General features: G+C 43.1%; 2 protein-coding genes across 2 annotated transcripts; both read right to left on the bottom strand.

The window, feature by feature from the left end:
* Positions 1-3,814: 3,814 nt before the first annotated feature.
* Positions 3,815-52,382, bottom strand: LOC106572359 (V-set and transmembrane domain-containing protein 2-like protein). Its single transcript, XM_014146421.3, has 4 exons — positions 52,037-52,382; positions 15,591-15,757; positions 13,979-14,023; positions 3,815-5,522 (listed from the first exon to the last, which is right to left on the bottom strand). Exons 1-4 carry the CDS (start codon positions 52,152-52,154, stop codon positions 5,136-5,138), a joined length of 717 nt encoding a protein of 238 aa, XP_014001896.1. The 5' UTR covers positions 52,155-52,382; the 3' UTR covers positions 3,815-5,135.
* A 2,838-nt stretch (positions 52,383-55,220) lies between these two features.
* On the bottom strand, positions 55,221-100,468 carry ctbl1 (Beta-catenin-like protein 1). The gene is given in 16 exon segments (NM_001140567.1): positions 55,221-55,556; positions 59,247-59,319; positions 59,491-59,628; positions 68,236-68,316; positions 68,711-68,808; positions 90,468-90,649; positions 92,599-92,747; positions 96,752-96,810; positions 97,307-97,379; positions 97,591-97,682; positions 98,192-98,285; positions 98,695-98,792; positions 98,925-99,064; positions 99,245-99,351; positions 99,485-99,667; positions 100,222-100,468. Coding segments are annotated over 16 exon segments (1,686 nt in total). The 5' UTR covers positions 100,252-100,468; the 3' UTR covers positions 55,221-55,467.
* Positions 100,469-124,955: the final 24,487 nt, after the last annotated feature.

Raw genomic sequence — 124,955 nt, 5'->3', positions numbered from 1 at the left:
ACCTCGGCTGCAGACAGCCACCCAACCTGCAAGAGGCATGTCTCAGGTATACAGTGGGGGAAAAAGTATTTGATCCCCTGCTGATTTTGTACGTTTGCCCACTGACAAAGAAAGGATCAGTCTATAATTTTAATGGTAGGTTTATTTGAACAGTGAGAGACAGAATAACAACAAAAATATCCAGAAAAACGCATGTCAAAAATGTTATAAATTGATTTGCTTTTTAATGAGGGAAATAAGTATTTGACCCCCTCTCAATCAGAAAGATTTCTGGCTCCCAGGTGTCTTTTATACAGGTAACGAGCTGAGATTAGGAGCACACTCTTAAAGGGAGTGCTCCTAATCAAAGGGAGTGCTCCTAACCACAGCTTGTTACCTGTAAAAAAGACACCTGTCCACAGAAGCAATCAATCAATCAGATTCCAAACTCTCCACCATGGCCAAGATCAAAGAGCTCTCCAAGGATGTCAGGGACAAGATTGTAGACCTACACAAGGCTGGAATGGGCTACAAGACCATCGCCAAGCAGCTTGGTGAGAAGGTGACAACATTTGGTGTGATTATTCGCAAATGGAAGAAACGCAAAATAACTGCCAATATCACTCGGCCTGGGGCTCCATGCAAGATCTCACCTCGTGGAGTTGCAATGATCATGAGAACGGTGAGGAATCAGCCCAGAACTACACGGGAGGATCTTGTCAATGATCTCAAGGCAGCTGGGACCATAGTCACCAAGAAAACAATTGGTAACACACAATGCCGTGAAGGACTGAAATCCTGCAGCGCCCGCAAGGTCCCCCTGCTCAAGAATACATATACAGGCCCGTCTGAAGTCTGCCAATGAACATCTGAATGACTCAGAGGACAACTGGGTGAAAGTTTTGTGGTCAGATGAGACCAAAATGGAGCTCTTTGACATCAACTCAACTCGCCGTGTTTGGAGGAGGAGGAATGCTGCCTATGACCCCAAGAACACCATCTCCACCGTCAAACATGGAGGTGGAAACATTATGCTTTGGGGGTGTTTTTCTGCTAAGGGGACAGGACAACTTAACCGCATCAAAGGGATGATGGACGGGGCCATGTACCGTCAAATCTTGGGTGAAAACCTCCTTCCCTCAGCCAGGGCATTGAAAATGGGTCGTGGATGGGTATTCCAGCATGACAATGACCCAAAACACACATGGCCAAGGCAATAAAGGAGTGGCTCAAGAAGAAGCACATTAAGGTCCTGGAGTGGCTTAGCCAGTCTCCAGACCTTAATCCCATAGAAAATCTGTGGAGGGAGCTGAAGGTTCGAGTTGCCAAACGTCAGCCTCAAAACCTTAATGACTTGGAGAAGATCTGCAAAGAGGAGTGGGACAAAATCCCTCCTGAGATGTGTGCAAACCTGGTGGCCAGCTACAAGAAACGTCTGACCTCTGTGATTGCCAACAAGGGTTTTGCCACCAAGTACTAAGTCATGTTTTGCAGAGGGGTCAAATACTTATTTCCCTCATTAAAATGCAAATAATTTTATAACATTTTTGACATGCGTTTTTCTGGATTTTTTTGTTGTTATTCTGTCTCTCACTGTTCAAATAAACCTACTATTAAAATGATAGACTGATCATTTCTTTGTAAGTGGGCAAACGTACAAAATCAGCAGGGGATCAAATACTTTTTCCCCCACTGTACATCTAAAGCAATAATACATCTAGATTGGACACTGGAGCAGTGGAATGGCGTTCTCTGGAGTGATGAATCCTGCTTCACCATCTGGCAGGCCGAAGTACAAATCTTGTTATGGCGGTTGCCAGGAAAACACTACCTGCCCCAATGCGTAGTGCCAACTGTAAAGTTTGGTGGAGGAGGAATAATGGTCTGGGGCAATTTTTCATGGTTCGAGCTAGGCCCCTTAGTTCCAGTGAAGGGAAATCTTAACGCTACAGCATACAATGACATTCTAAACGATTCTGTGTGTCTTCTTGTGGCTGAATGGAAGCAAGTCCCCGCAACAATGTTCCAACATCTAGTGGAAAGCCTTCCCAGAAGAAATGAGGCTGTTATAGCAGCAAAGTGGGGAGCAACTCCATATTAATTCCCATGATTTTGGAATGAGATGTTTGACGAGCAGGTGTCAACATACTTTTGGTCATGTAGTGAATTTTAACACATCATACATTGTGGTTCAATTTATGACCTTATTTATCAGCTTTCTATTATTCAGTTAAATGTATCAATGTGCTATTCTGTACCGTGTCTTCCGGCACCTGATTGAGGTGGACCCTGATGCCTTCTAGTTGACTCTGAACGTGTTCTACTGTCCCTGCTCCTACACCCCACCCTGACCTGCAGCCTGTGGAGCTGAGTGGGATGGGCCTTAAGAAGAACGAGTACACAGGCAACGTCTTGAAACTCTTGGAGGATTGTGGGTTACCTCTGGACACACAGCCAGCAGCAACAGAGATCCAGTGATCTGCACCAATAAACAGTTCCCCAGTCATCCACCCGACTGTCCCCAGGCGGAGGAAGGAACACTACACTGACGACAGCCACAGGAGAGCACAGCATGTTTTAGTCTTCCCCAACCTCTTTTCAGGGACTGTGCCTTGCAGACATCATCCTATAGTTTAACATTTTGGTGTTTCAAAGTCACTGTTAAGTGCTGATTCTGTGCAAGTGTTGGGTAAGGGTGTACATATTCCAATGTGCTCACAAGGGATGGCCAAAAGGCCACTATTCTGAATGTTAAAGTAGTAATTAATAGTCTTTTTAATAAACAATTATTGTTTTTTATAAGAGATTTAAAAAATGTTTGACCTTCATTGTAACTGCTTAGCCTTTCATACAAGTAGATACAGCAATCGATGTCATAGTTGACCTCCTCCACCATAAGTAGAATGGCAGAGCTTTCATCTTGCCTTCCATTCCAGCTTCAAATTCACATCTTGGTTCCATTCCTCCTTTAATAACCAGACGTCATGGTCATTCCACACAAACTTCCATTTGATTCACACAGAATAGATCTGCTACTTGCTGCACAAATGCCTGATTGAAAGCATGATTTTGAATACAACTTGAACTCCCCTGAGGGTTCAAGTGTAGGTTAGAGCCTGGGCTTGTTTGTCAAGTCTTGTTTAGACTGTGGGGTCTGGAAGAATCTCTGCGACATCATAATGAATGTGCGTGCCGGGGAAACGGGAACAGGGTTGCCACGTGTTTTGCGTTGGTGAGGGAGCGCTTTATCACCTCCATACTTTGCTATTTATCCAGCTGACAATGCTGACAATAGCGTCATTACTCATCAACCATGGAAGGCCTGTCTGGCAGCCCATAAAAACACAGCCAGGGATAGGATAATGTGATATCCCCCAAAACCAGGCTTGATAATGACACGTAGCAAGGCTTTTTATTCTGTTAATCATCAAATCATCTGACACAAGCATGGCTTGACAGATTTAGGCAGGCACTGCTTGGCACACCAATGGATAGATAATACAGTTCTGAGAAAATGACATACTGTAAGACCGAATGTGTTGATTGCTGCTCAGGATACATGGGCGTGAGGAAGGAGACTGGTGAGAGAAAATGTGTGACTGCCTTATGAGTTAACTGTGATGCCGTATTCTGGATTTTAATAATAATGTCTTTACAATGGCAGCATACAAATCAGTGTGTTTGCATATAAATGATAGCAAGGTCAGATGTCGACTTTTCAGGAATGTAATACAACAAATGTTGATCTATCATCAACGTCTCAAGGGCTTACATATTACAGGTACTGAATTATTACATATATTCTGAAGGCAGATCACATTCAAGTCACAATAGATAGGTTCATGTACACTTTATTTAATTTGATAAAGGCATAAATTTAGTGCGAGACCAACATCCTAGAAGACATTCTAAAATGTACAACATTTTTACAATGATTTCTTACAAAACATCAAAGCAAAGTTTAGAGCAAGAAACAATTCTATTATCCATCAGGTCTTTCTAACAGCCACATTATCTGTTGGGAAAGCACAAAACACAATGAACAGGTTTTACTTTATAAACATTGGTGTAGCTCTGGTTGGATGGAAATCATGACCCACTGATATTAACCCATAGAACCCCCCCTTGTCTTACCATGGAGAAACAGCGAATGAACTGCTCAGAAAACAAACCCAAATGAATAAAGCAACAAGTAACCCAGCTTATACGTCCTCTTAGATGATTGAAAAAGATTGTAAGAAAACATGTTAAACATGCACTTTTTATCATTATATACAGTAACATGTACAGTGTAGACAATCTAGAGCAGGGATGGGCAACTGGCAGATCAAACCCAAAACAATTTATTGAAATAAATAAATAGGAACTCATTCGGGGGAATTGACTGTTGAGAGTTAGGTTGTGCATCAGCAGTTATCTTATGTCAGTCACTGAAACTCACTCAATTAGCTACACATTTTTAGATTAGTAAATTAGTCTAGCCAGCAATCTAAACATGTAGTAATCATGGCCCCCCCCCCACCGATTTTTTTTTTTTAGGTCACTCTCACTCAGATATATTAACATGGCATAAGTCAGGACACAATGTGTAGAATTGCAGGAAATTAGCTTAAACACTGCTAATATTTGTCTCCACCCCATGGCTAAATGAGTCAAATTGCATAAAATGGCAATCTTTTCTACGCCCAATGGCTAAATGTGTAGAATTGCAGGAAAGTAAGTCTAAAACAAACCAAAAAAATCTCTCCATTGTTAAGAGTGGGGGACGCTAAAATGTTTTGCCCCCCAACAAAATGTAGCTTAGGGTGAAAAATGGGTATGGATGTGAGTGCGCACACTGTGGCCACTCATGATGAGTTCAGATTTTTTGTGGCCCCCATCTCCATCAAAGTTGCCCACCCCTGATCTAGAGGGTTGTGGTAAAGAGAAGGGTTTGGCCTGGGAGAGGACTTGGGATGTTTTTGATGGGACAGTGTGAGGGCTGAGGTTAGAGATTTAGGACTGAGGTGGCACTGAGATATAGTCCCTTTGGTGTCTGGAGCAGTGGTAGGGGTGGATGAATCAGAGGTCTGGGTAAATTGCGCTGCGGCCCTCCGGGACTGGAACTACCCACCCGGGGTGTGGGGCTGAGGCCAGACCAAAACAGGCAGAGGAGGTTATGGGTGAGCTGTGAGGTGTAGAGGACAGCTGTCAGTACAGTCAGTAGCGCTGCCAGTCTCAGCAGACCTCTTCCTCAGCTCCCTGCCAGTGCCTGTTGGTTTGTGGTGGGATGCTGGCGAGTGTTTGCCATGCTCCGGCTGGTGCCTGCTGCTCGCCAGGCCCTTGGTGTCCTGGGGTTGGACGTTTTCTCCATGATGGCGCAGCTTCGGGTTCTGGTTTCTCTCTGACTCCACCTGCAGGTAGGCCCTCACCTTGTGGTGGCGGGCGTTGCTGTCGGTGTCGCTGAAGTCGATCACACGGCACTCGTATGTGCCCTCGTCAGACGGCTTCACGCTGGACAGACAAAGCTTGTGGGAGATGTTGCTCCCGGCAACCTTCACCACCTGTAAAACAGACCAACAGAATTATATTTCATTGGTCGACATCCAAGAGTTAAATTATACATTTTGGTCCATGACTGTATACCCTATCTATTACAAACAAAAACTAGAAATCCTCACATCATGATATCTCAACCCTAATTTGTCGTCCAGCTGAATTTCTCATTCAGATCTGAAAATACTCTGTGTCTGTATCTGTTATTCAATTTGTTCCGAAAAACAATAAACTTCCTTGTGCATCCCCCACCATCACCCCCTTCTCTGTCCCTGCATCCTCTGTGTGTGTGTGGATGAGCCAGGCTGACTGGTCCGGATGAGGCTGGCAGACAGCTCTGTAATGAAATGCTGGCTGCGTCACCACAGTGCAACACTTACAGAGCAGCTGTCCCCGCCTCCCTAGGCCCTTTACTGCTGGCAGCCCCACCAAGCCCAGTCGAGTCCAGCCACCCGGCCCCTGCGCTCAATGAAGCTGTCTGGCAACCAAACAGATTGAGTGGGCATGTGAGGAGGCATGTACACACACACTCAGAACAATGTCCTTTATAGGCGCCAGTCCCTTTGTTTCCATGTTGCAGACAGCTGTTCCATTTGCTCCCTTGAACAAATGAGGAGATGCTGTGCCCTGCATGCTGTACATACAGAACATGCCTTTACTGGGTAATGATGTAATAGTTCAGTGGCTTATAAAACGCTGTGAAAATAGATTTTATGGTGTCAGATCTTAGATAACACAAAGTGATCACATGATGTGGGAATGTCATTGGTTGTGACGCACCAGGATACAAATCCAGTTGTCTTTATTAGCTTCCTCCCACTCAGGTAGTGTACCCAAGGCTGATGATTTGTCTGTGGCTGTCTATCTCTATTATCAGTCCAGAGTCCTCTGGGCTTACAGAGAAAATCACACAATCATATTTAACCTTAAGCCCAATAAAACAGACCAAAAATACTATTTTAGGACTATAGTTAGTACAGTGCCTTGCAACAGTATTCATCCCCCTTGGCGTTTTTCCTATTTTGCTGCATTACAACCTGCAATTGAAATTATTTTTTTATTTGGATTTCATGTAATTGACATACACAAAATAGTCCAAATTGGTGAAGTGAAATCTAAAACCCCCTTTGCTATGAAGCCCATAAGTTCTGGTGCAACCAATTACATTCAGAAGTCACATAATTAGTTAAATAAATTCCACCTGTATGCAATCCAAGTGTCACATGATCTCAGTATATATACACCTGTTCCAAAAAGCCCCAGAGTCTGCAACACCACTAAGCAAAGGACACCACCAAGCAAGCGGCACCATGAAGACCAAGGAGCTCTCCAAGACCAAGCTCAGGGACAAAGTTGTGGAGTACAGATCAGGGTTGGGTTATAAAAAAATATCCAAAACTTAAAACATCCCACGGAGCACCATAAAATTCATTATTAAACATTTTAAAGAATATGGCACCACAACAATTCCTGCCAAGAGAGGGCCGCCCACCAAAACTAATGGACCAGGCAAGGAGGGCATTAATCAGAGAGGCAACAGAGACCAAAGATAACCCTGAAGGAGCTGCAAAGCTCCACAGCGGAGATTGGAGTATCTGTCTATAGGACCACTTTAAGCTGCACACTCCACAGAGCTGGGCTTTACAGAAGAGTGGCCAGAAAAAAGTCATTGCTTAAAGAAAAAAATAAGCAAACACGTTTGGTGTTCGCCAAAAGGCATGTGGGAGACTCCCCAAACATATGGAAGAAGGTACTCTGGTCAGATTAGACAAAAATGTTGCTTTTTGGCTATCAAGAAAAACGTCTGGGGCAAACCTAACATCTCTCATCACCCCGAGAACACCATCCCCACAGTGAAACATGGTGGTGGCAGCATCATGCTGTGGGGATGTTTTTCATCAGCAGGGACTGTGAAACTGGTCAGAATTGAAGGAATGATGGATGGTGCTAAATACAGGGAAATTCATGAGGGAAACCTGTTTCAGTCTTCCAGAGATTTGAGACTGGGAAAGAGGTTCACCTTCCAGCAGGACAATGACCCTAATTATACTGCTAAAGCAACACTTGAGTGGTTTAAGGGGAAACATTTAAATGTCTTGGAATGGCCTAGTCAAAGCCCAGACCTCAATTCAATTGAGAATCTGTGGTATGACTTAAAGATTTTTGTACACCAGCGGAACCCATCCAACTTGAAGGAGCTGGAGCAGTTTTGCCTTGAAGAATGGGCAAAAATCCCAGTGGCTAGATGTGCCAAGCTTATAGAGACATACCCCAAGAGACTTGCAGCTGTAATTGCTGCAAAAGGTGGCTCTACAAAGTATTGACTTTGGGGGGGGTGAATAGTTATGCACGCTCAAGTGTTCCGATTTTTTGTCTTATTTCTTGTTTGTTTCAAATAAAAAAATATTTAGTATCTTCAAAGTGGTAGGCATGTTGTGTAAATGAAATGATACAACCCCCCCCCCCCCCCCAACATTTTTATTTTTTATTTTAATTCCAGGTTGTAAGGCAACAAAATAAGAAAAATGCCAAGGGGGTGAATTCTTTCGCAAACCACTGTAGGCCTGCATGGTTTAGTATAATCTCATAGCATCAATAGAATATGAAATTACTTAAACTCTAAGGCCATATACAAGGTGCCGGAAAGCTGATTGGTGTTTTCAGTATGGTTGATGCCATTAGCTATACTTGTGGGGAAACATGAAAGGCTGGTATGCATCCATGTCTGCTGGAACCGATGACTCTGGGCTGGAACTCACAACACCATTTTACCAGCTGAGCGATGGCCCAGTGGCATCCTCCTCCACACCACAGCTGGTGGTTTCATTATAGTTAGTCAGCAGCAGCTAGCCAGCCAATAGGGAAATGAACCAGGGAGGAAACATCAGATCAGAGATAGGCTTAATCTTTTCCTGGAGACGATGGAGTAGAGGGAGAACCTGGTTTATACTCCTCCACACACAGCAAGATGAATAGCTGCTGTTCGAGCACAGAACTAGCTGTTAACAAATCATTACCCTCAGTCAGCCTGGTGGCAACAAGGAACTACGCCACGCCAGATGAACTATCAAAAGTTCCGTTGACTCCCTAATTATTCTTCAGCAGGGAGCACGCAGTCTCTCTTTTTTCAAATTAAGACAGCAGATCGCACTTGTAAAGACAGCAGTTGTAAAGTTTGGCGCATTCATGCTTTACTGAGAGAAGAAAAGAAGACCTTGCACCATCTTACTGCACTGTAGCCTCAGTTTTCCTATAGATCTGAAACACACAACTGTAGCAGAAGCAAGTGTACTGACAATCAGCTTCCACAGCATCCAAGAAATTGCAATATTTATTGATTACGTTTTTACATTTTTGGGGATATTTTTTTTAGGGGATAGATCAGCTTTAATATTGCAGATTGATTTTGGCTTCCATCAATGTTATTGTCTGCATAATTTCCAAACCCCCATATATATTTTTTGTAAATACATATATACAGTTGAAGTCGGAAGTTTACATACACTTAGGTTGGAGTCATTGAAACTCGTTTTTCAACCACTCCACAAATTTCTTGTTAACAAACTATAGTTTTGGCAAGTCGGTAAGGACATCTACTTTGTGCATGACACAAGTAATTTTTCCAACAATTGTTTACAGACAGATTATTTCACTTATAATTCACTGTATCACAATTCCAGTGGGTCAGAAGTTTACATACACTAAGTTGACTGTGCCTTTAACTTCATCGGAGTAGGGGGCAGTATTTTGACGTCCGGATGAAAAGCGTGCCCGTAGTAAACTGCCTGCTACTCAGGCCCAGAAGGTAAGATATGCGTATTATTAGTAGATTTGGATAGAAAACACTCTGAAGTTTCTAAAACTGTTTGAATGATGTCTGTGAGTATAACAGAACTCATATGGCAGGCAAAAACCTGAGAAAATATCCAACCGTAGTGATTGCCTATCCAGTATACAGTGTCTGTGGGGTCATTTTGCACTTCCTAAGGCTTCCACTGTCAACAGTCTTTAGAACGTTGTTTCATGCTTCTACTGTGAATGGGGAGAGAATAAGAGCCATTGTAATCAGATGACTGAGAAAATGACATGAGCTCAGACAGGCGTGCGCCCGTGAGAGTTAGGTGTGTTCCTTTTCATTTCTGAAGACAATGGAATTGTCCGGTTGGAATATTATCGAAGATTTATGATAAAAACATCCTAAAGATTGATGCTATACATTGTTTAACATGTTTCTACGAACTGTAATATAACTTTTTTCACTTTGCGTCTGAACTTACTGTGCGAACACAGTGCATTTGGAATGCTGGACTGAACGCGCGAACAAAAAGGAGGTATTTCGACATAAATATGGACTTTATCGAAACAAAACAAACATTTATTGTGGAACTGGGATTCCTGGGAGTGCATTCCGATGAAGATCATCAAAGGTAAGTGAATATTTATAATGTTATTTGTGACTTCTGTTGACTCCAAAACGGCGGGTATCTGTGTGGCTTGTTTTGATGTCTGAGCGCTGTACTCAGATTATTGCAAAGTGTGCTTTCGCCGTAAAACCTTTTTGAAATCTGACACAGCAGTTGCATTAAGGAGAAGTGTATCTATAATTCATTGAATAACAGTTGTATATTTTATCAATGTTTATGATGAGTATTTCTGTAAATTGATGTGCTCATTCACCGGAAGTTTTGGGAGGCAAAACATTTCTGAACATTACGCACCAATGTAAAATGTTTTTTTTTTTATATAAATATGAACTTTATCGAGCAAAACATACATGTATTGTGTAACATGAAGTCCTATGAGTGCCATCTGATGAAGATCATCAAAGGTTAATGATTCATTTTAGCTGTATTTCTGGTTTTTGTGACGCCTCTCCTTGCTTGGAAAATGGCTGTGTGGTTTTTCTTGTCTAGGCGCTGTCCTAACATAAACTAATGTTATGCTTTCACGTAAAGCCTTTTTGAAATCGGACACTGTGGTTGGATTAACGAGAAGTGTGTCTTTAAAATGGGATATAATAGTTGTGTGTTTGAGAAATTTGAATTATTTGAAATTTGTTGTTTTGAATTTGGCGCCCTGCTATTTCACTGGCTGTTGGCGAGTGTGTCCCGCAGGTGAGACGCTAGCGTCCGACATACCCCAGAGAGGTTAAACAGCTTGAAAAATTCCAGAAAATGATGTCATGGCTTTAGAGGCTTCTGATAGGCTAATTGACATAATTTGAGTCAATTGGAGGTGTACCTGTGGATGTATTTCAAGGCCTACCTTCAAACTCAGTGCCTCTGCTTGACATCATGGGAAAATCAAAAGAAATCAGCCAAGAACTCAGAAAAAGAATTGTAGACCTCCACAAGTCTGGTTCATCCTTGGGAGCAATTTCCAAACGCCTGAAGGTACCACGTTCATCTGTACAAACAATAGTACACAAGTATAAACACCATGGGACCATGCAGCCGACATACCGCTCAGGAAGGAGACGCCTTCTGTCTCCTAGAGATGAATGTACTTTGGTGCGGAAAGAGCAAATCAATCCCAGAACAACAGCAAAGGACCTTGTGAAGATGCTGGAGGAAACAGGTACAAAAGTATCTATATCCACAGTAAAAACGAGTCCTATAACCTGAAAGGTGCTCAGCAAGGAAGAAGCCACTGCTCCAAAACCTCCATAAAAAAGCCAGACTACAGTTTGCAACTGCGCATGGGGACAAAGATCGTACTTTTTGGAGAAATGTCCTCTGGTCTGATGAAACAAAAATAGAACTGTTTGGCCATAATGACCATCGTTAGGTTTGGAGGAAAAAGGGGGAAACTTGGAAGCCGACGAACACCATCCCAACCGTGAAGCACGGTGGTGGCAGCAACATGTTGTGGGGGTGCTTTTCTGCAGGAGGGACTGGTGCACTTCACAAAATAGATGGCATCACGAGGGAGGAAAATGATGTGGATATATTGAAGCAACATCTCAAGACGTCAGTCATGAAGTTAAAGCTTGGTCGCAAATGGGTCTTCCAAATGGACAATGACCCCAAGCATACTTCCAAAGTTGTGGAAAAAATGGCATAAGGACAACAATGTCAAGGTATTGAAGTGGCCATCACAAAGCCCTGACCTCAACCCTATAGAAAATGTGTGGGCAGAACTGAAAAAGTGTGTGCGAGAAAGGAGGCTTACAAACCTGACTCAGTTACACCAGCTCTGTCAGGAGGAATGGGCCAAAATACACCCAACTTATTGTGGGAAGCTTGTGGAAGGCTACCCAAAATGTTTGACCCAAGTTAAACAATTTAAAAGCAATGCTACCAAATACTAATTGAGTGTATGTAATCTTCTGACCCACTGGGAATGTGATGAAAGAAATAAAAGCTGAAATAAATAATTCTCTCTACTATTATTCTGACATTTCACATTCTTAAAATAAAGTGGTGATCCTAACTGACCTAAAACAGGGAATTTTTACTAGGATTAAATGTCAGGAATGATGAAAACTGAGTTTAAATGTATTTGGTTAAGGTGTATGTAAACTTCCGACTTCAACTGTTTATATATTTAAAAAAGAAATACATATATATATATATATATATATATATATATATATATATATATATATATATATATATATATATATACACTGCTCAAAAAAATAAAGGGAACACTTAAACAACACAATGTAACTCCAAGTCAATCACACTTCTGTGAAATCAAACTGTCCACTTAGGAAGCAACACTGATTGACAATAAATGTCACATTCTGTTGTGCAAATGGAATAGACAACAGGTGGAAATTATAGGCAATTAGCAAGACACCCCCAATAAAGGAGTGGTTCTGCAGGTGGGGACCACAGACTACTTCTCAGTTCCTATGCTTCTTGGCTGATGTTTTGGTCACTTTTGAATGCTGGCGGTGCTTTCACTCTAGTGGTAGCATGAGACGGAGTCTACAACCCACACAAGTGGCTCAGGTAGTGCAGCTCATCCAGGATGGCACATCAATGCGAGCTGTGGCAAGAAGGTTTGCTGTGTCTGTCAGCGTAGTGTCCAGAGCATGGAGGCGCTACCAGGAGACAGGCCAGTACATCAGGAGACGTGGAGGAGGCCGTAGGAGGGCAACAACCCAGCAGCAGGACCGCTACCTCCGCCTTTGTGCAAGGAGGAGCAGGAGAAGCACTGCCAGAGCCCTGCAAAATGACCTCCAGCAGGCCACAAATGTGCATGTGTCTGCTCAAACGGTCAGAAAAAGACTCTGTGAGGGGGGTATGAGGGCCCGACATCCACAGGTGGGGGTTGTGCTTACAGCCCAACACCATGCAGGATGTTTGGCATTTGCCAGAGAACACCAAGATTGCCAAATTCGCCACTGGCGCCCTGTGCTCTTCACAGATGAAAGCAGGTTCACACTGAGCACGTGACAGAGTCTGGAGACGCCGTGGAGAACGTTCTGCTGCCTGCAACATCCTCCAGCATGACTGGTTTGGCGGTGGGTCAGTCATGGTGTGGGGTGGCATTTCTTTGGGGGGCCGCACAGCCCTCCATGTGCTCGCCAGAGGTAGCCTGACTGCCATTAGGTACCGAGATGAGATCCTCAGACCCCTTGTGAGACCATATGCTGGTGCGGTTGGCCCTGGGTTCCTCTTAATGCAAGACAATGCTAGACCTCATGTGGCTGGAGTGTGTCAGCAGTTCCTGCAAGAGGAAGGCATTGATGCTATGGACTGGCCCGCCCGTTCCCCAGACCTGAATCCAATTGAGCACATCTGGGACATCATGTCTCGCTCCATCCACCAATGCCACGTTGCACCACAGACTGTCCAGGAGTTGGTGGATGCTTTAGTCCAGGTCTGGGAGGAGATCCCTCAGGAGACCATCCGCCACCTCATCAGGAGCATGCCCAGGTGTTGTAGGGAGGTCATACAGGCACGTGGAGGCCACACACACTACTGAGCCTCATTTTGACTTGTTTTAAGGACATTACATCAAAGTTGGATCAGCCTGTAGTGTGGTTTTCCACTTTAATTTTGAGTGTGACTCCAAATCCAGACCTCCATGGGTTGATAAATTGGATTTCCATTGATTATTTTTGTGTGATTTTGTTGTCAGCACATTCAACTATGTAAAGAAAAAAGTATTTAATAAGATTATTTCTTTCATTCAGATCTAGGATGTGTTGTTTAAGTATTCCCTTTATTTTTTTGAGCAGTATATATATATATATATATATGTGTATATGTAAATATGTATATGTAAATATATATATATATATATATATATATATATATATATATATATATATATATATTTTTTTTTTTTTTTTTTTTTTTCTTCTTTTCTCCCCCTAACCCTACCACTTATTGTATAACTTTGGTATTGAGGCCTCTATTGGACACTAAATGACCAACAAGACAAACAAAGGTGTAAAATAGACGCCAGACAGGTAGGAGATATAACATATAATGCAGTAAAGACTCACACTTATTTTGGTAGCATCCTTTGACATCTCATCCTGGGGTACAACCTGTAGGAAAATAATTCAAAGACTGAGAAACAGACAGACTTTTGCAACATTTTCTCCATTGCGTAAAAATGCCTTACATCAATGATTCCACTTCCAGGTAATTTGATCAGATTAGAACATAGATAATGGGCCTAATAATGCCTACTTTACAGGTAATTGCATCAAAAAGGTACAGCTGGACTCAAAATTACATAAACCCAGTGTTCCTCTGTGCATAGTCTGTATACGGTATGCGGAGAATCACCACTCTATTCAGAGCAATTGATCTAGAGGTGAAACCTGTGTTTCCCCCCAAGGTACTCATCTCCACATTCTTAGTATAACTCACATTTATAATATGAATTTGAAACCAAAAAAGTATGCAATACATTTCAACCTGAGAGGAACCAATATATTATCCTGTAGACATGGTTCATCCAGGAAAAGAGTGTAGGCCTGACTACATTACAACACAGACTGTACAGTATTCTAGGCCAGTAGCACCACCTGGCCCACGCTCCAGCAAGGGAGGCATGGTGTAACACAGCCAGTCCTCCAGGGACACGTCATGAATAATGAATCTGAGTGAGGTGAGAGGAAGTTTCTTTACATTTCTCCCTTTTCCAATTAAAAAGTGTCGAAAGACAGCAGGAGGCCTGGAAAACTTTACGTCCTTATGGAAAACCTGCTCTGCTTTTCCCAACTCAGGTAGTCCTCCTGATGAAATATTTCCTCAGCCTTCTCTTCTGTTCTTGTGCCTCCGGGGCACCTGGGGAACCTGCTGCTATTTCTGCCTACTGCAGTGATTCATGTGTGGTTTGTTACCTGCTGCTCACCTCACTCAGTTTAGCTCTGTGTGCTTTATTAGTTGGTCCTGATTCTGACCAGTATAGCTGTGGACGATGGCAAACTCTAAAGATTGGGACTGAGTAAAGGGGTTTGTGTGCATGTCCTACACTCCTTACTGCTATTTGCTATTTACATTGTCATTTGCAATGAGGGAGAATAGGAAGACTGTTCCACAACTATCCATGCTCTGCCGCATCCCTGCGATCACTGATCACAGAACACCTCCTCGGCAACATTCTCTAAGCAGTGACAGAGAGCGAGCAGTCTCTTAATGTGTTGAAAATCCCAAAGTGTTTGCATTGTCAACTTACACACAGCTCCGACACACACTTACCCCACCAGACATGCCACCAGGGGTCATTTCACAGTCCCCAAATCCAGAACAAAATCAAGAAAGCGTACAGTATTATATAGAGACATTATTGCATGGAACTCCATTCCATCTCATTTTGCTCAGAAAAACAGCAAATCTGGTTTCAAAAAACAGAAAAAGCAACACCTCACGTTACAACGCCTCTCCTCTATTTGACCTAGATAGTTTGTGTGTATGTATTGATATGTAGGCTACGTGTGCCTTTAAAAAAAAGTTGATGTATTTCTGTCCTTGAACTGTTCTTGTCTATTAATGTTCTATATTATGTCTTGTTTCATGTTTTGTGTGGACCCCATGAAGAGTAGCTGCTGCTTTTGCAACAGCTAATGGGGATCCTAATAAAACACCAAATACCAGTCTAGCTACCTGATTGGTGGTCCAGGGCTGTTTCTCTGTCCAGTCTCTGTGGTTTCTGATGTACCACCACTGGATCTCCAGGGAGTAGGAGGGGCCTGCCCCCCGGAAAGAGCACGCCATCTCCACGTCCTGACCACTCTGTGCTGTGATGTCATGGGGGACCTCTGTGAACACAGCTGTATAGAGAAAAAGCAGTTGGCTATGAAAAAGATAACCCAGTCCTCTCTGAAGACAATATCATTGCTGTTTTGCTCTTTGATTTACAGTGATAATACACTGTGATTGTAATAGTCTCAAATAGAATGTTGAGTTAACCCTCGTAATAGTGTGCATAAAGAAATCTCCGTGCTATAGGCCTTCTGCAAATTCAACACTCTTTTAGGAACACAATCCAAAAAGAATTGTGTTTCTAAGCAGCTATGAGGAATTTAATCATAAATCCTCATTTACTATATAAAACATTTCCATTTTGATGAATCTCATTGTGCTCACCTGGCTTGCTATTTAGTTAGCGTAATTATTCAATGTTTGTAATAAAAAGTGTTGTTATTAATATTACCACTCTGCATGTAAACTAAAGAAGGCATTACTGCCAAAACAGCTCCCTTGTTGCTGTTAAAGAAGCAACACTATTGTTTTTGTTTTTCAGTTAAGATATAGCTTTGAACTACAACAGACAGCTTTGGTATATTTTCAAAAGTAGTTCTGATAAGCAATGTCATAACTGATTAGTTCAGCCTTGCTGAAGGGCTGGCAAACTAAAGAGGACTTGGGTGTATCTCTCTCCAGCATAAAACCACACTCAATCTGTGATGGAGTGCTTACTAAACCAACGCTCAGATAGTTGTGAATGTGTTCACAAACACACAGTGTAAATATGCAGTGCAATAATAATACAGTTTACATAGCCTGTCATAATAATATAATGTAATAATTCCTCCTGCAAGCAGCAATGAACGGGGTTCACAGGATAACAGAAAGAACACAAGATCAGTTGGATAACAAAGCAAGCACTCTATCATGTATGAACTATCTTAATTTATATGCAATCAGTGAAAGCTTTATAATGTTTATCTCTCAATACCACAAGCATGAAGTGAAGTTTAGTCTAGTGCTCTAGGTAGGTCTGAATGCAGCAGGTAATCATTCTAAAAGTCATCACTTAATGTATTGAGTTTATAAACTGAACAAAAATATAAATGCAACATGTAAAGTGTTGGTCCCATGTTCCATGAGCTGAAATAAAAGATCCCAGAAATGTTCCAAATGCACAAAAATATAAAATGTTGTGCACAAATTTGGTTACATCCTTGTTAGTAAGCATTTGTCCATTGCCAAGATAATCCATCCACCTAACAGGTGTGGCATATCAAGAAGCTGATTAAACAGCGTGATCATTACATCTCGACACCTTGTGCCGAGGACAATAAAACGGCACTCTAAAATGTGCATTTTTGTCAAACAACACAATGCCACAGATGTCTCAAGTTTTGAGGGAGTGTGCAATTGACATGCTTACTGTAGGAATGTCCACCAGAGCTGTTGCCAGAGAATTTAATGTTCATTTCTCTACCAATGTCGTTTTAGAGAATTTGGCACTATATCCAACCGGCCTCACAACCGCAGACCATGTGTATGGTGTCGTGTCGGCGAGTGGTTTGCTGATGTCAACATTGTGAACAGAGTGTACCATGGTGGGATTATGGTGTGGGCAGCCATTAGCTACGGACAACGAACACAATTGCTTTTTATCAATGGCAATTTGAATGCACAAAAATACTATGATGAGATCCTAAGGCCCATTCTTTTAAGGTATCTGTGACCAACAGATGCATATCTGTATTTCCAGTCATGTGGAATCCATAGATTAGGGTCTAATGATTTTATTTCATTTGACTGATTTCCTCATATGAACTGTAACTCAGTGAAATCTTTGAAATTGTTGCATGTTGCGTTTATATTTTTGTTCAGTATATATCAATTCTGGGTTCAATTTGACTAATGGATTAGCGCTATTTTCATGATATTTCACATTGTTCGTCTGCAAAATGTATATCTAACATTTATTTGCATGAGACAAAGTCCACTTGATCAACAGTTATTGCTCTAGTATTCTATGGTGCCACTGGTGCCAATATATTGCCACCAACTGGTCTGGTGCAGCCATCGAAGTTTGCAGTGACTTTATATCCACACAGCTTCTGAGCACATATACATAAGGTTAATTTACCTAATTTCATGGCCCCATGTCCATCGGTTCAGTTCTTATAGCCCTGGCATGATCTGGTGCCATCTAGTGGTGTAGGGTGGCCAACTTTTAATGCAGCAACTAATCATTCTAATTAATTGAGTCTATATACCAAATCTGGATTTAATCTGATTTATGGTTCAGGAGAAAAATTACTTTTAAGCATTTTTAGCATTATCGTATGTGCTAATCTATAGGTGCAGTGCGGCCATATTTGAATGCAGCAACAATATTTTCTCAAAAACATAAGACCGATGTAAACCAAAATCTGGAATGAATCTGACGAATGGTTCATGAGGAGAAGATGATTGCAAATGAATTTGAACATTAGCATTACATATGCAAAGAAAGAGTTGTTAACAGTTTCCTTGTTTCTTGAGATAGATAAATGTAGTGTTATAGCAATAACAAGTTTCAAGTTGTTAGGCCACTGTGGAGTGGATTTACAGTGGTTTAACTTCTTATGGCTTGGGGGCAGTATTTCGACGTCTGGATGAGAAGCATGCCCAAAGTAAACTGCCTGTTACTCAGGCCCAGAAGCTAGGATATGCATATAGATTAGGATATGTGTCAGTCGTTGCTAGGAGTGGTGGTAGGAGTCAGGCGCAGAGAGCAGAGGTAAGGAACTGTGTGTTTATTCAATAAAAACACAACACGATAGACGCCAACACAACGGGCGTGAAAAATGCAAAGTGCCCAAACAACAGGTGCACAGCATGCATGAAAATAGAACAGTAGTAGATCGCCAGCACATCCAAATACAAAACACAACCTGACGCTAAATAATCCCGCACAACACTGGGCGGGCTAACCAGGCTTAAATAACCAAAATCAAAAGACAAATGAGGAACAGGTGCAACCAATAAGACAAACCAAACGAAAAGGAAAAAAGGATCAGCGGCGGCTAGTAGGTCGGTGACGACGACCGCCGAGCGCCGCCCGAGCAGGCAGGGGAGCCACCTTCGGTGGGATTCGTGACAGTACCCCCCTCCTGACGCGCGGCTCCCGCAGCGCGCCGCCACCGACCTCGAGGGCGACCCGGAGGACGAGGCGCAGGGCGATCCCCATGAAGGCGGTGGAACTCCCTCAGTAGTGGAGGGTCCAAAATGTCCCTCCTGGGTACCCAGCACCTCTCCTCCGCGCCGTACCCCTCCCAGTCGACGAGGTACTGTAGGCCCCGCCCCCGAAGTCTGGAGTCCAGAATGGCGCGTATTTTATACGCCGGGGACCCCCCAATGTCCAGCGGGGGGGGAGGAACCTCCGGCACCTCACCTTCCTGCATGGGACCAGCCACCACCGGCCTGAGGAGAGACACATGAAACGAGGGGTTAATACGGTAGTAAGATGGAAGTTGTAACCGGTAACACACCTCGTTTATCCTCCTCAGGACTTTAAACGGCCCTACACACTGCGGGCCCAGCTTCCGGCAGGGCAAGCGGAGGGGCAGGTTTCTAGCCGAGAGCCAGACTCGATCCCCTGGTGCAAACACAGGGGTCTCACTGCGGTGCTGGTCAGCGCTCTTCTTCTGCCGTCCACTCGCCTTTGTAAGTGCGTCTTTGACGGCTCTCCAGGTGTCCTTCGAGCGCTGCACCCAATCCTCCACCGCAGGAGCCTCGGACTGGCTCTGGTGCCATGGAGCCAGGACCGGCTGGTAGCCCAACACGCACAGGAACGGTGACATGTTGGTTGATGAGTGCCGTAGAGAATTCTGGGCTATTTCTGCCCATGGCACGTATCTCGCCCATTCTCTGGGCCGGTCCTGGCAATACGTCCTTAGAAACCTACCCACCTCTTGGTTCACCCTCTCCACCTGCCCATTACTCTCGGGGTGGAAACCCGAGGTCAGGCTGACCGAGACCCCCAAACGTTCCATGAACGCCCTCCAAACTCTGGACGTGAACTGGGGACCCCGATCAGAAACGATGTCCTCGGGCACCCCATAGTGCCGGAAGACATGGGTAAACAGGGCCTCCGCAGTCTGCAGAGCCATAGGGAGACCGGGCAACGGGATGAAACGACAGGACTTCGAGAACCGATCCACAACGACCAGGATAGTGGTGTTCCCCTGTGATACGGGAAGGTCAGTGAGGAAGTCCACTGATAAGTGTGACCACGGCCGCTGTGGAACGGGAAGGGGGTGTAATTTCCCTCTAGGCAGGTGTCGAGGAGCCTTGCTCTGAGCGCACACCGAGCAGGAGGAAACATAAAACCGCACGTCCTTACCCAAGGTGGGCCACCAGTACTTCCCCCTCAGGTTCCGCACTGTCCTCTCGATCCCAGGGTGACCCGAAGAGGGGAGATTATGGGCCCATCGAATCAATCGATCACGGAGACCAAGCGGTACGTACTGAACACCTGAACACACTGCGATGGTGCAGGTTCCGACCTTAACGCCCGCTCGATCTCCGCGTCCAACTCCCATACCACCGGAGCTACCAAACACGACGCCCAAAGAATGGGAGCCGGATCGATGGCCCTCTCCTCGGTGTCATATAGGCGGGACAGTGCGTCGGCCTTCGTGTTCAGTGAACCTGGCCGATAAGAGATGGTGAACCGGAAACGGGTAAAGAACATGGCCCACCTGGCCTGACGCGGATTCAGTCTCCTAGCTGCCCGGATGTACTCGAGGTTACGGTGGTCAGTCCAGATGAGGAAAGGGTGCTTTGCCCCCTCAAGCCAATGTCTCCACACCTTCAGAGCCTTGACCACAGCTAACAACTCCCTGTCCCCCACATCATAGTTCTGCTCCGCCGGCCCTAGCTTCCTAGAGAAGAAAGCGCACGGGCGGAGTTTGGGTGGCGTGCCCGAGCGCTGTGATAGCACGGCCCCCACCCCAGTCTCGGACGCGTCCACCTCCACTATGAATGCCAAAGAGGGATCCGGATGAGCCAGCACTGGAGCGACGGTAAACAGCTCCTTCAGGCGACTGAACGCTCTGTTCGCCTCTGCTGACCAGCGCAAGCGCGCCGGACCCCCCTTCAGCAGTGAGGTAATGGGAGCAGCAACTTGACCAAAGCCCCGGATAAACCTCCGGTAGTAATTGGCAAACCCTAAAAACCGCTGCACCTCCTTTACCGTGGTCGGAGTCGGCCAATTACGCACGGCTTTAACGCGGTCATCCTCCATCACCACCCCCGAGGTGGAAATGCGATACCCCAGGAAGGAAACGGCTCGTTTGAAAAACTCACATTTCTCAGCCTTGACGTACAGGTCATTCTCCAGCAGTCGCTCAAGCACCTTGCGCACCAGGGAGACATGCGCGGCGCGGGTGGCGGAATAAATCAAGATGTCGTCAATATACACCACCACCCCCTGTCCGTGCAGGTCCCTGAGAATCTCGTCAACAAAGGATTGAAAGACGGCTGGAGCATTCTTTAACCCGTACGGCATGACGAGGTACTCATAGTGGCCCGATGTGGTACTAAATGCGGTTTTCCACTCGTCTCCTCCCCGGATACGCACCAGATTGTACGCGTTCCAGAGGTCCAGTTTCGTGAAAAAACGTGCGCCGTGAAATGATTCCACCGCCGTAGCGATGAGAGGTAGTGGGTAACTGAACCCTACTGTGATGGAATTTAGACCTCGATAATCAATGCACGGACGCAACCCTCCATCCTTTTTCTTCACAAAAAAGAAACTTGAGGAGACGGGTGACATGGAGGGCCGAATATACCCCTGTCTCAGAGATTCCGTGACATATGTCTCCATAGCCAACGTCTCCTCCTGTGACAATGGGTACACGTGACTCCTGGGAAGTGCAGCGTTTACCTGGAGATTTATCACGCAATCCCCTCGTCGATGAGGTGGTAATCGGGTCGCCCTCTTTTTACAGAAGGCGATAGCCAAATCGGCATATTCTGAGGGAATGCGCACAGTGGAAACCTGGTCTGGACTCTCCACCGTCGTCGCACCGATGGAAACTCCCTTACACCTGCCTGAGCACTCCTCTGACCACCCTCTGAGAGCCCCCTGTCTCCACGAAATATTGGGATTGTGATTGGCCAGCCAGGGAATCCCCAGCACCACCGGAAACGCAGGAGAATCAATGAGGAAGAGAGTAATCCGTTCCCCATGATCCCCCTGCGTTACCATGTCCAGTGGCACCGTGGCCTCCCTGACCAGTCCTGACCCTAATGGTCTGCTATCTAAGGAGTGCACGGGGAAAGGTTGGTCCAATGACACCAGGGGAATCCCTAGCCTTAATGCGAGCCCACGATCCATAAAGTTTCCAGCTGCGCCTGAATCGACTAGCGCCTTATGCTGGAAAGAGGGAGAAAACAAGGGGAAAGTTACTAAAACGAACATGTGACCAACAGGGAGCTCTGGGTGAGGTTGGTGCTTACTCACCTGAGATGGACGAGGAGTGCTCCGCCTGCCATCCCGATTCCCAGAGGAGCTCCCCCAGCACCTGTCGGTAGTGTGTCCTCTCCGACCACACTGGATACAAGGGGAGCCTCCTCCTCCCGTTCCCCTGGACGCGGCCCCCCCTAGCTCCATAGGAATGGGAGCTGGAGGACCTGGAGGTGGAACCAACAGGGCCCCGTCTGGACGCCCACGCGCAGCCAGCAGATTGTCAAGACGAATGGACATGTCGATTAGTTCGTCTAGCGACAGGGTAGTGTCCCGACAGGCTAGCTCACGGCGGACGTCCTCCCGGAGGCTACACCGATAGTGGTCCATCAGGGCCCTGTCGTTCCACCCCGCTCCAGCAGCCAAGGTCCGGAACTCCAGAGCAAAGTCCTGTGCGCTCCTCGTCTCCTGATGCAGGTGGAACAGCCGTTCACCCGCCGCACGGCCTTCTGCTGGGTGGTCGAACACGGCCCGGAACCGGCGGGTGAACTCAGGGTAGTGATCCCTTGCCGAGTCTGGGCCGTACCACACTGCGTTGGCCCACTCCAGGGCACGTCCCGTTAAGCAGGAGACGAGGACGCTTACGCTCTCCTCTCCGGAGGGAGCTGGATGAACGGTAGCCAGGTACAAATCCAACTGTAGCAGGAACCCCTGGCACCCCGCCGCTGCTCCATCGTACTCCCTGGGGAGAGCCAGGCGTAGGGCTCAGGGTCCGGACGTCGGTGGAGGGGTAGATGGTGGAGGAGGAGTTGGTGCTGGGGATGCGGTAGGGAGGCCACTCCTCTCCCATCGGTCCATCCTCTCCATCATCTGCTCCATCGCTGAGCCGATTCGGTGGAGGATGGTGGTATGGTGAAGGACCCGTTCCTCCATCGATGGGAGAGGAGGGGAGGCTGCTCCTGCTGACTCCATAGCTGGTGCGGGATTCTGTCAGTCGTTGCTAGGAGTGGTGGTAGGAGTCAGGCGCAGAGAGCAGAGGTAAGGAACTGTGTGTTTATTCAATAAAAACACAACACGATAGACGCCAACACAACGGGCGTGAAAAATGCAAAGTGCCCAAACAACAGGTGCACAGCATGCATGAAAATAGAACAGTAGTAGATCGCCAGCACATCCAAATACAAAACACAACCTGACGCTAAATAATCCCGCACAACACTGGGCGGGCTAACCAGGCTTAAATAACCAAAATCAAAAGACAAATGAGGAACAGGTGCAACCAATAAGACAAACCAAACGAAAAGGAAAAAAGGATCAGCGGCGGCTAGTAGGTCGGTGACGACGACCGCCGAGCGCCGCCCGAGCAGGCAGGGGAGCCACCTTCGGTGGGATTCGTGACAATATGCATGTAGATTTGGATAGAAAACACTCTAAAGTTTCCAAAACTGTTAAAATAATGTCTGAGTATAACAGAACTGATATGGCAGGCGAAAACCTGAGGAAAATCCATCCAGGAAGTGGGATTTTTTTTATGTGGGTATTTTCAATTGAATGCCTATAGAGTATCTAATGGGTTAGGACCCAGATTGCAGTTCCTATGGCTTCCACTAGATGTCAACAGTCTTTAGACATTGTTTCAGGCTTGTTTACTGAAAAATTAAGAAGAATGAGGCCTTTATCTCAGTGGACTGTAGAATCATACAGTGCTGGTTTTGCGCGTGACCGAGTGCGCGCCCTTCGTTGTTTTTCCTTTCTATTGTATACACTATTGTCCAGTTTAAATATTAGCGATAATTTTGACAATTGACAACCTGAGGATTAATTCTGAACATTGTTTAACATGTTTCGACAAACTTTACCGGTACTATTAGGATGTATTCGTCTGCATGTTTTGACCGCCTTTGAGCCAGTGGATTACTGAACAAAACGCGCTAACAAAATGGAGTTTTTGGGATATAAAGAGGGACTTTATCGAACAAAACAAACATTTATTGTGTAGCTGGGACTCTTGTGACTGCAACCATATGAAGATCTTCAAAGGTAAGTGATTAATTTTATCGCTATTTCTGACTTTTATAATTCCTTTACTTGATTGTAAAATGTTTGTATGCTTTTGTAAGCGGGGCGCTGTCCTCAGATAATCGCATGCTATGCTTTCGCCGTAAAGCCTTTTTGAAATCTGACAAAGCGTCTGGATTAACAAGAAGTTAATCTTTAAACCGATGTATAACACTTGTATTTTTTATGAATGTTTATTATGACTATTTCTGTATTTTGAATTTGGCGCTCTGCAATTTCACCGGATGTTGTCGAGGTGGGTCGCTAGCGGAACGCCTTCGCCAGAAAAGTTAAATGGTCACATAAAATCTGATTTACCAATCCCTTAGCTTTTCTCAAACTAAGTTAAGACATGTACCATGGGTCATTTGGTTTTATGGGTCATGAGAAGAAGATTCTTTACCATATTTTAGCATATTAGCATATGTGCTAATATGCATCTACTGGTGTACAGTGTGGCAATCTTTGAATGCATCAACGTTATTTTCTCAAACTTTTTAGGGACTATTGTGACGAGTGCAAAGACCACATTTGTAGTGAATCTGACTTTTAGTCTATGAGAAGAATATTTTGTATGATATTTTAAGTGTAGTCAAAAAACATACACTACCGTTCAAAAGTTTGGGGTCACTTAGAAATGTCCTTGTTTTTGAAAGTTTGAGAAACAGACCAAGTCCTCAACTGGCAGCTTCATTAAATAGTACCCGCAAAACACCAGTCTCAACGTCAACAGTGAAGAGGCGACGCCGGGATGCTGGCCTTCTAGGCAGAGTTCCTCTGTCCAGTGTCTGTGTTCTTTTGCCCATCTTAATCTTTTCTTTTTATTTTCCAGTCTGAGATATGGCTTTTTCTTTGCAACTCTCCCTAGAAGGCCAGCATACCGGAGTCACCACTTCATTGTTGACGTTGAGACTGGTGTTTTGCGGGTACTATTTAATGAAGCTGCCAGTTGAGGACTTGTGAGGCGTTTGTTTCTCAAACTAGACACTCTAATGTACTTGTCCTCTTGCTCAGTTGTGCACCGGGGCCTCCCACTCCTCTTTCTATTCTGGTTAGTGCCAGTTTGCGCTGTTCTGTGAAGGGAGTAGTACACAGCGTTGTACGGGATCTTCAGTTTCTTGGCAATTTCTCACACGGAATAACCTTCATTTCTCAGAACAAGAATAGACTGATGAGTTTCAGAAGAAAGTTCTTTGTTTCTGGCCATTTTGAGCCTGTAATCGAACCCACAAATGCTGATGCTCCAGATACTCAACTAGTCTAAAGAAGGCCAGTTGTATTGCTTCTTTAATCAAGACAACAGTTTTCAGCTCTGCTAACATTGCAAACGGGCTTTCTGATGATCAATTTGCCTTTTAAAATGATAAACTTGGATTAGCTGACACAACGTGCCATTGGAACACAGGAGTACTGGTTGCTGATAATGGGCCTCTGTATGCCTATGTAGATATTCCATAAAAAAATCTGCCGTTTCCAGCTACAATAGTCATTTACAACATTAACAATGTCTTTACTGTATTTCTGATCAATTTGATGTTATTTTAATGGACCAAAAATGTGCTTTTCTTTAAAAAACAAGGACATTTCTAAGTGACCCTAAACTTTTGAACGGTAATGTACATAGTCAAAAAAGTGAATTGTTAATAGTTTCCTTATTTTTAAGATATGCCAAACTTTACATGGTTCATCATGGTAATGTATTTGATGACCCCCAAACGTTTTAAGTTCATAGGCCATTGTGGAGTGGATGTACAAAAGATGTAAATAAGACACGTTAAAATCAGATTTCCTGATTCGTCAATAACTCAGCCATCTCTTAAAACTAGAATGCTTAGATACATTTTTGGACTTAATGAATTATATATACCCATTGATTCTTATAACTTGTGAATGCCACATGAGCTTAGTTCAACTGTCGTACCCCATCAGAACCCAAAATATGTTTGTTTTACTACAATGTTTGTAAAATAATTAAATATAAACAAACACTGTATAGCCTCAACAGATGGTTAAAACTATAATCATGGAGGGTCATCATCCCTAGCTCTGTCTATGAATTTGAGAGTAGTTACATTTCCCCAGGCCCATCCCACAGCTTTTGTTTTACCAAAATAATGGTGGGGTGACCCTTTGTTATTGTTTCAATTAAGAATTCTAGCTTAAACCAATCCCTTAGCGTTTCTCAAACTAAGTTAACAGATTTATTTGGACATAGGTTTCATTAGAATACGTTTATCAAAGGTTTTCAAAAATGTCCTAGAAGGAGGGAAATCCTGACAGACCTTATGGGCAAATTTGTTCATCATGCACACAAAGTTTCAAGTCTTTAGGTCAAACAGGGCGACGTATATGTGAGACTGCTTATAACAGTGCCCTTTATAGGTGTCACGTCCTGACCAGCAGATGGAGCTGGTGTAGTAGTTTGGGGGTCAGGACGTGGCAGTCTTGTGTGTGTCTTGTGACTCCTGATCAGGAACAGCTGGGAATCGTTGTTCCTGATTGGGAGTCATATATGTAGGAGTTGTTTGTCACTGGGGTTTGTGGGTGATTGTTCTGTGTTTCGCCTTGTGCCTTACCAGACTGTTTTTTGTTGATCGTTCGTGGTTTGTTATTTTTGTACGTTCATTTTGAAAGTAAATAAACAGCAAGATGAGCATACACATACCTGCTGCGTTTTGGTCCTCCTTCACCGACGACAACTGTGACAATAGGTCAATTGGTGCCATTCTTTTTGACCAAGTTACTCACGGCCTCTCGGTCTTACTCACGGCCTCTAGGCCTCATGGCTTTTCTGTGTGCCAAATTAGAAAACAAGTTACGAGTCTATGCTTGAGTCATTTCACCATGTTAAGAAAAAAAGTGAATAAGAATTCAGACAATAACAGTGTGTTCACAGTTTCGCTGTGAACCCCTAAATATATGCCATTCAGCACACACTTTTATCCAAAGCGACTTACAGTCGTGTGTGCATACATTTTACACATTCGTGGCCCCGGGGATGTAAGCCTGCATTAAATGTTTACTCTCGCCCACGTGGATATCAGCTAACTTACTGTATGTCAAAAGAGCGTAGCACATTCTGAAGAAAGAACATCCTCTGTTTCCCACTGTAATTCACATGGAAGTGGAGCTAGATATGGGCCTCCTTCCAGACAGCTGCCTGGGTGGGAGGAGAGCGGGGAAGCTGCCTGGGCAGAGCTGGCTCCTCTCCATGTATAACACAGGCTAAAATCCCCCACATGGGTAAACTAGCTTCAGCAAAATGAAGACATCCGTTTTTCTGATCGCAGCACATCTGCCTATTAACTGGGCCCAAATCCTCTTAAACACTCTCTTAAACACATTTTTAATTTGCAGCTAATCCCCTTCATGGTGACGGAGGCTCAGAGGAAGCAACCACACAACCCCACTGGTGTACTGCTGCTCACACCGTTTGAAATCTGTCTAACACTGGTACAAGTGTCTTTCTTCGGCAGACAACGGAGTCAGCATGGCAAACCATTGTGTTCTAGGAGTAGCCTCCAAAAAGTCACAAAAAACTCAGGTGGGTAGCACAATATCAAACTCTAGCAACGCCTCAAAAAGTACACTTTCCACAGGGAAGTGCTGGAACATAATTGGTGCTTCCTAGAAAACACTACCCTCAAAAATCATATCAACCTTGAGTATTCGTGAGAGATAGAACTGAGATAATGAGAGACAGAACTGCAGTCAATGTGAGACAGAGAGCTGGAGCTGGCCATGGTGCTGAAAGTCCAGTGCTCCTGCTAGCTTATTGTTAGCTCCCAGGTGGTAGGCCTATTCAATCTCCACTAGGATACCGGAGGACATTGCATAGAGGCAATAAACAAATTCCCTTTCTTCTTCAAATTTCTATCTAACTTTCTTTGTAATCCACCACTCCCAAGTCTTAGTTTAATAGCCTCTCTAAATATCTGGACTAAATGTGCACACCGAGAACACAATGTCTCCCACTCCGGAAAGCTACAAGCCCTCAGTCATATCTCACTTGTAAATTGATCAAACCCCTTTGTATTTTTCATTTGCCAGACACGAAACACACTTTGCATTGATTCAGCATTACATGGTGGGAAGTGGAGAAGCAGCAGCCTAAGGGCTCTATTCAATCAGATTCGCTTTAGCCAACATCTGCATAGCGGTTGTGTTGGCGGTGGAACTGTGTTAGAGTCCACAAGCGGCTACTGGTATTATACCTAAAGCGGACATTGCCATTAAGAGAAATCCCATGCATTAAGAGTCGCATTAAGAGAAATCTCATGTAGCCTTGCTTACAAGTTCGAACACTGGAATGTGAGATGTAATCTACACTTCAATTAGGCTGATAGAAATCCTCATTATTTAGTTTGATGATTTTCAATTTGAGCATCATTATTTCTATATAGCCTACACTTTGTCATTGTGAACTTGTAACAGGAGTGGGACGGGTGTGGCTTTGTGACAATGATCAAGAGCAGCTGTTCACCAATTTGACAGCTCCAACACAGTTACACCTCAAACACCGCAAAAACATGAAGCTATGTGGGTGTCGGCTATGGGCGGTTAACGCTGGATCTGGTTCAATCTAGGCCAAAAGCTTTCTTGTATTCAAAGCAGTGATGTAAACTGTCATTAAATGGATAGGCTCTCTGTAGTGGTTGTTGATCACGTTTCTGTATGAATCGGGATGACACATTTGTATGACATGATGCCAAATATGGGTTTTGAGGGAAAATATGTGAATAATTGAACGGCAGTAGTCTGGCACGTATCACTATGAGGACTGAAACAGTTAAGATGCTGTTGTCAGGGAATCATTCAGAGGTTATCTCCTTCTTCATTCTCCCTTCTCCCCATGTTCCTCTGGTTCTTGGATACCCCTGGCTGAGAGAACACAATCCCACGTTCGATTGGTTGACTGGCAAGGTAACTAGTTGGAGCACTGAATGTCATGCTAACTGCCTTAAGACGGCCTGTTCCCATTCTGTTCCCAGTCAGGTCATTTGTCCCTGGTTCCTGAAGATTTGTCCCTGGTTCCTGAAACATATCACGAATTGGGTGAAGTGTTCAGTAAGCTCTGTCACTTCCTCCCCACCGACCTTATGATTGTTCCATTAACCTGTTCCCTGGAGTTGCCTATCCCAAGAGACGGTTACACAGTATCTCTCGACCTGAACGGGTAGCTTTGGAGACCTACATAAAGGAGTCTCTAGCTGCTGGTCTCATTCGTCCCTCATCATCACCCCTGGGGGCAGGATTCTTTTTTGTGAGTAAGAAGGATGGCTCTCTTCAACCTTGTATTGATTATCGGGGGTTGAATGATATTACGGTCAAGAACAAGTATCCCCTGCCATTGATGAGCTCAGCTTTCGACTCCTTACAGGGTGCTACGGTGTTCACTAAGCTAGATCTACGCAATGCGTATCATCTGGTCCGGATCAGAGAGGGGGACGAGTGGTTGACTGGTTTCAATACACCGATGGGTCATTTCGAGTATCTGGTGATGCCGTTTGGACTGACCAATGCTCCAGCGGTGTTCCAGAGTATGGTTAATGACGTCTTGAGAGATATGATCGGTCTGTTTGTGTTCGTTTACCTGGATGACATTTTGATCTTCTCTAAGGAGCCTTCCAGCCACATCCAGCATGTCAAGCAGGTTCTGCAGCGATTGATGGAGAACCGCCTGTTTGTGAAGGCCGAGAAGTGTAACTTTCACGCCCACACTACATCCTTCCTCGGGTACATCATCTCCCGGGGAGAGATTAAGATGGACCAAGAGAAGGTTAGGGCAGTTCTGGATTGGGCCCAGCCCGGTACGAGATTGCAGCTCCAGAGGTTTCTGGGGTTTGCGAATTTCTATCGTAGATTTATCCGTGACTACAGCCGTGTGGCCGCTCCATTAACTGCCCTGACTTCTAGCACCAGGATCTTCAGTTGGAATCCTGAGGCAGACCGAGCATTTCTGGATTTGAAGAGTCGATTCACCAACGCCCCGATTCTCTCTCAACCTGACGCTGCCCGGCAGTTTGTCGTGGAAGTGGACGCGTTTGATGTGGGGGTTGGCACCATCCTGTCCCAGCGAAGCTCCACTGACGGTAAACTCCATCCCTGCGCCTTCTACTCTCGTCGTCTTTCGTCTGCGGAGAGGAATTACGATGTGGGTAACCGGGAGCTTCTCGCAGTGAAACTGGCCTTGGAGGAGTGGCGCCACTGGTTGGAGGGAGCAGAGCAACCGTTTATTGTCTGGACTGACCACAAGAATCTTGCTTACGTGCAATCGGCTAGACGTCTCAACTCGCGTCAGGCCAGGTGGGCTTTGTTTTATGGACGCTTTAATTTTTCCCTGACGTTCCGACCTGGGTCTAAGAACGGCAAGGAGGACGCCGTGTCCCGGATGTTCTCCAAGACTTAGGAGAGTGGGGCCAAGACCGAGACGATTCTTCCCCAGAACTTTGTTGTGGGAGCAGTTACGTGGAGGATTGAGGAGGAGGTTCTAGCGGCCCTTCGGACGCAGCCCGGTCCCGGTAACGGTCCACCCGGTCGGTTGTTTGTGCCTGAGTCTGTCCGTTCTGCTGTCCTCCAATGGTCCCACGCCAGCAAGATGGCTTGTCACCCGGGGGTGGCTCGGACGATGGCGTTACTACGCAGACAATTTTGGTGGCCTGCCATGGGAGAAGATACCCGGAGGTTTGTTGCTGCATGCCCAGTATGTGCACAGAATAAAAGTGCCAATCGGGCCAGCTCTGGACTTCTTCACCCCCTACCTATTCCCCGGCGACCATGGTCGCATCTGGCCCTGGACTTTGTCACTGGATTGCCCTCTTCTGATGGGAACACGGTCATTCTGACTATTGTGGACAGATTCAGCAAGTTCGCCCACTTTGTGCCCATCTCCAAGCTTCCCTCTGCCTCTGAGACATCCAAGATCCTGGTTAGGGAGGTTTTCAGGATCCACGGGTTGCCCAGTGACATAGTTTCCGACCGTGGTCCTCAGTATAACCTCTGCTGTCTGGAAATCCTTCTGTTTGGCCATTGGAGCTACTGTCAGTCTCACATCTGGATTTCACCCCCAATCTAATGGTCAGGCGGAGAGAGCCAACCAGAAGATGGAATCCACGCTGCGCTGCCTTGTCTCCTCCAACCCCACCTCTTGGGCCTCTCAGTTGCCATGGGTCGAGTATGCCCACAATACTCTCCCTACATCTGCTACAGGGATGTCTCCCTTCCAGTGCCTGTACGGTTACCAACCTCCCTTGTTTCCTTCTCAGGAGAAGGATCTCTCGGTACCCTCTGTCCAGGACCACATTCGTCGTTGCCACTGGACCTGGCATCGGGCCAGAAAGGCTCTCCTTAGAGTTTCTGACCGGTATCAGCTCCAGGCGAATCGTCGCCGGATTCCAGCCCCCGCTTATGCCATCGGAGATAAGGTATGGTTGGCTACACGGGATCTTCCTCTGCGGACTGAGTCGAGGAAACTGTCACCGAAGTTCATTGGTCCGTTTGTGGTGGAGAGTGATCAATCCTGTTGTGGTTCGACTCAAGTTGCCTAGAACGCTCAGATCCACCCCACCTTTCAAGTCTCCTGCCTCAAGCCTGTGCACCTCAGTCCTCTGCTGCCCCCTCCGCCTCCTCCGCCTCCTCCTCGGATGATTGGAGGTTCTCCAGTCTACACGGTGTGCCGCATCATGGATTCCAGACGGTGGGGTCGGGGTTTCCAGTATCTTGTGGACTGGGAGGGGTATGGTCCTGAGGAGAGGAGTTGGATTCCTCGACGTCAGATCCTTGATGAGGAGCTCCTTCGTGACTTCTACCGCCTCCATCCTGGCGCTCCGGGTTGTCCGCCCGGTGGCGTTCGTCGGAGGGGGGGTACTGTCATGAATCCTGCTTCCTGAGTCTGTTTTCTGCCTGAGCTGCCTGTTTTCTGTTTGGAGTTGTTTCCTGAGGTTTCTGAACACACCCTGTCTGGTTGCCGGGAGACGAAGTTAGGCGGGAGATCTCTCGATTACCCGCACCTGCATCTCATCAGCCATCTGCACACCTGGTCCTGATCATCACCTCTTCTCTTCATAAGCTCTGACCTGACATCCATTCCCTGCCGGATCGTTAGCAATGAACATCATCCTCCCAGAACATTCACCCCTCTTGCCTGGTCGTCGGTGGTTTCAGTGACATCATTGGATCTGCCTATTCACTCTCATCAACTCACCTCCTCTGCCGCTCCGTCTCCTGGGTTATTCTATTTTTACCTCGAGTCTGTAAATAAATACTCACCTTCATTTGACTCACCTTGTCCTGGTCTGCTTCTGGGTTCAGCTTTAGAGAACCGTGACAATTGACAATACAACAGTCTGTGTATATTTATTTGATCAAAGCCTACATGACTACATTGATTTGGAAACAATGCTAATTCAAAGATGGCGTGTCTAATAATGAACACCCTATCTGCACATTTTAATTAGAGGTTTCAATGGACTTTAGAAGTTAGATCTGAAATGCCTGGAGTAATAGAATTAAAAAAATCACTTAAAAAAATTGCTGTAAAAACTGCAACAGAAAGACAGACATGACAGATGAAGGAGAGAATGATAAGATAGAGAGGAATCTTTTAGGCTTGAGAAATCCTGGGAGGACTCCTGTCTTCATCTTCCTTTGAAATGTGGAGTTAGTTTATTGTACGTTGATCAAAGCTAGCTGGAGGTGGCTCATCATGGTATTGTCTTAATGCAGAATACCTCAACACTTGAACTTTTTTTGTAAGATATCAGTAATGACAGACACAAATAGAGATTCACCACTTTCTCACTGCACGTAACCTTTTCTTAAATCTTAGTATTTTCTTTGTGGTATCTTGAGAAAATGGCCTAAAGGAAGGGGGATTGCAGCCCACACTGTACTGTAAGTGGAGAGATGGATATCTATTTGATTGGACAGTATGAAAAATGACTGAGCATGGCTGGGATGGGAAATAAACCATTTATATCATCTATTCCCTGGAGATCTAATGAGCGAGGCGAGCTGTGTGGTAACTTGCTTATTGGAATCTACAGCAGCAGCTTATTTGAACTCAGGTGGAGGAATTCCGCTCAAGGCTCCAAATAACAAATCATTCCAAGTTGCAGTCTGATAGTCACACTGCACAGCACAGTCCAAAATCAAGCGATTACACAACACAAACATAATTTGCATTTTCCTATTCTGATCCATATTCTGGGCTGGAAGTTTCTGTACCACAACAACTCATCCAAATTCCACTCTCACCCCCATGAAATTCCATCACAACTGTCTTCCCCTTTCACTCTCTTGCTTTTTAAATAACTCATAACACTGTAACCACAGTCACCAGGTCCACCTCTGAATATAAATGCTTCTATTCTGTGACATGGTTATGAGTTTGAAAGTTTTGAAATTATCCTTCCCTGACAACAATTGGTAGACAACATTTGCTGGGATGGTGGCCAGATGAGGACTGTGTGTTCGTTGCTGGTTCTCCCCAGTAGCAGAGAGAGAGACAGAGAGAGCGAAAGAAGTCCCACTGGCTTTGAACAACCGATTATGGAGCAATAATTCTGATGCCAAAACTTCAGCGCTGTCTCCCATTTCACCCAGCAGTACCATCCACATCCTTGACTTGGGCTTCTCCTAGACACAGTGCATTCGAAAAGTATTCAGAGCCCTTTACTTTTTTCACATTTTGTTACGTTACAGCCTTATTCTAAAATTGATTAAATTGTTTTTTCCCCCTCATCAATCTACACACAGTACCCCATAATGACAAAGAAAAACATTTTTGCAAATTTATTACAAATAAAAAATGGAAATATCACATTAATACAAGTATTCAGACCCTTTACTCAGTACTTTGTTGAAGCACATTTGGCAGCGATTACAGCCTTGAGTCTTCTTGGGTATGTTGTTACAAGCATGGCACACCTGCATTTGGGGAGTTTCTCCCATTCTTCACGCATCGCACATACACAGACAGGAGGAGTTATCCATTTTTGAATAAGGCTGTAACGTAACAAAATGTGGAAAAATTCAAGGGGTCTGAATACTTTCTGAATGCAGTGTATGTACATATAACTAGGAATAAAACTAACAGATACTAAACAGTAGCAGCAGCGTATGTGAGGCTGCCAAAAAAAATTGTGCAAAAAAGGGTCAATGCAGGTAGTCCGGGTAGCTATTTGGTTAACTATTTAGTAGTCTTATAGCTTGGGGGTAGAAACTGTTCAGGGTCTTGTTGGTTCCAGACTTGGTGCATCAGCACCTCTTGCCCTGAGGTAGCAGAGAGAACAGTCTATGACTTGGGTGGCTGGATTCTTTGACAATTTTTAGGGCCTTCCTCTGACACCGCCTAGTATAGAGATCCTGGATGTCAGGGAGCATCAATGGTACAGCTGTAGAACTTTTTGATAATCTGAGGGCCTATGCCAAATCTTTTCAGCCTTCTCAGGGGGAAGAGGACTTATCGTGCCCTATTCAGGACTGGGTTGGTGTCTTTGGACCACGATAGAGCCTCAGTGATGTGGACATTGCGAAACTTGAAGGTCTCGACCCGCTCCACTACAGCCATGTCATTGTGAATGGGGGTGTACTCGGCCCTCCGTTTCCTGTAGACCACAATCAGCTCCTTTGTCTTGCTGACGTTGAGGGAGAGGTTGTTGTCCTGGCACCACACTGCCAGGACTCTGACCTCCTCCCTATAGGCTGTCTCATTGTCATCTGTGATCAAGCCTACCACCATCGTGTTGTTGGCAAACTTAATGATGGTGTTGGAGTTGTGAGCGGCCACACAGTCGTGGGTGAACAGGGAGTACAGGAAGGGACTAAGCACGCACCCCTGAGGGGTCCCCGTGTTGAGGGTCAGCGTGGTGGATGTGTTGTTGCCTACCCTCACCACCTGGGGGCGTCCTTTCAGGAAGAGCTTTGTGTGTGGAGTAAAGGTGATTTAGAGTTTTTTCAGCTCTATTTGGCTCTATTTGCACAGAGGACCTACTGTGAGGTGAGGTGAAACGGATTTCAGTTCTCCTGCATTAAAATCACTGGCCACTAAGAGTGCCACCTCTGGATGAGCTTTTCTTGTTTGCTTTTGGCCCTATACAGCTCATTGAGTGCAATCTAAAAGTGCCAGCATCGGTTTGTGGTGGTAAATAGACAGCTATGAAAAATCTAGATGAAAACTCTCTTGGTAAGTAGTATGTTCTACAGCTTATCATGAAGTATTCTAACTCATCAGAGCAGAACCTCGAGACTTCCTTAAAAGCTGTTGTTAATTAACAAAGACACACCCATCCACCTTGAGCATAACCGACGCTGCCGTTCTGTCCTGCCGATGCATATAGAAACCAGTTGCAGTATATGTGTATTATCCATGTCCTTATTCAGCCGAGTTTCCGAGAAACATAGGCTATTACAGTTCTTCATTTCGTCACCGGCGTAGCTTTGTTAAGGTGCCTGCACGCCCGCCTCTATATCGCAGTCTCTTTCTCTTCCGAGTCTCAGGGATTAAGGCCTTGTCCGGGGTGAGCAGTGCTGTATGTCCTGTGCATTCGACTAGTTGAAGTAGAAATTGTCAAGTCGCGTCAATTCGAATCTGGTATTAGGATATAAACAAACCATGCAACTTAGTTTTGCAATGATTATTTAATTCATCTTTAAGTAAATAGAATGATAGTACAAATGGAAAATATGATGTTCGTATATACGGTCTCTCTGTAACACCACGCAGGGCAAAACAGCGAAGAGAGCGACACATCCTTTGTTCATCCTTAAATACTCTGACAGAGATAGTTCCCGCTCATTGCTGGCCTGTCAGAGCGAGGATGAGCGTGGTTTAAACTTACTCATCCTATCGTTGGCATGCAGGCTGGTCCTAGCCTCGTGACGCACTTCCTGTTGCCAGGTGTAGTTCTTGTCTTCAGCAGTTGACTTATCCATAGTTTATATACTTAATATTGTAGCATAGCTTCTCCGTTATATTATATAGGCTATGCAAACAAATAGCCAGTTCAACCCTAACAAAATCTTCATCCAAATCGAGGTTAGTGATCGCTGTTCTGATGTCCAGAAGCTCTTTTCGGTCATAGGAAACGATGGAGGAAACATTATGTCCAAAAAAAGTTAGGATTAGCGAAAGAAAACACAAAATAGCTAGCTAACATGTAATGATAAATGCCCACTGGATTGATGTAAACAATCATGATATCATTCTGCCAGGTAAGCATAGGCTACTTTGTAATGAACATTTAATTGAGAAGGTTTTTGGGAAAGCGTTTCCATCTACCAGAAGACTTTTCATTAGTATCATCGCTAACGGCTACACAAAGTGGTAGATGCACATACATAGACAAGGGGAGTTCTCGTTGCCTCTTCAGAAAGTTGCAGGAAATACGAATCACTGATACGTTCTGTTCAATATATTTAGTTGATTCCCTACTCTTCAATGTATTTGTTTATTTTGTTAAATTCCGATTTAATATCTGGATTTCGTCCGCGTTCTTTGTATCATAGATTTGATAGGGCCTTAAAATATCTGTTGTTTCAGCTATCATCCACAGGGCTGAGGATTGTTGAATGTTGTATCACTAACAGTGACAGGTACATGTAAAACCCCAGCTCTCAGAGCCGTGATGATCCATGCTGGGGGTCTGCCTCTACCACTTAGAGCTTCTGCTACTGTAAGATGAAGTATGATGATATTGTTCCTTACAGCACAGCCTGCCTGGTATCTATAAAGCAATCGAGGGATGTGAGTCATGCCATCATCAGGCCTCCACATAAGATGTCCGTGTTCTACATTACACGGGGGGAGCTCTAATGAACTACACATTTCTACTGATCTGGAGCCAGAAACTCAGGGATTGTACATGACACTGGAAAATAGAATGTAGGTGTGGGGAACGGAAGCGAGGGTGAATAGAGAGAAGGTGTGTGGAATGACAGAGATCACAAAGGGAGCGAGAGACGGAGAGAAACACACCAGGGGTGAAGATGGTGTCAGGAGAGTGAAAGAGAAAGAGAGAAGTGAAAAGAAAAGGGACAGTTAAATGAAAAAAAGGATCTGGAGATGGTGGAGAACAGTGACATTTAAAAAGACGGCATTGCACTCAGGTACCACATTCAGGGCCCTGGGAATATAAATGAATTTACAAAGAATGCAGAATGCTCTGTACACACAAACTAGTACATTGCGTTTATAATCTTGATATTTTTAACTAAACAATACTCATCCAAATGACAGTATCTACACACAAAAATAACTAGGCAGTAAATTCAGCTTTAAACCCTGGATAAAAAAGAGCAGGAAAAACACGTTGTCACGACACCTACGGAAGGTGGCGCCCACCGCTCGGCGCTCGTCGTCGCCGGCCTACCAGCTGCCACCGATCCTCTGTTTCACGTTCTGTTAGTTAGGTCTAGGATAGTCACGTACCTGTTTTGTATTAGTTGTTAGGGGGGGGGGGAATCACGGAATCATCTGTCTCCTGCGCTTGACTCTACCTCTCCTGCTTCCTTGAGCCACACCTTGTGACACATGTTATGAGAGTGATGTGCTTTGATACTCTCTCCCTCCCTAGATGATAGCTGGCCTAGCAGATTCATTAACCTCTGTAGTTGCCCCCACAGACCCAGGCAGAGAGAGGCTTGTCTCCGAGCTCAGACTCTGCCTTTGATTTCTCACTTATCACTGGCAGGCCAGCTAGCCAGCTCCATCCACTCCACTAAAATAATTGCCTCTTCTAACGATGCTCTCTTAAAATAATGTAAATAGCAGTGCCCATGTTTCAAAGCTTCTTGAAGACAGTAAACAGATAGCGACTGACTATCCAAAGGTAATTTAATGTATATTCCCCATTGTGAAATGAATCTTTCCTGAATGTCTTTTGCTTTCGTTCTTTTCAACTGAAACGCTATGTAGATATTTCTGTTTGTAATAAATAGCCTACTATCACGGCTGTCGTAGGACGGAGCGGACCAAAGTGCAGCGTGTGTGTCATTCCACATTTTATTTTCACTGTGAAACTATGCAATACATACACAATAAACTGAACGAACAAAAACAACAAACTAATTGGAGATCATCCAAAACAAAACCCAACATAGAAATACAAAACTAGAACATGACAACATAGAAAAACGAAACTAGAAAACTCCCCTGTCACGCCCTGACCTACTCAACCATAGAAAATAACAGCTTTCTATGGTCAGGACGTGACAGTACCCCCCCCAAAGGTGCGGACTCCGAACGCACCTAACCAACAAAAGAACCAAAAAAAGGGAGGGTGACAAATGTCTATGGCAACTCTGGTGCAGTAAGCAGAACCTTCTCATCCCGCGGATCCTCCAACAGAGGAGGCAGCTCCGGTTCGGGGCGTAACCCCCGCTCTGCCCGCTGATCCCTCTGCTTTTGTGCCACCAGACCATGGATCGTTGTCGGAGGAACCGGACCGTAGATCATCGCCGGAGGCTCTGGACTGCAGACCGCCGCTGGAGGTTCTGGGCTGCGGACCGCCGCTGGAGACTCTGGGCTGGGGAACGTCGCTGGAGACTCTGGGCTGGGGAACGTCGCTGGAGGGTCCGGGCTGGGGAACGTCGCTGGAGGGTCCGGGCTGGGGAACGTCGCTGGAGGGTTCGGGCTGGGGAACGTCGCTGGAGGTTCCGGACTGTGGGCCGTCTCAGGAGGTTCCGGACTGTGGGCCATCTCAGGAGGTTCCGGACTGTGGAACGTCTCAGGAGGTTCCGGGCTGTGGGACGTCTCAGGAGGTTCCGGGCTGTGGGACGTCTCAGGAGGTTCCGGGCTGTGGGCCGTCTCAGGAGGTTCCGGACTGTGGGCCGTCTCAGGAGGTTCCGGACTGTGGGCCGTCTCAGGAGGTTCCGGACTGTGGGCCGTCTCAGGAGGTTTCGGACTGCGGGCCGTCTCAGGAGGTTCCGGACTGCGGGCCGTCTCAGGAGGTTCCGAACTGCGGGCCGTCTCAGGAGGTTCCGAACTGCGGGCCGTCTCAGGAGGTTCCGGACTGCGGGCCGTCTCAGGAGGTTCCGGACTGCGGGCCGTCTCAGGAGGTTCCGGACTGCGGGCCGTCTCAGGAGGTTCCGGACTGCGGGCCGTCTCAGGAGGTTCCGGACTGCGGGCCGTCTCAGGAGATTCCGGACTGCGGGCCGTCTCAGGAGGTTCCGGACTGCAAAACATCGGCGGAAGCTCTGGACTGGGAACTGTCGCCGGAAGCTCTGGACTGGGAACTGTCGCCGGAAGCTCCGGACTGGGAACTGTCGCCGGAAGCTCTGGAATGGGAATGCGCACTGGAGGCATGATGCGTGGGGCTGGCACAGGTGGCGCCAGACTGGTAACACGCACCTCAGGGCGAGTGCGGGGAGCAGGAACAGGACACCCCGGACTGGGCAGGTGCACTGGAGGCCTGATGCGTGGAGCTGGCACAGGTGGCGCCAGACTGGTGACACGCACCTCAGGGCAAGTGCGAGGAGCAGGCACAGGGCGTACCAGGCTGGATAGACTCACTGGAGGCCTGGTACATGGGGCAGGTACAGGATATACTGGGCCATGGAGGCGCACTGGAGGTCTCGAGCGTAGAGCTGGCACAGGACGCACTGGGCTGTGAATACGCACTGGCGACACAGTGCGCAGAGCCGGCGCAGGATATCCTGGACCGAGAAGGCGAACTGAAGACCAGGAGCGCTGAGCTAGCACCACCCTTCCTGGCTGAGTGCTCAACCTAGCTCGACAAATGCGGGGCGCGGGCACAGATCGCACCGGGCTGTGAATGCGCACTGGCGACACAGTGCACATCACCGCATAACACGGTGCTTGCTTCGTCACTCGCTCCCCACGGTAAGCACGGGGATTTGGCTCAGGTCTCCAACCTGACTCTGCCAATCTCCCCGTGTGCCCCCCCCAAAAACAATTTTGGGGCTGTCTCTCGCACTTGCCTCGTGGTTGGTGTAGTGCCTCGTAATATCGCCGCTCCGCTTTCGCTGCCCCAATCTCCTCTTTAGGACGGCGATACTCCCCAGCCTGCCTCCAGGGTCCTTTCCCATCCAATATCTCTTCTCAAGTCCACTGGTCCATTCCACGCTGCTTGGTCCTCTGGTGGTGGGAGATTCTGTCACGGCTGTCGTAGGAAGGAGCGGACCAAAGTGCAGCGTGTGTGTCGTTCCACATTTTATTTTCACTGTGAAACTATGCAATACATACACAATAAACTGAACGAACAAAAACAGCAAACCGTGACGCAGAGTTGAAACATACACTAACTCAAAAACAATCTCCCACAAACCCAGGTGGGAAACACACCTACTTAAGTATGATCTCCAATTAGAGACAACGATGACCAGCTGCCTCTAATTGGAGATCATCCCAAACAAAACCCAACATAGAAATACAAAACTAGAACATGACAACATAGAAAAACTAAACTAGAAAAAAACCCTGTCACGCCCTGACCTACTCTACCATAGAAAATAACAGCTTTCTATGGTCAGGACGTGACACCTAATGTTTAGGCCTAGTCACTTTCCAGGGAAAAGGTATTGTACATCTTTTGGAGAACAGTGGAAAGCGGGGTAAGTGAAATCAAAATATGATTACATTTCCAATGAACAATTTTGACACAAGACAGAGTTTGGATTTATGCAGCTGATTACAAAAAGTCAACAGTTATCGTACATAAACCAGCTTCATGAGGTAGTCACCTGGAATGCATTTCAAAAACAGGCGTGCCTTGTTAAAAGTTCATTTGTGGATTTTTTTTCCTCCTTAATGTGTTTGAGCCAATCAGTTGTGTTGTGACAAGGAAGTATACAGAAGATTGCCCTATTTGGTAAAAGTCCATATTATGGAAAGAACAGCTCAAATAAGCAAAGAGAAACGACAGTCCATCATTACTTTAAGACATGAAGGTCAGTCAATACGGAAGATATTAGAGTTACCAGCCTCAGAAACTGCAGCCCAAAATAAATGCCTCACAGAGTTCAAGTAACAGGCACATCTCAACATCAACTGTTCAGAGGAGAATCAGGCCTTCGTGGTCAATTTGCTGCAAAGAAACCACTACTCAAGGACACCAATAAGAAGAAGAGACTTGCTTGGGCCAAGAAACACGAGCAATGGACATGAGACCGGTGGAAATCTGTCCTTTGGTCTGAAGTCCAAATTGGATATTTTTGGTTCCAACCGCCATGTCTTTGTGAGACGTGGTGTGGATAAACGGATGATCTCCACATGTGTATTTCCCACCGTAAAGCATGAAGAAGGAGGTGTTATGGTGTGGGGGTGCTTTGCTGGTGACACTGTCTGTGACGTATTTTGAATTCAATGCACACTTAACCAGCATGGCTACCACCACACTCTGCAGCGATACGCCATCGCATCTGCTTTGGGCTTAATGGGACTATCATTTGTTTTTCAACAGGACAATGAATGACCCACCACACCTCCAGGCTGTGTATAGGCTATTTTACCAAGAAGGAGAGTGATGGAGTGCTGCATCAGATGACCTGGCCTCCACAATCCCCCAACCTCAACCCACTTGAGATGGTTTGGGATGAGTCGGACCGCAGAGTGAAGGAAAAGCAGCCAGCAAGTGTTCAGCCTATGTGGGAACTCCATCAAGACAGTTGGAAAAGCATTCCAGGTGAAGCTGGTTGAGAGAATGCCAAGAGTGTGCAAAGCTGCCTTCAAGGCAAAGGGAGGCTATTTGAAGAATCTCAAATATAAAATATATTTTGATTTGTTTAACACTTTTTTGGTTAGTACATGATTCCATATGTGTTATTTCATCGTTTTGATGTCTTCACTAAAAATAGTGAAGAAAAAAATGAGTAGGTGTTCTAAAACTTTTGACCGGTAGTGTAGGCCTATATAACACCACAATGGGAGACGTGTAATATACTTTATAGACCTTTTTAAAGCATGGCTTTGGGTCACAGCCAGTTACTATAACAAGCACAAGCAACATCTAAATGGTTATAAAACAGTGATTAATAGCCTGGGATGGTTAAAATGATCTAGTAAAAATGCCAATGCTTTATAATCCAGTCATTGATAGTAAAAATAGCTACTTACAACATATCTAACAGTCAAAATAGTGATATTCAGAATGATCACATGATAATTCCACGAGACTATTCACTTCAGTAATTTACTGTGAGGTGTTCATTGGTTATTGTTGTACATACAAAGTACTTTTCTTGTTACAGCACTTGGGAGAAATTGGTTAAAATACCATCATACCTAAATGGATTAAAAACCAACACTGCTAAAATGATCCAATGTGAGAATATGTTAAATACTTTGTCACTGTTTCATGGAATGTCTGAGCTAAAAGGACAGAAAAATACAAAGCATTTTCAACTTGGCTAAACACAAATGAATGGGATGAATATAGGTAGTATAAAAAAATTATCACATGACAGACACACACTGAGCCCCATGCTGTGCTGCCTGCATAACAATAAGCGGTATGCTTTGAGACATGTAGGGCTCTGGGGGCTTTTGAGTCCATTGACATATGCAAGTCGTGTCTCCCCCATGGTACAGTTCCAACTGTGTTTCAGCCGTCACGGAGGAGAGCAATTAAATAGCCTCCCCACAACAGTCAATGAATTCAGAGGCAAATACCTCACCTCAGAGATAGGACAATCAATAATCACAACAGTAGTGCCTAGGGAAGGCATCCAGAAGCTCTATCAGGACTCAGTACACATGGATTCAAAAAGCACTTATAACAATACATCCACACACAACAGCCTACACAGCTAGTTAAAGTTGTGAAATCCACTGACGTCTTATGAAAACTAAAAATGAAAATGAAAACCAAAATGAACATCCTCTTGCGCATCCTCTTTAAATCTCCCCAGCCAGCTAGCGAGCCAGCAGCCAGCCAAGCCAGGTCTCTGGGGCCAGATACAAATGGTGTGATGCAGCGCTACGAGAGATATCAGCATTTGGTATCTAATCTCCTCGCCCTCCTAATGCACCCAGGAGTGTCTCTCTCCAGCAGCTGAGACAGAGAGGGGAGCTGACAGTTCAGAGAGCCAGCCAGGGTCAGGAGAGGAGGAGAGGAGCTGAATGTGTACCCGACAGTGTTGCTGAAATTCACCTCCACCTAAATCTGCTTCTCCTCCGTTCCCAAAGGGATTCTCATTGGGTGGCCTGACACCAAAAATAAGAAATAAACGGCCTTCTTGGATAACATGTAGTCAAGGGGATTCAACAAAACAGCTCTCTATTTTTCTTCTCCATCCATTTGTGGTGACTTTGATGAATGATGTAGCGCACTGCTTATGTTTAGAGCTCATCTAAAATGAATGGAATCAGACAGGAGCAAGCTGGCGCACTGCAGATACGGAGTCATAAGTCCTATATAGACAGGAAAGTCTTGTTGGAACATTCCAGGTTATCTAGTACAATAGCAAACAGTGATTTGCTGTTTCCGAAAGGTAAAAACAAGATAGGGAGAGATTTTGTTAAATGTGTATTTTTGTTGCACATTTTCAACATGATTATAAACATGACTTAAAAGTACAGTTAATACCTGGATTTTCTTTTTACATTTAACTGTTATTCTTATACTCAGTCCAAGCATACCATGAGCTCCATCCTTGATGAGCTAGCCTATTTAATGACTGCAGAATACCAGTCAATATCCTTCACAAGAACAGAAAGCCAGATAAATAATAGACACCTGTCCTACTTTTTCATTCCATCCATTTAAAATAAAACACTTCTGCTAACTCTGAGACAGAGACTTTCTCTCTGTCCTTGAAAAGCACAGAACACCATCCAGCTTTTCAAGTGTCTCTCTCGGTGCCACATCAGTGGAGCCTTTGACAGTGTGGCTGTAGAGAGAGCGCAGCGATGTGTTTGACGTGCCATATTAAAAAGAATAACAGCCATGAAAACTGTCACATTTGATAGGCCGAAACACATCAAACGTCTGCAGAAAAGTCCCCAGACATCTTGAGAGGGTGAGTATGACGTCCTGATAATAATTTATCTGCAGCAGGATGTATAATATCTTGTAGCTAGATGTATTTTCCTTCTAAACATTGTCCTCCAGTGATGAAAAAGCCTGACCAGCTAAAGTGATGACAAGTTCAATCACATCTAACATCTGGGGGGGGGGGGGGATCAGCTAGCTATAAACTGCTCATCACAGCAGTGCACTGCACTTCAAATAAGCCTACATGAATCTAAACTTGTGTGTCACTGCACCAAGTAACCCTATGGTCATTATCTTTTAATATCACACCAACATCTCTCTCCCCTCCCTCCCCCTCTCCCTCTGCTCCAGCTTATTCCCTTGAGGAGCTGTCAGGTTGTTTTCCAGTCTGACAGTCCAAGACAAACGTGAACTTTACCACTGGCACAGGACAGCTTTGCACCTGTCACAGCTTGTCTTGCTGAGGGGGAGCAGGTGCCTCTGCTGGTTATGGCAGACACAGAGATGTCTATGGAGTCTACTTTAAAAACCCTATAAAACCTCTTAGCACCTCCCCAAGACCCCACAGCTAGTCAGACGGGGGTTTATGGATCTCACAGACTAGAGATGCATAGGGAAATGTTGATTTGTTTCAGATGATAGATGCTCATCTGTTTCCCTGGTTTAGAATGACAAATATCCCACAAGCATAAAATATGCCTTAATGTCATGGTATTGTATAATTGTGTATGATATGATAGCCAGATGGCGATCTAATTACATGTAGCAAAAGCCCTATTTGGTGTAATGAACATATCATTATGATACGGTCTGTCCTTGGCTAAAGCACCCATCTAATAACAAAGTAACTGGATAGAGACAGCACCCCTGCCGAAAGGAGATGTGAGGCTGGCATTAGCTCTGAGCTGCAGGAGGTGTGTGCAGTCAAGCAATACAAAACCACCAAAAAATGTAATTTACCATTCTACATTACTGATAGGTGCATGCCATCCAGCCCAGCAGCCTTTTGAAATACCAAGTAGCCCCTCAAAGGTTTCTGACAGCAATTAGAGGGACTGGTGAAAGACAAACACACAGAATATGAAAGACAGGAGCTCTGCATCGCTGGCAGGCAGCAGAAATAACACTACTGGTTGGGATTCAAATGATGCTGTGAATAACATGCAACATGCGTGCAGATATCAATTCCCTGTATTAATGCTTGGTCATCAAATAGCCTGTCCTACTAAACTGCTCCCAGTTATTCCAACGTTTCTACACGTTTATCTGCTCTTGTTGTGTAAAATACAGCCTTGTAGATCATTAAAACTATGAAAATATCATAACACCATGAGACACATTGTAAATCCACAGAGAAACAGAAACATTTCCATCTCCCTCTCTGGGTGAGTCAGTCCACTCCCAGAATGAGATGATTGAACAGTGCTGCTGGGTCTCCATTCACCCACTGTGCATGAACCAGCCGCTCCACAGCAGCATAATTAGGGCTGGTCACTTCACAGAAATAGAGACATTATAATGGATGTCCCGGTCTCAACATGGCCCCAGGCCGGCCTTCTAATTGAGCCAGGCCTCTGATATGATGTATGGGAACATGGTGAATGGTTAACGTTGTATTTCCACCATAATAACATTGTTTTTTAACACCAATGTGTAGGCTACCAGACTGAATAATACTGGAAACTAGCCTACATATTTTCAATAGCTACATACTGTAAGCCTATTGCAAAGCAGTTACATGAATATGGATCTATATTGTTTGTACTGATATGACCCAAATCCATCTCAATGTGTTTTTCTTCAAACCCTTGAATGTTGTCTAATGCTGATAATGGGAGTAATAATTTGTTGGTGCCCATCAGCCATGTGATACTGATGTCAAAACCTATGAATCATCAAGTGGGCAAAGTAGTTTCCATGATGGTGAAGTGTCCAACTCAGTGCATATTACTGTTATTTAATGATGACTTCAGACCTAATACTGACAAAAAAGGAAGAGCTTCAGACCTTATAAAAGCTATTTATCACACAAAAAAATACATTTTATGTGTGGCTTGTCCTTACAAACAAAGAGATATTATACTTAAAAAGGAAGAGCTTCAGACCTTATAAAAGCTATTTATCACACTCAAAAAACACACACTATATATATATATACATACAGTTGAAGTCGGAAGTTTACATACACCTTAACCAAATACATTTAAACTCAGTTTTTCACAATTCCCGACATTTAATCCTAGTAAAAATTCCCTTTCTTAGGTCAGTTAGGATCACCACTTTATTTTAAGAATGTGAAATGTCAGAATAATAGTAGAGAGAATGATTTATTTCAGCTTTTATTTCTTTCATCACATTCCCAGTGGGTCAGAAGTTTACATACCCTCAAATAGTATTTGGTAGCATTGCCTTTAAATTACTTAACTTGGGTCAAACGTTTCGGGCAGCCTTCCCACAATAAGTTGGGTGAATTTTGGCCCATTCCTCCTGACAGACCTGGTGTAACTGAGTCAGGTTTGTAGGCCTCCTTGCTCACACACACTTTTTCAGTTCTGCCCACACATTTTCTATAGGATTGAGGTCAGGGCTTTGTGATGGCCACTCCAATACCTTGACTTTGTTGTCCTTAAGCCATTTTGCCACAACTTTGGAAGTATGCTTGGGGTCATTGTCCATTTGGAAACCCATTTGCGACCAAGCTTTAACTTCCTGACTGATGTCTTGAGATGTTGCTTCAATATATCCACATAATTTTCCTCCCTCATGATGCCATCTATTTTGTGAAGTGCACCAGTCCCTCCTGCAGCAATTCACCCCCACAACATGATGCTGGCACCCCCGTGCTTCACGGTTGGGATGGTGTTCTTCGGCTTGCAAGCGTCCCCCTTTTTCCTCCAAACATAACGATGGTCATTATGGCCAAACAGTTCTATTTTTGTTTCATCAGACCAGAGGACATTTCTCCCAAATGTACGATATTTGTCCCCATGTGCAATTGCAAACCGTAGTCTGGCTTTTTTATGGCGGTTTTAGAGCAGTGGCTTCTTCCTTGCTGAGCAGCATTTCAGGTGATGTCGATATAGGACTCATTTTACTGTGGATATGGATACTTTTGTACCTGTTTCCTCCAGCATCTTCACAAGGTCCTTTGCTGTTGTTCTGGGATTGATTTGCTCTTTCCGCACCAAAGTACGTTCATCTCTAGGAGACAGAAGGCGTCTCCTTCCTGAGCGGTATGACGGCTGCGTGGTCCCATGGTGTTTATACTTGCGTACTATTGTTTGTACAGATGAATGTGGTACCTTCAGGCGTTTGGAAATTGCTCCCAAGGATGAACCAGACTTGTGGAGGTATACACATTTTTTTCTGAGGTCTTGGCTGATTTCTTTTGATTTTCCCATGATGTCAAGCAAAGAGGCACTGAGTTTGAAGGTAGGCCTTGAAATACATCCACAGGTATATCTCCAATTGACTCAAATGATGTCAATTCGCCAATCAGAAGCTTCTATAGCCATGACATAATTTTCTGGAATTTTCCAAGCTGTTTAAAGGCACAGTCAACTGAGTGTGTGTAAACTTCTGACCCACTGGAATTGTGATACAGTGAATTTTCAGTGAAATAACCTGTCTGTAAACAATTGTTGGAAAAATTACTTGTGTCATGCACAAAGCAGATATCCTAACCAAATTGCCAAAAGTATAGTTTGTTAACAAGAAATTTGTGGAGTGGTTGAAAAACGAGTTTTAATGACTCCAACCTAAGTGTATGTAAACTTCCGACTTCAACTGTATATATATATATTATTATTTTTACGTGTGGCTTGTCCATATAAACAAAGAGGTATTATACTTCAGAAATTAAGTCAAGCTGCTGTCTTCGTCGGTTTGTTTTGGGACACCCATAGGGGTAAGCAAGCTATTTGGAGAAGTAAATATCAGCTGGACTCCACTAAAGCAAATCAACATGACTCCACTCCTCATGCTGACAGCCAACAGATGAGCCCAGCCAAGCCCTCCCCAGGAGGTCTGCAATGGCCACCACAGCAGTCATGTGTTTAATGTGAGACAAGATTGCTCACTCTTCCAACCAGAGCCCAGAAAGTTCCCTCCATCCACTCCTCTTATTATCAAGGCTGGAGGAAATATGGAGGAAATATGGAGGAAATATGGTTCTGCTCCCTGTGGGGAGAGCCAGGGAATTGGTGACTCCCAGAGACACTGGCATGAAAGGGACATGAGAGAGATTCTCTGACTCTGTATCGCCAGTTGAAAGGCAAATAGTTTCTTCTCCAAAGTGCTCTGGGGATATGTTTGGCCAGAGACATAAGGACATGAAAGGGAAATGACGAGGAAAATATCTGTTCACTTTGAGGCGCTTACACTCCACAATAACCATCCGAACTGAATACTCAGAGAGAAAACACATTGAATGACTGTTGGCTGACCCTACAGTTTGTACTGGGCTGTGTTTGAAGTGGGCAATCTGGAGAGAGAGGAAAGGGAAAAGGAGAAAGAGAGAAATGGTTGTATCAGGAAGACTGTAATAGGGGCCCTGCTCATTCAAGTACTTTGTTCTCCTTATGCTGCTGGACATTATGGTCAACCCACTGCTACTGTAGGATAAATAGTGGTAGGCTATATAGAACCAAAAAGAGTTCAATGGTTCGCTTCATATAAGGCCCTCAAAATACACACGCAACGCAGTTGTTTTTTGTTGTTGTTGTTTAATTACTTTACATCTAAATGTCTAATATATATCCTCCCACTGAAAGAACAGAGCGGATAGGAGGTGTGCCATTCAGAGCAGCTTATACAGCCTGGTCTCAGGGTAACCTGGTCAGGCTGTGGCCTCAGTCCCCTTCCCAGCAGAGGGACATCTGTCCCAGGAGGATTCATCCTGGCTGGGCCTGGCAGGGAGAGGAGAAGTGTTGATGCCAGCCCAGCTCAGTCCAGCCAGGGCCCCACCGCTGAGAGCAGGTCAGAGACCAGCCTGTCAGCCTCTCCTTCTCAGCGTGAGCCTGGCTAATGAATAGTCAACACAAACTGCTGAGGCTAAAGCAGAAGTTAGTTGAGGGCTAGAGCAAAGAGCAGAGAGAGGACATAGACATTTGGTGGCTGTTTGTTTGTTTTATAGCAGCCCTAACTATTGTTGAAGAGGAAATTCCATTTATTCAATGGCCTATTGGGTTGAAATAATATTACTGTTATATTCATGATCTGTATACACTGTTGGCTCTCAGTATCTCAGTCTCTATGTGGTTGTTTTCTTTCCTCTTTAGCACTTAATTGATTAATGTCATTGATTGGTTAGATAAAACCCCCTCTGGATATTCCTGGCCTAAATTAGGATTTAATTGAAAAGTAACAACCAAAACAGTTGGTGATGCAGACTGCATAATTCAGAACATCTGTAGTGAATGACAAATATTTTTACTTTCACTATCTGATTTTCGGCTTTGGGAAATTCTAACTGACTCTCTGTCAACAGCAGGGACACTATAATACTTAACCCACCTTGGAGCCCTCCAGGTCTAGTGTGCCCCGCCCCTGCTTTATGCTAAGTCCCTGTCACCTTTAGGTAAGAGGCAGTGGGAGAATCATGCACCTGTAGAGGTGTTGGCAAGCTGTGGATGGACACAGCTGGCTGTCTAACAGTGTGACCTGTTTGTCAGCCTGGTTTGTCTGGGTCCAGCCCACTGGCCAGAGGTTGACCCACACACCCTGGAGGAGCAGGTAATGAGCTGCTCACACCCTGATGAGGGGCTCAACATTTTTTCTACACATTCATTTTGGACACCAAGATGCTTCCCGTTTTTAAACTGGTTTACCCGATGATGAGTTTTACCAGGGCAACATATTCCATGGTGGAATAACATCAGGCAGTTCTCCTCCCTCTGCTTTTCCTTAGATTAAAAGTTAATGAGTCATCAGAGGGATCTCACTTCTGTCACTGATCAAACAACCCGAATCAGAGAAATGATACCATGCATGTTATCATACTAGTATCTGCTAGTAATACCAGTGGGCACAATGGTGATGGTAGAAGAAGATTTGGCAGAAGTAAGACTCTGATGTTCACTTTGTTATAGGGGATCATCAGTATCTTGCTCAAGGGCATGTAGGCACTTAGCACCACACGCAATCTTCTCTTCTCGACAGTGCATTTTTCTACCCATGCCAAACGTCTGCCCACACATCTGCTGAGCTGACAGCCAAGCAGTTGGGATCCCAAACACAAGATGATGAAGCCAGACAATACACATTTAGCTGAATGATGCAATTGTAAAATAGACAAGAGGAAGCCAGACACAGTGTTGGTGCATCATCAGAGTATGAGTCTTCAGCACAGATGTTTTTGCCCTCCAGCTAAGTCTTTTGACCATTGTAGCTTATTATTAGATTACCCAATGTTCAAATGTCCCTTGTTATCCACTCAATTCTGAAAAGTTGAGTATTGTGCCAGAATATAGGCTTGATGTATTATTATAACTACCACCTGCAGCAGTTCTTTCAACAGTTAGGCAAATTTTCATAAGCTGATAATTATATTGTTGTAACTATTTAATTATGAGGCCAAGATCAAAGTAACAAAGCTGACATCGTTTAGTTGAAACAAATAGAAAACTTTCACACACATTTTTTTAATAGACTTAATACAGTTGTTTCATATGAATATTATAATATTCCTTAAAAAAAAAACGATTTATTGAATGTAGCCATGCATTTCTTTATAAAATGAATTGTTTATGTATTGGATACATTTTATTTAATGCTCAATATAGAGTTACTGCACCAGCAGTATATTCATCATAATACACTACATGACCAAAAGTATGTGGACACCTGGTCGTCAAACATTCCAAAATCATGGTTATTAATATGGAGTTGGTCCCCCCTTTGCTGCTATAACAGACTCCACTCTTCTGGGAAGTCTTTCCACTAGATGTTGGAACATTGTTGCGGGGACTTGCTTCCATTCAGCCACAAGAGCATTAGTGAGGTCGGGCACTGATGTTGGACGTTTAGGCCTGGCTCACAGTTGGCCTTCTAATTCATCCCAAAGGTGTTCGATGGGGTTGAGGTCAGGGCTCTGTGCAGGCCAGTTAAGTTCTTCTACACCGACCTCGCTTTGTGCACGGGGGCATCGTCATGATGAAACAGGAAAGGGCCTTCCCCAAACTGTTGCCACAAAGTTAGAAGCACAGAATCGTCTAGAATGACATTGTACGCTGTAGCGTTAAGATTTCCCTCACTGGAATGAACAAAGGGGCCTCCTCCACCAAACTTAAGTTTGAAGCGTGATTCATCACTCCAGAGAAAGTGTTTCCACTGCTCCAGAGTCCAAAGGCAGCAAGCTTTACACCACTCCAGCCGATACTTGGCATTTCGCATGGTGACCTTAGGCTTGGGTGCGGCTGTTTGTCTATGGAGATTGCATGGCCGTGTGCTCGATTTTATGCATGTCAGCAACGGGTGTGGCTGAAATAGCCGAATCCACTAATTTGGGGTGTCCACATACTTTTGTAGATACAGTGTATTTCTGCTTCCACTTTTGTACTGCCATGAGCATTGTCAGTGTACTAAGTATGAACTATTATTTGATAGAAAACGGTAGGCTATGTAGATTTGACCATAAAAAAAATGTAGTTCAATAACTGTGCATATATAGAACATGAATTAACCCGGCGCTTAACTGATATTAATGTAGAAAATACATAGCTCATCCTTCTACCTCAGGTGTTTCCTGATGAAGAAAAACAGCTTGGCATCACTTGCCTCCACTCTGAACACACTCCCTCTCTCTATACCAGCAGCATCTTCTTAGTGTTTACGGTTTCCTTTCTGAATTTTGCTCACTCATATCATTACAGTTGAACCAAATAAAACATTAGAGGGCAGAAACATACCGTTCCCGGAGATGTGGTTCACTAACTCTGCGTGTCCACCTTGCCTTGTGGAGGCAGTAAGTTGGATGTAGAGTCCCATGTAATGTAAAGTCCCTACTATCACCCCAAAGGCTCCCATCTCTTTTGTCTGAGATTCCAGTATTCTTTGCCACTCTCTCACATTAGGTGTAGTAAGTTTCAAAATAAAATCCAGTTAACGTGTTGTAACGGTTTGAGACTAAAGCACAGGTCGCTGATATGAAGCGGTGTGTTGGTGCAGCCGCCCGCTAGTTCAAGTCGCTGATCTGTCTCTTCAGCTTGGTCGGCTTTGGATGCGACTGAGGGAGATTTTCCTTCACACAAAAAGGGGAGTGCCTCGGCTTGCAATGGGGAATATCAATTAGACGGAATGATCTGAGCGAGTGATTTATTGAATAAACTTTTACAAGACTGTAATTCTTAGAGCTGTAGAACCATCCATCATTGACAAACTATCCGTCTGAACTGCATAAGCATAAAGACACAGGATGCAAAGCGAAATACAAATTATGACAATTAATGCAACAAAAGTACTTGGTCAATTAACCCTGTTGGATATCAACAGGTGGACGATTAATTCATGTTTTTGCCTTCATCAGCGACATGTTGCTCATCTCAATTCGACTGCAAGTTTTAATGCGATTCAAAAATAAATAATGTTATGACTGGTGTATATAGGTTTTGCAGGTCTGACTGCATGCTGTGTGGTATTGCGCCCATATGATCCCCCTAAAGCGAGTGACAGAAACATCCTATCACTGCTTTGCTATCAGCAAACATTCCATGCGCCGCAAAACTCAATCATAGTTAATGTAGGCAGCTCCGCATGACAGTTAATATGGAATTTGAGAAAGAGGTATACCGCGGACAATTTATAGCTTTGAGAGGAAATATTTTCCTGCTCGTCAAGCCTAACATATGCTATTGTCTCCGGTTTGGTCGTAAAAGCACACAAAGGCATCAATGCCATTTCAGCACGACGGACAGCACCAAATGAACAGCGCCAAATGAACAGGATGAGCCCTGCACCCCGAATGCAGCTGCACACAGCACATACAGTGAACAGACTACGGGATAGCACAGCACCATTGGGAATGGAATTGCTTCAATTGTCTTCTCCATAGAAATATAATAAGTAACACACTATGTAAATATTCTATGTTGCAGCCAGGAACATTGAACATGTATTCCTTCTCATTAACTAACTTTAATGTCTTATCATGTTCAGAGATAGTGTTATTTTTGTTTTAATAGCCATTCAAGGCAAACGGTCTAGAACAAGAATCTGTAAACCAGGGTTGAAGAACACTGCTACAGAATTTAACTAAAGATCATGTGGTTAATAATGGTAATTCACGGTGTCCATTCCATGAGATAGCTCCTTTACCATGAAAAGTGTAATGATTTAAGGGTCTTACATTGAATCTTCCACCAGAACCCAATTATTAAATAGCATTCAAGATACAGTTTGTCTTCCCACCATGTACACTGTAAGGAAGCAGGGACAAAATCACAGCACAGTTCTATTCAATCACTTGTAAAACACAATTATTCTACCTCCTCTCAGCTGTGAAAATGCTGTACAGCAACTGTTAACACGGTGGCGTCATAATCACTGATAAGAGATACATAGGGTGTGTTCCTGACAATACAATATGCAAATGACCATTCTCTCGTTATAAGCAATATTAGAGCAGCTGTTACGCTGTTGGAGAATGGCCTCCTATGCCTCCTCCCCATCGTGACGACGCCACAGCAACCGGAGACATGAGTGATTGGCACGGCAAGATTGCTCCCACATGCTCTTGACAAGCATCACTATGGTGATGTCCTTGAGTCTCTGTGTGAGCCTGGGCCGGTGGCTCGCTCTCGTTTGCATGTTAAGTTTGATGCTGTGGCAAAGAGAGCATCAATAAAAATGCACTACCTCATATGACACCCCTGATCACATATGGCCTCTTCTAATGCATCACACACACAAACAGGATTTATTAGAACTACTTTAAGATTCTAGTTACCAGGGAGATGGCAGTAATTGAGTGTGAAAAGTGTTGGGAGATCTTGGAAATCCATGACCTATTGCACCAGCAGAGCATTAGACTGAACAGCTGTGAGCAATATGAAGCATTCCATTTCTAAAACAGATTTTTTTTAATGTGAAACATCTATGCTGAGTAAAGTGGCATTAGGGGAGCATGGGGCATAAGCACTGAAGAATAAACAAAGACATGGGACAGAAAGCTGTACTATTGAAGAATAAGCATAATAATTTTCTGAAACACATTAGCCAGGAGGGAGATGTTTTGTATGAAAAGGCTCTGCAAGCCTTGAATTTGAGAGAGAGAATGGTCTGTTGTTAATGTAGCTGTGTGTGCTTAGCTATTCTGCTTCCATCAATAACGTCAAAATTGCATGAAATCCCGCATTACTCTCCCAAGGACAGTGCAGACAAGATAGTGTGGGTTGACCAGGATTTTCACACATTTGCACATGATCAAACCACAGAGCCCACATATAGGAATGTTTTCCAAGCACATTTCATTTCTATTTTAAACCAAAAATGTTACTTTTGTTTTTTTAATAAGATGTGCGAACAAAGCCAACCCGGCCTATTCCACTGGGATTCCCTGGGAAATAATATAAAAAGACATGGTGCAGTATGATACCGGGGCATTTATGCCATCATGGGAATCCCAGGCATCAGACCACATTACCACTCTATGTGCTGGATATGTCCCCTTGTGACTTCCCAACCCAACTGCGGCAGTCCTTCTGTGTAGAAGAGGCATATATTCAGACATCATTCTCCCTTGAAGTGGAGATATAGCAAATGCCATGTTTAGAAACATTACATGTGTATTCTTGAAATATAAATACCATTCTAGTCTTACCAGTTGATGGCAAAAGGCCTGAGAGTGGAGTGGATGGTATCTTTTCAGGTTGTATGGTCATCATGCCCCTGGCTTACACTGGTCTTTCCTCAACCTCGCTTTTTGCAAATACAACCCCATCAACAGTAACAAAAGTTGGAATGCCATGTAATTCATCTGCCCAAAAAACTATGTAACAGAAATCTTTCTACCTTATAACTTATGTCTTTATCTCAAAATAATAACTGAAATGAGGGTTTTGTTTTCACAAAAAAAACCATCTTATCCAGATAGGATTTTATTACCAAATGTTTATTATAAAATACACAAATCAAAACAAACACCACAAACATGTGAGTCTGAAATAGTTGCAGCTTAAGACTGCGTATCTTTGTTAATATATTTTGAGTCACTATGGTTTATCACGTTCCAGCACAGAGAGAGCAATCAATACACCTTCTCTGTCTGAGTGTGTGGGGACCCCCCGTCCATGTCGAAGCTCTGACCGCTGGTCAGGTCACACCCCCCAGGGGTTGGTTAGGGTTAGAAGTTCTCCAGCAGGTCCATGATCCTCTTCTGCTCGCTCTCTTTGAACTCCTCACTCTTCCCGTCACCAATGTTTTCAGCATACTCTGAAAAAGACACACCCCCAAGTTGAGTTTGGCTGACTATGAGCTCTTCATGCAGTCTTCTTTTTAATCAAACCTCTCCATGGGCATGGATCCTGTAATCCACACACATCAAGGGAATTCAACCCTATGAGGATGTTCCTGAATTACAATGACAACTCCCACTCTTTTCCTATCTCTCACATCCAACCCCAGCATTCGTGCGTGAACACAGACCACACACTCAGTTCTCCATACGTGAGTAAAATAACCCAGGGTTTAGTACCAAGACCAGACTACAAAAGGAGAGATTTGGAAAAGGCTGCAGTCTGGAAACCTAGAAAAATAATTGGTGGTATGCCTTAGTTTCAGTAAAAAAAATCTCCAACCCGATGTTCTAGCCTGTCGATCCAGTGTTATCAGTGCAGTACACTGAATGTTTATTGCTATAACCCCTGACTTACACCTTGTCTCTCAGGGGTACATAACTTCAGCCTATGTTCCCTGCCAACTCACACTACACTAGACACTTCTCTGACTAAGGCAAACTCGCTGTGGAAATCCCGTCACACAGGCGTAGCCTCAAAGCAGCAGTCTATTTGTGAGTAATGTGAAGGAGAGTTTGCAGAGGCCGAGAGCAGGTAGCTCCCACTTGCAGGATTGCCAGTTAAGCCCTGGGACCTTGAGGATTGCCCAAAAAAACGTTATTTTAAAATGCCAGAAAATAAAGAATAAATTCGTTTTTCTGACAATGGCCTGGGGCAAGAGGAAAAACATGCCTCCAATAAAATTCTGGGGTGAATAACAAAAAGTCTGCACACAGAGAAGACTAATCTCCTCATGAGTGTCACTGTCCACAGCCACGACCATGAGCAGAAATTCAACACTATACACAGTGGTGTCAAGCAGTAACAAAAAAAGGATTACAAATTGTTTATTGAAGTCCAACAGTCTACATAGTACCTTGCTTATTCAGCCCAAATGTGTGTGTGAGCCAGCAGGGTTCCTTAAGTCACCCACACAATCCCAACATCCCCTGGAATTAGCCTCAAGAAGACAGACTCACTCTCCAGAACCACTGGCTGGCATTCTGAGGCACTCCACCTGTCACCGCGGCAACCAGGCTGAGGGGAATATGGCGTGAAAAACGCTGCTACCATTTGCCGGGTCACCAACTAGGGCTTCCTGCTCGGTCGCAAATGTCGCACTTCATTTTCGTGCAAGTCTCACTGTCGACAAGTAGGTTAATCATCCAAGGATCTCTTGCAGAATGGAGAAACCTTAGAAAATGAATGACTGCTGAATCTTTCAACTGTCACCTCTGATGTGTCACCTCTGATGTGTCACTGATGAGGTTACAAGCTGAAGATAACAGGGAGTGCAGACTGCTGCAGTGCTTGTCAAGACACTGAATAACTGCAATGCTACATTTCCACCAAGAACAACAAGTGTAAATCTGTAGTTAGTAGTCTGGAAGACAGAGGACATGGCAGTCACACACAACATGACCATGGGATCATTATGATTCTGGGTGGCACCGTCCACCACACAGACTTCACAGGTTGGGCCCTTTTACTGAGCAGCTGTCGATCTGAGCTAGTCTATGAGGCCACAGCTGGTGCTGGGTAACTTGAGAAAGCTACATTCTTAATTCCCCAACACAGTTTCATTGATACCTTGCTTTCACAGAACCTCCCACACTGAGCTGAGGGCCAAAAAGCCCCATCCGGTGGGAGCGAGTCAGACCCTGGGGCTGCTGGACAATAGAGGCCTGGACATAGTGCCTTCGGAAAGTATTCAGACCCATTGACTTTTCCCCCAAAAAAATACATTACAGCCTTAATCTAAAATTGGTTACATTTTTGTTTATCCTCAGAAATCTACACACAATACTCCACAATTAGAAAGCAAACAGGTTTTTAGAAATGTTTTGAAAATGTATAAAAAATTAAAAACTGAAATACCATAAGTATTCAGACCCTTTGCTTTGAGACTCAACATTGAGCTCAGGTGCATCCTGTTTCCATTGATCATCCTTGAGATGTTTCTACAAATTGGAGTCCACCTATGGTAAATTCAACTGGTTGGACATGATTTGAAAAGGCACACACCTGCCTATATAAAGGTCGCTTAGTTGACAGTGCATGTCACAGCAAAAACCAAGCCATGGGGTTGAAGGAATTATCTTTAGAGCTCTGAGACAGAATTGTGTTGAGACACAGATTTGGGGAAGGGTACCAAAAAATGTCTGCAGCATTGAAGGTCCCCAAAAACACAGTGGCTGCCATCATTCTTAAATGGAAGAAGTTTGGAACCACCAAGACCCTTCCTAGAGCTGGCCGCCCGGCCAAATTGAGCAATCGGGGTAGAAGAGCCTTGGTCAGGGACGTGACCAAGAACCCGGTGGTCACTCTGACAGAGCTCTAGAGTTCCTCTGTGGACAACATTCCAGAAGGACAACCATCTCTGCAGCACCCCACTAATCAGGCCGCAGGAGTCTCAACGTCCTTGAGTGGCCAAGCCAGAGCCCGGACTAAATGTAATATTGTAAATGTGATATTTCACTTATTTTTTTTATACATTAGCACCAAAAAATATTTATAATGTTTTTGCTTTGTCATTATGGGGTATTGTGTGTAGATTTATGAGGGGAAAAAACTATTTATTCAATTTTAGAATAAAGCTGTAACCTAACAAAATGTGGAAAAGTCAAGGGGTCTGAATACTTTCCGAAGGCACTGTATATCCTGCATCATCTGGAGCAGACAGAATGTAATATGCCTAGGGACCCCGGGACCCCAATGGGTGCATGTTTCGTTTCTTCCCCAAGCACTACACAGCAGATTCATGACAGTCAACTAATCCTAAAGCTTTGAACATTTGATTCAGCTGTGCAGTGTTAGGACCAAAACCAAAACGTGCACCTCTTGGGATCCTGAGGACCGAGTTTGGCAAATGCTGGCCTAGTGTATAATTCAATAAAAGTGATTACATAAGTATTAATTCATAGAATCGGTGTGAGATATTAGGCAGCAATAAAAACATATATATTTGGTCATCATGAGCGGTCATCATCACGGGCCACTCTAGACAGCCTCCACCAAAAAGCCCTTTTCTTTCCATTACAAAAGATCAGGGTTAAGTTCAGAGCCATTGACGTCCTCGCTGCATCTATTTAACCTTTTCATGCTGCCATTTCCAATGCAGGAGTCAGCCTTTTAATTGGGGAGGTCAGGAGTGAGCATCCCACTCTGTGGGTGCACACACACACACACACACACACACACACACACACACACACACACACACACACACACACACACACACACCTGAGCATGAATATAAAGTGTCTCTCGAGGGACAGGAGACTGGGGATGAGGGGCTAGTGCTGCAGATCAACATGACATTCGCTACCCTGTCCAAGCTGTGACACATGACGGATGGCTCCATTTACACCACTACATGTCACCAGGGCTGAAAGAGCCATGCAGTCCACAGCTTCCTGGTATTAGTTGACAATGACATACAGGTCAATAAAGAACTGAAAATACAATAACATGAATATATCCACTAAAACCAGAGAGGACAGATGTATTTATGACCTTTAGGTGAAGAAGGAAAGAGTGAGGCTGTTAAATATACTAGTGTTGTATGGCTCTGGAGTAGATCCATGGCAGTGCTCGTCTCTCTGCCTCTAGCAGGGTGGACTCTCACCTCTCATGATGTGCCGCACCACTTTGACAGAGCCTCCCCTCAGGTTGAGGATCTGATGCACCCTCTGCTGCAGCTGAAAGGAAAAAAGGAAAGACAGGGTCATGACTTTCACTGAATCCCTGATAACACTAGCGGACTGCACACTGTGACGTACAGTTACACTATTTCACTCAGAGGTTTAGCTAAGAAGATACCAGAAGCAGGAGCTGAATCTCCATATACATTGTGCATACAGACATCCTACCTGGGATATCCCAGAGTTGCTGATCTCCACCATGATATAACAGAGCAGCTGGAGGACAAACAGCCCAGCATCCAGCCTCCGTAGGTAGAACTCATCCTCCATCACATCATCCAGAATCTCACCACGTTTAACCATGTCCTGTCACACACACACAAAAGGGAGGGACAAAAATTGAAGGAATCATTAATTCAAGTGTTGTTTCTCAACCTTTGCACATCCAATTTCTTTATTGATCATGTCAACCCGCAAATCAATTGATTAAAGAGTTAAGTGGCTAGAGGGTCTGCTCTGTTGGCATGCACACCTACATAGTTATCAATCTTAACAAATCGGTCCGTATGCCAATAATGTATGGCTGCCAATGCACAACGGCCACATTAATCATCATTCTGAGCCATTGAAACAGACTGAGAAGGGGCTTCTAGCATGTGGTGCCTAACTCCTAACAATGATGACTTGACAGTGAAGAACTTCAACAGAACTCTGATGGGCATGTTGGCCCTTACCCTGCTTCCAGCCCAGGTGGGGAACATGACAGTTGGCATTCTTTAATGGATATAATCACACTGCTGGACATTGGCCTCCTCCCTCTGGACTAAATCTCCTTTCAATGGATATTCTGGCATCAGAACCCCTTAGAGAGGGAGTCATATTTATGGCATGCACACAGCAGCAAAAGTGTGCTTTAGTAGACGAACAAAGGGCATCTAACAGGATAATGAAATCGACGCTCTATATATGCGCAAACAAATAGAGGATCCTTTAAAGAGGTTTGTGTTTGTGATGAAAACAAATTGCTCTTCAAATGAGGAGCCAAAGGGTAATACTGTGTGCTTGACATTTAGATTCAAATACTGAAGCCGGTCTGTCTGTTGGTTTGAATTTGAAAGCATTACAACTTTTAAGGGCTTCATCTCTTCAAATAAATCATATCAAGACACATTCAAACTAGGAAAATGTATGACGTTAATCTTAAAATATCTTTAGTCTCTCACAGTATAAATCCAGATAACTATTTTGGGAACTTGCAAGAATGTGCAACTCTAGCTTGTTTAGAAGCAAAACAATAGGCCTGCCCATGATTAAAAAAAACGATCTTTAAAAAAACTTTGAAATGGAGGAAAACTTTTCCTCTGGGGAGAAGGCTGGTGCAGCTTTCAGAACAAAACACCCTGCTTGTTCCAAGGCGGTCCTCTCATGCAGGCTTGCTACTGCATCAGACCCAGTGGATAAAAATGGCTGTATATGCTAATGTATAGCAAACCCTAGGGACAAGGGGACTAGCAAACATACCAGTTAGTCCGTCCTCATTACACAGTAAATTATTGGAGTGGAGAAAACATTTTCAAAGGAAGCCTGGATGACTCAATTAAAGGCATAAAGGTCTGACAACCAACTGCCAAGGAGAAAGTTAATAAGGACAGATTCTTATTGTTTTCCCTTTCCACATCCTATTCCGGCGCAGGTGTTAATATGACAACAGCAAAATGGAACGGACGCTGGCTCCATGCTTTTCCTCTGGTGGGATGCAAAGACTGAATTAATGTGACTTCCTTGTCAGCACCTTCTTTGAGCTTACTGTAGCCGTCTGTACTCTGTAGGGCTTACTGAATCCTTTCACTTGTGTTGTGTAAGAGTAGCTGAGGTAAAGGGAGAAAAACTTGCTAAGAAGGAGTGAGATGCTGATTTTCCCTTTTGATAATCGCACAGATGACCATTTAGGTCAGGGATCATCAACTAGGTTTCTTTCTGGAGTGGATGGTCAGGGGCCGGAACGTAACTACAAATCATTTGTAGGCTGCAAATTGACCGCAAGAAGCCCAAACAGATATCATATTTCACTAAAACATTTACATTTTAGTCATTTAGCAGACGCTCTTATCCAGAGCGACTTACAGTAGTGAATGCATACATTTCATACATTTTTAGGCTTTAACGAAACACGGCTTGTAACAAAAAAAAAAAATTAGCAGTAAGCTTTAGTTGTCTTTTTGCACTGAGTCAATTCCTCACGCTGCTGTTTCCAACATCTTATCAGACTCATTAAGACCAAGCTCCCGTGCAGCAGCTCTATTTCCTTTTCCAACAGCCAGATCAATCTCCTTCAACTTGAAAGCTGCATCATATGCATTTCTCCGTGTCTTTGCCATGATGAGGGTGACAAAATGATTACCGTAATCAGAATGATGGGAAGTTTGAGAGAGCTCGATTTAATCTAAACAGTAAACAAAAAAGTTGTTTGACCTTAACCCGTTCGGCAATTTCATTGGTCTAATGAAAGCTTCATGCCGCCAAAAAACTGAGCACGTCACAGAATGTGTTTTTTTGGAGAAAAAAACTATTGAAAGCGGAAAAAAATCCATATATTAGCCGCGTCATTGTTTAAGCCGCGGGGTTCAAAGCGTGGGAAAAAGTTGCGGCTTATAGTCCGGAATTTACGGTAACTAATTTACTGCCTGGTGATGTCACCAGGAAGGCCAAAACTCCATCCCACCAAAACAGGCTGACATTTGAGGCAGTCTTTTCAAACAGAATTATCATCCTTTTCACAATTTCATAGTATTATTCCAACCTCATACTGTGGAAATCTATATAAAACACAGGCAAATCACATTTTCAACTGCACTGGGCCTTTAACTTAGGAACAACACCGGTGTGGAAGCACCTACTTTCAATATACTTTGTATTCCTCATTTACTCAAGTGTTTCCTTTATTTTTGGCAGTTACCTGTACATCTGACAAAGTGATGGTTAATAAGCCACTAGCGTTAAGATCTACTAAAATCCTGGAGTTTGTTTGTGACTAAACAAGTAGACAGATCCATGTTCGTAACCACAACCCTTTTCAGCTAAATTTTTTGCAGTGCTGCAAATCTGAGAGCCAGAGCTGGTCCCAGTGATCTTATCCTACTCCGGGTACCTAGTTCAACAGTCCTGCTGGTTTTGGTTTCTCTTGGGTACTTGACGTGATTGATTGGCCAGAGTGGTATCCCTGATAGAAAACCGTCCCCATTTAAAACAATAATTCTAAATCTTGCTTAGATTTGTATAGAATAACATATTATGCAGGGGAATACTTTGGAACACATTTCCAAAATTAAAATCTCTCGGAGCTGGTTTGCTGGTGTTTTTACAGTCTTTTATGTCCAACAAATCAAATAAACACTTGGGGGGCCAAATAAAGTCACGGGCCTGCGTCGCCAGTTGGGGAACCCTGATTTAGGCTTTTCAGAAATCAAATGGCATTTTTCTCTAATTTGATCTAACCTAGGTAATAGAGTCCCAGAAATACAGGCAACCACCCACACACAAACATAGCTGTCTACACACACACACACACACACACACACACACACACACACACACACACACACTTTAAGCAATCACAAGGCTCAATAAGACCACAGCAGTTGGTTGGGAGATGAGTCAGAGCTATAGGACCTTTTCAGGCCTGATCCCTACCCAGCTCCCATCAATCCCTCAGCACACAGCCAGAGCCCTCCTGCACACAGAGTATGAGGTAATGGATGTCTGAGCTACAGCTCCATTCCCTTAATGAGGCAGGAGCAGGTCAGGGGAGGAAGACAGGAAGCAGGGAGAGAAGAGCAAAAATAGCCAATACATTGAAAACCAACCACGTACACTTAAATTGGAAGAAAGGTATGGTAGGCTATAGGCAAGGTGGGGGAAGGCGAAAGCAAGTTGCATTTCTGGATCCTTTGAAATCCTTTCTCCTTTGAAATCCTTTCAGCATTGAAACACCCAGTTATGAATGCAGTTTGCAAGCCGAATGTGCAGGGTGTGCATGTCTACATCTATATCTGATCATTAGGATAGTGTGGCTGACTACTAGAGGAGCTAGAGGTAGTTACGACTACTCCTAGGTCCCTGCCTGCAGTCAGCAGAGACCTGACTAACCCGACAGTGGCTGCAGCAGGGTTTCTGTTAGGAAAATGTGTCCCCTGACATTTGACCGGCAGCATTTATTTTACTGGACATTTGAAAAATGTACCGGACCTATATGCATTGTGTGTGTAACCTAATTAGGCCGTTCACCCACGGTGCTCAGAATGACAGAAACCACATTTAGGTTATTTTAATTCATATTAATATGCAAGTCGAGGATGCAACAATGTGCGGTCCTTCTTGTGCACTTTAAAGATGTTAGAACAACTGACCACATTTACTTTTCCTCAGCCAACAAGACGAGTAACGAACAGCACCATCACTATCCTATTTCAATATACTATCCCCCATAGTTGAACATTTTACCTATTCTATTGGTCAGTTTGTCAAGAAAGAAATAGCCTATTCCAAACAGACACTTGGACAGATTATACATTAAATATACAAAACATTAGAAACACCTTCATAATATTGAGTTGCACCCCCACCCTTTTGCTTCAGAACAGGCTCATTTCGTCGGGGCATGGACTCTACAAGGTGTCGAAAGCATTCCACAGGGATGCTGGCCCATGTTGACTCCAATGCTTCCCACAGTTTTGTCAAGTTGGATGGATGTCCTTTGGATGGGAGACCATTCTTGATACACACAGGAAACTGTTGAGCGTGAAAAACCCTGAAGCGTTGCATTTCTTGACACACTCAAACCGATACGCCTGGCACCTACTACCCCATTCATTCTTCCATACCTCGTTCATATGCACTTCAATCTTTTGTCTTGCACATTCACCCTCTGAATGACACACATACACAATCCATGTCTCAATTGTCTCAAGGCTTAAAAATCCTTCTTTAACCTGCCTCCTCCCCTTCATCTACACTGACTGAAGTGGTTTTAACAATTGACACCAATAAGGGATCATAGCTTTCACCTGGTCAGTCTATGTCATGGAAACAGCAGGTCTCCTAATGCAGTAGGCTACGCATGAAAGTTTGTTCCATAATGCAATTAGCTGGAAAACCACATTGTCAAAAGCACACCGCACACAGGAGCTGTTTCATGTGACAGAGATGAAAATATCCATTAGATATTTAGAAAGAGGGGAGCTCTAATATGCAACAACTAACATGAGCTGCTAATATGACTAGGATTGTGCCTTTGGCTACTGGACAATTAAAGTTGATATAAAATAATTCCACGGATATGGTATGATTTTGGCTAGGCTACTTTGAAGCAAGGTAACATATGCCTTATAATATGTAGTAAAGCGTTCAGGTTGCAAACAAATATGTGTTTTGAAAATGCATACTGCCTCCAGCTCATTGCAAAGTGGTGTGTGACGTGCTGATGAAGCCTGCCTTCTGTTGCCTACGCATTTGCTGTTTGAGATGCAGCAGCTCTCGCGCTGTCTGACAGATTTTCCACTCAAAAGGTTCCGTATCTGTATGTTGTACGCGTGTGATTAAGATACTGAACAAAATATACTGTACACACACGCCAATTAAATTCCACTAAATTAACCTATAGACCGATAAGCATGACCAGTTAAATGTATTTCCATCAATGAAGAGGCTAAAAAGCATTATTTCGAAACAGGATTTTTTCTTCTTCTCCCGGACAATTGGCAAGCGCCTATTTTATTTATTGGCTTCTCTAATAAATAAAAAACTGCCAAAAGCTAGCTATTACTGGCTAACAGAAACCCTGGGATGCAGCAGTAATTACTTGTCAGCGCCAATCAATTTCACAGCAACTTTGCACTTTCTGTCTGCCTCCCTCTGCCTACCTGCCTTGCAATAAGACATGAGAGAGAGGGGGGCGGACGACAACGTGGGGACTAATTCCAATTCACAGTGCCTTTCTTAACACAACCATTAAATAGAAGATGAGATGAGTTTAATTTAATGCAAACAACAGACCTTTCTGGGTTCTCAATACCGCACTAAGGAATTCTACTGTTTCCATGACAGATTGACCAGGTAAATCCAGGTGAAAGCTATGATCCCTTATTCACGTCACTTGTTAAATCCACTTCAAATCCGTGTAGATAAAGGGGAGGAGACAGGTTAAAGAAGCCTTGAGACAATTGAGACATGGATTGTGTATGTGTGCCATTCAGAGGATGAATGGACAAAAGACTTAAGTGCCTATGAACCGGGTATGGTAGTAGGAGCTAGGCACACCAGTTTGAGTGTGTCAAGAACTGCAACACTGCTGGGTTTTTCACGCTCAACAGTTTCCCGTGTGTATCAAGGGTGCAACTCAACAGCAGGAAGGTGTTCCCAATGTTTTATACACTCAGAGTTTACCAATTGATTCTTGAAGAATAGAACTTTAAGTGCCTCATGAGCTTAGTTCAACTATACCCCATCAGAACCCAAAATATAAGCTTGTTCCTACAACAATGTTAAAAACCATGTTAATGTAAACAAACGCTGTATAGCTTCAAAACAGGCTTAAAACTATAATTTTGATAGAATGGACGGTCAGCCATTGCATCCATAGCTCGGCCTATAAATTTGAGAGTGGTCACATTTCTCCAGATCCCATCCTTCAGGTTTTTGCCAAAACAGAGGTGGGGTGTCAACTTTGTTATTGTTTGAATTAGGGACTCGCTCTCAAAGAGCATCCTTACTATTTCCACCACCAAGAAAAAGCAAGCCTGGCGGAATAAGGAGCTTATTAAATCCAGTCCTCAGATGCTGAGAAGTATACTCCTGTGGAATATCTGCAAATAATATGTTGCAGAGGAGAAAAGATTTAGCTTACCACCCCAAAATAACATCCTAACGAAAGTGGAGTGATAAAAACAGAACTGCTGATGGCAGCCAGTTGTACAAAACAAAGAAGTGGAGGAGCGAGATCAGGACACAACAGGAAATGGCATCTTTATAGATACACCATATATACAAATGTATGTGGACACCCCTTCAAATTAGTGGATTGGGCTATTGCAGCCACACTCGTAGCTGACAGGTGTATAAATATAGCACACAGTCATGCAATCTCCATAGGAAAACATTGGCAGTAGAATGGCCTTACTGAAGAGCTGAGACTTTCAACGTGGCACTGTCATAGGATGCCACATTTCCAACAAGTCAGTTCATCAAATTTCGGCCCTGCTAAAGCTTCCCCGGTCAACTGTAAGTGCTGTTACTGTGGAGTGGAAACGTCTAGGAGCAACAACGGCTCAGCCGCAAAGTGGTAGGCCACAAAAGCTCACAGAACGGGACAGCAGAGTGCTGAAGCAACAGCTCACTACGAGTTCCAAACTGCATCTGAAAGCAGCATCAGCACAATAACTGTTCGTCGGGAGCTTCATGGAATGGGTTTCCATGGACGAGCAGCCGCACACAAGCCTAAGATCACCATGCGCAATGCCAAGCATCAGCTGGAGTGGTGTAAAGCTCGTTGCCATTGGACTCTGGAAGAGTGGAAAGGCATTCTCTGGAGTGATGAATCACGCTTCACCATCTGGCAGTCCGATGGACGAATCTGGGTTTGGCGGATGCCAGGAGAACGCTACCTGCCCCAATGAATAGCGCAAACTGTAAAGTTTGGTGGAGGAGGAATAACGGTCTGGGGCTGTTTTTCATGGTTCGGGCTAGGCCCCTTCGTTCCAGTGAAGGGAAATATTAACGGTACAGCATACAATGACATTTTAGACGATTCTGTACTTCCAAGTTTGTGGCAACAGTTTGGGGAAGACCCTTTCCTGTTTCAGCATGAAAATGCCCCCATGCACAAAGCGAGGTCCATACAGAATTGGTTTGTCGAGATCGGTGTGGGAGAACATGACTGGCCTGCACCTAAACCCCATCGAACACCTTTGGAATAAATTGTAATGCCGACTGCGAGCCAGGCCTAATCAGCCAACATCAGGGCCCGACCTCACTAATGCTCGTGGCTGAATGGAAGCAAGTCCCCGCAGAAATGTTCCAACCTCTATTGGAAAGCCTTCCCAGAAGAGTGGAGGCTGTTATAGCAACAAAGGCGAGACCAACTCTATATTAATGCCAATGATTTTGGAATGAGATTTTTGACAAGCAGGTGTCCACATACTTTTAGCCATGTAGCGTACAAGACAACATCCTAGCCAGGACTGAAACAAGATACTCAAAGAAATTGTTACTATAACTAAACATTTGTACAATGAAATAGGGGTAGCCATGTGCATCAAGATAGTGAAGACAGAAAATCAGCTCTTTGGTTATTACTTGGTTATACTTGCACTCAAACGAATGTCAAGCCGTGTCAAGCTGTCCCGCTTTTTTTGCTAAGAATTAATCTCTCATCAGATATGAATCTGAAAGCTATCTCCCTCTTAAAACTCTACTACCTTCTCCTGCCCTCTCTCTCCTGCTGGAGGAGAGACTCCTCATCTCTTATCTCGCTCCTTCCACCTGTCTGAGTGAGCACAGCCTACAGACTAATCTGGACCTCACACATTCTCTGGGAGCACAGGGCATCAGACTGAAACACTGCCTTGTTTAGCTGAGGCTGATCGGATCTTATTGGCAATCTCTGTCCGTAACAATGGAGAAGGATTCTAGCGACAACAAAGAGACATCACCCACTCACACCGCAGCATATTCTGAGTGGGTCCATGCAGTAGGAGGTGAAGAGCTTCTTAATGTAGACAATGACTTAAGGCACTGGATTTGAACCAAGGATTCCAGCCCCTCTCCAAGCTAGCCTCTAGTCCTGAAGTTGTGACAATTACAAGCCTCTAAAAGCACTCTTCTTATCTAGACACTTGGAGCTGCTCTTGTTTCAGAGATATTGCCAGTCAAGGTTAGAATGCAAGCTGTTGATAGCAGGGGGAGGGGTTGGACTCCTACGTGTTTCTCTCCTTCAATCCTCTTGTCAGCCAACTGAACAGCTTCCAGGTACTTAAAATGCAGCTCCATCAGTCTATCAACCTGTAGGACAGAGGGAGAAGACATCAGACACCAATGCAAGGTGCTATGCATACAAAACCCCCATGGAGGGAGAAAATAGGATTCAGATAGCCAGAGACTAGCATGTAGTATGTCTATGACCATGTATGTGTGTGTCTGTAGCACCACTCAAGTAGCAGAGGGACTGTTGCCTCTATCACTGGTGGTGAAGTTAATAACTCTTTCCACCACAGGATCAATATTTTAGTCATTAACAGTGACCAGTCACAGGCTGATCAAGACATATTCACACCTGTACAAGGGGATCTCTATCAGGGAAGTGAATATGTAAAACCAGATTTTTCCTGATTTGCTTTTTAAGAAATATTGCTGTGAAAATGATCTGCAAACAGTAGTGGATCAGTGAAGATCTCACCTTCTCACAGTCGTTCTCAGTGAACTTGCTAAGGAGCCTCGTCCTCTGCTGGGCTTTCAGGTTCCGCAGGCAGGAAGCTATGATGGAACACACATGTTCTGCAAAGGGAGGAGAACAATATCAGTGCCACTGAGGCTTCATCAAGGTAGCTCAGCTTCATCTTCATGAGGGGTTAGAAGTAGCCTAGTGTTACTGAACCCACAGTGCTGGGAGCTAATATTATACTGTATGTGAAAATATGATGCATTTTCAGAATTCATAGGAGTAATAGACGATCGTAAAAGGTGTATTCCAAGATCAGGTTATCGTCTGACAGAGGCAGGAATGGAAAAATATAATGATTACAACTGAAGATAATTTGCTAATACTATGCAGAGCAAAGCATAGAGAATATTAACAGGGAAAAAATTAAAGTTACGACATGTAAAAATCAATTTTCATTAAAGGCTTTAATGCTCCACAACTGTTATTCTTGTCATCGAATTGAATTTCTGGTAGTGATAAAAAGGCCTTCTGTAGAGGCTGTGTGGCCATTTAATGAGCTTGGGCTCCAAAACTTCTGGTTAACTGACAAAATGACTAACAAAGAGGCAGTTGGTCCTAGAAGTACTCGTGTTAACCTAATACACGCATCACAGAACATTTACTCTACCCCAGAGACACATCCATGTTGTTATAGCTTCATCTTGCATCTGACATATAGTGCTAAATCGGACTAAATAATAAATAAAGAAAATATGGAGTAATAACAGTCACATGTTGGTATTAATTAGAGGTCAATTTTTAAGTTCAACTCATCTTGGAAGTTGCTAAGCAACAAGCAAAAAGACTTGATTCTTGATTTTAAAACTTGTTTTCAGCAAGGTGCTCAATACTGCTCTTCCATGTGCCATTCATGAAACACATTTTGAAGGGAGATAAGTGCCACACAAAGCAAGCTCACACCTCTATTCATTAGTGTTATCATTTACTGTTTGTGTTCATTATGAGAGTTAACTACCATCGTAATGTCACCAAATGGACAGCCCCTCTACTGTGTGCACATAATGAGAGGAATGCAACTTCCAGGGACACTAATTTGTCAACATAACCCGAGTGGTAATTGTAGTCAGCACCTTGACACCACTGTGGGAAGTTACTGACCGGTACAGGGCACCCTCCACATACACAACACGGTTTCCAGAACATTTGGGGGCGTCTGACGTTTGTTGCTCAAGATCGATGCTAATTAAGACACTCTTGTCATCTGGTGAGGGTGGAGTTAGACTACTGATGGCATGAGAGGAGCTGCCATCACCTCTCAAGCTTTAGGAGCTCAACTATGCTGACAAGAAATAAGAAACATATAGCTTTTCAATGAAAACGAACAGCCAAATAATTGAGCAAGACAAGTACACAGGACCAAACAAATATATTTCAAAGGAAACATATCAGCCATCCTCTTACTAATTATAAACCCATCTTTTGGCAGTCACAGTGATAAGCCTGTACAATCAGAGGGATTTCTAATTCAGGAAGTACACAAACAGAGCAACAGCATGTTCATCAAACAGCACTACAGAGTGGAAGTGCCGTCTCAGCTCTTGCTCTCCTGCCCTCCAGGGGACCAGTGTCACATGGGCACAGTGGGGGTGTGGTGGCGGGCCGTCTGGATAAAGTAGGACATTATTAGAGGCTGAATAAATAGTGTTTCTGCTGAAGGATTGGGATCACTGCTAAAACTCTCCCTGGGCTGGAGCATGCTGTGGGAGACAAGCTGGACTGGAGTCAGTGGCAGCTCCTCTCTGAGATAGTCTACTACTGTATGTAAGACTCAGGGCAGAGTCTATCACCTGGGCTTTACTATAGGCCAGGCCTGCTCCTATCTGTTACGAGAGTAGGAGGATAGGGCGTGTGAATGAGTTAGCTCACTAAAGTGCCACCAGACCACGGCACGCTCCAGAGCCCCTCAATGAGAAAAGCCATTAGCAACAGGGTCATGGTCGCAGTGTGACTTTCCACAGCCTGATGATCACATCCCAAGTGTGATAGAAGGCTTCAGCTTCAACAACTAGTGCAGTAATCATGGCTCCATTACATGTATGCATGTTTGTAACTCAGTCACAATATTATGAATTGCTGCCTGTTGCACGTTGTTGGCCTACATAGCACATTTAATACCATGTGTGACCTGTTTGGTTTGAAGGGTTGAGGTTGAGACATGTTCCTGTTAAAGTCATTTCTATACCCAAACTTGATTGGTTCAACATGGTTGGTCCAACTTTGAGGGGTTATGTTAGGCTAAATGTGGTCACAAAGATGATAAAGCTCCAATTTAATTATTGTAGGAATAGGTTCAATGTGCTAAATTAGTGAAATATGGTTGATTAAATGTATCGTCAATGATTTATCCAATTCTCTCCTTATCACAACTCTATAAAATATCAGGCAGATCAATGCCATTTCAATCAGTGAGTCAAATACAGCTCCCTGTGCTCACTAACAAACCATTAGGCAAACAAAATAGCTGTCAGTTCACTTAAATACAGATTAATTTGTGTTAATGGAATCATGCAACTGGTAAAGAAAATTACTGACAAAGATTGATGGCACCAGCGCAGGAGATGTAAGTAAATTACTAGAGGTCGACCGATTATGATTTTTCAGCTCCGATACCGATTATTGGGGGGCCAAAAACCCCGATACCGATTACTCGGCCGGTTTTTGTATTATTTATTTGTAATAATGACAATTACAACAATACTGAATGAACACTTATTTTAACTTAATATAATACATCAATAAAATCAATTTAGCCTCAAATAAATAATGAAACATGTTCAATTTGGTTTAAATAATGCAAAAACAAAGTGTTGGAGAAGAAAGTAAAAGTGCATTATGTGCCATGTAAGAAAGCTAACGTTTAAGTTCCTTGCTCAGAACATGAGAACATATGAAAGCTGGTGGTACCTTTTAACATGAGTCTTCAATATTTCCAGGTAAGAAGTTTTAGGTTGTAGTTATTATAGGACTATTTCTCTCTATACGATTTGTATTTCATATACCTTTGACTATTGGATGTTCTTATAGGCACTTTAGTATTGCCAGTGTAACAGTATAGCTTCCGTCCCTCTCCTCACTCCTACCTGGCCTCAAACCAGGAACACATCGACAACAGCCACCCTCGAAGCAGCGTTACCCATGTAGAGCAAGGGAAACAACTACTCCAAGTCTCAGAGCAAGTGACGTTTGAAACGCTATTAGCGCGCACCCGCTAACTAGCTAGCCATTTCACATCGGTTACACCAGCCTCATCTTGGGAGTTGACAGGCTTGAAGTCATAAGCAGTGAAATGCATTGCAAAGAGCTGCTGGCAAAACGCAGAAAAGTGCTGTTTTGAATGAATGCTTATGAGCCTGCTGCTGCCTACCATCGCTCAGTCAGACTGCTCTATCAAATCATAGACTTAATTATAACATAATAACACACAGAAACACGAGCCGTAGGTCATTAATATGGTCGAATCCGGAAACTATCACATTTATTCTTTTAGTGAAATACGGAACCGTTCTGTATTTTATCTAACGGGTGGCATCCATAAGTCTAAATATTCCTGTTACATTGCACAACCTTCAATGTTATGTCATAATTACGTAAAAGTCTGGCAAATTAGTTCGCAACGAGCCAGGCGGCCCAAACTGTTGCATATACCCTGACTCTGTGTGCAATGAACGGAAGAGAAGTGACACAATTTCACCTGGTTAATATTGCCTGCTAACCTGGATTTCTTTTAGCTAAATATGCAGGTTTAAAAATATATACTTCTGTGTATTGATTTTAAGAAAGGCATTGATGTTTATGGTTAGGTAACAGTCGTGCAACGATTGTGCTTTTTCACAAATGCGCTTTTGTTAAATCATCCCCCGTTTGGCGAAGTTGGCTATCTTTGTTAGGAAGAAATAGTATTCACACAGTTCGCAACGAGCCAGGCGGCCCAAACTGCTGCATATACCCTGACTCTGTTGCAAGAGAAGTGACACATTTTCCATAGTTAAAAGAAATTCATGTTAGCAGGCAATATTAACTAAATATGCAGGTTTAAAAATACACTGCTCAAAAAAATAAAGGGAACACTAAAATAACACATCCTAGATCTGAATGAAAGAAATAATCTTATTCAATACTTTTTTCTTTACATAGTTGAATGTGCTGACAAAATCACACAAAAATTAAATCAATGGAAATCCAATTTATCAACCCATGGAGGTCTGGATTTGGAGTCACACTCAAAATTAAAGTGGAAAACCACACTACAGGCTGATCCAACTTTGATGTAATGTCCTTAAAACAAGTCAAAATGAGGCTCAGTAGTGTGTGTGTGGCCTCCACGTGCCTGTATGGCCTCCCTACAACGCCTGGCCATGCTCCTGATGAAGTGGTGGATGGTCTCCTGAGGGATCTCCCAGACCTGGACTAAAGCATCCGCCAACTCCTGGACAGTCTGTGGTGCAACGTGGCGTTGGTGGATGGAGCGAGACATGATGTCCCAGATGTGCTCAATTGGATTCAGGTCTGGGGAACGGGCGGGCCAATCCATAGCATCAATGCCTTCCTCTTGCAGGAACTGCTGACACACTCCAGCCACATGAGGTCTAGCATTGTCTTGCATTAGGAGGAACCCAGGGCCAACCGCACCAGCATATGGTCTCACAAGGGGTCTGAGGATCTCATCTCGGTACCTAATGGCAGTCAGGCTACCTCTGGCGAGCACATGGAGGGCTGTGGGGCCCCCCAAAGAAATGCCACCCCACACCATGACTGACCCACCGCCAAACCTGTCATGCTGGAGGATGTTGCAGGCAGCAGAACGTTCTCCACGGCGTCTCCAGACTCTGTCACGTCTGTCACGTGCTCAATGTGAACCTGCTTTCATCTGTGAAGAGCACAGGGCGCCATTGGCGAATTTGCCAATCTTGGTGTTCTCTGGCAAATGCCAAACGTCCTGCACGGTGTTGGGCTATAAGCACAACCCCCACCTGTGGATGTCGGGCCCTCATACCACCCTCATGGAGTCTGTTTCTGACCGTTTGAGCAGACACATGCACATTTGTGGCCTGCTGGAAGTCATTTTGCAGGGCTCTGGCAGTGCTCCTCCTGCTCCTCCTTGCATAAAGGCGGAGGTAGCGGTCCTGCTGCTGGGTTGTTGCCCTCCTATGGCCTCCTCCACGTCTCCTGATGTACTGGCCTGTCTCCTGGTAGCGCCTCCATGCTCTGGACACTACGCTGACAGACACAGCAAACCTTCTTGCCACAGCTCGCATTGATGTGCCATCCTGGATGAGCTGCACTACCTGAGCCACTTGTGTGGGTTGTAGACTCCGTCTCATGCTACCACTAGAGTGAAAGCACCGCCAGCATTCAAAAGAGACCAAAACATCAGCCAGGAAGCATAGGAACTGAGAAGTGGTCTGTGGTCACCACCTGCAGAACCACTCCTTTATTGGGGGTGTCTTGCTTATTGCCTATAATTTCCACCTGTTGTCTATTCCATTTGCACAACAGCATGTGAAATTTATTGTCAATCAGTGTTGCTTCCTAAGTGGACAGTTTGATTTCACAGAAGTGTGATTGACTTGGAGTTACATTGTGTTGTTTAAGTGTTCCCTTTATTTTTTTGAGCAGTGTATATACTTGTGTATTGATTTTAAGAAAGACATTGATGTTTATGGCTAGGTACAAGTTGGAGCAACCTTTTTCGCGAATGCGCACCGCATATATGCAACGCAGGACAGGCTAGATAAACTAGTAATATCATCAACCATGTGTAGTTAACTAGTGATTATGATTGATTGATTGTTTTTTTTATAAGATAAGTTTAATGCTAGCTAGCAACTTACCTTGGCTTCTTACTGCATTCGCGTAACAGGCAGGCTCCTCGTGGAGTGCAATGTAAAGCAGGTAGGTTAGAGCGTTGGACTAGTTAACTGTAAGGTTGCAAGATTGAATTCCATAGCTGACAAGGTAAAAATCTGTCGTTCTGCCCCTGACCAAGGCAGTTAACCCACCGTTCCTAGGCCGTCATTGAAAATAAGAATGTGTTCTTAACTGACTTTCCAAGTTAAAAAATATTTATAAAATAAATACAAAATAAAACGGCAAATCGGTGGCCAAAAATACAGATTACCGATTGTTATTCAAACTTGAAATCGGCCCTAATTAATCAGCCATTCCGATTAATCGGTCGACCTCTACTATAGAGCAGTGGACTACAGCTCGTAACATACCTTTGGACTATAATATTCTTAGGCATGGCCCTAATGCATAGCATAATTTCTTGACTGAGATAGGCCTGTTTACTAAATGATGATGATGCTAAGCATTAGTTATGTTTGCCCTTAGATCGTTTGCATTTTATTTATTATTGTGAGTGACGACCAATTATTTAGTGTAAGCTTTATTTGACACTTTCAACTTTTTGAAAGTCGCAGCTTTTTTCATAGCAGCAACGTTTTAAAATTAATTTGATATTGTTTTGAGGGTGCATGATTTCCACATTACTGTAAGGTTTGTCCTAGTTTTTGACAGTAATTAGACTTACAGAATGTCTCCTCTGCTGTTGTGATTTTTTTAAACAGAGAAGAAAGTGGTTCTCAAAAATAACACAATGCAGTCATAGATTAATTAATCTATCAGGTGCTACACAAATGAGAGTTTAAGTAATTAAGAAGTAAAGCACTCCAAACCCCTCTTCTCCATCATAAAAAGAGATTGATCTCCATTAAATCGCCTCTGAAAATATACTGAGGCCCAGTGGCTGTGAATTGTCGGACAACATTTGCATACAGTGGTTTTGAGAAAAAATATTGCAGAGGATCTTTGCATAATTTGATGACTCACAATAGCTTACCTTTTTAAGGTCTGTATTCATTTCCATGTCCTAATGTTTTTCATAGATAGAATGAGATTCTGGCAGACTATATTTAGCAGGCTAATGATGCACACACAGTGTGATGGAACAGAAGTAAACACCTCATTTACATTAGTTCTGACTGCACCGCAGCCCTTTGTAGTTTGTTTTGTTTTCCTTGAATGTCGAGCTAATGCTGCTGAGTGCTTTCATATCTCTCTTTTCCTGTTTTCACATGATACGAAAACTACATTAGAAGAATAGGAGTTGCAGTGGAATTTGGTTTATTTTTAATAACTTTGTTTCAGATAATAGGCCTAATTACCAGATGTTGTGATCATTGCAAAATACTGCACTAATTTGAGTCTTTTTTTACCAGGAAAGTTGACTGAGAACACATTCACAGCACTGACCTGAGGAATAGTTACAAGGGAGATGAATGAGCCAATTGGAAGCTGGAGATGATTAGGTGGCCATGATGGTATGAGGGCCAGATTGGGAATTTAGCCAGGACACTGGGGTTAACACCCCTACTCTTACAATAAGTGCCTTGTGATCTTTAGTGCCCACAGAGAGTCAGGGCACCTGTTTAATGTCCCATCCGAAAGAAGGCACCTTACACTGGGCAGTGTCAATCAATGCCCTGGGATATTTTTTTTTGACCAGAGAAAAGAGTGCCTCCTACTGGCCCTCCAACACCACTTCCAGCAGTATCTGGTCTCCCATCTAGGGACAGACCAGGACCAACCCTGCTTAGCTTCAGAGGCAAGCCAGCTGCTGGCCAATCTACCAGTAGTCTCATTCCTTTTAACTCTAACTGGATGATTAGTTGCTGTATTAGAGCCCTGTTCATAGTCTCCTGTGTTGTCAATGAGGGAATTTGATCATGGGAACTCATCCATACCTGCATACATATATCTTTGAATTGGTTTGGAACTTGGTCAATCCATTTTGATGTTGCTGTTACCCAGCAATGACAGGAGCCATAATGAAGCCATCACATGATTGTCAACAATCAAAATAGCTTATGAAACGCAGCCCAGCCATGTCAGTGATTTCTTCCCCTGGACTATTCTAGTCAGGTATGGTGGGAGTTTGCCTCAGACAGTGTAGACGAGAGCTCTACCCTGCAGGGGTGCCTTTGGTCTGGCCGGGCTCGGTTGATTGCTTTCCTCCGGACACGGCTGGTTCAGGTTCAATCTGTCCCCAGCAGAGAACTGTCAGGACCTGCCACTGTCAACCTCCTCTACTGCTCCTCCTCCTCCAAGCTCAATTGCCTGCCTCGTGGCCCTCTTTGCATGTTAACTTGATGGCTGCTCCAGGTTATTACAAACAGAACCTCAGCACCCCCTCAGATGATCCCGCAGACGAAGAAGCCGGATGTGGAGGTCCTGGGTTGGTGTGGTTATACATGGTCTGCGGTTGTGACGACATTTGGATGTACTGGCAAATTCTCTAAAATGACGGAAGCCATTTATGGTAGGGAAATGAACATTCAATTCTCTGTCAACAGCTTTGGTGGACATTCCTGCAGTCAGCATGTCAATTGCATGCTCCCTCAAAACTTGAGACATCTGTGTGTGACAAAACTGCACATTCTTTGTGGCCTTTTTATTTGTCCCCAGCACAAGGTGCACTTGTGTAGTGAGCATGCCGTTTAATCAGCTTAATGATATGCCACACCTGTCAGTGGAAGGATTATCTTGGCAACGGAGAAATATGGGTGTAAAAACTAATAGGGGTGTAAAAAAATTAGGGCTGACCCTAATTAGTCAACTGGTCGGTTGTTAGGCTGTTGGTCAACTGAGAGAGTTTCAGTCGAGCAATAATAAATACATATAATATATAAGTATGTATGTATATTTATTTGTGTGTGTGCACGTGCACGCACGTGTATATACAGTTGAAGTCGGAAGTTTACATACACCTTAGCCAAATACAATAAAACTCAGTTTTTCACAATTCCTGACATTTAATCCTAGTAAAAATCCCCGGTCAGTTAGGATCACCACTTTATTTTAAGAATATGAAATGTCAGAATAAAAGTTTAGTGATTTATTTCAGCTTTTATTTCTTTCATCACATTCCCAGTGGGTCAGAAGTTTACATACACTCAATTAGTATTTGGTAGCATTGCCATTAAATTGTTTAACTTGGGTCAAACGTTTCGGGTAGCCTTCCACAAGCTTCCCACAATAAGTTGGGTGATTTCTGACCCATTCCTCCTGACAGAGCTGGTGTAACTGAGTCAGGTTGGTAGGCCTCGTTGCACACACTTTTTCAGTTCTGCCCACAAATTGTCTATAGGATTGAGGTCAGGGCTTTGTGATGGCCACTCCAATACCTTGACTTTGTTGTCCTTAAGCCATTTTGCCACAACTTTCGAAGTATGCTTGGGGTCATTGTCCATTTGGAAGACCCATTTGCGACCAAACTTTAACTTCCTGACTGCTGTCTTGAGATGTTGCTTCAATATATCCACATAATTTTCCACCCTCATGATGCCATCTATTTTGTGAAGTGCACCAAGCCCTCCTGCAGCAATGCACCCCCACAACATGATGCTGCCACCCCTATGCTTCACGGTTGGGATGGTGTTCTTTGGCTTGCAAGCATCCTCCTTTTTCCTCCAAACATAACGATGGTCATTATGGCCAAACAGTTCTGTTTTTGTTTCATCAGACCAGAGGACATTTCTCCAAAAAGTACGATCTTTGTCCCCATGTGCAGTTACAAACCGTAGTCTGGGTTTTTTATAGCGGTTTTGGAGCAGTGGCTTCTTCCTTGCTGAGCGGCCTTTCAGGTTATTTCGATATAGGACGCGTTTTACTGTGGATATAGATACTTTTGTACCCGTTTCATCCAGCATTTGCACAAGGTCCTTTGCTGTTGTTCTGGGATTGATTTGCACTTTTCGCACCAAAATACGTTCATCTCTAGGAGACAGACAGCGTCTCCTTCCTGAGCGGTATGGCGGCTGTGTGGTCCCATGGTGTTTATACTTGCGTACTATTGTTTGTACAGATGAATGTGGTACCTTCAGGCGTTTTGGAATTGCTCCCAAGGATGAACCAGACTTGGCTGATTCCTTTTGATTTTCCTATGATGTCAAGCACTGAGTTTGAAGGTAAGCCTTGAAATACATCCACAGGTACACCTCCAATTGACTCAAATTATGTCAATTAGCCTATCGGAAGCTTCTAAACCCATGACATCATTTTCTGGCATCTTCCAAGCTGTTTAAAGGCAGTCAACTTAGTGTATGTAAACTCCTGACCCACTGGAATTGTGATAGATTATTTCACTTATAATTCACTGTCTGTAAACAATTGTTGAAAAAATTACTTGTGTCCTACACAAAGTAGATGTCATAACCGACTTCCCAAAACTATATTTTGTTAACAAGAAATTTGTGGAGTGGTGGAAAAATTAGTTTTAATGACTCCAACCTAAGTGTATGTAAACTTCCGACTTCAACTGTACATACATACATACATACATACATACATACATACATACATACATACATACATACATACATACATACATACATACATACATACATACATACACCTCCGTTGAAGTCGGAAGTTTACATACACTTAGGTTGGAGTCATTAACACATTTTTCAACCACTGCACAAATTTGGTTTTAATCCAGGGAGGTTAGAAAAAGTATCTAGATCCTCTGAGGCTGTGGAGGGATTCTAATTGTGTTTTTGTTTTTTTAAACATGAATCATCAGCGTACAATGACATCTTTGTTTTTAAGCCATGGATTTCTAATCCCTTAATATTATTGTTGGATCTAATTTTAACAGCTAACATTTCGATGGCAATAATAAATAGATATGCCGATAGTGGACAACTTTGTTTTACTCCTCTTAACAGTTTAAAACGTTCTCAGATATAGCCATTATTTACTATTTTACACCTAGGGTTACTATACATAACTTTAACCCATTTTATAAGAGATTCTCCAAAATTCCAGGCATTTATATATAAACCCCAGTTGTACTTTATCAAAAGCCTTTTCAAAATCAGCTATGAAAGCCAGGCCTGGTTTCCCTGATATGTCGTAGTATTCAATTGTTTCCAGTACTTGTCTTACATTATATCTCCAATGTATTTTCCATTAAAAAAAACTTTTAAAAACCTGCCTGATTAGGATAAATAATATCTAACAAAACCTTTTTAATTCTATGCGCCAAGCATTTAGCTAGAATTTTAGCATCACAACTAGGGCTGGGCGGTATACCGTATTTTATGACATACCTGTATTGATGCAGGGACGGGTTTGGTTTTTACTTTACCTTCTATACCGGTATTTGAATGTTTGGTTTGTTAAATGTGATACCCCATGTGTAATGTCAATTTTTATAGTTTGCTTCACTTCTTGAGTCATCTCTCTCCGCTCTTTCTCACCGTGCCACTTTCGACACAGACTTAGCCACGCCCCCTGTCACTCAAGGAGCACATTTAAAACTTTTGTTTGTTTTAAAATGTGCAAATATCAACAAACAAAAGAGGAAGTCACATGCATACAAACAAACTATTTACATTGCCAGGAATCCTAAACAAATCATATTCATTAATAATAGAACACGTTTTAATTGCCTTTTTGTTTTTCATTTTAGTTAAAGTAGTTCCATATTGTTTAAACTCATTTATAAAGTTAATAAAGTTAGGTTTTGAATTAGACCATTTGCATTTGTGAATATGAAATGTACCTAGTATTATTAGCAGTTGAATTAAATATACTACCTCTTTATCCATGTCAGAATTTCTGAAATAAATCATTATATGAAAACCATTAAATAGTACAACCGTTCCTATTTTTTTGCAAAAAAAAAAAGGTATGTCAATCCCAAAAAAATTCTACTATAAATACAGGCAAAAAACAAATGCAAAATGGTCTCCTCCGTTCCACAGAAATCAGTTATATTCAATATTCAGCTTGAATCTTTCCAAAACATGTTTCCCAGGATAAATTCTATGTAACATTTTAAATGAAACTTCCTTTACTTTGTTACTGATACAATATTTGTTAGCAATTTTCCATGCTTTCCCCCATTTTGTAGGTCACCATAGATATTTGACCAAAAGAATCTTGCTGAGGGAATTGTAGTATCAAAAACAATATTCCTAATCTGTTTATTACTACATTTATCTTTGATGTTAATATTGCCAATGAATATATTTATGTAAATCTATGTTACTTACATCAACCACAGAGGAATTTAAAAGAGATACAACCCCCCTTGGAATCACATCAAAAACAATTGCATATTCTTTCGGGGTTATTGGAATTCTAAACTTATCAAGAAATTCCCCATATGAGAGTAGATATTTGTTGTTCCATAAAAAGTATCTGTGAGGGGAAAATTGTGTTTATATGCTAACATCCAAGCTAAAATTGCCTGCTTATGGAATTTGGCCAACTTTACTGGGATTTTACCAACATCAAAATAACATCGAAGGAAAAATTCTAAACCACCAACAGAGTGAAATAAATACTTAGGGAAGACATTCCAAATACTGTTCTGGTTCTTAACATACTTCAGAATCCAATTTATTTTAAAAGTATTATTTAGAGTATTGACCTCCTTGTTCTTGAGTATTAGTGAGAATATCTTTTCGTAGATAGTGAGGCTTGTTCCTCCAAATAAAATTATAAAGAATCTTATCTAAGTCCTTTACAATTTTAGGAGGTAAGTCAACTGATAACGATACATAAACCGATCTGGATAACCCTTCAGCTTTGGATAATAAAACCCGACCGTATAACAAAATCTCTCTCATCAACCAGAGGTTCAATTTCTTCTTTGTTTTCTCAATAAATGGGGTTAAAGTTCAATTCACTCCTTTGTTTTTCATCCTTGCATATAACAATTCCAAGATAAGTAACCTTATCTTTAATTGGGATACCATATACTTCCTGTAAAACACAATCCTTGAGTGGAAATAAGACTGACTTATTGATATTCCTTTTCAAACCCGAAACGAAGAAAAAGTCTTCAATACAGGAAACTGCTTTAGAAACCTCATTCCTGTCTCTTAAAAATATGGTGGTATCATCAGCCATCAAGGAGCACATTTGATGTTCTTCAATCACAAGTCATTTGTGTTCAGTCTGCATGGTCAATGCAGCACATGCAACAATGTTGATGACAACAACGCTGTTTTCACTTTAATTCTTAATATAAATCCACTAGTGTTCTATAATGACACTTAGTTTCTGCTTCTTACATCAGCAAACACTGTCTTTTCTTAGCAAGTTGCCCTAAATCTTGTCAGATGCTAATTGTTAGCCGCTAATAGCTAGCTAGCAAATAAATGTACTGGGTAAGAGCAAACGTTGCTAGCTAATATAGCCTGATAATATCTAAAACAGCATGTTGTTTGTGCAACAGTATCTTCTAAATCAAAGAGGAATATGCAAAGCAAGAATATGTTAGCTACATGAAGTAGCTAAGAGAAAACAACATGCAATGTAGCCAAAGCTTATAGGGTCCCCTAGGAAACACGTACCAACACTTTAGTTCCTAACCTGTCACAATAACTCCTCCCTGGCATTTTAATTTGTTGTCATCTCAAACACTGTATTCAAAGTGCCCACTATTATGTTCTAACTATAGAATAGTCATTATATATCCATGATTCCAACAGTTTTGCTCACATTTGCAACATTTGGTTAAGAATAAGTCCTGGATTATTTGCCCATATTGTGGAGCCCTACGTGGCTGTGCGGAAATTCTCAATTGAGCAGTGGTGTAAAGTACTTAAGTAAAAATACTTTCATGTACTACTTGTCGGTTTTTTGTTATCTGTACTTTACAATTTTTATTTTCGACAACTTTTACTTCACTACATTTCCTAAAGAAAATACTGTACTTTTTACTCCATACATTTTCTCTGACACCTAAAAGTACTCGTTCAATTTTGATTGCTTAGCAGGACAGGAAAATGGTCCAATTCACGCTGTGGTCAAGAGAACATCCCTGGTCATCTACTGCCTCTGATCTGAAAGACTCACAAAACACAAAATGCTTGGTTTGTAAATTATGTCTGAGTGTTGGAGTGTGCCCCTGGCTATCTGTAAATTTAAAAAACAAGAAAATGGTGCCATCTGGTTTGCTTAATATAAGGAATTTGAAATGATTTATACTTTTAATACTTAAGTATATTTAAAACCAAATACTTTTAGACTTTTACTCAAGTAGTATTTTACTGGGTGACTTTCACTTGAGTCATTTTTTATTAACGTATCTTTACTTTTACTCAAGTATGACAATTGGGTACTTTTTCCACCACTGCAATTGAGTGCAGGAAATGCAGAAATGATAAAAGTGCTGAAATTTGAATTGAACAGTATAAAACAATCAGAATGGAGAAAGACTCATTGAAATCACTCCGAATGTATGTGTTACCACCCTAGGATCACTCACTACTCATAAAGCAAATGTATAACTTGTATTTTTCAAAAACGAAAAATACCGTCCAACTTTTTTAAAACCCTGTGATTTGGTGCTTTGGCCATATCGCCCAGCCCTAATCAATAAACAGAAGTGTAAAAGGCCTCAAATGTTTTTAAATGGAGTGGATCTTTATATATACCACTTGGATCCTGTTTCAGGAATAATGAAATCAGACCTTCTTGTTGCGTGTCCGATAATCTACCGTTTATATAGGACTGGTTAAAACATGCTAATAATGGTCCTCTTGAGTATATAAAAAAAAAAAAAAAAAAAGTGTTGTATACTTCCACGGGTATGCCATCCAGCCCTGGAGTTTTCGTGGACTTAAAGGCTTTAATTGCATCAAGAAGTTAATTTTACATTATTAATAGTAAAAGACATCCATATAATTAGCTTCGGTTAGTGGAGAAGGAGGAGACTGAAACAAAAACATATTAAAGTACTTTACTTCCTCTTTCGGTGAATCATGAGTGACTCCATAATTTAACAAGTTTCAATACATTTTTTTTGGTAGCATTTCTATGTTGAAGATTGAAAAATAATTTGGTGCATTTCCCCCCATATTCCATTCACTTTGCTTTATTTTTATAATATATTATACTGGTTCTTTCTTGATAAGTTCCACCATTTATTTTTGTTTTTCCTCTAACATATTCTGTGCCTTTATGGTAGTTTTTATTGCTATCTATCTGTATTATTAGTCCTTCAATTTAATTTGTTAATGTAGACTCTTTTGACCTAAGTTGCTTTTGTTTTATAGATGAGCACTGAATTGCATGGCCCCTAAAGGCACAGTTTAAGTGTCCCATAAAATAAGTGGATCTGCTATACCCATGTTCTGTCGGAAAAAGTCAGTTATAAATTCTTCTGTCCTAGTTAAAAACAAGTTATCATCAAGCATGCTTTGATTAAATATCCAATATTCTCACCCACGTGGAAAATCTGTTAGAGTAATATATATGCCAATTATGTGATGGTCTGACGGCATTCTGTCCCCTTTCAACACTTTTTAAACTTTTGGTGCCAGAGATAATGATATAAGAAGGTAATCAAGACGACAGGCTTGATTAATGAGCCATATCTGTTTATGGTCCAATAACATTTAAGATCATCCATTTTCTTTGAGGATCTGTTTGGACAATTTGCACATTTGGATCAAAATTACTGTTAATTAATATCATCACCCCTTTTGAATTTCTTTGCCCCCCCCCCCGTCATTTTCCCACAAAAGTTAATCTAAAATTGTTGAATGAGTTTCCTGTAAACAATTGATATTATATTCCTTTTCTTTTAGCCAGGTAAATACTGATTGTCTTTTCTTATTATCTGCTAAGCCATTACAATTATAACTGTCTATATTTATTTAACCAATTACTATAATGAGACAAGTTTCAATTCTATTTATCATAATATATTGTTTGTAAATGTACCATTAAAAAGTAACATGATGATTGTCTATATAGCTTTACCGTGATATTTGCATTCCTACTAAGTAAACCTCCAATTGGTCCCCACTATTCCACCCGCTAAAACCCCTCATCCCGAGTTGGGTTGTCATCCCAATGCCCGGCAGACCACCCCGGAGAGACCGGGACCCATCCTTCGAAAATAGCAGTGCCACCCACAGAACAGAAGCAGATCAACCGCCAAATGCATTTTCATCGCCCTCACCCCAATTGGTATTTTATATATATAGATATATATATTTTTTTCATCCTGTATCTTTTTTTCCATAATTAGCAATTAATATCTGTGGTAGTGTAGGCAGTTTATGCAAATGATTTTTACCTCACATTAACAAAATTACATTATGGCAAGCAATTATTATGTTAGCAAACAATTATTGTGATTCATCCTATTTTGTCCCTAACATATTTTACTCCCAAGCAACAGTTGTGGGATACACACACTCAACCCCTTTCCCCCACAACAACCATATACTCAGATTCTCAGCAGTTGCACCATCCCAGAGTCCAACTCAAGAAAGGTCTTGATTCACAAATGTATATACAGTTGCAGCTGTATGAGAAGGCCTGCAAAACTGAGCAAAAAATGGGCAGAAATGGGGAGATTTTATTAACCATTGTCACGTCCTAGATGGAGGTCAGATATACCCCCTTCCCCTGAAACACCTTCAACATAGTCCCCCGTAGTGACCGTATTTCCAAGCATCGCCGTGCAGTCAGACCTTTGTACCACCATGAATGTCCGAGTGTGACCCCCTCCCCATGGGTTACTGCAGCTAGTGTTGCCAGCTCTGCCACTGCCTGGGTGGGGGCACCCCACCGGAATCCCCACCGTCTAGGTACAAGGTCGTCAAGGATCTCATTAGCAGCTTTGAGAATTTCCTTATATATTATGCTCTCCCATCAGGGGGCTCTGGCTTTGCAGGACCAACCCTGCCAGGCAGGCTCAGAATCTTGAGGGTGCGCTGCTGCTCTAGAAGGTCTCTGATAGTATTTCTGATTGGCTTAACGCACCACCACTGATGACCTGTCGAGCTTCTCAAAGTAATATTTTCTTCACCTCAAACAGCAAGCAAATGTAAGTCTGTTTTTACATCCATTGAGAATTACAATAGTTCCTCAATGTATTTGAAAAACCTTTGCAGCACTCTCCCTTTCGATAGTCACTCAGCGTGAAAGGGAAAAATGTCATGCTCTGATCTAGTGAAAACACCACAAAATAGGCTTTTTATCAGTGCTCAACTAGGATTTAAATAGGGTCCGGTACTCAATTTGGGTGCTCGTACTGTTTACATTTAGGTGCAGGAGCGCAATAATCATTTTGAGCTAATATTCTACATGAGGAGTCAACAACCTTTCTCATGTGGAATGCCAATTTATCTTACCATTTCTACCGATCTGCGTGCCAGTTACGGTTTTCATATGCACATTTTCGTGAAACAGTTTAATATAATTTATAATAACGTCTTCATATCTCAAAATCATTGTCATGTGGTTAATGAAAATTCTATCCAAATCTAAATGATACCAACCTAAAAAGTAACTTCTATTGCCAACTACGTAAAAATAGCCAACAAAAAAAAGCATTGCAGCCAGCAGGTAGAAAATATCCTAATAAAAACGTATTTCCTATGAATCACATTGCCAACGAACTTGAAACATTGTATCAACTATTAACTTGGGTCAGGCCAGAAGCTAGTGCTAGCGAACTTACAACATTGTATAAAATATTCTAGGCCCTTAAGAGTTTCCTGCACCAGTGAGCTCGGGACAGACACAGCTGTAGGCTATTTGCGAAAGGAATGAAAACCAGTGTTTGTCTTGGGCAGGAGTTCATCAGAGCTGAGTACCTGCACCTCAAATGTTCTACTGCTTGAGCTCCTTTTCCTCTTGTAGACTATTGGGTTAGCGCCCCCCCTTGGGTTGTGCCATGGCGGAGATCGTTGTGGGCTATACTCGGCCTTGTCTTAGGACGGTAAGTTGGTGGTTGGAGACATCCCTCTAGTGGTGTGGGGGCTGTGCTTTGGCAAAGTGGGTGGGGTTATATCCTGCCTGTTTGGCCCTGTCCGGGGGTATCATCGGATGGGGCCACAGTGTCTTCTGATCCCTCCTGTCTCAGCCTCCAGTATTTATGCTGCAGTAGTTTATGTGTCGGGGGGCTAGGGTCAGTCTGTTACATCTGGAGTATTTCTCTTGTCTTATCCGGTGTCCTGTGTGAATTTAAATATGCTCTCTCTCTTTCTGTCTTTCTCTCGGAGGACCTGAGCCCTAGGACCATGCCTCAGGACTACCTGGTATGATGACTCCTTGCTGTCCCCAGTCCACCTGGCCGTGCTGCTGCTCCAGTTTCAACTGTTCTGCCTGCGGCTATGGAACCCTGACCTGTTCACCGGACGTGCTTGTTGCACCCTCGACAACTACTATGATTATTATTATTTGACCATGCTGGTCATTTATGAACATTTTAACATCTTGACCATGTTCTGTTATAATATCCACCCTGCACAGCCAGAAGAGGACTGGCCACCCCTCATAGCCTGGTTCCTCTCTAGGTTTTTGGCCTTTCTAGGGAGTTTTTCCTAGGGAGTTTTTCCTAGCCACCGTGCTTCTTTCACATGCATTGCTTGCTGTTTGGGGTTTTAGGCTGGGTTTCTGTACAGCACTTTGAGATATCAGCTGATGTACGAAGGGCTATATAAATACATTTGATTTTATTACTGGCAACTTCAGGAGATTAATGGCAGAATCTGCAAAAGCCAGCGGAGGAGAATGGTTTGGTCAGGTTACGTTTTTTTTCTTCTTTTGGTTATCTAGATCTCTGGCACCCTCTTGAGACATCAAACTGTAAGATTAAAGCATCAGATAAGCTCAATGCATATAGTTGATTTTATTAAAAATGTCTACATGTGGATAAAAACCATGTAAAAAAAAAAAAAAAAAAGGCAATCGATTGGTCGAAAGAACAGACGAGTTTCGGTCAACCAACATTTTTTCTTAGGCGGGGACAGTGCTAAAACAAATTTGTGTACACAATTTGAGAGAAATAAGCTTTTTGTGCGTATGGAACATTTCTAGGATATTTTATTTCAGCTCATGAAACATGGGACGAACACTTTACATGTTGCAATTATATTTTTGTTCAGTGTAGTATTTGTTCTGGTTTTCAACAGATGATGGTAATACAGTAGTAGCATGTGTAACAGCATAGCTTCCGTCCCTCTCCTCGCCCCTACCTGGGCTCGAACCAGGGACCCTCAGCACACATCAACAACTGCCTCCCATGAAGCATCGTTACCCATCGCTCCACAAAAGCCACGGCCCTTGCAGATCAAGGGGAACAACTACTTCAAGGTCTCAGAGCAAGTGACGTCACCGATTGAAATGCTATTAGCGCACACCCCGCTAACTAGCTAGCCATTTCACATCGGTTACACATGGACCATTTTTTTGACAAATTGGGTCACCTATATATATCTCATACGTCCGGACGGCCCACCCACCATTCTGTTTATGCTGCTCTTTGTTCTTGGTGGTTTGCTTGTTGTTGGTTGAGGAAAAGCGAGGGTAATGGGGTAATTTATAGAGGTCGACCGATTAATGGGAATGGCCGATTAATTAGGGCCCATTTCAAGTTTTCATAACAATCGGTAAATCGGTATTTGCCTTTTTTTTATTTATAAATATTTTTTAACTAGGAAAGTCAGTTAAGAACACATTCTTATTTTCAATGACGGCCTAGGAACGGTGGGTTAACTGCCTTGTTCAGGGGCAGAACGACAGATTTTTACCTTGTCAGCTTGGGGATTCAATCTTGCAACCTTACGGTTAACTAGTCCAATGCTCTAACCTACCTGCTTTACATTGCACTCCACGAGGAGCCTGCCTGTTACGCGAATGCAGTAAGAAGCCAAGGTAAGTTGCTAGCTAGCATTAAACTTATCTTATAAAAAAAACAATCAATCAATCATAATCACTAGTTAACTACACATGGTTGATGATATTACTAGTTTATCTAGCCTGTCCTGCGTTGCATATAATCGATGCGGTGCGCATTCGCGAAAAAGGTTGCTCCAACTTGTACCTAACCATAAACATCAATGTCTTTCTTAAAATCAATACACAAGTATATATTTTTAAACCTGCATATTTAGTTAATATTGCCTGTTAACATGAATTTCTTTTAACTATGGAAAATGTGTCACTTCTCTTGCAACAGAGTCAGGGTATTTGCAGCAGTTTGGGCCGCCTGGCTCGTTGCGAACTAATTTGCCAGACTTTTACGTAATTATGACATAACATTGAAGGTTGTGCAATGTAACAGGAATATTTAGACTTATGGATGCCACCCGTTAGATAAAATATGGAACGGTTCCGTATTTCACTAAAAGAATAAACGTGATAGTTTCCGGATTCTACCATATTAATGACCTAAGGCTCGTGTTTCTGTGTGTTATTATGTTATAATTAAGTCTATGATTTGATAGAGCAGTCTGACTGAGCGATGGTAGGCAGCAGCAGGCTCATAAGCATTCATTCAAAACAGCACTTTACTGCGTTTTGCCAGCCTGTCAACTCCCAAGATGAGGCTGGTGTAACCGATGTGAAATGGCTAGCTAGTTAGCGGGTGCACGCTAATAGCGTTTCAAACGTCACTCGCTCTGAGACTTAGAGTAGTTGTTCCCCTTGTATCTGCATGGGTAACGCTGCTTCGAGGGTGGCTGTTGTCGATGTGTTCCTGGTTTGAGCCCAGGTAGGAGTGAGGAGAGGGACGGAAGCTATACTGTTACACTGGCAATACTAAAGTGCCTATAAGAACATCCAATAGTCAAAGGTATATGAAATACAAATCGTATAGAGAGAAATAGTCCTATAATAACTACAACCTAAAACTTCTTACCTGGGAAAATTGAAGACTCATGTTAAAAGGAACCACCAGCTTTCATATGTTCTCATGTTCTGAGCAAGGAACTTAAACGTTAGCTTTCTTACATGGCACATAATGCACTTTTACTTTCTTCTCCAACACTTTGTTTTTGCATTATTTAAACCAAATTGAACATGTTTCATTATTTATTTGAGGCTAAATTGATTTTATTGATGTATTACATTAAGTTAAAATAAGTGTTCATTCAGTATTGTTGTAATTGTCATTATTACAAATAAAGAACACAAAAATCGGCCGAGTAATCGGCACTGGCTTTTTTTGGTCCTCCAATAATCGGTATCGGTGTTGAAAAATCATAATCGGTCGACCTCTACTCTATAGCCTAGATGCCCTCCGGCCTCAGCCCACAATTATTGTGAGCATTCAAAGCTGCACACAGAACAGCAGCGTAACCACACTTCATGTCAGTTTGGCTTGGCTGTGACTAGTAGGAGGTCCATCAGTGGGAGCACCAGGGGGATAAGCTTTAGCGGGCCCTGTTATGTCTGGCTTCCTACTCGGTGGGTCAGGCAGGTCTCAGGTTAATTAATTCTGTCCCCCAGATGGAGACAGACAAAGGAAGCCAATTTGTTCACCAAGGGTGGGCCGTCCGGACGTATGAGATATAATTAAAAGACAGAGAAGGCAGTGTTTCCCCTGTATTCATTTAGTAGCAGCGCCACTGCTAAATCGAGGCAGCCACTGCAAAAACCAAAAGGGGGGAAGGGAGGGGTGGCTGATAAGCGCTGATGCTTTCATTTTCTTATTTCACAACTCAAGAGTGGATTCTGAGAGGAACAGCAGAAAAATCAATCAAGGTTAGATTGATAACTTAAATTGACAGACTAAAAAGCCATTAGACAAACCTGATTAGATCTCCTGCCTTGTTAAATTGTGTTTTGGGTACAGACGTTGGACAACTGTAAGCCATTGCCCTAAACTCAGACAAGCAAAATTATTTCATTGTTTATAAAGGACATTTGGAGAGTATAAACATTTGCAAACCTTCATGTTCTTTGTCAGCGGCCCCAGCTTTCCTCATCTTCTTGGGAGTCTTCATGAAAAGGGGGAAAATGGTCCTCAAGCCCAGGATGTCCACAAACTTGTGGCAGTTATCAGAACCCTCCGGGCCAATCATGCCATGGTCTAAGACCCTCAGAGCGCTGGTCCGAGACATTTTCTTTTCCCTGGGAAGAGGCAGTACAAAAATAAAAATAAATAATAAATAACTATAAGGGCTCAATTATCTCAGGCAGAACAGCAGCAAGGTCATGATTGCCTTTTGCCAGGCACATAGAGTACACTATATATACAAAAGTATGTGGACACCCCTTCAAATTAGTGGATTCGTCTACTTCAGCCACATCCGTTGCTGACAAGGGTAGAAAATCAAGCACACCGCCATGCAATCTCCATAGAAAACATTGGTTGTAGAATGGACTTACTGAAAAGCTCAGTGACTTTCAATGTGGTACTGTCATTTCCAACAAGTCAGTTCTTCAAACTTCTGCCCTGCTAGAGTCAAGTGTAAGTACAGGTTTTGTGAAGTGGACACGTTTAAGAGCAACAACGGCTCAGCCGCAAAGTGGTAGGTCACACAAGCTCACAGAATGGGACCACGGAGTGCTGAAGCACGTAAAAATCGTCTGTCCTCGGTTGCAAGACTCACTACCGAGTTCCAAACTGCTTCTGGAGGCAACGTCAGCACAAGATCTGTTCGTCAACGGCTGAAATGGATTGGCGGCGCAAGCACACACAAGCCTAAGATCAACATGCGCAATGCCAAGTGTCGGCTGGAGTGGTGTAAAGCTTGCTGCCATTGGACTCTGGAGCAGTGGAAACGCATTCTCTGGAGTGATGAATCACGATTCACCATCTGGCAGTCAGACAGACTAATCTGGGTTTGGTGGATGCAAGGAGAACGCTAACTGTCTTAATGCATAGAGCAAACTGTAAAGATTGGTGGAGGAGGAATAATGATCTAGGGCTGTTTTTCATGGTTGCACAGAGCCCTGACCTCAACCACATCGAACACCTTTGAGATGAATTGGAACGCCGACTACGAGCCAGGCCTAATCGCCCAACCTCAGTGCCCGACAGCAATGTTCCAACATCTAGTGGAAGGCTTTCCCAGAAGAGTGGAGGCTGTTATAGCAGCAAAGGGGGGACCAACTCCATATTAATGCCCATGATTTTGGAATGAGATGTTCGACGAGCAGGTGTCCACATACCTTCGGTAATGTTGTGTACTGTATGTAACCTAGCTACAAGGAGTCCCTTGCAACTTGCAGTCCTTTAAGAAGCTTATGAGGAAGTAATTTTTTGACAAAGTTAAACAGTTTTAAGAATTCAGACAGAGGCAATTATAAAGATGCCTTCAACCGTGTTGCTAAGCTCATATTGCAAACCCCTTGATGAATCCTAACCTCTACAAAAACAGAGAAAACTATTGAAGCAGAGGTGCAGAACTTATGATTCTGTGAATCTCATGAGAAGTAAAAAGAGAGAGTTACGTGTTGCTCTCTAGATAACCTATTCTGAGAGCCTTCTGTGGATGATTTAAAAACGGGTTTTGCATCGTTAGAATTAGATATCGATTTCGGTTTTAAATCGGTCTGTCTGCCTGGCGTCGTCGTGATGATTAGAGCTTGGGCATGGAGGGTTTCATAAATACATGTAATGTCTCTTTATTGCTCTTTAAGGTCCCGTCGTGGTGCTGCAGCGCTCTGTCGACTGATTGATTGGACTGGCAGCTGAGCAGAGCCAGAGACATGCTGTGCGAAAACAAAGACATCACTCAACCCTGCCACTCACTGGGGTTCATGATGCGCCCTCTGACAGCCTTAACAGCAAACAAAAGTTGTGTTCAAAGAAGTCAATTTACATATATCCCTACTGCGTAATGATATCAGATCACCAGTGACCTGTGTGAATTGAAAGGAGGGTTGAAATTAAAAAAGGACTACAGCCAAGCCGGGGAACTGTCCATCTCTACATTAGGCCTCCATTGAGGAGGTACTTGGATGAAGACTTGTTTTAGCTGAAAAGCTTAGAACATTAAATTATTGAAACATTAAAACTCAGCTGTGTGTGGAGACTCATTTCTTCAGGAGGTGTTAAACATCTGGGTCTTTACCTAAGCATGAGGTTCATGAGCTGCAGACCCTCTCCCCTGAGGAAGCGATCCCGGTTGGCAGCCAGCATCAGACAGGAGCACAGGGCATCAAATAGGTTCTCCATCATCTCCTGCTCCTCCGCCGTGGCTGGGTTGTGGCGTTTGAACACCTGAAGGAGAATGACACCCACACTTCTACTGTCTATCAACTGTGATGCTGGTAAATTCAGTTTAAATGATGCACATGTTTGGCTCATTAGCAGAGTTTCAACAGTGTAACTGGAAATCATTTTGGGGTGTGTATGAGACACCTCACATAGATAGACCTGTATTCAACCAAATGCATTTTAGGTGCAATGCAGTGTCCTGAGAACTAAGGACACACTGAAAGCTTGCAACCAGCATCGCCAACAGAGTGAAGAGACTTACAAAGCACAGCAGAAAATCTGTCTAACATCAAGTTACACTTCTAAGTCTTATTCATTTGCGTCAGACTTCATTATTACTGCAGGCCTTGAATATATCAAATAGTATAATAATTAGCCAAAAGGCTAATTGGCCAACGTCTTTTCAATTACATTTAGTTCGGGATTTTTGTGAGCCCAACACACCGTGTCTCTAGAGAGAAATCAAGTCAAGAACTATGTGGGATGCTGGGCTGAAGGGAGTTGTAGTTTTCATCAAGAAAATATTCCTAGTAGTTCAGGGCATAAATGTTGTAATTAACCACAAAGACCATTATCCATTGTGCCTGTTCTTTCCGGCTAGGACAGAGATGGATACACTTTTACACCTGCTACGTTAGGTTAGATAAACACAGACCGCATGAGAGGAATGTACATAACAACGAGAGAGACGGAAAGAAACTGTTCATGAAAGTATGCCTCATGTACTTTGATGAACTAGTCAAATGATTTTACCAGACAGCTCTGCAGGATACTTAAGCGGTCAGCATGCTTTAGTTCGGCTGGCGCCTAGACGAGTTGCGAACAGAACGAGTGTGTTCGCATACTCCCTTAAAAGACATTCGCTAGAAAATTTTTAATTGAAAAAAGCGGCAATAGAGCTGTTTGTCCATTTTGAGTCGCCGTAGCCAGTATACGCTTCCTCAAAATAGTCTGAATTAATCTCAAATAACTAAAGAAAAATGTTTACGTGGTTTGCTGAGAAAATCTTAGTTGCGCAATTTTACATCTAACAAAGACTTTGGTGCAGTATTTCTCAATGGAAAAAATGTGCATGAAAACGAGTCATCTCTCGTTGAATGACGACAGACTATAATTAAGAATCGGTACTGTTGACCAATCACCGACAAAGACTTCGGCTACCGACTTCAGTTTGGGAAAAAAAATGGTGTCCCGGAACAGTCAAAAACGCCCTTACCGAAGTCCAAAACCAACAAAAACGTCACAAAAATGTCATATGTGCACAAACGGACACCTTTAGACAGGCTAGCTTAGCTAGATAGGATGACTAAAGACAGTACAGTATGGGGAGCACAGAGATAACGTTGTCTGGCTGGCTGCTACTGCCTGAGCAGAGCTGAGATGACGACTTTAAGGAATGAAAAATAATAAACTCGTCAATTAAAAACTAAGTAATATACACAACTGAAATAGTGCATTATTTCATCATTTCCTGTATTTCTATTGATGTCTACCCAATGTGGACTTGACAGATTTTTTTTCAATGTTTTGGCAATTGGATGTTCATTATTTTGGGCTTTGGAATTTCCAATAAAAAGCTCAAAAATATTTTTTGTATGCCATTATTTCATAATACATTTAACGCAATTATATTTTAAATAATCAAACCAATCCCGAACCGACCTCAAAAAGCACTAATCGCTCAGCACGATGCGAGGAAGAAGGACATACAGTCGTGGCAAAAAGTTTTGAGAATGACACAAATATTAATTTTCAAAGTCTGCTGCCTCAGTTTGTATGATGGCATTTTGCATATACTACAGAATGTTATGAAGAGTGATCAGATGAATTGCAAAGTCCCTCTTTGCCATGCGAATGAACTGAATCCCCCCAAAAAACATTTCCACTGCATTTCAGTCCTGCCACAAAAGGACCAGCTGACATCATGTCAGTGATTCTCTCATTAACACAGGTGTGAGTGTTGACGAAGACAAGGCTGGAGATCACTCTGTCATGTTGATTGAGTTCGAATAACAGACTGGAAGCTTCAAAAGGAGGGTGGTGCTTGGAATCATTGTTCTTCCTCTGTCAACTATGGTTACCTGCAAGGAAACACATGCCATCATCATTGTTTTGCATAAAATGGGCTTCACAGGCAAGGATATTGCTGCCAGCAAGATTGCACCTAAATGAACCATTTATCGGATCATCAAGAACTTCAAGGAGAGCGGTTCAATTGTTGTGAAGAAGGCTTCAGGGCGCCCAAGAAAGTCCAGCAAGCGACCGTCTCCTAGGACCGTCTCCTAAAGTTGATTCAGCTGCGGGGTCGGGGAACCACCAGTACAGAGCTTGCTCAGGAATGGCAGCAGGCAGGTGTGAGTGCATCTGCACGCACAGTGAGGCGAAGACTTTTGGAGGATGGCCTGGTGCCAAGAAGGGCAGCAAAGAAGCCACTTCTCTCCAGGAAAAACATCAGAAACAGACTGATATTCTGCAAAAGGTACAGGGATTGGACTGCTGAGGACTGGTGTAAAGTAATTTTCTCTGATGAATCCCCTTTCCGATTCTTTGGGGCATCCGGAAAAAAGCTTGTCCGGAGAAGACAAGGTGAGCGCTACCATCAGTCCTGTGTCATGCCAACAGTAAAGCATCCTGAGACCATTCATGTGTGGGGTTGCTTCTCAGCCAAGGGAGTGACCTCACTCACAATTTTGCCTAAGAAAACAGTCATGAATAAAGAATGGCACCAACACATTCTCTGAGAGCAACTTCTCCCAACCATCCAGGAACAGTTTGGTGACGAACAATGCCTTTTGCAGCATGATGGAGCACCTTGCCATGAGGCAAAAGTGATAACTAAGTGGCTCGGGGAACAAAACATCAATATTTTGGGTCCATGGCCAGGAAACTCCCCAGACCTTAATCCCATTGAGAATTTGTGGTCAATCCTCAAAAGGCAAACAAAAACCCACAAATTCTGACAAACTCCAAGCATTGATTATGCAAGAATGGGCTGCCATCAGTCAGGATGTGGCCCAGAAGTTAATTGATAGCATGCCAGAGCGGACTGCAGAGGTCTTGAAAAAGAAGGGTCAACACTGCAAATATTGACTCATTGCACAATAAAAGCCTTTGACACTTATGAAAATATCTAAAGACACTGAAGCAACAAACTTTGTGGAAATTAATATTTGTGTCATTCTCAACTTTTGGCCACGACTGTACAGTTCTTATGATCTGCTGAAACTTCAACAGTGTGAGGTGAGTGTGAGAAATGGATGAATCAGAGAGGAGGAGCTAGGGTTGGGCGGTATCAAGATTTCCAAACCGTTCCTGTACCATACCGGGGGATATGGTATTACCGGCACTATTTCTACCAAACATTTTTTTTTTGTATGTTAGAAGATATTGCGGAGGCTAGCTAAATGCTAACAAGCGAGCATAAACTAAATGCAAAGACAGACAACCCAGCTCATGAAGTTATACAACTAGCTATCTCAAAAGGCTACTCACACTTAATCCAGGAGGAGATTGTCTCTGCTGTAACCAAGAAGCTTAATCTTACAAGCTAGCCACCTATAGCTAGGACTATTGGTTAGAGCCTGTAAGTAAGCATTTCACTTTCACTGTTGTATTTGGCGCACGTGACAAATAAACTTTGATTTGAAGTTAGTAAACCAAATGCATAGCAGGAACACTGAGCTGGAGAAAATGTATTTGGCACATCTTAGATAGTTAACTTATAGAGTTATAATATGTTTAGCTGGCAAACAGTAGTGAACTTTCATCACTTTTGTGCTGCTCAACATTGGATTGTCACATCACGTTTGCGCTATGTGTTCTTTGAAAACAAACATACCATGTGACGTGCTCAAATTAATTTTTGTTAATACAATTTTTTGAAATAATACTTTTTCGGGGAGACAAGGTATTGAAAATCATACCGTCGGTATTTCAAAATACTCCGGTATAGGGTATATTGCACAAGCCTAGGAGAAGCAGTAGAACATGTGAAAAGACAGGCTTACAGAGAGCTGCTGCAGTAACACGTCAATTCCATCCAGCTCCCCCAAGAGCTCCCTGGTGCCTGGAAGTAGAAAGAGAGAGAAGAGGTGGGAGGAGAGGAAAAAATAGAAGGGGAGGATGCAGGGAGTGGAAAGGAGAGAGAGAGAAACTGTTAAAGGAGTATGGCGCATAAACATTGAAAAACATGGTGATAAAAACCAAGGGAGAAGATGAATTGATCCAGCTCTTGAGCTGCTATATGCAACACAGCACAACCAACCCAGGTAGCTAAACTCACTCAGAGGGGAACAGAGAGGAAAATGAGATCGAACTAAAAAATAATATCAATATTGCCCAGTCTATTACTGATCTGGCCATGGTGCCTGTCTGTCGTACTACAGCACTCCAAGGTCTTCTGGACCCAGCCACTCAGACAAATAGTGTACTTTAACTGGTCATGATACTCTACTATTTTGGTCCACAGCCACAACAATCACCTCTACGGCTGACTACATTAGACGAAAACCATTTTCATCACATTGTACAGCAACTACAGAGGAAAAGGGCTGGAAGCGTACTGTCATTGTTTTGAAGCAAGATAGCCAAGACTTCACTGCAGTACAGCTTGTTAGCATCGAAAGGAATCTTTGCCTGAAAGAGAGAAAGGGAGGGGCAAAATCAGTGATAACATGACAAAATCTGTGACAGCATGAGCAATTGAAAGCCTATATACACACACCAAACTGTAGGTCTAGTTCTACAACAGACACATTTCAACCAGACATATCGACACAGACTGCAAAAATCTCTACATACAGCATCAATAACCAATGGAATGCGCCATCTTCAGTAATAGCCTAACCTTGATTCTTTTTAGCAACCACTGCATGAGTCCTTGCTGAGCTGCTTCTGTGCACAGGCCAGGCTTGAACTCTGCCATGTTCTCAATGGTGGCTGATGGAAAGAGATGGGAGAGAAGAGAGAGGTGAATATGGGACTATCAAATTATGATAGCACCTCCTGAAAAGTATAGAGGTGTCAGATACCTTTGCTAATATTTACATTATAAATCCGTCTGAGACACCTTATATCTCACTCATTCAGCAGAAGGGCGGCAAAACCCCAACGGAAAAAAGAGCGAGAGGGAGAGAGAGAGAGGAGAGAGACAAGTAGTGGGAGAGATGGAGAGAGAGAGTGAGTAAGTGAGTGAGAGACACACAGAAAGAGAGGCCTGCTGGAGGAGAAGGAAGCCTTTATCACTAATTCCAACTGAACAGACACCATCCTGGAGGACATGAGCCTGTAAGCACCAACCAGGAAGCAGCCAAAAGACTTATTCAAGCCTGGAGAGCTGCCTTGATAAGACACCATTAAAACACAAGAAGTACTGAGCCCAAATGACATTTTACGAAGATAAATAATCCCCATATTTTGTCCAATCGTGTACACATTGTGCGTCTTACCTAACGTGTTGTAGACTCCATCAGCTTCCTCCTTCACCTGCTCATCCAGCCTCTCCATGTTCTGCACCAGAAGGGCCACAACCTGTCCCTCCAGCTACAGTTAGAAAAGGAGACAGGTTGTTATCACAGGATTATGAGATACTGTGTCGTGTGTGACAACATTAAAGGCTCATGCCTCATTGCCGCTGCTAATTTATAAGTCGTGTAAGACCAGAGCGATTTCACCTTTGCCTCCATGGTCTTTTTAAATGTCAGCAGACTTTATGACGGGGCACTCAACCTTTCTCAGAAAATGGCCAATGACTTTGCTGCTGTCAAAGTGAGTGCAAAGGGAGGGCTAAAATAGACAATTTTAACTATGGCCATTAGCTGGGATTGAATGTGCTTTTTCTATTGAGTTCAGTATCATCAGCATCAATATGGTTGTGGATGCATGAGAAATAACAAGAAAATGCCAGAACCTAAATGCATGCATTGATTGTATACAAACAAACTGGACTCACCAAAGAGTCTATGAGTACTTCAGCCCCCTCCTCACTTTCATGAAGTGTGTCGATGTCTGTCAGCTCTTGTAACAAATCAACCACTGCAATGGCGATATGTAGGAGAGGCTAAGGATTTTTTCAGTTTATCCTGGGTTCAGTCAAAAGCATAGAATAACATAAGTACAGGTAAATTAACTGAATTAAAGTGTGAAGGATGCTTAGTAAGCCATCTTTGAAGGAAAGGATATCTGTGTTCTCATGGCTGAGTAAGCCCAGCAGGGAATGGACAGCATTGAGCTCCACCAACAGGTGGTAGAGATCAGGCATGGTGGCTATGACATGCATCTCCTGGATGATGTCATTCAAATCCAGCTCTGTTTCCATGAACCTGGACAGCGGAATAATAAAATATGTCGTACATGGAAATAAGTCCTGACTTGTTGAATGCAATGTCATGTTATTGAAGCAGCAAGTCAATTTACCCTTACCATAGATTGATAAGTTCTTAAGCAATAATATTTCATGTATAGCTGAACTCAGGAGGAACGTTTCCCTCTCATTAACTTACCTCCCTGGGGTGTCTGGGAACTTTATCCTCAGCTCTTGGTTCTTGTAGGACCTTTTTTCAAAGGTTAAGATCATTTTCTTCACTGAACTCTCATCCACCGGTTCACCCTGTATAATTACAACAAAAAAAGAGTGCCCTTTGGTGAAGTGTTACCAACACAACAAAAAAGTATTTTAGGAACAAGATCAGCACATTAAGCTATGTATGCATGTGTTATCATGTCACTTAAACTTTTCCCACCTCTTGGTCATCTGCGTCCTCATCATCATCCATGAGTTTCTCCAGTATTCTCTTCCTATCACCACTCGGGTCTTCACTGTCATCTCCCTCCAGGTGTCTGGCCAGTTCTCTGCCGGCCTTTTTGTTTCTGGGGTCATCATCATCATCTTCACCAGCCCGTAGACGTTTTGCCCCCCTGTCAGGCTACAATGAACATTAACACATGTCAAGCAGGTACATCAAAACAGGAAGGTCATAAGGCTTTGCAATGTGTTTAATGCATCCTTGCAAAGAGTTGGCCAACCAAAAAGTAAACAATGGAGAAAATTCAAATGCATTCATCGTCAAATGTAAATAGTACTTGATTTTTATAACATGATGTTAGTTTTTATATTTGATGCTCAAATTATATTCCATGAGAGGGACACCGCTTTAGCTAGCTAGTTAATACAGCTGAACTAGGCAAGAGTTTATCACAAACTAGTTACAACAGAAAAGTTAGCTAGCTAACGTTAGTTAACTAACTAGCAAAGTAGCAAGACTAACTTGACATCTGATAGCCATCTCTTTCATCTGTCACATCCTTAACTAACTTAGCTAGTGAATTTGGTTTATTAGCTAACTAGCAATCGTGTTAGCCTGTTCGCTAGCCAATGTGGCTAGGGTCAAAGACAATGGCGGTGGTTTAAACATGTATATTGCTAGCTAGTCAACAGTTGCAGAAAACACTAAGGATATGTCTCACTAATGAACGTTACCTGATAATTCAGTAGCTCGCCTACATCCATGATAAAAGGTTATCCAAAACGTGAAAAAATAAACCATTAAATGTTAAGTTATCGGCAACAGTTAGCAAGCTCCAGCTATCCACAATGAATACAGGCTAACTTGCTAGTCTTGCAATTTTCCGGTATCAACTCAAAACAGAAAAAGCTGTCGTAAAGAACTTCGTTGTCGTGATATTCTGAGGAGAATGCTTGCTTTGGAGTCATGGGTAACTGCAAACGAGAGTGTCTGGAAGTGGGTGTGTCAACAGAAGTGGGAGGGTGAACAGAAATTGGTGTGTGGAAAGCGAATCAGCTAATTGGACAGATTTGTTCCCGCTCAAAACCGTTTTGAGTGGCTGCTGTGTGTTTTCAAGCTTTCAGAGTGTGGTCTTGGTCGGCAGAGATGACAGTAAGAAATGTCAGTTAGGCTAATATTTTGCCATGCACTTTGAGCTGTGTCTTTGGTGTAGTTACCTAAGTTCTTCGTAGATGTATACAAGCTAGCTTTTTATTGCTGCATAACATTAATGTGACTATAATCTACCAACCTGTTAAAGTACACTTAACAAAAATATAAACGCAACATGCAACAGTTTCAAAGATTTTACTGAGTTACAATTCATATAAGGAAATCAGTCAATTGAAATCAATTCATTAGGCCCAAATGTATGTATTTCAGGTGATTGGGAATACAGTTATGCATCATTTGGAACTGGAACACGCTGTCGTACACTTTGATCCAGAGCATACCAAACTTGCTCAATGGGTGACATGTCTGGTGAGTATGCAGGCCATGGATGAACTGGGACATGTTCAGCTTCCAGGAATTGTGTACAGATCCTTGTGACATGGGGCCGTACACTATCATGCTGAAACATGAGGTGATGGCGGCAGATGAAGATAATATTCAAATTTTTGGTGACTTTAATATTCACATGGAAAAGTCCACAGACCCACTGCAAAAGGCTTTCGGAGCCATCATCGACTCAGTGGGTTTTGTCCAACATGTCTCTGGACCTACTCACTGCCACAGTCATACTCTGGATCTAGTTCTGTCCCATGGAATAAATGTTGTGGATCTAAATGTTTTTCCTCATAATCCTGGACTATCGGACCACCATTTTATTACGTTTGCAATCGCAACAAATAATCTGCTCAGACCCCAACCAAGGACCATTAAAAGTCGTGCTATAAATTCTCAGACAACCCAAAGATTCCTTGATGCCCTTCCAGACTCCCTCTGCCTGCCCAAGGACGTCAGAGGACAAAAATCAGACCTTGCGCAATACCCTAGAGGCAGTTGCACCCCTAAAAACTAAAAACATTTGTCATAAGAAACTAGCTCCCTGGTATACAGAAAATACACGAGCTCTGAAGTAAGCTTCCAGAAAATTGGAACGGAAATGGCGCCACACCAAACTGGAAGTCTTCCGACTAGCTTGGAAAGACAGTACCGTGCAGTATCGAAGAGCCCTCACTGCTGCTCGATCATCCTATTTTTCCAACTTAATTGAGGAAAATAAGAACAATCCTAAAAAATTTTTGGATACTGTCACAAAGCTAACTAAAAAGCAGCATTCCCCAAGAGAGGATGGCTTCCACTTCAGCAGTAATGAATTCATGAACTTCTTTGAGGAAAAGATCATGATCATTAGAAAGCAAATTACGGCCTCCTCTTTAAATCTGCGTATTCCTCCAAAGCTCTGTTGTCCTCAGTCTGTACAACTCTGCCAGGACCTAGGATCAAGGGAGGCACTAAAGTGTTTTAGTACCATATCTCTTGACACAGTGATGAAAATAATCATGGCCTCTAAACCTTCAAGCTGCATACTGGACCCTATCCCAACTAAACTACTGAAAGAGCTGCTTCCTGTGCTTGGCCCTCCTATGTTGAACATAATAAACAGATCTCTATCCAACGGATGTGTACCAAACTCACTAAAAGTGGCAGTAATAAAGCCTCTTTTGAAAAAGCCAAATCTTGACCCAGAAATGATTAAAAAAAACTATCGGCCTATATCGAATCTTCCATTCCTCTCAAAGATTTTAGAAAAAGCTGTTGCGCAGCAACTCACTGCCTTCCTGAAGACAAACAATGTATACGAAACGCTTCAGTCTGGTTTTAGACCCCATCATAGCAATGACGTCAGACCGAGGTTCTGCATCTGTCCTCGTGCTCCTAGATCTTAGTGCTGCTTTTGATACCATCGATCACCACATTCTTTTGGAGAGATTGGAAACCCAAATTGGTCTACATGGACAAGTTCTGGCCTGGTTTAGATCTTATCTGTCGGAAAGATATCAGTTTGTCTCTGTGAATGGTTTGTCCTCTGACAAATCAACTGTAAATTTCGGTGTTCCTCAAGGTTCCGTTTTAGGACCACTACTGTTTTCACTATATACACTGCTCAAAAAAATAAAGGGAACACTTAAACAACACAATGTAACTCCAAGTCAATCACACTTCTGTGAAATCAAACTGTCCACTTAGGAAGCAACACTGATTGACAATAAATTTCACATGCTGTTGTGCAAATGGAATAGACAACAGGTGGAAATTATAGGCAATTAGCAAGACACCCCCAATAAAGGAGTGGTTCTGCAGGTGGTAACCACAGACCACTTCTCAGTTCCTATGCTTCCTGGCTGATGTTTTGGTCACTTTTGAATGCTGGCGGTGCTTTCACTCTAGTGGTAGCATGAGACGGCGTCTACAACCCACACAAGTGGCTCAGGTAGTGCAGCTCATCCAGGATGGCACATCAATGCGAGCTGTGGCAAGAAGGTTTGCTGTGTCTGTCAGCGTAGTGTCCAGAGCATGGAGGCACTACCAGGAGACAGGCCAGTACATCAGGAGACGTGGAGGAGGCCGTAGGAGGGCAACAACCCAGCAGCAGGACCGCTACCTCCGCCTTTGTGCAAGGAGGAGCAAGATAAGCACTGCCAGAGCCCTGCAAAATGACCTCCAGCAGGCCACAAATGTGCATGTGTCTGCTCAAACGGTCAGAAACAGACTCCATGAGGGTGGTATGAGGGCCCGACGTCCACAGGTGGGGGTTGTGCTTACAGCCCAACACCGTGCAGGACGTTTGGCATTTGCCACTGGCGCCCCAATCTCTTCACAGATGAAAGCAGGTTCACACTGAGCACGTGACAGACGTGACAGAGTCTGGAGACACCGTGGAGAACGTTCTGCTGTCTACAACATCCTCCAGCATGACCGGTTTGGCGGTGGGTCAGTCATGGTGTGGGGTGGCATTTCTTTGGGGGGCCGCACAGCCCTCCATGTGCTCGCCAGATGTTGCCTGACTGCCATTAGGTACCGAGATGAGATCCTCAGACCCCTTGTGAGACCATATGCTGGTGCGGTTGGCCCTGGGTTCCTCCTAATGCAAGACAATGCTAGACCTCATGTGGCTGGAGTGTGTCAGCAGTTCCTGCAAGAGGAAGGCATTGATGCTATGGACTGGCCCGCCCGTTCCCCAGACCTGAATCCAATTGAGCACATCTGGGACATCATGTCTCGCTCCATCCAGCAACGCCACGTTGCGCCACAGACTGTCCAGGAGTTGGCGGATGCTTTAGTCCAGGTCTGGGAGGAGATCCCTCAGGAGACCATCCACCACCTCATCAGGAGCATGCCCAGGTGTTGTAGGGAGGTCATACAGGCACGTGGAGGCCACACACACTACTGAGCCTCATTTTGACTTGTTTTAAGGGCATTACATCAAAGTTGGATCAGCCTGTAGTGTGGTTTTCCACTTTAATTTTGAGTGTGACTCCAGATTATTTCTTTCATTCAGATCTAGGATGTGTTGTTTCAGTGTTCCCTTTATTTTTTTGAGCAGTATATTTTACCTCTTGGGGATGTCATTCGAAAACATAATGTTAAATTTCACTGCTATGCGGATGACACACAGCTGTACATTTCAATGAAACATGGTGAAGCCCCAAAATTGCCCTCGCTAGAAACCTGTGTTTCAGACATAAGGAAGTGGATGGCTGCAAACTTTCTACTTTTAAACTCGGACAAAACAGAGATGCTTGTTCTAGGTCCCAAGAAAGAAAGAGATCTTCTGTTGAATCTGACAATTAATCTGGATGGTTGTACAGTCGTCTCAAATAAAACTGTGAAGGACCTCGGCGTTACTCTGGACCCAGATCTCTCTTTTGAAGAACATATCAAGACTGTTTCAAGGACAGCTTTTTTCCCATCTACGTAACATAGCAAAAATCTGAAACTTTTTGTCCAAAAATGATGCAGAAAAATGAATCCATGCTTTTGTTACTTCTAGGTTGGACTACTGCAATGCTCTACTTTCCGGCTACCCGGATAAAGCACTAAATAAACTTCAGTTAGTGCTAAATACGGCTGCTAGAATCCTGACTAGAACCAAATAATTTGATCATTTTACTCCATTGCTAGCCTCCCTACACTGGCTTCCTGTTAAGGCAAGGGCTGATTTCAAGGTTTTACTGCTAACCTACAAAGCATTACATGGGCTTGTTCCTACCTATCTTTCCGATTTGGTCCTGCCATACATACCTACACGTACGCTACGGTCACAAGACGCGGGCCTCCTAATTGTCCCTAGAATTTCTAAGCAAACAGCTGGAGGCAGGGCTTTCTCCTATAGAGCTCCATTTTTATGGAATGGTCTGCCTACCCATGTGAGAGACGCAGACTCAGTCTCAACCTTTAAGTCTTTACTGAAGACTCATCTCTTCAGTAGGTCCTATGATTAAGTGTAGTCTGGCCCAGGGGTGTGAAGGTGAACGGAATGACTGGAGCAATGAACCGCCCTTGCTGTCTCTGCCTGGCCGGTTCCCCTCTCTCCACTGGGATTCTCTGCCTCTAACCCTATTACAGGGGCTGAGTCACTGGCTTACTGGTGTTCTTTGTGGGCTATACTCGGCCTTGTCTCAGGATGGTAGGTTGGTGGTTGGAGATATCCCTCCAGTGGTGTGGGGGCTGTGCTTTGGCAAAGTGGGTGGGGTTATATCCTGCCTGGGGGTTTCATCAGATGGGGCCACAGTGTCTCCTGACGCCTCCTGTCTCAGCGTCCAGTATTTATGCTGCAGTAGTTTATGTGTCGGGGGACTAGGGTCAGTCTGTTACATCTGGAGTATTTCTCTTGTCTTATCCGGTGTCCAGTGTGAATTTAAATATGCTCTCTCTAATTCTCTCTTTCTCTCTCTCTCTCGGAGGACCTGAGCCCTAGGACCATGCCGCAGGACTACCTGGCATGATGACTCCTTGCTGTCCCAGTCCACCTGGCTGTGCTGCTGCTCCAGTTTCAACTGTTCTGCCTGCGGCTATGGAACCCTGACCTGTTCACCGGACGTGCTACCTGTCCCAGACCTGCTGTCCCAGACCTGCTGGAACCCTGACCTGTTCACCGGACGTGCTACCTGTCCTAGACCTGCTGTCCCAGACCTGCTGGAACCCTGACCTGTTCACCGGACGTGCTACCTGTCCCAGACCTGCTGTTTTCAACTCTCTAGAGACAGCAGGAGCGGTAGAGATACTCTCAAAGATCGGCTATGAAAAAGCCAACTGACACTTACTCTTGAGTTGCTGACTTGTTGCACCCTCGACAACTACTATGATTATTATTATTTGACCATGCTGGTCATTTATGAACATTTGAACATCTTGGCCATGTGCTGTTATAATCTCCACCCGGCACAGCCAGAAGAGGACTGGCCACCCCTCATAGCCTGGTTCCTCTCTAGGTTTCTTCCTAGGTTTTGGCCTTTCTAGGGAGTTTTTCCTAGCCACCGTGCTTCTACACCTGCATTGCTTGCTGTTTGTGGTTTTAGGCTGGGTTTCTGTACAGCACTTTGAGATATCAGCTGATGTAAGAAGGGCTATATAAATACATTTGATTTGATTTGATTTGAAGGGCATGACACTGGGCTGCAGGATCTCGTCACAGTATCTCTGTGCATTCAAATTGCCATGCAATTTGTGTTCGTTTTCCGTAGCTTATGCCTGCCCATACCACAACCCCACTGCCACCATGGGGCACTCAGTTCACAACGTTGACATCAGCAAACCCGCTCGCCCTCACGACACATTACACACTGTCTGCCATATGCCAGTACAGTTGAAACCGGAATTAATCCATGAAGATCACACTTCTCCAGCGTGCCAGTGGCCATAGAAGGTGAGTATATGGCCGCTGAAGTTGGTTACGATACAGAACTGCAGTCAGATCAAGACCCTGGTGAGGACGACGTGAACGCAGATGAGCATCCCTGAGACTGTTTCTGACAGCTTGTCCAGAAATTCAGTTGTGCAAACCCACAGTTTCATCAGCTGTCCGGGTGGCTGGTCTCAGACGATCCCTCACGTGAAGAAGCCGGATGTGGAGGTCACACCTAGGCTGGTGTGGTTACACATGGTCTGCGGTTGTGATGATGTTGGAGGTGGCTTATGGTAGAGAAATGAACATTCAATTCTCTGGCAACAGCTTTGGTGGACATTCCTGCAGTCGGCATGCCAATTGCACACTCCCCCAACTTGAGACATCTGTGGCATTGTGTTGTGTGACAAAACTGCACATTTTGGAGTGGCCTTTTATTGTCCCCAGCACAAGGTGCACTTGTGTAATGATCACGCTTTTTAATCAACTTCTTGATATGCCACACCAGTCAGTTGGATGGATTTTGCGCAACATTTGAGAGAAATAAGCTTTTTGTGCATTTGGAACATTTCTGGGATCTTTTATTTCAGTTCATGAAACATGGGACCAACACATTATATATTGTTTATATTTTTGTTCAGAGTAGTTATCATCACCAAGAGTCCTGTTTGCTGTTAGCGACTGTTAGTTAGATGAGCTGATAACGTTAGCTAACTAGCCAGCTTGCTAAACTACACTACATGAAAGTATGTGAACACCTGCTCGTCGAACATCTCATTCCAAAATCATGGGCGTTAACCCTTGTGTGGTGTTCGGGTCTGTGGGACCCATTTTCAATGTTTACTAAAATAAAAAAGATATAATTAATATCATTTTCAAACTAAGACTCATTGGCCTTGGCACATGTTCTATGTAGAACATGTAAAAGAACACATTTTCATTGAGTGCACACTGTGCACCCCCTACACATTTATATTACAACTGTGGTGTTCAGGTCCACTGGCCCCGAGGGTAATACAAATGTGGAAACGTGTGTCTGTAGGTGAAAACAGGTAAAAATGAGAAAAAAAAGTATGCTATGTGCCTTCACTCTGTCTTCCTCCTCCCTAGGTGTCACGGTTGTCGTAAGGAGAAGCGGACCAAAGTGCAGCATGATTATCGTTCCACATATTTATTGAACTGTGAAACTATGCAATACATACACATAAACTAAAAAACACCAAACCGTGACGCAGAGGTGAAACATACACTAACTCAAAAACAATCTCCCACAAACCCAGGTGGGAAAAATACCTACTTAAGTATGATCTCCAATTAGAGACAACGATGACCAGCTGCCTCTAATTGGAGATCATCCCAAACTAAAAACCCAACATAGAAATACAAAACTAGAACATAACAACATAGAAATCTAAACTAGAAAAAAAACCTGTCACGCCCTGACCTACTCTACATAGAAAATAACAGCTTTCTATGGTCAGGACGTGACACTGGGCCTGCTGTTTTAACATAGCACCAATAACCTGTCTGCCTGTCTCCCGCTTTTCTCACACTCTTTACCCTTTGTAGTGTGTGAAACTACACAATGTGTTGCACAAACCTGCACAATGTTATTACAATACATTATTTCGATACATTGTAAAAATGTCAGTATTTTCCCATACTCTACTCCAGCTAGGTACAAATTGGGGGAGAGACAACAAATAAATAGCTTTGCATGTGTGGCTCCTTACCATAATCAATCAGTATGGAAAAAATAATCTCTGCTCAGAGGGCCTTAGAAATCGTTTCTGCAGAGAGAGAAGATGGTGTGGAAGTGTCTTCCACTTTGGAAGATTAAGAATTTTCTAAATATGAGGATCATGTCTCTGTCAATTCGGTGTCTGACAGTGAGTTGGAAGAGGAGGATGAGATTGACCCTCAGCCAGCCCCAGGACAAGCCTGTCAGCAGCTAGCTCATCAGTAGCCTGCAGGAGGAGAAATATGGATGTACCATTTTTTTTTTTTTATTGAATGGTCTTCTTGCAGAGGAATGAGCCACCAGGCATGGCTGCCAATGTGATAAGGATGCAACCAGGGCCAACGCGGATGGCGGTTACTCATCTGCAGGACATAAAGTCTTCTTTTGAACTGTTCATCCCAGACACCTTCCCAAAAATCATTCTGCACTGCACTAATTTGGAGGGAAGGTGTGTTTTTGGAGACAGATGGAAGGAGATGGGCAAAACTCATTTACATGCATACTTTGGGGTTCTTGTCCTTGTAGGTGTTTTTAGATCCAATGGGGATTCCACAGAATCCCTGTGGGATGCAGAAACTGGCAGAGAACTTTTCAGTGCAACAATGTCTCTGGAAAACTTCCACATTATTTCCAGGATTATCCGCTTCGATAACCGAGACACCAGACCAGCTCGGCGGCAGAGAGACCAGCTAGCTGCAATCAGGTCAGTGTGGGACAAGTGGGTGGACCGCCTTCCCCTTTTTAATAACCCTGGGCCCAACGTTACAGTTGATGAGCAGCTTATGCCATTTAGGAGCCGCTGCCTCTTCAGGCAGTACATTCTGTCTAAACCCGCAAAATATGGAATCAAGATCTGGGCTGCCTGTGATGCTGCTTCATCATATGCGTGGAACTTGCAACTGTATACGGGGAAGCCAGATGGAGGAGCCCCTGAGAAGAACCAAAGGATGCAAGTTGTCCTGGATGTGACACAGGGACTCCGTGGCCACAACATCACATGCAATAACTTTTTTACTTAGCACAAGTTGGGACAGGAGCTCCTCAAGAAGAAGCTGATGATGGTAGGAAGAGTACGAAAAGACAAGCCAGAGCTCCCACCTCAGCTGTTAAATATACGGAACAGGTGTATCAATTCCTCTAAGTTTGTGTTCACGGCCGACACGTCCCTAGTGTCCTACGTACCAAAGAAAGGCAAAAATGTGGTACTCGTGAGTACGCTGCATAGGGATGGGAGAATCTGTGGCCAGGAACATCAAAAACCAGAAATCATAATGGATTACAATGCCACAAAAGGAGCGGTGGACAATTTAGACAAGCTGGTGACTGGCTACAGCTGCAAAAGAAGGAACACCCTGCACTGGCCACTTGTGATATTCTTCAACATCTTGGACATCTCGGCATACAACACGTTTGTCATCTGGAAGTCGTTGAACCCAGATTGGAACAGAGGGAAGCTCCGAAGGAAACGTCTCTTTCTCGAGGAGCTGGGCAAGGCATTGGTAAGACCTCAAAACCAGAGGAGGCAACATATCCCAAGGACACCAGCTTCTGCAGCAATCGTGAGGAGGATTCAGGAGGAGGATACTGGTGCCCCATCCACCCGACCCACAGAACCAACAACTCCAATACCAGAAGTAAGTGTGAGTGATGTTGTTGCGTGTGTGTCAGACTCTCCTACCTTGGCCTGCTGTAACTATATATATGAGTGAGATGTTAGTAAAATTCCTGAACTAAGTGTTTTAATCATTCTGGATTGCTGCTGGTAGCAACAAGAAGAAGCGTTGCGATGTGTGTGGGCCCAAGAAGGACAGGAAGTCACAGTACACATTCATCAAGTGTACTCGGCTTGTTTTTCGCAGATGTCGGTGAGAGTTTGAACATCTAGCCCTTCTTTCTGCCTCACGTCATCTCGCCATCGGCCATCTTGCACCCTCTCTGGGAGATTGTGTTAACGTGACTCTGTGCCCGTGTTCCCAGTTCTTCCATAGATTCTATGGGCCTTAGCTGTAGGTCTCCATAAATTGAGGCAACAAGTTTGCACAGATACCATAGAGTGACATTGAATTTAGATGTTATATGGTAATTATACAGGTGATCACTTTTACAGGACTTATTCATTTGATTTTCATGATTTGTTTCCTGCCCGTATCTGCAATTTACAGCATTGTAATTACACAATCATAATACGGTTATTAATTATAAAATAATTACAGAGCAATTATGGCATGATGCGACACACACACACACACTTACACACACACACAAATACACATACACACATACACACACTGTGCAGCCTTGACAGTCCTCTAATAGAGGCTCCACCAGTGTCTGTTTACAAAAAATTCAAAATAAAGATTCAGCGCAGGGCCGCATGTGAGACAAGCAGAAAATCACCTTTCAATCTGCGTCATTCAGGATTTATGAGTGTTGTCTGGCCGGGGCCTCCATCTTGTCGCCCTTCACTGTGACCAGCGATCTGTGACAGTAGTGCAATAGCAACAACATCCAAACAGGAGGCCATTGTAAACCAGTCAAGCTTGAGATCCCATCAACTGCCAACATGGTCTCAGGGCAATTTGTATTTGTCTGTAAGTAAATGTGTGACACTCCATTTAGTATATGTTACGTTACGTTAGGTTACATTATAAATGGAATAGCGGTCGTACTATATCATACGAATTAGAGGACGTATAGTATCATACGTCTTACCCGGTTGTACAATAGCATACGAATTGGATAATGTAACTTATCATACGTCTTGGAGGATAGTATTGCACGTCTTTATCTGAGACACCAAAGGATAATTAGGGGAGAATTTACCTTGGTTATGTGAATTCATGTAGCAGGTTAGGTGAATTGGCTTGAGTTTAGAGTAAGGGTTTACGGGAAGGGTTAACTACAATGCTACAATTGTCCGCGACTCGACTGTCACAGACTGTCACAGATTACGCCCACCCATCATCCTCCTCGACCAACCTCCCTACTTTCGTTTCTGTCTCATTTAACTAGACCATTAGTACTGTAGGTATCGTATGTCTTGGAGGTGCTCAGAAATATGTAAAGTATATTTCGTATGGCTCTGAGGCCAGGCTGCAGCAACACAGGGGGAAAAAGAGAAGGAGACGGGGGCAGCAAAATCCTAATATACTGTACATTGAAAGCACAAGCAGTTTGGCAAAGCGAAATATGCACACTTCCTGGTGCTGTAATTGATGAAAAATATGTTTGTTCTTACCAATCCAGTGAAGATAACCCTACTGTATAAAAGTAGGGTATTGATAAACATTTGTCGAAAAGGAGAAAAGTGTGAATGGCTCTCGTAACTGGACAGCAGTGTCTCCCTGCTATATATGTAATTAAAATCTGTCTTAACTCACACTCCACATGGAAAATATACCATAAGGTCTCTAAGAAACACTGCTGGAGGTGACATCTCTCATAACCATGGCAACTGTAAATGGTTGGCTACTGAGAATTACTCCTTTTTGCTGTAAGCAGTGTGTGTGGTAATTCTAAATTAAATGTAGCTATTTCTATTTCATGGAGTGCACAATTGTTATTTTAACGTGCTTCATGTCTATATTACTTTAGTCTGTCTGGATTCTTTGCTTGAGTAAAAGTTTCCTGCAAAAACATGAGAGAATAACTGTAGATCTACTGTGAAGGCTTGACGTTAGAGAAAGAACCCAGTTGATGAATGGTACAGCATTACAAACCAGACCCAAGACATATTTTGAATGAAACCATTGGAACATCTATTAAATATGTCAAATGAATCTTTGGCTGAAAATACATTATCCAGAGACCTAATTAGCAAAAAACTGTTATGGTTCTCTGGTTGTTGTAGTTTTTCTATTACCTCCCTCCTAAAGCAATAAAACAAGGCCTGATACGGCACTATTATTTCCTCTCTACACACCTCCAGATGTATAACTTGATTAACTGCAGGTAAAACTTTGTTTAATCTTTAATACACAAATACAACATCAACTATTGTTTTAAAGAAGCTAACCTGGTCCTTAACTTAAAGATGGTCATGGGAACCGTATAAGCCTACAACTGCACTCTATTATATTAATAAACATGTGGTGTGGTTACTGATTACCGTTTCCTCCATTTTGTCCTTATGGCATTCAAATCAACATGCAGGAGCATATTCCGAATAGTGGCTCTGACAACAATGTTAATCAACAACCAACTGCAAAGGGGATCCCCTGACAGAAGGAAAGCCAGAAGTTGATGTAGTTTGCTTCAAAATTAGTTTATATTCAGCTCCTCAGGTGCCCACACTAAATCGTCCTGCAGAAAGACATGACACACATTGATCTCAAAACGGGAAAAACAAGTAGACCTACTGTATGTAGTGCCATTAAGCATGCATGCCGGAGCAGACAGAGTCAGTGAAAGTCAGGTACTGTAAAACATAAAACAGGAGATATCACAGAGGACAGGGTTTCTCATGTATCTACAGCTGCAGTACAGTCATCATGTGAGCAATGAATTTCAAGGACCATTTGGCAAAAACGAATAAAAAAGAACCTTGAAATCAATCCACTCTTGTTTCCTCCTGCTGAACCACAAAGCCGCCATTAATATCCCCTGTTCAACAGAATGATTAACTTGTACCATGATCCCTGAAGATGTTGGGCCTTTTTATGCGGAGTCTTCTGGCTGTGTTAATAACATCTCTTCCCCCCAATGTATTTGGGCTGTGCCGCTGGATCATTTCCATAGAATCATTTCCATTGAATGATCCATCCTTCCAAACGGAACAATATAATTTCACACAAGCTGTGAGAGCTGATTACCCTAATCCGCGGAGGTCACCAGTGATTGCATCACAGCAGAGCAGCTACGCTGAGTGCACCCGAATCCACACTGTGACTCCATTATTTAACATCAGGGTGATCTGGTGGCCTGAATTAGTCAACTACAAAGCATTGTTTGACTCCACAGTCAAATGGTGCAACCACAAATTGCACATTTCACCCTGAGATACAGTGCATTCGGAAAGTATTCAGACCCCTTAACTTTTTCCGCATTTTGTTATGTTACAGCCTTATTCTAAAATGTCTTAAATTAAAAAAAATCCTCATCTACACACAATACTCCATAATGACAAAGGAAAAAAACATATTTTTAGTAATGTTTGCAAATTTATAAGAAACAGTAATACCTTGTTTCAATAAGTATTCAGACCGTGTGCTACAAGACTCAAAACTGAGCTCAGGTGCATCCTGTTTCCATTGATTATCCTTGAGATGTTTCTACAACTTGATTGGAGTCCACCTGTGGTAAATTCAATTCATTGGACATTATTTGGAAATGCACGCGCCTGTCTGTATAATGTTCCACAGTTGACAGCGCATTTCATAGCAAAAACCAAGCCATGAGGTTGAAGGAATTGTCCGTAGAACTCCTAGACAGGATTGTGTTGAGGCACAGATCTTGGGAAGGGTACCAAAAAATGTCTGCAGCATTGAAGGTCCCCAAGAACACAGTGGCATCCATCATTCTTAAATGGAAGAAGTTTGGAACCACCAAGAATCTTCCTAGAGCTGACCAGCTGGCCAAACTGAGCAATCGGGGGAGAAGGGCCTTGGTCAGGGAGGTGAACAAAAACCTGTTGGTCACTCTGACAGAGCTCCAGAGTTTCTCTGTGGAGATGGGAGCACCTTCCAGAAGGACAAGCATCTCTGCAGCACTCCACCAATCAGGCCTTTATGGTAGAGTGGCCAGACGGAAGCCACTCCTCAGTAAAAGGCACATCACAGCCTGCTGGGAGTTTGCCAAAAGGCACTTAAAGGACTCTCAGACCATGAGAAACAAGATTCTCTGATCTGATGAAACCAAGATTTAACTATTTGACCTGAATGCCAAGCGTCATGTCTGGAGGAAACCTGGCACCATCCCTACAGTGAAGCATGGTGGTGGCAGCATCATGCTATGGGAATGTTTTTCAGAGGCAGGGACTGAGAGTCTTGCCAGGATCTAGGCAAAGATGAACGGAACAAAGTACAGAGAGATTCTTGATGAAAACTTGCTCCAGAGCGCTCAGGACCTCAGACTGCGGCAAAGGTTCACCTTCCAACAGGACAACGACCCTAAACACACAGCCAAGACAACGCAGGAGTGGCTTTGGGACAAGTCTCTGAATGTCCTTGAGTGGCCCAGCCAGAGCCCGGACTTGAACCCAATCGGACATCTCTTGAGAGACTTGAAAATAACCTTGCAGCGATGCTCCCCATCCAACCTGACAGAGCTTGAGAGGATCTGCAGAGAAGAATGGGAGAAACTTCCCAAGTACAGGTGTGCCAAGCTTGTAGCGTCATACCCAAGAAGAGTCGAGGCTGTAATCGCTTCCAAAGGGGCTTCAACAAAGTACTGATTAAAGGGTCTAAATACTTATGTAAATGTAATATTTTCGTTTTATTTTTATACATTTGAAAAAAAATAATAATTATTGGGTATTATGTGTAGGTTGATGAGGGAAAAAAACTATTTAGTCAATTTTACAATAACGCTGTAACGTAACAAAATGTGTAAAAAGTCAAGGGCTCTGAATACTTTCCAAATACAATGTATGTCCACCTTCCTCTTGCATGCTATCCCTCCCCAAAACAATTTCCGTTCAATTGTTTCAGGCCTATACCTGTAAGTGTGTGACAGCTGTCAGGGTGTGTCAATTGAGGAGTCAAATGGTTCCCACTATAACACAACCACAAAGTCAAAATGGGTAATAATCGTAAAAAAAATATGAAAACAAAAATGTGATTTTTAATCCTATAATTTAAGGATACGATTAGGCCTAAGGTTAGCGGTATGCTTCAGGATAGGGTTAAGGTTAGGTTTAAAATCAGATTTTAAAACAAGACATTTTAGAAATAAGCGGGGTTTATGACTTTATGGCTGTGTTAACTACTGACGACCGATTCACATACACTATATATACAAAAGTAGGTGGAAACCCCTTCAAAAAAGGGGATTTGGCTATTTCAGCCACACCTGTTGATGACAGGTGTATAACATCGAGCACACAGCCATGCAATCTCCATAGACAAACATTGGCAGTAGAATGGCCTTACTGAAGAGTTTAGTGACTTTCAACGTGGCACCGTCATAGGATGCCACCTTTCTAACAGGTCAGTTCTTCAAATTTCTTCCCTGCTAGAGCTGCCCCTTTCATCTGTAAGTGCTGTTATTGTGGAGTGGAAACGTCTTGTAGCAACAACGGCTCAGCCACGAAGTGGTAGGCCACACAAGCTCACATAACTGGACCGCTGAGTGCTGAAGCGCATAGCGTGTAAAAATCCCCTGTCCTCAGTTGCAACACTCGCTACAGAGTTCCAAACTGCCTCTGCAAGCAATGTCAGCATAATAACTGTTCGTCGGGAGCTTCATGAAATGGGTTTCCATGGCCGAGCAGTCGCACACAAGCTTAAGATCCATATGCGCAATGCCAAGCGTCGGCTGGAGTGGTGTAAAGCTCACTGCCATTGGACTCTGGAGCAGTGGAAATGCGTCCCCTGTAGTGATGAATCACGCTTCACCATTTGGCAGTCCGAATCTAGGTTTGGCAGATGCCAGGAGAACGCTACCTGCCCCAATGCATAGTGCGAACTGTAAAGATTGGTGGAGGAGGAATAATGCTCTGGAGCTGTTTTTCATGGTTCAGGCTAGACCCCTTAGTTCCAGTGAAGGGAAATCTTAACGCTAAAGCATACAATGACATTCTAGATGATTCTGTGTTTCTAACTTCGTGGCAACAGTTCGGGGAAGGCCCTTTCCTGTGTCAGAATGACAATGCCTCCATGCACAAAGTAAGGTCCATATAGAAATGGTTTGTCGAGATCAGTGTGGAAGAACTTGACTGGTCTGCACTGAGCCCTGACCTCAACCCCAACGAACACATTTGGGATGAATTGGAACACCGACTGCGAGCCAGGCTTTATCGCCCAACATCAGTGCCCAACCTCACTAATGCTCTTGTGGCTGAATGGAAGCAAGTCCCCGCATAAATGTTCCAACATCTAGTGGAAAGCCTTTTCCAGAAGGGTGGAGTCTGTTATAGCAGCAAAGGGGGGACCAACTCCATATTAATGCCCATGATTTTGGAATGAGATGTTCGACGATCAGGTGTCCACATACTTTTGGTCATGTTATGTACTGTATATTACAGGGTATCACTAATCACTCAATACAAAATATAACGACTACAATTTGTGGGGAAATAGGTTTGCCAGTTATACTCAGTGGTGGGAAAAGTACTTAATTGTCATACTTGAGTAAAAGTAAAGATACCTTAATAGAAAATGACTCAAGTAAAAGTGAAAGTCACCCAGTAAAACACTACTTGAGTAAAAGTCCAAAAGTATTTGGTTTAAAATATACTTAAGTATCAAAAGTAAATGGAATTGCTCAAATGTACTTAAGTATCAAAAGTATAAATTATAAACCATTTAAAATTCCTTATATTAAGCAAACCAGATGGCACCATTAAAAAAATATATATTGACGGCTAGCCAGGGGCACACTCCAACACTAAGACATAATTTACAAACAAAGCATTTGTGTTTAGTGAGTCTGTCAGATCAGAGGCAGTAGGGATGACCAGGGATGTTCTCTTGATAAGAATGTGAATTGGAACATTTTCCTGTCGAAATGTGATGAGTACTTCTGGGTGTCAGGGAAAATGTATGGAGTAAAAAGTACATTGTTTTCTTTAGGAATAATTCTTTTAAATAATGTCTGAGTGTTGGAGTGTGCACCTGGCTATCTGTCAATAATAAAATAAGAAAATTGTGCTGTCTGGTTTTCTTAATATAAGGAATTTGAAATGATTTATCATTCTACTTTTTACTTTTGATACTTAAGTATATTTTAGCCATTCCATTTTTTGGTGTACTTTATATTTAAAACCAAATATTTTTAGACTTTTACTCAAGTAGTATTTTACTGGGTGACTTTCACTTTTACTTGAGTCATCTTCTATTATGTATGACAGTATGACAGTTCAGTGTTTTTTACCCCTGACTGTAAACATACGGAGGAGGAATGGTTGAGTGGGGTGTTTAGGGATAGAGGGTTTGCCTGAATATAAAAAATGGTATTCTGGAGCCTATGAATGTAGTGATCACTTAACTCGATTGTTACAGAAAGGCTGAAATGAACCTACATTTTAAACCCATATACTGTACATCGTTGAGAATTATGAAAACAAATTAGCTCAGCTAATTTAAATAAGTTAAACTTGCCGTCCATACAGTCCATTTGTTTTTTCAAGAACATGGATGAATAGGAACCCACTGGGCACAGACATCAGTTCAATGTTTAGTTTTGATTTACATTTGGTTGACTTGTCAACTAACGTGAAATCAACAAAACATTTAACCATGTCATTGGATTTAGGTTAAGAGAGAGATAGAGACTGCATTTTATCTTGGTCATGAATATGTTCACTACGGCCGGTGCTTTGGAGGACGGCTAGATGACCAGGTGCTGTGCTTGCGGCAAAAAATCTGCATACACACACACACAAAGACACAGACACAGAGACATGCACAGACTTTTATTTGTTTTTATTTATCCTTTATTTAACTAGGCAAGTCAGTTAAGAACAAATTCTTATTTACAATGACAGCCTACTCCGGCCATACTCTAAACCGGACGATGCTGGGCCAATTGTGCGCTGCCCTATGGGATCCCCAATCACGGCCGGTTGTGATAGAGCCTGGAATCGAACCAGGGTCTGTAGTGACGCCAATAGCACTGAGATGCATTTCCTACAGTTTAGAAAAACCAGAGGGTAAAACAATCTCAGATCCTTTTGCACAGACACACACACTTCAGTTTCTGGCAAATCCTTGCTGTGTCTATCACCTCCACTCTTGCTGTGGGGTAATTTCAGCCACAAGTGATGCTTATAAATCTAATTTCCATAAGCTTCTATATTTTCTATGAATAATTTACACTTGAAGAATCCAAACCAGTGCCAGACATGAGATGTGGCCAGACATGAGAGGTGGTCTCTGAATCCATTACTGCCCCTCAAAACAAGAACGTGCATACCTCGTTATAGCATTTGATAAGATACAGTGGCAAGAAAAAGTATGTGAACCCTTTGGAATTACCTGGATTTCTGCATAAATTGGTCATAAAATTTGATCTGATCTTCATCTAAGTCACAACAACAGACAAACATAGTGTGCTTAAACTAATAACACACAAATTATTGTATTTTTCTTGTCTATATTGAATACATAATTTAAACATTCACAGTGTAGGTTGGAAAAAGTTAATTGGAGTCAGGAGTCCGCTAACCTGGAGTCTAATCAATGAGACCAGATTGAAGATGTTGGTTAGAGCTGCCTTGCCCTATAAAAAACACTCACAAAATTTGAGTTTGCTATTCACAAGAAGCATTGCCTGATGTGAACCATGCCTCGAACAAAAGAGATCTCAGAAGACCTAAGATTAAGAATTGTTGACTTGCATAAAGCTGGAAAGGGTTGCAAAAGTATCTCTAAAAGCCTTGATGTTCATCGGTTCACGGTAAGACAAATTGTCTATAAATGGAGAAAGTTCAGCACTGTTGCTACTCTCCCTAGGAATGTCCAACCTGCTAAGATGACTGCAAGAGCACAGCGCAGAATGCTCAATGAGGTTAAGAAGAATCCTAGTGTGTCAGCTAAAGACTTACAGAAATCTCTGGAACATGCTAACATCTCTGTTGGCGAGTCTACGATACATAAAACACTAAACAAGAATGGTGTTCATTGGAGAACACCACTGCTGTCCAAAAAAAACATTGCTGCCCATTTGAAGTTCACTAAAGAGTACCGGATTGTTCCACAGCACTACTGCCAAAATATTCTGTGGACAGATGAAACTACAGTTGAGGTGTTTGGAAGGAACACACAACACTATGTGTGGAGAAAAAAAGGCACAGCACACCAACATCAAAACCTCATCCCAACTGTAAAGTATGGTGGAGGGAGCATCGTGGTTTGGGGCTGCTTTGCTGCCTCGGGGCCTGGACAGCTTGCTATCATCGACGGAAAAATTAATTTCCATGTTTATCAAGACATTTTGCAGGAGAATGTTAGGCTATCTGTCTGTCAATTGAAACTCAACAGAAGTTGGGTGATGCAACAGGACAACGACCCAAAACACAGAAGTAAATCAACAACGGAATGGCTTCAACAGAAGAAAATACGCCTTCTGGAGTGGCCCAGTCAGAGTCCTGACCTCAACCCGATTGAGATGCTGTGACATGACCTCAAGAGAGTGGTTCACACCAGACATCCCAAGAATATTGCTGAACTGAAATAGTTTTGTAAAGACGAATGGTCCAAAATTCCTCCCGACCGTTGTGCAGAAAACTACAGAAAACGTTTGGGTGAGATTATTGCTGCTATAGGAGGGTCAACCAGATATTAAATCCAAGGGTTCACATACTTTTCCCACTTTTTCCACCCTGCAATGTGAATGTTTACACATGTTCAATGAAGACATGAAAACTCATAATTGTTTGTGTGTTGTTAGTTTAAGCAGACTATTGGTCTATTGTTGTGACTTAGATGAAGATCAGATCAAATTTTTGGACCAATTTATGCAGAAATCCAGGTAATTCTAAAGGGTTCACATACTTTTTCTTGCCACTGTACATATAGGTACTGTAACATGCTGTTAAAAAGCTGAACCTTCACTTCTAATCAGGGGTTGGAACCGGTTCAGGGAATAAAACTAGAAAATAACAAACATTTTCAAGGAACAGAAACGGAACCGGTAATGAAAGTGATCCATATTGTTCCGGAACAGAACCGTTATTGTAAAAGCATGGGAACTGGTTAATAATGTTATTTTACATTCCAGGCAATTTTTTTCTAGTCCAACAAAAAAACACAACAAAGTGCCTATGCAAAGCCCTGTCTGTCACTCAGAAACTTGCCAGCGTGTGTATGTGTTTAAGCTTTCCTGCCCCTCCCCCCTCCGAAGGATAAGCTACTGTACTGACGTTAGAAGTATGATTCAGAAGATTGTCTAGAGAAGAATGGATTCACTTTTTGAATGCTAATTAAGGATACTGTAGGCTTGGTTATCACATTTCACATGACCATTTCACAAAATGACCTGCCCTTTTTTCCACATTTAAGATCTTGTCTCTTCGCTGCAACTCCCCAATGGGCTCGGGAGAGGCGAAGGTGGAGTCATGCATCCTCCGAAACATGACCCGCCTAACCACACTCCTTAACACCCGCCAGCTTAACCCTGAAGCTAGCCGCACCAATGTGTCAGAGGAAACACTGTTCAACTGGCGACCGGGGTCAGCCTGCAGGCACCCGGCCCGCCACAAGGAGTCGCTAGAGCACAAGGAGCCAAGTAAAGCCCACTCGGTCAAACCCTCCCCTAACCCGGACAACGCTGGGCCAATTGTGTGCTGTCCTATGGGATTCCATAGGACAGCACAGCTCGGGAATGAACCTGGGTCTATAGTAACACCTCTAGCACTGCGATGCAGTACTTTAGACCACTGCGCCACACAAAATACACTACTTTTATTTTTTTATGATTAAGCTTGAAGATTGAAAGGCCTCACCTCTATATAGTAAGGAAGCTAATTGAAACAAATGTGAGGGATCAGGGAGGAACACAGAGCCATCAGCTGCAAGGGCCCAGGGAGCAGGTTTGAGGAGGGCCAGGTCTGGATACATGATGGGACTCACATGTGAGCAGAGCTGGGCAAGTCAGCTCTGAGATAAGAGCCAGGATGAAAATGTAATTAAAATAAACTCTTATGGAGGCTGATAAGACAAAAACGTCAAAAAGTATTAAATACATTTTCACTTCGTTTTTTAATGGCTTTTTAAGGCATTAGTGACATTTTATATTATATAAAATGAGTCTGGTGAATCTAAACACAGCTACAAAGAGTCACATCCTGTTCTCTCTCTGACAAAGTCAACATTATTCCTGCAAGGTGTTGTCTTTGTTGATGCGAGCCACGGAGAGATCTCCCCTCCTCTGAGAGCACGATCCTGGCGGCATGAAATCAAATGTTGAGAATTGCAGACCCTATCAGAATGCTGAGGAGGTAAGGACCATGGTAACCAGACCACTGTGGTTTGCTGCCTGCCACCATGGGGCATTGAAGAGTGCATGGCCCTAATGCAAATGCACCTGCATCTCATTAGCTCTCCACAGGCATATGGAGGGAGGGAGAGCACGTGTTCTTAGGACATACAATACATGCTACAACAAACAAAACCTAGGTTTTGTCATATCTAGCACGTATGTCCTTATATTTACACTGTACAGGTGAACATGCTCTGAACACAGGGACGGACTTGGGAGAGGGGCCAGGGTGGAAGGTGAGATGAGATCCCCATCTATGACTGCCTAAGCCATCTCAAACCGACAGACAGGAAGGAGAGAAGGAGCCTAGATGTGATCTTATCTCAATATGCTAATGTCCTCTTCTTATCCACAATATAGCAAAAGCATGTATCAAATAGGTTAATTATATTACGTGGTTTGTTAACATGGTCAGCGTCTCTGACTCTGCATTCAGGTATGGTTATGTCCTATGTGGGTAGAGAATTTAAATATTGTAAAAATGTTGACTGCATTTCAAAGATTCGACATTTTAAAATTCCAGAGTTTGTTTACCACCTGAAATGACTGAGTAATTTCTTTGCAATACTAATGAAGTGAGGATATTGGAAATTGGAAGGTTAATGAGATTTTCACTAAGTGTCCATCTAGCGGTTTGAACCAAGATTAAATTGACACACTATGATTAAAATTAATTGACCTGTGAAAAGGCTGTGTCCCTGAACAGTTAGGGATTGATGTGGGAACAAATAGAGATGGGAGGAGGATAAAGCAGAAACATGGCTGAAAAACTCCTCACCAACCAGCAAACAGGAGAGAGGTCATAAGGGCCCCAAGGTCACAGGAGTGACCTATACTGTAGATGCTCCCACGCAGGCATGGCACAACCCAATACATTATATTTGCCAACTGTAAATATGAGGAATAAACCAAGAGTGCGTGTAGGTCACTGACATTGCTTAGCTGACACTGCAGCAAAATAAAGCAAGCAAAATAGAAAAGAAGAATCCTCAAGTCCACCTCTTCAAGGGGACTCAAGACATTGAAGTACAAGTGAAAATTTCCACATAGGGACAAAAGTCTGTGGAGGACTAAGGCGGAAATTCACATCTCTCTCTTGCTCTGAAAATGCACATCTTTCTCTTCTTCTGTAACAAAACAAACTCAGTCAGAAAAATAATAATTATACTAGCAGTGTCATAAAGCTGTTTAAGGACTCTCAAATCAATGCTTCGCATAGGGCAAGATAATACTTCACAGATATAACAAGAAACATGATAGTAGGTACTATAGGCCAATGAGCGGGACATTCTTTCCACCCAGGCTATAGTAGCTAAGTCTGAATGGATTGCATTACAGCTTGAATTTCATGGTTGAAATGGCTTTACTGCAAATCGAGAATTGTCATGGTATGGTGGATGGTGAGGACTGACATGAGGTCAATCTTTGTTTGAGCTCATTTACAAATCTCTCTCTCTATCTCTGTCTTTATCTCTACTACAACATTTTAATTAATGTTTTATTAATTTAGTCAACCAGATCTGTCAAAGCAACATTTACACTGTGGACAACAAGTTGTAGCACCAAGCTACAGGATATTATTCACAGCCAGGCAAGTATTATTTGTACGGTCCAACCTTTGCCACTCTGACTTGTTATTATGCAAATCACTTTTTTCCCCTCAGTTGGTGGTGACATTGCATAAAGTGAAACGTAGCATGAAAATATAATTAATATGCAAATCAGTCATGAAAATGACTGCCGTTCGACTCAAATTGTACCGTCTCTGTCATATACCATCTTGTGGTTTGGTTGAAATTCAAATCCCTAGTTGGTTTACTGGTGTGACTGTACGCCTCAGACAAATCTTCAAAGGGAATAAATAGTATTCACATCAACAGGCTAGAGAAACCCGTTGAGTTAAATTTTAAAAAGATGCATGAAAACTATGAAAATAAAAATCACACATAACATCTCACCATGCACAAATTAGTTGAGTCGTTATTCCTCAATTTCTGAATGTATCACATTGGGTCAAAGTTTTTAATGCATTTAAAAAACATTATCAATATAAGTAGAGTGTTCTTGTGTACATTTCACTGTATGTTTAGTGCATGAAGCTCTACAAACAATATTTTAAATAAAATGCTTGCTTAGACTCAAACAACCAGAGCAAGGGTTGATGATGATCAGTCGTTGTCAATGTACTGTATTTACACCACAGGAGGTTGGTGGCACCTTAGTTGGGGAGGACAGACTCATGGTAATGGCTGGAGCAGAATGAGTGGAATGGTATCAAATACATCACACATGGTTTCCATGTATTTGATAACATTCCATTTGCCCCGTTTCGGCCATTATTATGAGCTGTCCTCCCCTCAGCAGCCACCTGTGATTTACACATAACAGGAACCTTGTTGTGGTGAGTCACTGGTCTCTTCAGTTCAGTGCGGCTCTAGCTCCATGCAGCACTCCAATGCAACAAGGCAAAAGGCTGGATTGTTGCTATAGTAACATCTGCACAGAATAAAATTCAGAAGGAGATACAGAGAGCATCTTTGTATGTTTATTTTCTTCTTCTGATTCTTGGTTGCCAAGTGTGACACTAGGAAATTATAACTATTCACTGGCAGTCTATGACCATACAGCAGGCAGTGAAGGATAATTACTGTAAGTGACAAATTGGACTTACTTGTCCACAGTCAAATTGTTTATTATTAAATCAAACTTGTTACTTTTGTGGCCATAACAATAGGATGCATATGATTATGATCCATTGAAATGAACCCAACGCACAGATCAAAACACCCAGATAAACTTACATGCTGACCACAGTGATTGAAAGATGAACTGAGGTCCACACTCCAGTCCAATTGGTAGTGGTAAAGCACCTTAAAGTTGGTTGCCAACCGCCATATAAAGTCCACAGAAGTAGAAGAAAACTGAAGGAGGAGAGATTTCTAGAAATGAACTTGGTTTACCTTTTTATCTGTGGATGAATTATCAGAGTAGAGGACCTTGTGCATTTCAGGTAAAATAACAACACAATGTTTATACGCCAGGACAAATTAGCTAGCAACAGCAAGCTAACTAGCTAAATGGCCATGAATGTTAAATGCATTTCGACCTGTCTCCAAATTATTATAGTTGGTTCAGAGTTCGTTTTGATATTTAAATCTACACATCCTGATCGCGTCTGGTGTGGATGGACAAAATCAACATGCGGATGGTGGCGCATACACGCTCGTGCCCAGTCTAGTCAGCATGTTACAGGGAAACCAGACCAGCCACGTAGCGTGCGCGAGCGTTGCAAAATAAATGTACGTGTTATTCAATCATTTCATCCACACTGCTCGCGCTCGTTGCGTCTGCATTGCTGAATGCTAAAATAGAACTTGGTTCTATTTGAGATGCTTAACGTACTAGGTTTCCCTTTTTTTTTCAGTGGATTAATCGTCAGAGTTGAGAAAGACCTGATTTTGTATGACTCCAGTTCAAAATTCTACAAAGAATCAGCTAAAAAGAGGACCATATGCATGTCAGGTAAAATAACAACTCAAATGTTCATCTCCCAGGACAAACTGCTAGCAACAGCTATCTAGCAAAATGCCATGAATGTTTTGTGTGTGTTTTGACCTGCCCCAAAATGTATATAATTGATTCATGATCGCGTCTGGTGGGAATAGACAAAATGATCATGTGCAAGCAGACACACGCGT

This window comes from Salmo salar, chromosome 15, assembly GCF_965601325.2.
Source record: "Salmo salar chromosome 15, fSalSal1, whole genome shotgun sequence".
Lineage (NCBI taxonomy): Eukaryota > Metazoa > Chordata > Actinopteri > Salmoniformes > Salmonidae > Salmo > Salmo salar.
This window is presented reverse-complemented; position numbering and strand designations above follow the sequence as displayed.

Bases quoted from the DNA above. Each gene is read 5' to 3' on its own strand.
- LOC106572359 (XM_014146421.3), bottom strand. From the start codon at position 52,154: ATGGGAGCCTTTGGGGTGATAGTAGGGACTTTACATTACATGGGACTC. The intron at 15,758-52,036 runs GTATGTTTCTGC...TTCTCTATACAG, and splicing joins GAACCACATCTCCGGGAACG to CTGTGTTCACAGAGGTCCCC. The intron at 5,523-13,978 runs GTGAGTCTTTAC...TCTGTTTTACAG, and splicing joins AGGATGCTACCAAAATAAGT to GTGGTGAAGGTTGCCGGGAG.